General features: G+C 35.9%; 2 long non-coding RNA genes across 4 annotated transcripts; one reads left to right on the forward strand and one right to left on the reverse strand.

Annotated features, from left to right (window-relative positions):
• The first annotated feature begins 12,747 nt into the window (after positions 1–12,747).
• LOC131509111 (uncharacterized) lies at positions 12,748–94,948 on the forward strand. Of its 2 annotated transcripts, none has more exons than XR_009260292.1 (3): positions 12,748–13,058; positions 89,478–89,577; positions 94,835–94,948. It is a non-coding gene; the product is annotated as an uncharacterized LOC131509111 (long non-coding RNA). The 2 variants fall into 2 exon arrangements; XR_009260291.1 differs by lacking the exon at positions 94,835–94,948 and adding an exon at positions 90,557–91,516.
• On the reverse strand, positions 22,918–52,236 carry LOC131509112 (uncharacterized). 2 transcript variants are annotated; one of them, XR_009260293.1, is made up of 4 exons: positions 52,156–52,236; positions 50,392–50,467; positions 42,311–42,454; positions 22,918–23,643 (listed from the first exon to the last, which is right to left on the reverse strand). It is a non-coding gene; the product is annotated as an uncharacterized LOC131509112 (long non-coding RNA). The 2 variants fall into 2 exon arrangements; XR_009260294.1 differs by lacking the exon at positions 22,918–23,643 and adding an exon at positions 31,989–32,138.
• Positions 94,949–132,100: the final 37,152 nt, after the last annotated feature.

The raw sequence follows: 132,100 nt of genomic DNA on the forward strand, positions 1-132,100 counted from the left end.
GGCAAAGTACTTCCTTTGATACACTGAATGGCTAATTTTCCAGAAGGAGGCATGGGTATATAGTTTGATACTTTTGACTTGGCCAGAAATATGGAAGAGAGTCACACTGAGGGAATCCTTTTGGGTGATTTCTTTTTCATAGGAACTTCTTTCCTAGAGCATGTAACATTGGTCTTCAAAGAGAAAAGATAATCTGTTTATTTACCTGTAAAGGTAAATTCAATGAGTAAAACCTGATTATCTCATCCCACAGTTCTAAGAAACATGCATCTATGGGAAGAAAAAATGAGAATGAAGCATTTAAACTGACTTTAATGTGGTAGTAAATCATTTCCCTAATTTTCATTAGATACACAACTATTTCCAAATCCCTAATTGTGTGCTTGTCTCAAGTCCCATTGAAACTGAATGCTTGACCTTAACTTTTTAGTTGAACAAATACAAACATCCTGAAGTAGAACTTATGGCAAATATTTGATTGCTTGAGAAAGCACATTTTCAATAAATACAAGTGGAACACTGTAGGCTGTACCTAGAATATTATCTCTAAAACTGCTATCCTGATAATTTTGTTGACAGGTCTAAATTACAGTGGAAATAAGGTTAGTATTTCTTCAGATCTTAATGGCATGGTTTTTGCATTCTACCTTTAAGAGTTTCAGTCAATATGCCATATCTTATTAATGCAAAGAATACTACATTACTTTATGAACACAGGTGCCTGAACTGTAATTATTCCCTTATACATAAAAGAATGTAATTTCTTTTATCTCTTTTACTTGACTTTTGGTAACATTAACTTACTAAACCTTCTCATGCATATTTGTAATATGACAATAGAAGTTTGAAAGAATTTAAAATATTTAATTACGTATTTCTCTGCATGCAATGAAGAAATAATTGGTGATTTAACTGACTTTCCAAACATTTCTTATGAAGAATTTGAAATAAAACCATAAAAGCTTAGGAAAGTATTGCTAGGTGGAGAGGAAGATTTTTGCAACCCATTTTGATCACAGCATTATAAGCAACAGAAGTGGATCTCAGAAAAAACTGGTAGCCTCTGGTTAATAAAGATTCAACTGTGAATCACCATGGTAAGGTCATATTTATAAGCATAGCTGCCCTCACCATGTCCCCTGCCCCATCCCACCCGCGAGTATTGATTAAGGGCCAAAAGAGGGTGTGGCACGAAAATAAGCAAAGAGAACTGCACTACACATCTACTTCCTAAAGTGGCTAAGAAATGTGATAAATCCCCACCACCTTTTATTTTGCTGGGCTTCTATTAGAAAGAATATTCTAAAAATTAGTTAGCAAGTACAGGTAGTAGAATCAACGGTCTTAAAAAAATCGTATCTGTATAAGCCATCAATATCCCAATAGATTTTTCCATGTAAAAGGAAATGAGTCAATGATATGACTCACTCCTCAACATTCAAGAACATTGGGTTAATGCAGTCATGCTTCCCTGGGGAGTTCTAATATTTTGATAATGAAACAGTGACTGTCACCATTTTGTGAGAGAAACAGGATCATTTTTGCTTGTTATCTTAAACCAGTCTGCTGGGTAAATGGAAAACTTAAAGATATCCAGACCAAATTTGGGGAAATAAAGAAACTATTTTTCCCAAATAGTATTCGTGGGACTTTCTTAACAATTTTTTTGTCTTGAATATTATCTCATACCACCAGGCTTGCTGCCTTTTGTATTAGGCTGATTTTTGCATATAAAGAAACCAAAAAAGCAAACATAGCAAAACAACAAAAAACTAGCAGGAGAAATAAACAGCAGGCGGGAGGACTGTCACCCCCAGGGCCAATTCATCCACTGGTTTCTGTCATCAGGGTCTCTGATCTTTCAAATTTTTACAGAGTGAATACAGAAATTGAACAATGTAATGGGGGTTGTCTTTTGTTATCTGAATCCCGTTTCAGCCAGTTCTTGTGGAACTGAAAATGGGGTCACCTTTGATTCCACGACAAGGTATGAAAGAAATATTGGGAGGCCATGCTCCTCCACGGTCTTCATAGTGGTACCTGTGTGTGAAGAGACCAGCTAACAAAGTTACTTTTATTTACTTAAATGAATTTACTTATTTTTCTTCCATTTTGAGAAACAGTTCATAATAAAAATCATAGCAACATAATCTACTTTTTGTCTTTTAAAAATAGATTTGGTCATTAATCTGTTGCAATAACTTTACCCAAACCTCTTTAAATAGCAAATTAAATCTTCACTAGCCGAGCTTCGAAGGATCATATGTTTTTGAGAAATGTCATCATTGTATTATGCTAAAAACTTATTAAACAAATAACTCCTTAAAAAGTTCAGCATTTTTGTTTTGTGTTATTTCTGTATTTGCTAAATGCGTATATATTACCTTCATTTTTCAACATGAAACAATATATTATGTGACAATTTAAGGAAAGTTCCCTAAGTTTTCCCCTAATGTACCCAATTCTTTATATTCATGATACTAAAGGGTGGTATGGGTAAATCAACAGTGGGTTACAGTGAAATCATTTTTATTTGGCTGAGATGCCTCCAAACTCTGACTCTGTGGCACATTTCATCCAATGCCTAATCAAGTTATTGGTCTTGGTTGGAATTCACCCACCATCCTTATCACCCTACCTGAACCATGAAGCCTTATTCCCCACTACTCTCTGCCTTAAGTCCTCCGTCAGGAAAGCAAGGCACATTGTCCCCAGGACATGCCATGCACATCTGTTCCTTTGTGGCTGTTCATATACACCCCTCTGTCTAGGTCACTTGCAGATATCTTTATTCTTCCTATCTAACTCTGCACATTTTTCTATGTACACCTCAAGCCCCAATTATTTTGAAGTCTCCTGCCAGTTCAGTTTGTGCAGTCTCCTCGTTCTTAGATCTCTTATGACGCTAATTTTCTTGCATGCAGTGGGCATTTCACTAATTATCCTAACTGGACTGCCTGCTTGTTCAGGACAGGGACAATGGCTTCTTCTTCCCTCCCATCACCTCATAAGGTCTTGTTCGTGGGAATCCCTCAGTCAATACTTGTGGATAGAATTGAACTGCAGCAATGTCTCCTGTCTATCTTATCTCTAAAACGTAGACAAGCTACTCTGAGGTCTGACTTCACAATGAATAAATTTTATCAGAACAAAGCTGGGATGGCCTAGTAAACTACCAAAGACCAAATAGAAAGGGGCCAAGAGAATGCGAAGACAGAGCAATGCAGTGGATTTGGGATGTGGGGAAGAAAGAAACAATCCTTTCTTTCCACTTCTCTTGAGTTCAATCGATTTTCTGTATTTGTGAATTCTTCCTAGCACAAGAAACACCCCCTTCCTTCTGTTTCATGGAAAATAACATACTGATTATATAGTAAAAGAATAATAATGCATACTTCAATTCACTGGCTAATGTGAAAATTGATAGAACAAGACCTGGTTTCAGATAAAGTAGTGCAGCAGTTTAAAAACCAACAAACATCACAAGGTATAAAGTGTAAGAAACTCAATCTTCTGAACTGCTGCCATGCCCTTTGAAAACGGCTGATCTCTCAATTTCACACCTGTTCTGCATGTCAACTTTTCGGGTGAAGCAAATAGCACAACCAGCGAAAATAGTCACTGGATTTTTTTAAAAGAAAACATTTGCCCTATTAACATATAAAAGAGTAATATGTATTATATAATCTATATTATATATGAATATATTGCATATATTCAAAAATACACTCACATAAGAACGTACACACACACACGCATGTGTGCATGGTATTCGAACATCTGATAAGTGACAGTAATGGCTGTGAACATGATCTACTAACAGTGTGTAGTGACGCAGTTGGTATTATCCTTTCCTTGAAGACACTCATTTTATCATATTAGATACGAAATTAAAACGGTAACACAAAAATATGTCTATTTTTGAGGCAGAGTCTAAAGCAAAGCAGGATATAGCCTGGAAATGTAGTATGAGGTCACACAACAGCTTGAGACCATCTGCAATTAGTGTCTTAAGAATTAAGTAAGATACACATTTACTGTATTGTAGAATTCATCAGTGCCATGTATTGGTTGACTTTGTTCTGAGTGAAAACAGATCTAAAATTTCTTAAAGACACTATAAAACATAATATCAAGCAGCAAAGAGGTAGTGCTTAAAAATCAGTATAAAAGGTTAGACATTTTCTTTGTAAACACTGAAATAAACCATAATCTACTTTTAATAATTTTATGTAGGAGGCTTTTAATGTTCAATTTATAAAATATTTTAACATGGAGGATTTATGAAAATACCACACATTTAAATCATGTTTATACATACATTCTAAAACTGGTATTGATATCATGTTTTCTATACATTAAATGACACTTTCCAAGTATTCCCATGAATTTTGGGGAAATTCAATTGTCATTTTCATTATGCACTTAAGTCCCCCATGTTCATGTGAAAACATTCTGAAGGGAGTAAAGGTTAAAGAAAAGATAATTTATTTCCCACCTTTGCAGATATAAGTGAAAATATTTTAAATACATTTCTCTTCTTTGAAAGTTGGAAAGGAAAATAGGAAGTAAAGGTAAGAGATTATAAATATCCTTCATATTTATTTCATAGTCTTCAATATTTGGGGTAAATCTTATAGATTTCAATTTAATTAGTTACCTTCTCCCATGTGAATTATTTGGCTTACCTGGTCTTACTCCCATCCTTAAATTAATATTTAAGTGCAACATGTTGATTTTTCATTACAGGAATGAAAAATTCATTCTTGCTTGGTACCCAGTTAGCCGGGATATTTGAGTATAAATCTATACCTGTATCTCTATTGATCTGTGCATGTGAGGTTCATCATTTAATAATAACAGTATCAGTAATAATATTTATCACTGTTATAATTATTATAATAAGGGCGATTGTTATTATAACAACAGAGCAATAGCCAACACTTGAACATTTACAATAACTGGGCACTCTTTTAAGCTCTTTGTGTGCAACAACTCATTTATGTTTACCAGTCCATGAGAGAAGTATTTACTATTATTCTCCCATTTTACAGATAGAAACAGATACATAGTCTAGTTTTTCCAAGGTCACACAGCTAGTAAGTGGCAAAGTCTAGAGTCAGACTCCAGTAGACTTTCTTCAGAGTCGACCCTCTTAACCATTATACTGTTACTCCTTTAATCCAGATATACCAAATTATATTATGAATCACAGTTATATACTAGCATGCTACAGGGTGTGATTCTAGTATATAAGTCCATTACCTGTAACACACCATCTTTTCCACAGATAATTATATCTTTTTAAAAGTATATTTATTTATTTTGAGAGAGAGAGAGAGAGAGAGAGAGAGAGAGAGAGAGAGTGAGAGAGAGAAAGTGAGCAGAAGAGGGGCAGAGAGAGAGGGAAAGAGAAAATCCCAAGCAGGCTCCACAGTGTCAGTGCAGAGCTCAATGCAGGGCTCGATTCCAAGAACCATGAGATCATGACCTGAGTTGACACCAAGAGTTGGACACTTAACCGACTGAGCCACCCAGCTGCCCCCACAGATAATCGTATCTTTATTAATGCTCCTTAAAAAAATTTTTCCTAAAACTATTCTGTTCTTTTCAATGAATCAAATAACCTCACTTAACAAAATATATATCAATTCCCTTCCAGGCCACAAGAAATGCACCTGTCCCAGGTCTTACCTAGCTTGAGTATAGCAAAGGGGATGGAGATATAAACCAGCAGTTGCAGTATCTTGTGACCAATTCAGTAACAGAGGTAATATTTAGGAAAAGAAGTGGTACAAAGGAAGGAATGTTTGGTCCTATAAACACTTTGCTTCTTGGATTTCAGAGATGTGGAATCTTTATAACTCTATAATTTTATGCATCACGAAAACCACAGTAAAAATCCCAAATACTTCATTACAATTAAATTTTACAAACATAATAACTACAATGAAGATACATCTTGATGTGATTGATATAGTGCTTATTTTTTCCTGATGTCCCAGTGTAATTATTAATAGTACTCCTTTCACTTTCAAAAGTTACACAATTTGAATGAAAAATGGTAAGGTCAGCCTAAAAATCCAACAAGATATTCTAGCTAGTAGGTGTAAATCACCCTGTGTCACATGAATAAAAGTAGAAGCTTGCAATATGAACACCTCTATAGCTTGTAAAATTCTTGTCCTTAGCGTTGTAGAAGATAATATAATATACCACCTCTTGATCAGCCTCAGTAAAGAAGTCTAACATTTTTTTCAGATTCAGTATGCTGAGGCAAATGACTAAAAAACAAAAAGCAGGAACTTTTTAAAAGAATGCACTGGTCAAAAACCACTGGAAAGAAGTCATTTACATTTCTGACACAAGATAATTTTAACACTGTGGAACCAGATACTATAGCCTATACCCTATTCAGAGGGCTCAGGACATGATAACTCCATTATCCAGGATAGCCAAAGTGGAACTATAAAGATAGAAGAAACTTTTGCCAAAGGAGTGATGGCCACTGTATTCTACTCAAAATTGTAATAGCATATGTTGCTGTAAGCTATGTTATGAGTATACATTCTGCTCATTATCTGTAAGAGGAAGAAAAAATTTTTGGAAAGAAATTAGATCATATTATTGGCATTTAACAAACATGGCGTAGGCCAATAGCATTACAATAGAAAAAAATAGGTGGCTCAGTCAGTTGGGTGTCCAAATTCAGCTCAGGTTATGATCTCACAGTTGGTGGGTTTGGGCCCCACATTGGGCTCTCTGCTGTCAGACCAGAGTCCTCTTTGGATCCTCTGTCTCCCTGTCTCTCTCTGCCCCTTGCCCCCACCCTCAAAAATAAATAAACATTAAAAAAAAATTTTAGAATAGCAAAAATAAATTAAAATATAAATAAATAGCCCAAGATATTCAGTGAGAGACAAAGACATTTTAAGGCAGAACCAGTGTCTCTCCATCGAGTTCTGGCCTTTGCAATACCTTAACTTTTGGCCTGGCTTCACATAGGTGTTCTGTGCTAAGACTGTGAATGGCAGTAGATCAGCATTTCCTTCACTTCTGCTTAGGATATGTGTGTTGGCAATATTACCCAAGGAACTACTATCACAATTTAAGACCACAAAATATGTACATGCTGAATAAATGACAAAGGCTAGCATAGTTGCCTTAAAACCTTTGCTCTGCCTTTACTGACTTTAACCCAACCTTACCCACATAAGACATAGAGGAACAGTTTTTAAATACTGGTCTTTTTACGTATACTCTTTCCTCACGTAAAAAATACCACTGGGGTCAATTCTATGTATCTATAAAGCTGTTCTATCATTGAAGGTGTAGAGCTCCTATTATTTTATAAAGTTGGGCATCATCATTTTTAATTGTTAAGGCCCATGTAAATTTGGTAATAGTCAATCTCATTCACTCAAAGTGCTTTCTCTGGAAATAACCAAACCCCCTCAAAGTGGTTTAAGGGAAAAAAAGAACAACATATCATAAGGAAAAAAGACAAACTATTCCAGGGCTAGAAGTGAAAATAGGCATCAATAGGAATAGAAGCCAGGACATGAAAAGCCATCAGAAATGGAGGGGGTTTTTTTGTTTTGTTTTTTGTCTTTCATTTTTCTGTTTTGGTCAGTGGATTTTATCTTTTGGCATATATATATATATATATATATATATATATATATATATATATATGTGTGTGTGTGTGTTTGTGTGTGTGTGTGTGTATGTATATGATTCCTAAAACAGTATTCTCCAATAGCAGTCTTACATCTTGATTATAAATGTCCAAATGTTAACTAGTTAGAATTTTCTGGGTATCAGTTCTAATCTCCTAGAAGGGAGAAATTCATTTGCTCTGTCTGGATAAGACGTTCATTCCGGATAGAGTCCATTGTGTCCCAGTAACTGGAGGCAGAGACTGATGAGGAGTTCCTGTAAAGGAAATGTTTCCAGGTTCTCAAGATTAGGTAGGGATTTATAATGTGTAATGCACCAATTCTCATATTTTTTATGAATATGTTTCTGCCTCTCTTTTTCCTTTTGTGGATCTATAAGGCCCTAATTTCTTTCTTTTTTTTTAAGTTTTTACTAAAATTGCAGTTAGTTAACACACAGTGTAATATTAGTTTCAGGTGTAGAATTTAGTGATTCATCACTTACATAGAACACCCAGGGCTCATCCCAAGTGCCCTCCTGTAAGATCTTAATTACTATAGATTTATACTAGATCTTGATATCAGGTGGGATAAGGTTCCTACACTTTGTTCTTTATAATTCTACAACTCTTGGCCCGTTGCTTTTCCATCTGAATTATAGGATCTTGTGAAATTTCATGAAAAACTTGATTTTTCATGGAATTTTACTGAATATGCACACTGGAGAAGAATTGACATTGTGAAAATATTAAGCCCATCCATAAGAATAGTGCATTTTTGTTCCCAACTATGATTTATAATACTCCCTATGAATACATTGCACATTTACTATTAGATTTATTCCTACGTGATTTATGAATTTGGTGCTATTGTGAATTAATTATATTATTCCTATTATATTTCTTTTGGGAAATTATTGATATATAATTTATAATTATAAAGAGTTTATTTCTACATGCCATTTTTTCAACCACTTTTTTGAACTCTCTCACTAGTTCTACTAGTTGTTAGTTTGATATTTTGGTAATTATGCCAATAATATATAAGAACACTATTGATTTTTACATGTCCTTTTATGCATTTAGCAATAACTCTTATTAGTACAACTAGTTTGTATTATTTTTAATTATTTTCTGTGTTTTAAAAAACTTTTTAATGTTTATTTTTGAGAGAGAGAGAGAGAGACAGACAGAGAAAGAGTGTGAGTGGGGGAGAGAGAGAGGGAGACACAGAATTCAAAGCAGGTTCCAAGCTGTTAGCACAGAGCCCAACGCGGGGTTCAAACTCATGAACTTTGAGATCATGACCTGACCCGAAGTTGGCGCTTAACCGACTGAGCCACCCAGGCACCCCAATTTTCCTTGTTTTTTTGAGATGAATGTATACCTCATTTATTTTTAATCCTTTTTCTTAAAAAAAAGTTCATATAATACTATGAAATAAACCCTAGCATTTTTAACTGCATTGAACTGGTTTTGAAATAATTATCTATATCTCAAAACATGTATATGTAAAACTTTCCGTTCACTTCTAAATATTTCCTGTTCCCATAATTCCCACTGTTATTTAACATAAGAATGTGTCATTTAACAGGATAATTCTTTTGTGATCTTTGATTATTGGTGTCAAATTACATTAGACTATGTCATAGAATATGATTTATTGCCAATTACTTGAACTATGATAACACTTCCTTTGTGATTTACTACATTATCAATTTAATTATTATTCCATGTACACATGTATTTTTTGGGTATATAATTCTGTACATATTTATTAAGTTGAGTTTCCTAAGTTTGCTGTTCAAAACCATATTCTTACTAATATTTAGTCTGCTTCAACCAGCATTACTTGAAATCTACTAATATTACGGAAGTATCCATTTCTTCTTGCAATTGTACCTATTTTGCTTTAAGTATTTCAATACTTTAGTTCTTAGTTACAAATAAGTTCACTATTGCTAGCATTTCTTAAGTGAATTTTCTCCTTTATTGTTATCCATGATATATCTTGCCTTAAATTAATATTTTGCCTTAAATTCTATTCCATTTTATACTAATATTGTTGTAGTAGTTTTCCTAAGGTTAGCATTCACAAAATACAGCTTTCCCCATCATTTTATCATACCTCTTGCTAGCAACTTATAGCTATATTTAAAAAGAATCCATTCTGTAATCTGTCTTTTAATAGGTGAGTTTGAGCCATTCACAGTATTTTAATTAACTAATATATTTGAATTTACTTATTACCATGCTATTTTAAGTTTGTATTTTATATTTTCTACCTCTTTGTTCTCTATATTGCATTGGGGAGGGACAGAGAGAGAGAGGGAGACACAGAATTCCAAGCAGGCTCCAGGCTCTGAGCTATCAGCACACAGCCTGACACAGAGTTCGAGATCATGACCTGAGCTGAAGTCAGATGCTTACCAACTGAGCCACCCCGGTGCCCCTCTATACTGCATTCTTAATGAATTCCTTAAATTATTCCTCCAGTTCACTGTTTTTCTCTTCTACTCTAATGTAGAAATTATTTTTCAAATTTTAATAACCATGGTTTGTATTTAAATGTATAGAATTTCTTCCCTCTCATGCCCAGAATTTTTTAAATGTATTTTTAAATAATTCCTTGCCATTTAAAAAAAATATTCTTCCATTTACCAATTTGAGAATCATAAACATAAATATTCAAGGTCTTTATTGGAAAATTTCATAAAATAAATTTAGCTTGGAATGAATATGCCAATTCTTGATTAGGTTAGCTTTATTTGGTATTTGGTTTCTTTATGTGCTTTAGAATTTTTGTTTATAAGCTCACTGTCACTTTCTTTTTCTGAGTTTATTTCTCCCTGTCTTGATCTTAATTTGTGGTTGTTTTCACCTGGCTTCTTGATCCTCACATGCAGCTGATCTTATCATCAGATTTGGGGGCTTCTGTGCTGGGGGGTAATATAAACATTGCAGATTCTGTCAACTGCAAAGTCAGTTGGTTGTTTTGTGCTATTCTTAGCAGGAAGGCCATGTCTTTATTCTTCTTGGACCTGGAGCTTGTTCAACCTGCATTCTAGGTTTTAGTCTGTTTTCTCATGAGAAAGGGAGCTCCACTCCAATTGTTGGGTTCAAATTGTGAACATCCTTTGAGTCACATTATCAAATGTTGTTTGTATTTATCTGAGTATTGTATGTGTTATGTCCTAGGAAATGGCAGGAGTGGGGCTTGGTGGGAGAAAAATTCAGTCCTGCATATTAGCCAAAAAGAGTATTAAAGGGAGAGGAAAAATATGTGTACTGGCTGTCTCTGTTTTAATGATGTTTATCTCATAGCATAGTTTATCATAGCTGTTCAAAATCATCATAATGATGATTATCTCATAGCATAGTTTAGCCCTAAGAATGGCTTTGTTTAGAAGGCTTGATTTGTCAATAGCAACAGATCTTGGTTGAGTATGTTGTCTTTTATTCTCTTCGATGAGTGCTAAGAAATTAATCAAAAAGAATTTAGAATTTTATGTTTGTACTGGAATTAAAATTTAAAAAACTTAATGAAATTTCAAAATTAAAGAATTTAGAATTAGATCAGAGATACTGTGTGAAATTGAATTTTCAAAAATATTTATGATTTATCTGTAAATCATACTACCACATATCCTTTTATGGAATTCAAAATATGTTTGAAAATTATTATGTTAAAGAGAAGGAAGTGATTTGTTATTACAGGTTCCGAGACATTTGCTAAAATGTTTGTTTCATTGTAATCCAAGAATTCCCTGGGGCTTGAAAGGTCTATGTTCAAATGACTAATGGAATCGAACCTCCTTTGTTATGGAATGCTGGTACGTGCATTTGAAGTAGTTGATATTATTTTTCTCAAAGTCTCCACGCTTGTAGCAGAGACACTGAGAGTGGTCTGTAGAAGAGATCATAATCTCTTTGAGAGGCCTGAGAGAGACAACCTGGATTTCTAAGCTTTTTTCTTTTCCACCTGCATTTTAATGATAGTCTTTTCTACCTTAAGATGATCTCAGATACTTAAATATACTTAAATACTTAGTATGGGAGAGATACATCATCTCAAAAGATTTTAGGACTGGTTAGTGTTTGCTATGATCTCACTGAAGTATGATGCTACCAAAATATATAATAATCCTATTGTATTCTCATTAAATAACTAGACAAAGAAATAAAAACTTATTTTAGTGCTAAAAACCACATTAGCCAATGACTAATTTAGACTACTTGTCATGTTTCAATTTCAAAAGGCATGACCAAAACACAGCAATAACAAAGTACATTGCAACCACTCCTCTGGTTATTTGTGTCGCTCTCCTGAACCACATCATGGTGTATAGCTGACCTAACAAGCTATCAAGTCCTGACAAGTGTAAAATCCCTCTCATCTTATTCGGGGAAAATGCCTACTATATATTTACTTTTCATTATAGGAAAATACATCTTTATGTATTACCTCATCAAAAACATGCTTTGATATAACCTAGAAAATTGAGTATGGTTCCTCAGATACCAAAACAATTCTTGTATGGGAAAATATTGAATTAAATTGGGATTTTACTAGCATATTGAGTAAACACTTCATCTTTCATATGTTAACGCTACCTGGAGACCTTGAGAGGTTGTGCCTTCCAATTTATAAATTAGAATTCTGCTGTAGTTGTGACTAAGTATAGAGTTTTTGTTTTAAATATTCCTACTCAGGTCTTTGAAAGTATTCTGCCTACCACAAGAACAGTTTTTACATGTTTAGGTGGGTCAAAACACAAAAGGTTAGACAATCATTTCTCTGTTATCATGAGAAAAAGTTGGTAACTCCATAGCTATTTCTTACCTTATTGCTAACCATAGCTGATCCTAATTATTTCCTGAAACTAACAGGTGTTATAGTTAGATGTAGTAGAAGATTAGAAGAGTACCATACTGTGAAAGAATAATCTTGATGACATCGGAAAGGACTTCACAGAGGAGTTGGCTCATGGGCAGGTCCTTAAAGCTAGAATAGAATTTTGATAGGAGGTGAGAAAGTAAGAAGTGTTACCCAAGAGGGTTGAATTAATTTAACTCAATAAATACTTAGAAAAAACTATAATAAATAGAGTTGACTACTAATCAGCACTGCTATGTGCTAGGCACTACCCTAAATATTTAATGCAAATGATCTAACTCAATCTATTTTAAAACCCGAGGTAGACCCTATTAATATTTTCATTGTATAGATGAGGCTCCGAGGCACAGAGAGATCACTCAGTTAGTAAGTGGTAGAATCAGGATTCAGTCCAGAGCAGCTGACTCCAGAACCTACACGGCTAAACACAAGGATACTGGAGTCGACTGCCTGGCTTCAAATTCTGACTCCATATAGAGCACTTAGGTTACTGCCTGCCACCGGGTAAGTGCCTAATATAAGTTATATATTTTAATTATGTTTATTATTATTACTAATAAACTGCTATGTCATTGCTACTTCTCTGTGGCTATGTGTAAGTTATTCAATGTACTGCAGATGATACAAATATGAGAAATTGAAGGTCTCAGTCCTCAATGAACTTGCAATTTTTGTAGGAGCAATAGATATATACCCCAGAGGTATAATAGGCTTAGTATGGGAGAGATTAATTCCAACTGGAAAAGATTAAGGAAGGCCCCAGAGGTGGTTTTTTGAGCAGAACATAGGATGGATAAGCTTGCAGTTGAAGAGATAAGAGGGAAGGCGTTACAGGGTGAAAAGACAGTATGCACAAAGGCAGAATGTTTTAAAAACGTTCAGAATGTTTTTGGAGAATAGCTTGGTTTGTGTTTAGTTTGCATAGAGGGAGGGAAGGCAGTGAGGGGAAAAAAAAAAAAAAGGCAGGAAAGCAGCCTGAAGTTTAGATTTCATGGAGACTTGAAGAGGTCTTTAAACAAGTCAGTGATAGATCAAAGGCATTTCTGGAAGATTATTTTGGGAGCAAGGCATAAAGAGGAGGGCAGGAGGGCAGAGGTATTACTATAGGCATGAAAACCAATTCAGGCTTGTTGCCATAGTTCATTTTGCCTTCATAATTCTACCAGCACACTCTATCACTGATTTCTGTGTGTGTCGCCAGGCAAGTCCCTTACAATTGTGATCCTCTGTTTCCTCATCTATAAAATAAATATATGATCACCAGCTTCTAGAAGTCATGGACTTTCTGTGCTTGACTTTGTGCTTAAAACTCTCACAAATAATTTTTGTTCATGACGGTGGTTGGCAGATATGAATATCTTTCCTTAGCAAATTCTTATTTTTAATATTTCCATTCATTTGGCACATAGATACTATATTTTGATCATTACTTTTACCTTACTTGCATTTCTTCTCAACTAGTGGTAAATTGAAAGACCACATTTTATACTTTTATATCTAAACAAAAATTGGTATATCACATAGGCTCAAAAAATATTTACTTATTTAATTCATTAATGGCAGTATAAAGTTCTATACTTTGATTATGGTACTTTTCCAGTAAGTTGAAAAATTTGCCAGATTCAGCTTTTAGACAAATTTGATATATAAAATTAAAATGATGATTTGTTTTCCTAATCCCTGCTATGTAAACTAAAAAATTCATATTAATTTTTATTGTGCTATTTTTATGTCTTATCTCCAAAACCAGAATATATACCACAAGAGTGGAAGAGGATTTTTTTTCCTAAAAATAAATATACAAATCCATACAGTATGGGACAGTTACACAAAGATTATTTTTAAGATTGTGAAAAATATAAAGTTAAATGGCTTCTACTTGGCAGCTTTTGTTGTGACTTTCACATATATTTTCAATTGCTCCTTGGACTACAGTAAAATATATCTCCCTTGATATTTGAAGCCTAAATGTCCCCTAGATACCTTAAGATGCTACGGCAAACAAAGTCCTGTTGGTCTGAGAAGCCACTAGAAGTAATCCTCAAAACTAATTATGGCTCTCCTGCTGAGAGTTTCTTTTAAAGAGCCACTTTCCAATTTCTGTCAAACATTTGCAGTTCTAGTACAAATACATTTTTTTTCCAGAATTCACTTGCATTTCAACTTCAAGATAGTGTTTGCCTTTCATTGTGAAATAGAGAAAGGTTATGAAGAAATTTCCAAGGAATTAAAAAATTAACTCTTAAAATCCCATTTTAATTTTGCAAAAACCTGATGGATCCAGTTCTAACAATCAAGGAGTCACACAACTATCTAATGGGTTTGAGATGGTCTCATTGCCAATTTCAGCTTTGAGTTAAAAAAAAAAAATCAGTTTCTTAAAAATAAGCTCTCTGAATTGATTTTATTGCTACTCTAAACTTTAGTGGAAAATTACCAAACTTCCTTTATTTCTTTGGCCCCATTAATTAGTTTATTCCCCACAAAAAAACCAAACACACCAGCAATGAATTCCCTGTACTGTACTCTGACCAACACAGCGGAGGTAAGATTGCCTGTGGATGATCACTCTCCCCAGTCAGCAGTTGCATGGAGACTTTCTACATTGACGGTGTCTCCCTGGCTGACATAATTTTTGTTTTAGAAAAGGAAATGGAAATGGATTGGATTTAGTCCAATTTGTCTCTAAACTCCATATCTTAACATTTATTCAAAGAAAAGAATCAGATCAACAATAAGTCTAATTGGGTCATTTTCACCAATTAAAAATTATTATTGGAAGATTATTTATTTGATACTTAGGTAAATACCATATATGAAAGAAATAGTTATATGAATACAAAAATTGAATTTGTATTAGATTATCAGATGCTAAGGTTTATTGGCACTCTTATAACTAAATAATTGATGCAAAGCATTTCTTATAGTCTCTATTATATTAACAACCTGAATGAAAAGAAGGCTACTATTTAGAATTTACTAACATACCTAATAAAATGTATAAAGCTACTTTCATTAACTAAGTTTATATAATGCATTTTTCTTATGACAATCATACCTCTTATGATATTCAAGGATATATCTATTTAATAAATTTTAAATGAATGATTCACTTTTTTTTCTTGGTTCATTGTCATTTGACTGAACCCCATAATTATATCCAATAAGAAGTAAGTTAAAAATGAAGTTTCTGTCAACTATTTTCCACTAGCAAACATAGTGACTCACCTTCCAAATAAAAGCATATCAACATGAAAGTTTCCCAAGGGTATATTCTAGGTCATAATCTTTATGTTAATGAATTCCTTACTGAATAGTAAATCGTAAGAATATATTACCTTATTCCTATAATACATTACCTGTCAGCAGGTAATTACCCTTCAAAACCTCAACAGAGAGGAAGATTGCCCTGTGACACCAGTGACCCCTACAGGTAAAGTTAAAGAAAAGAAGTACAGTGTAAGTGGATGAAAGATACCCACTGCATATTAGAATATGGCTAGCTAATGCCAAAGCATAACATGTATCAGTAACTCCAATGAGACTTGTTATTATTGCCTCATTGACATTGGAAATTTTGTTACAGATAGAAAAAATCAAGCATATATTTTGGTATTTTGGGCTAATTTTGAACACATTTACCTTATGCATATTACCTAGAGTTTCTAGAAGACTGTGTCCAGATAGGCCTTTAAGAGGTGTTTGAAGTTATTTGATTAAGGAGCTAGAAGAGATCACAAATGGCCATCTGTTCTACAGTCTGCCTGATAATTAGCTTCAGTAACCAGCTAACTGGGTGCTTAAGATGTACGAAGTATTGCACATGCAGTCTCAGGAGCTCCCACTGAGATAAGTAACGTTATAGAAAGAGGTAGCTGAGTGGCAATAAGTGGCAAAGTTGAGGAGCATGCCCCCAACCCCCTAATTCTGGGCATTATACTACAGTGTGAAGGTAATGTTTAGGAAAGGTCACAAAACAGATACGAATAGTTCAGATCTCAATTTAATGGCATGTATTTAATGACTACTCGTTTGTTTAATATGTATGGAGTGCCTATTTGACATATCATTATGGGCTGGGTCCTGAAGAGATATGAAAAAGAGCCAACAATTATCATGGGGAATTTTTTAAAAGAATAATGTATCACATTAATGGTTTAAACAAATGCAGTTTTAATACTCTGATGGTAATAAAGAGAGTAGCCACCAATTCAACCATTTCATATATATAATTGAGTCATTATTTGTAGTACTTATATAAACATTAAAATTCCCCAGCAACCTATGAGAGGTATGAATAATTTTTATAGCTAAACATTTTTCATAATGTCTTATATTGTTTTTTGGGAGGGATAGTTATATATTTTTAAATTTGTGCTTTGGAAGTCAGTATTAAGTTTGTCTTTGTCTTTTATATTCCCAATTAACCCATGTCAAGTATGAGGCACACACAGGACAATGATGATTTTTGTTACCCTTTGAATATAGTGATGGAAGTATAATATGGTCGAATATTGTCTTTAGAAGAGCTTCCAATTAGCTATAAAACTCCTAAAATCAATGTTGTCACTCAAATACATAACAAAAAGCAAACATAAAAGCAAAACATCCCATACCTTGGTATTTCTTTGGTTCCCTCCATATAATAGTAAGCAGACTGCCAAAACCAAACTTATTAAAAATGTACCAAGATTTCATGGGGAAACCAAGTATTAAATGCCTATTCATTTTTTTCCATAAATATTTAATGGACACCTAATACGTGCCAGGCAATGAGGTAGAAACTGAGTGTACTGTGGTTAACAAAACAGATATATTCTCTGCATTCACAGAGCTTAACTGTCTAGAGGGGGACCTAGCAATAACAGGTAAACAAACAATGAAGGGTGTTCAGTGCTCATAAGAAAATAAACAGAGCAGAAGGTGACATGAAGGAGAATGACATGGGGCAATCTAATGGATAGAGTAAACAAGGCAAGCATCCATGAAGAAATGTTCCAAATATGAGCTGAGGCGTGAATAAGTAGGAGGAACAGCCATGGAAAAGCAGAGGGAACAGTGCGAGTGGAGGATCCGGGGAAGGAAAGAACCAGCTCTTGATGAGAAATTAACCCCAAGCGAGTTAGGGTGGAGAGTAACAAGCAGCAGCACAAAGGAAACGAGTTCAGACCAGGATGCATCTCATGAACCACGAGGAGGAGCTTGGGTCTCATTTAATGTGTAATGCGTTTCAGGTAGGGACTAACAGAATCTTCTCTTGCTGCCTTGTAGAGATAAATCACAGATGGAGATGATTGGAATGGGGAGTCTAGAAAGGAGGAGGGGTGCCTGGGTGGCTCAGTTGGTTGAACATCCCAGTCTTGATTTAGGCTCAGGTCATGATTTCATGGTTCGTGAGTTCGAGCCTGGCATTGGGCTCTGCACTGACAGTGTGCAGCTTGCTGGGATTCTCTCTCTCTTTCTCTCTCTCCCCCTCTCCTCCTCTCACATGCACACTCTCTCCATCTCAAAAATAAATAAACATTTACAAAAAAAAAAGAAAGGAAATTTCAGTGAATAAAAGCTAATCTTACCATTAGAACAAAGTCAATTATTGCCTCACATTCCTGTAAATTGACCAGTACTAGGGATATTGTCTTAAAAATATCAAGTTGCCATATTAATATGAAAATAAAAAATGCTTGTAGATTGCACTGAATTCAATATTGGTTATACCAGGTAAACACATGCATTGTATTGTGATATTAATAAAGGGTTCAAATGTTGAGTCTGTGCTCTACAATTAAATAAAATTATATCCCTTTTAATTTAAAAAAAGCAGAAAAACAATTACCGGTCTTCAAAAAGACTAGTGGAAAATATCTTTCATAAGGTAAATTCAGGGTGATTTTTTTTCCCTCTCTGTAATAAGCAGAGGCCAAGTTTAAATAGTAACAGGTCAGTCTGTACATAATGCCAAACAACCAGCCAAGTCAGTGAGGAAAAATTAGTCAAGCCATTCATATGGACATGGGAGAATTCAAAAGGGTGGGTTTTCTGCATTTAACACTTTGTAAGAAGTGACTGACCTCACATAACTATAATTACTTTGTTCATTTATATGTAAAATGGAAAGAATAATGCCAACATAATGGGATTTAGGGAGAGTTGTAGGAAAAGTGTCCCGCCCAGAGCCTGGCACATAGTTGGCATTTGGTTTATAACCAGAGTTGAGGTCTGTCTGAAGAGAACTGGAATCATAGATAGATTGAGAGGTTTATAGAAACTTTGCTGATTTGTTAGCAGTTTTGCAGAAGATTAATTTTAGCAGTTGGCAAAAGAGAATAATTAATTTAAACTTATTTTAAAAAATTCATCAGGCAAATCAGAAACTAGGAAACTCTGTTTTTCAAACATTCTAAAATCTTTAAAATCTGTTGAAGGGAGAAGAATGTAGTAATTAGACTGAAGGTAAGAGACTCCGTGAAATTCAACCTAACTTTAAGTACTCTTAACAATTTTGTTCCTCACTGGGATGTACTTCTCACTGTCTTACATGTAAATAAATCATCTAAAACATATTTGTTCTAGGGGAAAAAACAATTGAGAATTGTATAGGTTAAACTGTGTCTTTCGGGGCGCCTGGATAGCTCAGTCAGTTAAGTGACAGATTCTTGATTTTGGCTCAAGTCATTATCTCGTGGTTGGTGGCATTGAGCCTCAAGTTGAGCTCCGAGCTGACAGTGCAGAGCCTGCTGAGGATTCTCTCCCCGCCTCTCTCTGTCCCTCCTCCACTCAAGCGTGTGTGTGTGTGTGTGTGTGTGTGTGTGTGTTCTCTCAAAATAAACTTTAATAAATACATACATACACATGGAAATCAATCAATCATGTCCTTCAAAACCATATACTGAAGTTCTAACCTTCTAGTACATCAGAATGTGACCTTATTTAGAAGTGTCTTTGCAGAGGTAATCAGTTAAGATGAGGTCATACTGGGGTGGAATGGCCCTTAATACAATATGACTGGTGTCCTTAGGAGAAGAGGAGAATACAGAGGCAGTGACACTCAGGTAAAAGATGGCGATGGGACAGCAGAGGCAGAGAGTAGAGTGATGTGTCTACATGCCAAGGAGCACCAAAGACTGCAGGCAAACAGCCAGCTGCTAGAAGAGGCAAGGAAGACTCTCCCCTACAGATTTCAGAGGAAGGATGGCCCTGCCTGTACCTTCATTTCAGACTTTTAGCCTCCAGAACCAGGAGACAATAAATTTTGGCTAATTTAAACCATCTGGTTTGTAGTACTGTGTTTCAACTGCCCTAGGAAGCTAATACAAGAGTATAGCCACACAGAAGCCCAGCTGACTGGAGTTTTCACTCTAATTTTTATCCCATCAACAAGAGAAGCTAAAGACCACATAGAATGAGAGGGTTCCAACAGCACTGCATTCTTAACCTTAATTTTGGTCTGGCTAACAGCATGCCTTATCAAAAACAAAACAAAACCAAACAAGAAGGCAAACAAACAACCCCCCCCACCCCGCATGTTAATTATATCTTCTCTTCTGAGTCATTTATGCCTCATTTAAGTGACAGACAAATGTTTATCACTGACAGACCTCCAGAGCCTCTACAGCGGTAGAGAAATAGGGTCTATTCCATTGACTTCATGCATCTTTAACAAGGGTGCCATTGTGGTTGAACACCTGAAATCTCTTTTATTGGTGATGATGTACGTGACTAAAAGAATGCAGTCTGATTTTTTTTTTCAGACCCAGGTACACGAAATCGAGCTTACTGTGCTGCAAGTTAGGAAAACCTTGTTTTTAAGGCTGTAAACTGCATATAACTTTGTGAATGTATTCATACACATGATATTAAAATAGCTTATGTGTGCCTAAAATCCTAGACTATAAAAATAGCACCCAGCTAAAAACTGGATTTTTTTTTTTTTTTAGTCGCTCCTCTCCCTTTCTGTGACCATTATAGTTTTCTGTGTCCTGTCTTTCCTGCACGATCTTATTTGCCATCAGTCTTAATTCATTTTCACAAACAAATTAAGGCAGAGAGCCAGATGAGGTATGCAACTCTCCTCTCTATCATTCACTTCCTTATGCCTCTGTCAGAATCAATAAATAGTCATTCAAAGGAGGGGGCCTAAGCAACTCATTAATCCTCCAGCTCACTGCTTCCAAAATATGGGTGGCTTGTTAGGTGCCCTCTGCAATCCACAGAGCAAAGTGTAGCTCTTGAGCACTGTCAAAGACCCAGCAGTACAGGTGTAGAGCATGAGAAGAGGGACTTACTAGTAATAATTACACTGGTGTATGTGCGCTCAGTGATGCATCAACTCACACCCTTTTCCAACTAATGTTTTTCTCTTCATACAGGATATAGGTTGTCTTTGTTTTCAGAGACTCTTCCAAGCCTGATGCCTCCTCATTGTTTAAATCTGTCCTTGAACATAAACAACACCCTGGAAATTTCCAATTTTATACAACACTTTTCAACGCACATAAAAAGAATGTTCTTTAAACTTAAAGAGTGAATAGTGATTGTTGACTTGTTTAGAGTGAATACTGAAGGAGGTGGTATGTAGAAACTCCTTCAGCAATTCATGTGAGGAATGTGGACATTGCCACCATAGAAATTCACATGTAACACTGGGGGTTACAGGCAAAGGCAGACCCTGAATGGATCTCTATGCTTAGGTTTCTCACTCTCCATGACCTTAAAGTTAGAAGTGTGATATCTTGGGCTTACTCTTTGAAATCTTTTGTTGCCTCCAGTTTGGGAGACTTTATTGTTATTCCTCATGAATTTTCTAAGTCTAAGAGAAGTGATGTGAAAAATAACATCAGCCTGAACTCAGTAACCTACTTTATTTTATTTTATTTTTTTAGTTTGACTTGACTAAAAGCCATTATAGCTGCTGTTTATTATTTCAAAACACCATTAATACTTACTATGTGATTCATTTCCATGTAAATTTTTCTTGTAGAGAGCTTTGATTTAAAGCAATGTATGCATTAGGAAGAACACATCATATAATTATTTACTCAAAAAACAAGAGAGAGGAGGGTTGAAGAGAGCATATCCCATGAGATTTAAGACTGACAGATTAGCAGTAGAAAACCTTTTGTCTGGAAAGTAAGAAAATGATCCCAAGAACTAAGCACAATATACCTCTTATCTTGTCAAAACCAAAGAAGATGCTTTACATGTGCAAAATGTCCAATTGTCTATTCTCATACACAACTCACCCGGAAATACAACTGCCTAGGAAAATAACCAAACTGCAAGCAAAATCTGTAATCATAAACACTTTTATAGATAAAAAATAAAACTATGAGATATTTTAGAAGGAGGATTTTGCTGCTTCATACTTTCAAATATTTATTCCAGTGTATTAACTTCTTGATCAAGTACAATAGGGTGATAGTTTATCAGTTAGAGAATATGGAGCATCAAAACTTAGGGATAATAAAAATAAGAGCTACCACCTGCTAAGGACTCATAATATCCCCAGCATAATGCTAAACTCTTTATTTAAAATGTTCCCTCTAGGGGCGCCTGGGTGGCTCAGTCGGTTGAGCGTCCAGCTTCGGCTCAGGTCATGATCTCGCGGTCTGTGAGTTCGAGCCCCGCGTCGGGCTCTGTGCTGCCAGCTCAGAGCCTGGATCCTGCTTCGGATTCTGTGTCTCCCTTCTCTCTCTGCCCCTCCCCCATTCATGCTCTGTCTCTCTCTGTCTCAGAAATAAATAAAATAAACATTAAAAAAATAAAATAATAAAATAAAATGTTCCCTCTAATCACCACAACGAACCTATGAAGTTCACAGTATTATTTTCATTTAAAAGATGAAGTATCTGAGAATCATCAAAGTTAACTAATTTGCCCAACACGACATAACTGAAAAGTGGCAGAATTGGAGGTTACATGCAGGTCTGTCTACCCTAACGTAAGTATACTGTCCACTATGCCCAAGCAGCTGTGCTAACCAGATATTAGAGGTGATAAGTCTTACTAATTCACTGGATTTCCCAAACTCAAAATTATTCCCTTCCCTTCTAATCTCTCTCTCTTTCTTCTTTCCTCTCTCCCTCCCTCCCTGTTCTCTCTCTCTCTCCCTCTCTTTACTTCCATTCTATTCAAAAATAATAATCTGAAAAGATATATAATGTAACACATATATAACAGGACTACTACAACTCCCCCAAAGATCATATGTTCACAAGCTTATGTGATATATAAGATTAAGTGTTATAACAGAACTCCTTTTGAAACACAATATTAACAAACAGTTCCAACACCTTATCCATTAATTTAGTGTTCACTCATTCAATACAGTATATTGAGCTGCTTCTATGTTCTAGGGATTGTGAGAAGTCCTGGGAATGGGAAGATGAATATACTGCAGGCCTTTCCTTCATAACAGGTATTGTATTACAGACAATACCCACAGAGTAATGTGTAAAGTTGATGGGAATAGAGCGCCTTAGATAACTGTGTTCAAAAGAGTTGAAAAGGTTCCACAGAGAGAGCATTTCAGTGGGTCATAAAGAATAACGAAAAATTTTCTAGGAGAGAGAAGAGAAAGGTATCAGTATTCCTGTAAAAGGATGAGAAGGAGGCTTGACCAGCTCTGGAACTAAAGCATGTGGTTATTTCAGGGAAGTGGGAAGATATAAGGTAACACACAAAACTGGAAGGTTTGTGGATAAGATGCTAACTAATTTGAATGTGTACTAAGCTTTGTGTCATTTCTAAAAATATAATTTGGAACAATCTCCCATTTACAAAAAAGCACAAGTAAAGAACAATAGCAACAACAAAACTTTTTTTTTCCAAACTACCTGAGAGAACATTGCTGATGTGACACCCTTTGTCAGTTCTTTACTCTGCGTCTCCTACAAATAAAAACACTTTTCCGGGGCGCCTGGGTGGCCCCATTGGTTAAGCGACCGATTCTTGATTTTGGCTCAGGTCATGATCTCACGGTTCATGGGATGGAGCCTCATGTCAGGCTCTGTGCTGACAGTATGGATCCTGCTTGGGATTCTCTCTCTCCCCCTCTTTCTGCCTCTCCCCCACTCATGCTCGCTATGTCTTTCTGAAAAAAAAAAATTAAATGCATAGATATATATTTTCCAACCTAACCATAATACAATCTCAAAATTCAACAATCAACATTGATACAGGACTGTAATGTAGTTTTCAGACTCCATTCAACTTTTCTCATGGTCTTGGTAGTGCTGTTTACAGCAACACATGCAGTTCAGCACCACATGTTGCATCCAGTTTTCCTGGTCCTCTTCAGTCAGAAACGGTTCTTCAGTCTTTCCTTGACTTTGACACTGTAATAGGCTAGCTTTCTGTCATGATTTGATTCAAGTGATGCATCTTCAGCAGGAATATCACAGAAGAGGGGGCCACACTTTTCTCATTGCCTCCTATCAGGTGGTATGAAATTTTAATTTGTCCCTTTAATGATGATCACTTTAATCACTTAATTAAGACGGTGTGTGTCAGACTTCCTCACTGTGAAATTCCTTTTCTAGTTTTGTAAATCATATTTGCACGAAGAGGTAATTTGAAACTATGTACATATCCCATTCCTCACTACAGGTTTTATATTTAATCTAATGGGTTATATAATCAGTTACTTTCATTATATTTTTTGATGTCCAAATGGTTCCAGAGTTGGCCAACTGAGCTCCTTTAAGCTGATCCCTGTATCCTTTTGGCATCTTTCATCATTCTTTTGATTTCTGTCACAACAACTGGTTCTAAAATCATCTTGTTCTTTCCTTAGCTCTTGAATCAGCTATTTCCCCAAGGATCCCCAGTTCCCTATAATGAATGAAGAGTGATATTTGCAAGTCAAGATTTGGTTTCTAGATGTACTCAATGCTGTTGAGTAGGGCACAGTTATTCTCTTCGGGCCTCTCATTAGACAGAATTAGGGAATATGCATATACGCATATATGTATGTGCATATATGTATATGTGTGTATACATGTACATATAAGTTGGCAGATTTCATCTTCCAAGATGGCCATGACAAGGTCTCCTATACCATATGAACTACGTAATTATTTTACAATATAAAGTTAATGCTTCTCCCATGTGAAAATGAGACCTATGCCTGTCTCCTACCTTGAATTGGATTTCAGTGCACTGAATTGTGTCCCCTCAAATTCATATGTTCTGCTAGCCCCTCTGTGTTATGGTATTTGTAACGGGGCCTCTGGGAGTTAGTTAGGTTACAATGAGGTCTTGAAGGTAAGGCACTCATCATGCAGTTAGTTCCCTTATATGAAGATATTCCAGATAGCTTGCTCTCTATCTCTCTCTGCCATGTAAGAACATAGAGAGAAGGCAGCTATCTTAACAGAACCCAACTATGCTGGCATCCTGATCTGATCTTCCAGCTTCTAAAGCTGTCAGAAAATAAACTAAACTTTGGTTTTGTAAGCCATCTAGTCTTTGGTATTTTGCTATAGCATCCTAAGCTAATACTTGTGACTATGACAGAAATGAGACTAAGGGACTTTCAATATAGGTCTTAAAAGATTATACAGCTTCTTTCTGGTCCTTTTGGAACCCAGGAATCATCCTTTTAAAAAGCAGAGAGCCACAAAGAAAGGGCAGGTGTACACGTTCCAGCAATAGCCTCAGTAGAGACCCCAGCTAAGAGCCAGCATGGAACTCTAGACATTGGAGCGAGTCTTTGGATGATTTTAGCCCCCAGGTGCCAAGTAAGGCCCATATTTCAAGTCTTCCCATCTGAATCCCCAGGGATAAACTCTCCCAATGTGCTTTTCTCAAGGTCCTGAGACACAGAAACCATGAGAAATAACAAAATGATCATTGTGTTTCAAACCACTGCATTTTGGGATGTAAATGCATCAATACATAACCAGACTTCACACCTGCAATTATAATACAGTGCCACTGGATTCATTCTAGTTGCATCTCTTTGTGTATGTGGAACTCCCCTCTCAAACACTGGGAAAATCGACTCCTATTTTCCTTAATATCTTTTACTTGTTTGATCAATCCTCCTGTATATAACTAATCTATAATTTACGTTTCCCTTTCTGTGTGGATGCTCTCCTCACTCTACTTGGACCTTGTTACCTGAGAGAGATCTCACCCTTATCAGACTCAGGCACTCAATACCAGATTGTCCCCACGTCTGTGCAGATGTCTTACTCTGCTTGGGCTTTGACTCTTCACTCTGAGCAACCTCTATGCCTGTCATACTCTGCCTCACCAGATGGCTTTGTCACTGACTAGTTTAGGAAAGGAAGGGAAAGAAAGAGAAGGGAAGGGGAGGATAAGATACAGAGAAAGAACCACTTAGATTTTATCTTGAGGGCAAAGTGGAAATTTTGGACATTTTAAACAGACGGCTAATGTGATCCAAACTGCATTTTAGAAATATCAGCAAGACTGTTTTCTAACAATTTACTCTGTTAGTAAGTTCTTTCTTATGAACAGCATATGTGATGACTGAAGAGAGTAACTGACAGAAATAGATAAAGAAAGTAACTAAAACTGTGGTCCCTAGGCTACAAACTTTCTAATAATGCTTAATAAGAAAGAAGTAGGAAGTATAATATTTTTATTTGTTTATCTCTGCTTCTTTTGGTTTGCTTATTTTGTCAAATACATACATACACATAGGTCAGGTTCAAAAAAAAAAAGGCACCTTTGAACCTGTTCCCTAAATGCCACAAACTGTATTTCTGCTTGTTTTCTTCGATATGTACTACAATTAAGGTAGAATTAATTAAAGGAATACAATCTCTCAGTATTAAGTTTATTGCTTCATAGTTTTAGTACATACTGTAGTAACTAATATATATATAGCAGGCATTCAGTATATTTCTTGAATGAATGAGACAATATGGCAATAAGACTGTAGATCAGTGATTCTTTAAAGTTCTTCAAATGGGAAGGACATCAGAAATGCCATAAAGATACACTGCAGGACAGACTCAAGTCATATACTTCAGAAGACATTGCAGGAGACAGGAGTCTAGTGATAATAACCTTGAGAGTTAGAAGCACTTTTAACTCTTAACTGTTTCTAACAGTGGAGATAGCATACTTCATCTCTATTAACACACAGACCATTCTTGATTTATCTTTTTGAGACATCTATTCAATTCCTGAGAAGACTGATGAGAGTTTAACCGATGTGTGACCCTAATGCCTTCCCTCACTCATTCTTCTAAATAACCATGTAGATGTTTTAATTAAATCAATGAAGAATATTTACAGCATTTAGTCTGCAAATATTGTGCACTATAGAGCCAAGTCTTCTAGTTCCATTTCTTTTCATTTATTGTTTTACTTTTTGGTTTTCATGGTGTTACTTTTTGCATTTCCCTTTTCTTACACTACCTGTCTTTGTTGTATACATTTTTTTCAAATGCTCTGTCATATCAAAAATTCTATCAGATAAAGTTTTCCCCAAAAATTTCTTTCCAGTTTTCCTGCTACCATAGGACTAACTGCTTTCCAGGTTTGTTGCCTGGCAGTGCTCTCATTTCACTGTCTCATTCTCTGTTTCTCATTTCACTGTTCTCTGGGGCTGCATCCGCTTCTCTTGGGTCCTATGTCTTTCTCTTTCTTGATTTCCATGTCACTGAACCTGCTTGCTAAGGTTAGGTATAGGAGAAATTAAACTTCTGAGATCTCACATGTATGAAAATTTCTACAGGATCGTCTTTACATAAAAATATAAAGTAATTACTAGGCCACTACATTCAAATACATGTGTAATAAAGCAATCGCTTTCCCTTAACCAGTTTGATTGAATTATGGGCAATATACTAGAGAAATATTATAACTACTTTTCAAAACCACAGAAATCATTTGGAATCATTTTTATTAACAAACTTGGGAAGCAAACTTTAATTAATATCAATGCTTTTATTATATATTAGAATTAATTCTCTCTAGAAATGGTTTGTATATCTACTTAGCATAAGTATATACTTGTGTGCATATACCTATAGTACAAATCCTTAACTTAAAACTAATTTTCACGTAAAAATAGTTTCCTCTGGGGCAGCTGGGTGGCTCAGTCAGTGGAGCATCTGATTCTTGATTTCAGTTCAGGTCATGATCCCAGGTCATGGGATCCGGCCCCTCATTGGGATCCACACTGAGTGTGCAGCCTGATTAAGATTTTCTCTCTCTCTCTCTCTCCTGCCCCTCTCCCCAACTCACGCATGCTCTGTTTCTCTCTTTAAAAAAAAAAAAAAAGTTGCCTCTGAGTCATCCTCATACCCTTCTCCCATTGGTTTCTTCCTCCCCAATACCACTGCCAAGAGAGTAAGTGTAGGAAAAATGTTGGAGTTTTAAAGTACTGGTCAGAGGTAAGAAAGTCATAGAACTTTGAAAAGCAGAATTAATTTAGAAGAACTAATCCTGGCTACACCTTATATGTGGTGATTCCCAAGTCACTTTATTAAAATGACTTGACATTCTATGGATTAAAAGCTCATTTGGGTTCATATGAATTTCTTTTAAAAATGTGAACATTTCTTACAGAGCTTAGTAAAGTGATGTCAGATTGCCACACTTTAAAGAGAATTATCTCTACCTTCACCCCCTTGATGTTTCTCTGATATCTAGCTGGGACTATCAGCATTGGGTCAGAGAAAGTAAAGATAATTTTAGTGAATGGTAGAGCATGCTCAGGGCAGTTCCAAGGCATCCAAATTGTGCACTAAGTTAACGTGACTCTGGCATCAGTACCAAAAGGTGAAATTTGTCAGGTAAACTCACAGGAGACAGAAGAGATTCTAAGAGGGTGACTGATAGTTGAGGCAGCTGCTTCATCACAATAAGATAATGGAAGGTGGCTAGAGGTAAACAAGAGCTAAACTGGCAGTGATAAGGCTAGGACATTTCCACATACCTCAGTGGCCTCGTACAGCCCTTAAAATAAATTCAAACTCTTTACCAGGACCCGTAAGGCTCTACAGGATCGGGCGTTTGTTTGTTTCTTCAGCCCCATCTCATACTACCACTTTCTTCTCAGCTCACTAAGTTTCAGCCACATTGGCATTCTAGCTATTTCTTGAACATGCTAAACTTGCTCTTGCCTTAGGCCTTTGCACTTAGTGCTCTCTCCACTGGGAATACCCAGCCCCAGATCACCTGGTGTCTTTTCACATCATTCATGGCCCAGCTCAGATGTCACTTCCTCAGAAAGGTCTTCCAATTTAAAATAGACACTCTCCACTCGCACCAGCCCCCCTTCCTGGATTCTCTATCTCTTCACTCTATTTATCTTCCCAGCACTTATCACTTTCTGAAATTATCTTGTTTATTTATATCCTATTGCCTGCTTTTGCCCTGAGTCTCTAAGCACTTGAGAGCAGAGACTTTGTCTTGTTAACTTTGTGTCCTCAGTTCCTAAAACTATGCCTGGATTGTAGTAAGTATTCAATAAATATATGTTGAATAAATAACTAAATAAATGAGCTGCAGAGATGATGGAGTAGGAATTAAAACAGAACATCAGCTTTTTGGTCTGAAAGGATGGAAGGACTGGGGGTAGGGAAAAGCTATGATGTAGCAGACAATGTGTTACGATGGATTTGCCTTCTGACATGGAAAAGTTACTTACCCTTGCTGAACGTCACTTTCCTCAGCTGTGAAATGAAGATAATTATTGTAATATGTCCAATTTAAAGATTCAGTTAGGTGAAATAATGAATATATAAATGTATACATAAAGAGTAAGGTACAGAGAAGGTACCCAATAAATAGTAGACATTATTACCATCAACACTGAGCCAAATAAATTTCTGCATGCTTAGTATGCTGACATCGAGGATGGGAAAGCTTAGAAACTTCCTATTCAATTTTCTTATTTTTCTAAAATATGCCTTTTTAGGGGCACCTGGGTGGCTCAGTCAGTTAAGCATCTGACTTAACTTAGGTCATGATCTCACAGCTTGTGAGTTTGAGCCCTGCATCGGGCTCTGTGCTGACAGCTCAGAGCCTGGATCCTGCCTCGGATTTTGTGTCTCCCTCTCTCTCTGACCCTCCCCTGCTCACACTCTGTCTCTGTCACCTCCAAAAATAAATAAACATTAAAAAATAAATAAATAAAATATGCCTTTTTATACAATTTATAATATGTTTATAAAGGTAACAGTAACTTTAGTGTATTTTGCATATCAAATGAAATATTCATATAGACTCGGTTTTCAGATGCAGCCAAATAATAAATTGGACCATAAAGTATGAATACTGTACCTAGTGATGAAATAGTAGTATACATGAATAGAAGAGACATAATGGTTGGTCATAAAATATGATTAACCTAGTTGAAACAAAAGGCCTTAGTACCTCACAAGTGGTGAACTCATTAGTGGGTTATAGGAGTTCCACATGAGTGAAGAAATCATGTATAATGGTTGCTCATTACATACCCTATTTATTCTTAGGGTGCCTTTTTGAAGCTTGTTTTTTCAATTAAGTTTAAGCAAGAAGAGAGAAAAGTATGATATAAGAATATACCAACTATATTTAAAAGTATTATTATTGGAACGTGGTCTGTATCAATCAAAAAAACCTTAACCCTTAATGATAAAAGTGAGTTTGGTCTGTATTCCGTGTATGACCACACCATTTAACACTGCTTTCAAATAAAGACTTTTATGAAGCAGAACCATTTGATGGGCTATTTCTATTCCCTCTCCTTTTTATTACCATTACTGCTTCTGTAGCCTGTTTCCTCACCACTTCTGTGACTTTGGGTAGTATAATTAACCTTGCTGGGCCTCAGTTTCTACATTTGTAATCAGATAAGGACACCAATGTTGCCAACTGTACCTCATAACTCAAAACATGACAATACTTGTGAATGTTGGAAGCACTTTAAAATATCATATGCATGCAGTATGTGATTACAGAGCATTTAGTATAGTGCCTTTTATAGAATGGGTGGTCCATAAATATTAACTGAATGAACAGAACCATTGTGATAAATGGCCCAGCCTTGTTACACAGAGATTGGAGGGTTAGGAGCCTGACTTACGTCTCTTACATATGTTTTATATCTGTAAGTGCCGGGTAATAAACAGGAAACACACAAATGATTGTGTCATATTTCTCTCCATTAAAATAATTTGAGAATTAAAATTTGACTATATTTCACCAATGCTAAGGTTTTTTTGTACACAGTAGCAAATGTTTTAAACGTTTCTTCATTTGAAAACTTTGTACCCTTTAAACTTGTTTTCAAGTGTTTATTTAAATTCTGGTTAGTTAACACACAGTGGTAATATTAGTTTCAGGCGTAGAATTTGGTGATTCATCGCTTACGTACAACACCCAGTGCTCATCACAAGTAAACTGGTTTTCAATAGGAATTAGTAATTTAGTTAGATTTTTAAGTGTATTGAAATGATTTAATACACTGCAGTATTTGCTCAAAATGTTCATATTTGAATAAAATTTTGTGCTTGCACCTTTAGACAACACTATAGTGTCATGAGAATGCTATGTACTCAAATTTCAAAGGCCTTGTTAAAATAATCACAGGAATAATCTCTGATAGTTTATGACCAAAGGGCACAAATGATAGGCTAAGCTAATTAAATTAGTGATCAACTTTTTTTTTACCCAATGAAATAGATTAATACAGGCTATTCATTTGATTAATGCAGACCAAAATATGTTACTGTTTCTCAAGAGCAAAATTTCAATCTGAAGCACCCAGTTACCAAAACTTTCTTTTAATTTGCCAGTTAATTGCATCAGTCACTCTTATGTATCTTTTCAACAATGTTCAGGAGAGTAGAAATAGTTAAGAGTAATCTTCAGCTGGAAGAGGTCATAGCCTCAATGGCAGTACTAATGGGGGAAAAAATTATACCTAGTTGATGAAGGCAAAAAGACTTCAAAGATTAATTTTCAAAGTAGCTACTAAGCAAATTCGAAACATCTTTGGGTTGGGTTGCTAGCCTAACTCTATACCGACATTTTAAATGGCTTCATTTTATATAGGTGTTTAGTAAAAGGCAATATAGGGTAAGGTTGAGAGCATGGACCCTGGAGCCAGACATGTGGGTTTGAACCCTAGGTATAATACGTAGGAACAGTGTGATCTTGATCTTACTACTTAACTCACTGGGTCTCAATTTCTTCATCTGCAAAATGTGGAAATAAGTCCTCACCTAACAGGCTGCAGGCTTTAACAGTCAAGCACTTAGACACAGAATAAATTATAAATGTATCAACTATTACCAGAATAAAGAAAATATTTACTTAAATGAGCCATGATAATTGTAATCATAATGTGAGACATAATTGTATGTATTACATAGATGTATGTATAGATAGATACAGAGATGACAAATGAAGCAGTGTTGTAGTAGTAGTAAACTGAAAATTATGTCTTAGATGAGGAATATACTGCTCGTACTGAGATGGAAGCATAAACAAGACTTCCTCCTTTCCCTTCCTGCCAAAAATCAAAACTTTACCTTTTTATAATGGATATGGGTTGAAGCAAAGCTGCGTTGACTTGGATTGGCACATTTTCGGAATCACTATTGTACTCCTTAAATACTGAGGATACAGGAAAGAAAGATATAAGTCAAATAGAATAATTCCTAGCCATAGACGTTTATATTTTTAATAACTTGATTCTATAGGATTTATTATCTAGCACTACAACACTTAGATCTATTCATAGAGCTTAAAAAATAAGTTCTACAGCTCTGAATCCAATTTAGGGCATACGAAAATTCTTGATGTTTAAAAAAGCCCTCAGAAATAGACAAGCCTCCCTTATTGAAATAAAATACTAAGTCTTCCATGATTTGAGTCAGGTAATGTTTTAGTTTTAATAAAGTTGGCTTTTGTCTGAATGGGACAAAATAAACAGATTGGCTAGTTCCTAAACCCTGTTACAGACAAAAAATATTTCTTAATACATGCTTAGGCCTTAGAGTTCAAGAAAGCAGGCATTCCTGACAGTTAGTGGTGGTGATCACTGAGCACCTCTAAGTAGGAGAACATAAAGGTAAAAACAAAAGCTCAAAAGAAAGCATCTATCTTCTCAATGAACAATCTCCTGCTTGGTTCTTAATTGCTAAATTCTTATCAAATGTGATTTAACTTCTTATCAGGTGTTGTTGTAATAGGATAGACTTTCCTTAGAAACTTTTATTTTTAACTATATAAAATTCATAAAAGCATTATTATATTTGCATACCTTCTTACAATTTTTCAAGGTAATAATACATATTCTCTATTACTATATTTAGCTATGATTTTTTCCTGCTATATAATATTCCACTGGGAGAATTTATCATAATTTTATTATTTTGTGGATAGACATTTGTATTGTTTCTTGTTTTTTCTTGCTTTTATATATAAATTTTCTGTAATAATAATGAAGGCATAATATTTACTGAATAAAAACAAGGTACATTTGTCTACATGACATACTTGCATAAAGCTCAAGAACAAGAAAAACTTTGTGATACCTTGTTTGGAAGTATATGCATATATAAAGAAAACTATTTTTTAAGTAACAAAATGTTAAACATAAAATGCATGACAGTGTTGCTGAGGATAAGATGGGGAAAAGCACACTGATGAAAAAGCATTTGTAATATTCTTTTATTTTTTTATTAAAAAAAATTTTTTTTAACGTTTATTTTACTTTTTTTAAAAAAAAATTTTTTTTTTCAACGTTTTTAATTTATTTTTGGGACAGAGAGAGACAGAGCATGAACGGGGGAGGGGCAGAGAGAGAGGGAGACACAGAATCGGAAACAGGCTCCAGGCTCCGAGCTATCAGCCCAGAGCCTGACGCGGGGCTCGAACTCACGGACCGCGAGATCGTGACCTGGCTGAAGTCGGACGCTTAACCGACTGCGCCACCCAGGCGCCCCTATTTTACTTTTTTTGAGACAGAGAGAGACAGAGCACGAACGGGTGAGGGTCAGAGAGAGAGAGGGAGACACAGAATCTGAAACAAGCTCCAGGCTCTGAGGTGTCAGCACAGACCCCGACGCGGGGCTCGAACTCACAAACCGTGAGATCATGCCCTGAGCCGAAGTCGGACGCTTAACCGACTGAGCCACCCAGGCGCCCCTGTAATATTCTTTTAAAAATATATTTATGGTGAGTTCAAGAAGGCCCCTTCTTAAAAATATGCTTTCTAACTTATGTAATATTTTTATGTGTAAAATGTAAATTTTTTTTATATTAGAAAATATTATATTTGTTCTTCAAACCAACTCTATGAGGCAGGTGGAGTAGATACAATTGTCCTTTTTTTACAGATAAGGGAAATGATATTTAAGTAATTTACCCAAGGTAAAATTGATGGTAAATTTTGGAGGGGTACTAGAAACATCTTTTCATTAATCAATCAATTAATTAATTTAATAAGCATATCCTCTGTTACTCCTCCTCTCTGGGAGAGGCACTACCTTCCATCTATAATGACTCAGCTACAAACCTGAGAATCATTCACAACGCTTCCCTATTTCTACTTCTACAACTAATTAGTTACCAATTCCAACTAATATTATCTCCTTGATAGACTTAAGTCAGTTCCCTTCTCATTATTCCCAGGGTCATGACCTTATAGATCAATCTATCTTCATTTTACCCTCAGATTGAGACAACCATCTTCTTACCTTGTCTCCAGTCAATTACTAGTCTTATCTCAATCAAATCCACTGTCAGAGTGAAAACCAGAGTGCCTGTTTTAACATTTGACTCTGACTTCCATTCCTAATATGCTTTTAATGGCTCCATATTCCCTCCAGGATGAAGTTGATGCTTCTCATTATGGCACTACGAAGCCCTCCACAGCCTGGCTCCTGCTGATGCCTCTAGATTTGTTCCTTACTATGCTACCAGCTCATGCAATACTAACTACTTGCTGGTTTCCAGGACACAGACTCTTTTAAAGACACAGGCCTGGAAATAATTCCTTTTGGAAATCTACATCTTATCAGACATATTACAGCAAACCCACGTTCCACATGAAGAGGAGCTTACAAAAAACTAGGATTTGAGCAGAGTTGTGGTTGACTGGTTGACATAATACCTCATTTTATAAAATGGAATGAATTTCATTAATTCATTCAATACTTATTAGGTGGCTACTACAGACTAGTCTCTATTTTAGGTCCTGAAATACTTCGGTGAACAAAATAGGTAAGTTCCTACTTCTGTGGAGTCTACATTCTATTTTTAACTATATTTTGCTATAATTATTGATTCACTTAATTTAAAAATTTCCCCCTTTACTATTTCAGAACAACAAAAAAAAGATTTTTTTTTTTTTTGGTCTCAAACATTTTTGCCATCTTTTGAAAGCTCACTGGCCTTTAGCACAGTGCATCTAGTACTGTCTACTGGGTAAATCAGCCCAGTTAAGATATTATCATCACTCCTGTCCCCAAACCTTACACATGCTGCTGCCTCTGCCTGCTGCAATTTTCTACTCCATTCTCTACTCTCTAAACCCAGTTGAATTTATTTACTTAGCTCTAATGTATCTTTCCAGAGTAAACTCAGTCAGCCATCGCCAGACATCTTTGCCTATCTAATGCACCAGCCCTCCCCCCAAGTCCAGAGCAAATCCAGTAAAATTGTATCATATTGATTTCTTGCTCAAAATCTTCCATTGGCATCCTATCATGCTTAGAATAAAATCCAGAGTCCTTACCATGGTTTTTACAAGATTTTATATCATTTGGCCATTGGCCAACTTTCCTAGTTCATTTCCTTCTAGTCTTCTTACTGCTCCCTCTGTTCCAGTTATGCTGGCCTTCTTGATGTTGTGACACATGCCAAATATGCTCCTGTCCCAGGACCTTTGCATATGCTGTTGTTCTCAGCTTGAAGTGTTCTTCTTCACATACTAGCATGACTTGCTTCCTTACTTCGTTCTAAAATCTGCTCACAACTTGCCTTTATGAAAAGTTTTCCCTAAACCCCCTACCTAAAGTAGGGCTTTCCTGTTACTCTCTTTCTTCTTTCCAGACTTTTTAATTTCTTTGTTGTATTTACCATTATTCTGACATTGCCTTACATATTTGGTTGTTTATTGTAGGTCCCACTCATCATAATATAAACTCTATGAACTCTTGTCTGTTTTGTTCACTGCTAAATCCCAACACCTACAAGTGTGTCTGATACATAGTAGGTGATCAATAACTGTATTTTGAATGAGTGAATGAATGAATGAATGGCACCAACCACAATAAGCTAGGGTCCCTATAGGTATTAAATCAGAGGGACATGTATTCCTCTATGTCCTCTTATAGCAGGCTGCATTATTGAAAACCTGTTTATTTGCTTCTTTTCCCCACTTTACTGTCACCTGCTAATGCACATAAACTGTCTTATCTTAATGCTTAGTATACGGTGGGACTAGAGTAGGCGCAATTAACATTTGCCATGAGAAAATGCATTGAGTGTTCCTCACTGTGCAAGGTACTGAGCTAGGTGTTCGGAATTTAAATTTGTTATCAGTCTAGAATAAGCGCCAGTTAGCAAACACAGATAGCCTAATCACATTGACCAACTTCCCCCTTAATGCTCTCCAGTACTTTCCAGTGCTACAGAGCTTAATAATTCTTCCCTCTGTTGTTTCCCTTACACTGAGTTCAATTTCTCTACCTTATTGCAATAGTAATGACCTCTGTTACAACAGTCTTAAATAAAGCCTTCCTTGTTTAACTTTCTTGAGTGCAGTTTTCCTTTGAAAGTTCCCATCATGTGTCTTTGTTCTCTCTTCAGTTTCTGCTGCTCTGTTACATAGTAGGAACCAATTTGTTCATTTCCTTAACCAAAGCTAGTCTCAAACCTGAGTCATGGTATAGACCCCTTTTATAAAGAGGGGTAAAAGGGGCGCCTGGGTGGCGCAGTCGGTTAAGCGTCCGACTTCAGCCAGGTCACGATCTCGCGGCCCGTGAGTTCGAGCCCCGCGTCGGGCTCTGGGCCGATGGCTCGGAGCCTGGAGCCTGTTTCCGATTCTGTGTCTCCCTCTCTCTCTGCCCCTCCCCCGTTCATGCTCTGTCTCTCTCTGTCCCAAAAATAAATTAAAAAACGTTGAAAAAAAAAATTTAAAAAAAAAGAGGGGTAAAAATTAAACTTCTTGCAGACCTCTAAACCTATGGAAACATATTTTTCTTTAAAATGTATACCACAGTGGGGCACCTGGGTGGCTCAGTCGGTTAAGCATCTGACTTCGGCTCAGGTCATGATCTCATGGTTTGTGAGTTCAAGCCTGCGGGCAGCTCAGAGCCTGGAGCCTGCTTTGGATTCTGTGTCTCCCTCCTTCCCTCTCTGCCCCTCCCCTGCTTGCACGCTGTCTGTCTCTCTCTCTAAATAAATAAACATTAAAAACATTTAAAAAAATTAAAAAATAAAATGTATACCACAAAAGATAACTTTTATAACTGGTATCTTTAAAAAGATTATCATCAAAATGAAAAAACAAATTTCAAACACTATTGTGGAAATTTTGACCCTGAAGTTGCATGTCTTCTTACCTTCTAAGTTTTCCAGAGATCCTGGGAAAACAGTTTGAAAAACTAGTTAGAACCATGACCAATTTTCTTCCTGGTGAGATAACTATTTTCATGAAAAATATGTGGTAAGAGTTCACCTTGAATTTTAACATATATATATATGTTAACCTACAAATAGGTTGATTTTGCTTAAAATGATTTTGCTTTACAAGGTGCTTTTTCAAAGAAAAGTTCCAACTGCATCTTAATTGGTATTAACTTTTAAATACTACTAGGCAGTGTTTTCTTGCTTATCTGTGTATAACATGCAAATAATATGTCTGAAAATTTCCTAGGATGAACTATGTAACATATCGTAGGAACACATAAGACAGTCCAATTCCTTGTAGATCTTTTCTCCCTCAGATTCATGTTCATTCCTTTACAAAGCCAATTACTCAGACAGGTCCTGAACAACACAATAGAGATAACTAATATTTTCCAGCTAGTATTAATAATTTATAATTTCAAAGAACTCAGCATAATGCATACACTATTTACAGCAATCTGGATGGACATATGGAGGGGAAACTTGCAGAAGGGTATTCAGCACCTAGGACTTTTTGTCAGAAACAGCAGAAGCTGTGGTAGGCAGGCAGGTGGGGTTAGAGGAGAACAGGACCACAGGAAGGCAAGAGCAACTAAATATGTATATTCTGTTCAGGGTTGTGAAAGCCAAGAATGCAAGCTGAAGGAATTCCTGAGATACCAACTCCTGAAAGATTTGTGGATTTCAGGTTGTTGACATTAAATCTAAATATACCGGGATGAAATAGTTGGTAGAGTTGGGTTTTTTTGTTTTTTTTTTGTTTTTTGCCCTTTATGCAGGTTTTTTTTTTTTTGGCACGTTCCTGGTTGATGCATATAGTATGTGATCCATAAATGTGGATTAACTAAAATACAAGAATCTTCTGGCTCTAATTCTATTGCAAAGCACACATATGTTAGCTTTTCTACTCTGAAGAGAAAGGTAAAATCAGTGTCGTTTAAGGCAGCAGAGGCTTTAATGAGGGTGAGTCATAGCACTCAGGGAGGCAAACCTATTTATTTTTATTACACAACATGTTTAACTGGGACCATTTTAAAAAGGCCAAATGACAGACAGGGGCCAAGATTAGATGCATCCTCAGTAGACAGCTGGCATGCCCTGCCAGAACAGGATTTAGAGGAGTGTAGCTGGTAAGAAATAGCCAACAATTGGGGGAAGGGGGAAGTGGAGAAAAATAAACTCCCTGAAGAAAGTAAAAAAAAAAAAAAAAAAAAAGAGAAAAAGAAAAAGAAAAAAAGAAAAAAGAAACAGGTCACAGTAATTTCCCCCAGGACTAAAATGTGTGACATAGCTTTTGCATTAAATCAGAAATTTCAGAGTAAGAGGAACTAGGAAAGAACCTAAACCATGGGGAATAATGTCGCTATTGTCTTTGGGAGGGCTCAAATAAAAAGTTACTGAGTCTTTTCCAAACCAACTAGCTTAATGGTGTGCTATTTCTCAAAAAGAACTTGCTTCTAGGAAAAAGGAATTAGGTGTGTTTTCCTATTTCACATTTAATTACACTAGTGAATTTGATAACTAATCGGCTAAGGTGCATATGGTGAAAAGAAACTTCCTTGCACTGCAGCAAAAATGTATTCCAACACTTACCAGGTGACCTAATATTGTACATATGACATCATGGAAGCAAATTAATTGTTGGCCATTCCCAAAAGTTATGATGCTGTTTCTAGCTTCCTCTAAAAACGACTGTCCTATCTATAGTCAGTCTTTCCATGGACGTCACTTGAATTTAAACTAAGCAGGGCGCCTGGGTGGTTCAGTTGGTTAAGCCTCTGACTCTTGGTTTCAGCTAAGGTCAGGATCTCACACTTTCATGAGTTCGAGCCCCACATTGGGCTCTGCACTGGCAGCACAGAACCTGCTTGGGACTCTCTCTCTCTTCCTCTCTCTTTGCCCCTCCCCAGTTCATGCTGTCTCTGTCTCTCTCAAAATAAATAAACTTAAAAAAAAATAACTAACTAAGCAGTAGTTTAGTGCATGAGCTTGCATTTGGGCTTTGAGGATCTTCCCTTGAACACATTTTTTTAAACTTTTTTCCAGAAGCTATACAAAAAAATTGTCCAAGCTTAAAACAAGTGAATGAATGGTGAACTTCTGAGATGCATGAATCCAAGAGTCAGAGGTTTCATGTACTAAATAAACATAGAAAAGAGGCAAAGATGTCTTCTGGATTCCGAACTACGGAAGTTTCAGGGGAAGTTGGAGTTGCACTGTATACCAGAACACTGCGAGAGAGAGATGGGGCTCTGTGCCCAAGTCCTGAGGGATACAGGGGAAAGAGGCGGTGCCTCTGTATTGTCAGAAACTCAATAAATTTTTGTTGACATAATAAGGATGACTTTTGATATGGCAGTTATGAATAATTCTGCACAGTACAAAAGTTGCTACAGAAAGTTAAATTTAACTATAAAATCATACAGAAATTTTCCAATAAGTTGAAAGTTGTGTAGTTGTAATGTCTCAATGCATTACATTTGGGGGGAGGATGGAGGAAACAAAATGGAGAGAACAATATAAAGTGATTTTTAAAAATTAAAGCATAAAAGATGACAAGTTTGTTAGATGTTATATGATGACTTTCTCATTCAGAACTACTTAAAGATAATTGTTTCTTTGATGAAATACATATTTTCCACATATACATATATATTTGATGTATATCCTCATGTATATTTTTCCTAACGGTAAACGAGTCTTTATAAGTTAAAAAAAATCTAAATATAAACAATATAATGCATTCCTAGCAAACTGTTGCTGTGAAATATGAACGGTATAGGTCAATGACTATATCTAAAAAACTAAGATTTTGAGAATATGTATCTATTTAATACATAAATCCATATACTTATGGCACAGAGCATTGATTTAAATGTGGGGAAAGATCTCCTTAAAGCAAATAATTTCAGGTCACTTTGTGTGTAGAAAGATGATTCTTAGGGCAGTCCCTCAAATAACAAGGAGAGAAAAAGGGAGATAATTTAATTAAGGTGCTTTTAAAAATTTTTCAGTTTCCTAGCATGGCTGCTGAGAGAGGAGCCCAGAGTAAGTAAACAGAAAGTAAGGAGGAGAAGCGTGAAGAATGTAGGAAAAGAGGACCTAGGGAGCTTGTCTTAGCCATTGGGAAATTGCTAGGGAATGTGAAAGAACAAGGGATTTCATCTTGAACTAGAAGTTTTCTGTTATGCAATCCTAAAAACATAAACCTTGTCTTTGTCTTCAGATTTTCAGGGTTCGGTAGAGACTTTGTCAGTTTTTTATCACAAAAATATTTTGATATACACTATAGTAAATTGAGCTTCAGAGGGACAACTATATTTATTTTTAACATACACTGCTTTGACAGTCCAAAAAAGTTTTTATTATGGAAAATTTCAATAACGTAACAAGGTAGAGATTAATATAATTAACTTATCATCTAACTTAAAAAATGGTCAACTCATAGTTGATTTTGGTTTATAAAATCCACTACATCCTCCACTGCCTGCCTGCTTTGGACTATTGTGAAGCAAATGCCAAACATCGTATCATTTTATTCATAAATATTTCAGTGTATTTCTTTAAAATATAAGGACTTAAAAAAAAAACTCATGATACCATTATCCTGCATAAATTTTTTATCAATATTTACCAAATATTTCACCAATAATTTCTTTTCATAATCATCTAGCCACTGTTCAACTTTTCCTAATTGTCTCATAAATGTTTTTAACTCTTTCAAGTTCAGATCCATATAAGGTCCAAATTTTGCAACTGATCGATGTATGTCTTCTCCTTCTTTTACTCCAAACCTTTCCTTTCCATGTCTCTCTTTTAATTCCTATAAATTTACATTTTTATGAAAATGTGCTATATGTCCATTAGAGTCTAGATTGTGCATGACTAGTAAATTATAACAAAATTTTGAATTTTACCAATCTATTAGATGAGAAAATATATCTCAGTGGATTTTAACTTATTACATGTGATACTGAGCATCATTTCACATATTTGAGAGCCACATGCCTTGATTTCTTTTTTGTGATCTTACTACTCATATCTCTTGTCCATTATTCTATTGTGTTGTTGATTATTTTCTTCTCTACTTTTATAAGTCTTTTATGTATTAAGGATATTAATTCTTTGGGACATAAATTGCAAATATTTTTGTCCAAGTGTATCATTTGTCTTTTATTTTGGTGTGGTGGTTGTGTGTGTGTGTGTGTGTGTGTGTGTCTTGATATACAAATAAAAGTTTATTTTTATGTAGTCTACTGTGTTAGAGGCTACATAGCGTAAAGAGCCTGGCTCAAATCTCTCTTCTCCTAGAGCTAAGATATTATTATCTCTGAGTTTTTCTTCCTTTCCTTTTTAATCTCAGTTTCATTGAGGTATAATGAACAAATATAATAATAATAAATCGTGGTAATTTGATACATGTATACATTGTGAAAAGATTCCTCCCCACCATCTAGTTAACTAGTACAACCATCACCTCACATATTTATCTCTTTTTGGGTGTATATGAGAAGAGTTAGGTCTATTCTCATTGCAAGTTTCATTATACAATAGAGTGTTATCAACTATATATATTTATTTGTGGAATGAATTTGATAAGTTGATGCTATCTACTGTAGCACTTTTGTGAGCATGAAATAAGCCTACCTGTGTAAAACTCCATCACTTGCTGGCTATTATAAAATAGCTGTTCAATAAATACTAGTTCTCTCTTCCCAACACCCTTTTCTATACTATATGTACACAGCCTAATGATACAGAATGAATCATGTCTTTGCCTTGAGATTCTAGGGAAGAATAGCTTTTCCTCAGGTAAGGTCAGTGGATGTCAAATACTGTCCCAGGAAGCTGAGCTGCATCTCTTAACCTTTTCCAGATTATAAAAAATCTCCTTGGATTGCCAAAATGAACTGGGATATTTACTGGCTCTTATGAAGCATGACTTATCAGGTTAATTTAAGAGCTCAAGTGTTTCAGAGGACATTCGTCAGTTGGATTAGAAACATCTTATTAACCAGCAGAACTTATCATAGCATTACCTGGCTCTATAATTAGAGGTTACTAGGAGTAATGGGGAGAAATTAATAAGGTAACAATAAAAATAACAATGAAGATTACTCTTCTGATGAATGCAAAAATTGATGTACCTTTCAAGGCTGCAAGAAGCTCTAGATGATTGTGTAGGACGATGTCTGCTTCTAAGGAGACATAATATAAATGCCCACCATCCACTGTGTGGATGAGTTATGAAAATAGGATCCAGGCTGATCTGAAGAGTTCTGGGAAAATCTCTAGAAAGAAAGAAACGTTGAGATAAAACAAATTAATAAGTGAGACATATATATTTAACTTCAGAAAATAATTATTTAGGGACAGTTATTAACACATATTTAAGAATGATGGAGATGGGGTGCCTGGGTGGCTCAGTCAGTTAAGTGTCAGACTTCGGCTCAGGTCATGATCTCATGGTTCGTGAGTTTGAACCCCGCGACAGGCTCTGTGCTGACAGCTTGGAGCCTGGAGCCTACTTGGGATTCTGTGTCTCCCTCTCTCTCTGTCCCTCCCCTGCTCGCTCTCTGTCTCTCTGTCAAAATAAATAAACATTAAAGAATTTAAAAAAAAGAATGATGGAGATAATTACATATGAATCCCTTCTCATCAAATTAGGTTTTGAAGGACCTTTACTTGAAATCTTCTTGTTATCAGTTAGACAGTAGTCTTTATTTTAGCCATTTTATTGATCACCATAGAATTAACCCCTCAAATTATTCCGGGTAAGTATGGATTTACATTATAAACTACAAAAGTTGGTCTACAGACATGACAGACATGGCAAAAGAAATTAACACTTCAAAACACTACCAATTTAGTGACCTACTTTTAAGGAAGATTAACCTATAGTGAGGATGTGAAACTAAATTAAATTCCAGTTAAATACAAATATTTTTCTTCACATACTGAGTCATCTGATTCAGACCCCGCAGGGTGCAGTGTTACCTTGCTTGGTGAACTGCATAATTATTTATAGAGTTTCTCAGCATAAAGCTTACCCCTTATCTAACTTTACACAGGCAATCTAGTTAGTGACTCTCATAGAGATACCCTGCTGCATAATATGGTCCCACATGGTAGGTCAGGGCCCAGATGCCCCTTTTTCCATTCTTTGTTGATGGTTTGAAAATATCAGGACAATGACTGCATGCCACATTGGTTTCATAATTCCTAATCTAATGTCTCTACAGGGGGCTCTAATTCCATATAATGTGTATAAAACACAGAGATAATTGTTACTTATTATTGAGAATGGAGGTTCAAGGACCTATTGTGAAGCTTTGTACTTATTGATGGAATTCTAAAACTAGGTTATAAAAAAGTCATTTCTTGATGAAACATTAATGATAAATAACAAGCCTTCAGGAGGCTAAAATACTTAACACTCAAAGACATTTCCATTTGAAGCATTTTAAGAATATGAACTAATGGAATGCAAATTGTATTTCTCATAGGGTACAATATTAGTTCTACGATGAAACTGATTCAGTGTTAATTGAATGAAATCTTTTAAGTTCTTAAAAGTAACAATTTGTATGTGTTTTAAAGAGAATGATTTTTGACTTAGATAATGTATATGGTTGACATTAGGCCAATTAGACATGTTTCTCTTGCTTAAGAATAGGGGAAGAGAAAAACTTCATAGAAACAGTGGTGAGAACATTTTCTTACTGCCTAAAGTAAAAATGAATCAGAAAAGAGAAATACGGGATGCTGTTGTCATCTAAGGGAAAGCCTCCTGGAGCCAGAAAGAACCTGATAAAGTCAAGATTAAGTTGCCCATTTTCTTTGAAGTTTGTAACATTATCCTAAACATAGCTTTAAGGGGGCGCCTGGGTGGCGCAGTCGGTTAGGCGTCCGACTTCAGCCAGGTCACGATCTCGCGGTCCGTGAGTTCGAGCCCCGCGTCAGGCTCTGGGCTGATGGCTCGGAGCCTGGAGCCTGTTTCTGATTCTGTGTCTCCCTCTCTCTCTGCCCCTCCCCCGTTCATGCTCTGTCTCTCTCTGTCCCAAAAATAAATAAAAAATGTTGAAAAAAAAATTAAAAAAAAATAAATAAATAAACATAGCTTTAAGAAAATTCTGTAGAATAACTGGGATGCATAAAAGTTTGAGGGACTAATTCCAGGTTGTCAATGTATTAATTTGCAGTTAGAATGGGGACAATCATATGGGACTAGAATACTCAATTGTATTCTAGTATTGTATTCTCTCTCTATAATCAAGCTCTATAGTTAAAACTAAATCATAATCAAGAAGATGCTATTTCAGAGTAGAATCTGAACAAAAAGAGTTAAATGAATTAAATATGGAATTGCTTCATACTAAGGTGTCTTAACACTCCCCTCTCACGAAGTAAGGGGTTTGCCAATGACACTGAAATCAGTAAAGTTCATCAGCTATCACCACCTCTATCCATCTACACTGGAGGAATAGCCTTGCCATTTGGATTGAAGATACCTGATGGCTAAGGGCTCTTTCTCTACCATACAGAGTGCTTGAATGGGCACTTCTAGCAGCAGCCTATATGACTCTCTTTCTATTTCTGTGCTGATGAGTTTCCTTGTTGATGGACATATTACTTTTGTGTGTGTGTGTGTGTGTGTGTGTGTGTGTGTGTGTGTACGTGTATGTGCAATGCACATGTGTATAATCAGACTGGAGTAAGCCTGGTTGTATGGCCTATCAGTCATCTTGTCTCTTTCTAGTGACTGCTTATATCTTTACCAATTTATTACTTGTTGCTTTTAAAATCTACTTCTCTGTGGACAAGTTCACTTATTTCTTGTGATCTTTGAGGGACATCTCTGTATAGCCCCATACTTACTAATTAAATGTCATTCTATACTTTCTCTTAGCAAAATAAACAAAGAATAAATGGCTGTGGCATAACAAAATTCTGACAATTAATAAAACTGTTCTACCTCTTCAGCAAATGAACTTTTTTTTTAGTAGTGCTAAACAAATTTCCATTTGATGGTACAATGATTTAGTATAATGAATAATTTGAATTATCTGTGGTTGTAACTATCTGTTGAATGATTTAAAGCATATGAGCACCACTCATATAAATCCTATATAATCATCATATGAGCTGACATAACATCAGGGAAAAAATTCGAGATTTGTTCCCAAGCTTGGGCTCCATATTATCTCCACTTAGTCCTTTGTCCTAGTTTGTTCTGAATGTAAGCTTTATAACATTATTATGAACAAAAAAAAAAAAATGCTATCTTCTTATTGCATATAAAAGAAAAGTGGAGTCTTAACCTGCAAAAACAACCTATCCCATCTAATTTTTTCACAAACTGTGATCCTGGGATTTGTATGAAAGTATCACTGGACGATGCTGAACAATACTGCATGAGCGAGGGCTTGCGTGTAGTACTTTGAATTACCTCATGATATTTGCTTTAAGAAGATCAACTCTGCTTTCTAAATTCTATTAAAAAATCAATTTGGTTGCTAAAATCAGGACTCTCATTTAAAATTTTTTCAAGACATTAGTCAATCCCTCTGTGAATAACTAATTCTTTATGGGCAATATCAGCACTTTAGAAGTTACCTTATTGAAACCACAATGCTAGCTGGCAACAGAGTGCTTTCTTGCATCACCTCTAGTATAGTAGATAGAATCCTGAGCTAAGAGTTAAAAGATCTAGATTTTAATCCTGATCAACCCTATGATTGCAAACAAATTATTTAATCCTTGTCTATTGGTCTCTGTCATGGGTTGAATTGTATCCCCTCAAATTCATATGTTGAAATCCTAAGCCTTAGTACCTCAGAATACGACCTTATTGGAGATAGAATCTTTACAGAGGAATCAAGTCAGAAATGAGGTCATGGGATAGACTCTAATCTGATAGGATGGATGTTCATTTAAGAAGGGAAAATTTGAATAGAGACATACAGCGAGAACTATGCAAACATAAAACTAGGGCAGAGCCCTGGATCAGATCTTTCCCTCATGGCCCTCAAAAGGAACTGGCACTGACAACAACTTGATTTCAGACTTCAGAAATTTGAAACAATAAGTTTTTGTTGTTTAAGTCACTCAGTTTGTGGTACTTTGTTATGGTAGCCCTAGCAAACTAATACAGGCTTCTTTAATGCCAAGAGGTAACAATGAAATCCTTCTAGATCAGCCCTCCAGAACTTTTAGCTTCTCTTGTGCTTTAATGAAATTATTCTCCTATCTCTGTGCTGTTACAATCATATTTCTGAAATGCAGATCTGGTCTTGTCTGTGTCTTGCTTAAAGCTCTTCAATGAAACACCTACAGAGTTAAGTAAGATTCATTCCCCCACATATGGCAGACAGTGTTTTTCATGGTCTGATCCAAAGCCACCTTTTCAGGTAAGGTTTTGACCCCTAAATGTCATTGTTGTCCATTTTCTCCCTGAAGAGTCCTGCCCTTTCCTTCAGTTTGGAGATGGTGACCAAGTGCAAGGGAATTTTGGGAACAGGAGCCTCGATAGTGTTGGAGATTACAAGGGAGAGGAGATGTGGAATGGGAGGAAGAAAGAAAAAATGGTAATATCACATAGTCTTTGTGTAAAACTTCACTGATTAATGTTTTGGTCCAAACAAAATGAATTTGAAGGTATATACTCAGATTTTTTGTGTTGTCAAAAATTTTCCAAACTTCCGGTGGCATGAATTGCTACTCTGTGAAATATTTTTAAAATTAAAATGTAATGTTTTATATATGAAGGCAGATACCTTAATAAAGCTTTTCTATGTGCCCAGTCAAGACTAGTAAGCTTTGCTCAATGTTGACCAAGTACACTGTCTAAACCTCTTCTCTTCATCGTGCATTACAGGAGGCAAATACAGTCCTCCACCTCACAAAACTGTCAGCTATTTGAAGTCAAGGATCACATTGTAATTATTTCTTCCAATTTACTATATATAGCAAAATAAGTAACTTTAATATAATTTTTAAGATATTAAAGTATAAATAATTTTCTAAGAAATTACTATAGTATTGTCATATACCAGCTGTTCATATACAAGTCCAAAATTGCATGGAAGAATCAAAACCTATCTTTTAAATTTTTTAAAAAATTTATTTTAGAGAGAGATAGAGAGCAAGCAAGCGGGGGAGAGGGGAAAAGGGAGAGAGAGAATCTTCTTTTTTTTGACATTTGTTTATTTTTGAGAGACAGAGAGAGACAGAGCATGAGCAGGGGAGGGGGAGAGAGAGAGAAAGAGAGAGAGAGAGAGAGAGAGAGAGAGAGAGAGAGAGAGAGACAGAATTTGAAGCAGCCTCCTGGCTCTGAGATGTTTGTTAGCACAGAGCCTGATGCAGGACTCAAAGTCACAAACTGCGAGACCATGACCTGAGGCTAAAGTCGGACACGCAACCAACTGAGCCCCCCAGGTGCCCTTAGGAGAGAGAGAATCTTAAGCAGTCTCCACTCGCAGAGTGGATCCCGACACAGGGTAGAATCTCATGACTCTGGGATCGTGACCTGAGCCAAAATCAAGAGTTGGATGCTCTAGGCTCCATGCTGACAGCACGGAACCTTCTTGGGATTCTCTCTCTCCCTCTCTCTCTCTCTGCCCTTTCCCTGCTCACTTGCTCTCTCCCTCACTCTCTCTTTCCCTCTCTCAAAATAAATAAAAACTTTAAAAAAGGGGGTCAGATGCTCAACCAACTGAGCCACTCAGGTGCCCCCTCAAAATCTTTCTTTAAATATAAAAGTCCCTGCTACTGCTCACCTATGGGAATGAGCACAAGAGAAACAGCCCAATTGCAAGTCAACCCCTGGTTCTCAGGGTTCACTGTTGAAATCACTGTTGTTTTTTTTCTTTTTGCATAGCAGCCCTAAAGGCCCTACTTTCAGCTGCCATCTGTGGAAGACTGCCTACTCTTTGGGATGCCCTTTATCACCACCACTGGCCATGATACTCCATAATAATTTTGTTTGTACCATCCCAAACACACCTTCCAAATCCATCTAGCCCTTCTCCTGTGACCCAATAACCAATATAGACAGAAACTTTATTTTAGAGATAAAGATGATAACTGGAGTATACTTAGGGAGAGAAATGGCTTTGTTCACAGTCTATCAAGTCCTTTATATTTAGGATCATGTGACAATGCCTTTGGAATTTTAGGGGACCCAGTTAGTATGCAATTATATCAAAATGGAAAAGATTATCAGCAGCGGAAAGGAATTTAGGGATAGAGTTGGGGAAGTACAGGGTTGGGGAAGGATAGGGTTGGGGAAGATGAAAAGTGTGGAGGCTGTAAATGGAAAAAAAAAAAAAAAAAAAAAAAAAAAGAGCTCATAATTCACCCAGGTCCTGTGTATATATTTCTTGACTGCTCAGATGAAAATTAAATTATGGGTGGGGGGGGGAGGTTATATTGAAGCACAAACCCTCTGAATTTTAGCAGCTTAATTGGTAGCTTTTTAAAAACTGGAAAAAGTTTTAAAATTACAAATCCAAATTCTATGAAATAGAACCATTTTAGTGCTTCCAGACCCTATTAAGTTTTAACATTTTTTCCTGAACTAAGTGTGGAAGATTAAGGTAACATAATTTGGCTCCTGGGTCAGCCTTGGCATTCTTCACCTTGCCCAGATGTATATGATTACATTTTCTATTATGTGAGCCATGGGGACATATGGTATTTTCATCAAAAAGTGATGAAAGAAAACATCTTTAGGAAAGTTGAAAATATTGCTTAACTTAGGAAACAAGTTTCTGAGACTGTTTTCTTTCTTTCTCTCTCTTTCTTTCCCTTTCTTTCTTTCTTTCTTCCTTCCTTCCTTCCTTCCTTCCTTCCTTCCTTCCTTCCTTCCTTCCTTCCTTCCTTCCTTCCTTCCTTCCTTCCTTTCTTTCTTTCTTTCTTTCTTTCTTTCTTTCTTTCTTTCTTTCTTTCTTTCTTTCTTTCTTCTGCTTGGCTACCTGGCAGTCTTAGTGTAGCATGTGTGTGTGGAGTGTTGACGGATCGGGTACAGTTAGAGAATAAGCAAACAAATCAACCAAAAATACATAACTCACAAGACGTTGTTGAATTCTAGATTATGATTTACACAAAAGGAATAAGGAAAGAAAGAAATGAGTAATACATGTAGAAACTGACAAGTTTTATTTCTGAAAAACTTTGGCAAATGGTAAAGATACTTGTTAAAAAGTCAGATTACTTAGTCTTTTTCCAGTGTTTCTGGACTTAACCCTTGATTAACTGGAAAGTAGGCTGAAGACTACAGCTGTTCTTCCTGCTGCACTTTGGGCAAAAGTTAGGCTTACATTCTCCCCTCTACCTAATGAGTTAGGAGTATAAATTGATAGTGACTAGCTGTCGCTTCCCACAGGGAAGTTTGAGTTCAGTCTTGACTAATGCTTTCTAAGCTGAGCACACAGTCCGTAAATTTTGGTTGGATGAAGAATCACTATGTTCTCATAAAATGTTTGCTTTCCTTTTGGGGATTTTAGTGTATGCTGGATTCAATATCTGTACCCACATTCTAAGAAAACAAAGCATAGCATTTCAAAAATCAAAACACCGAAATAATTAGAGTGGAAGGACAGTATTAAGACTATTTTAACCACATTTTTTTTTTGGTCCCTCTACAGCTAGGAGTATTTTTCCCCCTGAAAGCAAAACGCAACTAAAAGTTGTATCAACAGTGTATCCATTTAACACAATTGTCTAGGACCAAAGAGATGATAATCTCATTTTCTAGGAAACAGTTTTCACTGAGAACACATTTTAAAGGATTGATACTAAAACTAATCCACATGGTAAAATTAATGTCAAGACATTAAATAGGAAATTTATCTTGATATTACAGGATTAAAAAATGTAAAATTTTTGCTTTGAAATCAAGCGTTTTCCTATGAAGGAGACAGTCATTAAGTACAATAAGAATATGGCTGAAGAAGTATTTATCTTAGCAATTATAATAATGCTTTTATGTTAGCTACAAACACCAAGCACATTAGCATTTGGATTTATTTATTTAAATAATCTAATGAAAAATCTATTTCTAGTACTTTAATAGGCAGGAGCCATTTCTAAATAGAGAATTGGGTCTTCAAAATGGAAAAACTTTTTTGTGTGTGTGCAGACCACTCTGTTACATTGCTCCTGAAATGATAAAGTAATTAGAAATTCAGCCCAATACAAATATTAGAATGTGCATGAAAGTACTTACTCCAGATGGATGTGTTCTCTGGAATATTTTCTATCTTTGCCTTCAAAATACATTTTTTTTCCTAAGAAGCAAAATGCTAGAAAATAAATAACATTGGTTAGGAAATACATAAATAATATGCCAAGAAATACAGAAAGGCTTGAAAATCTTTTAGAAAATAAGCAGATTTAAAGACAATAACCAAATAATAAAAAATAATAGAGGAAAATAATTTTCAAGAGTAAATATAAGAGGTGCAGGGAATATATTAGTAATAAAATTACACTGAAGAAAAAAACAATGGTCATTCTCTATGTCCATGATGTATTTATCTTTACTGTATTAAATTTTAGTGACAGTTCTTTCTTTAGTACTTTTGTGAAATGCTCGTGCTCCTGTGGTCTGAATTTATGTTTGAGTTTATTTCTTGTTGATAGTAAGTGATACTTATAAGCATAAATAGGTCCTTGGCACTAGTCTCATTAATTAATGCATACAAAGGGCTCATCCGTTTTAATCTAATCATATTTAAACCACCAGTTCATGGGTATGGCTCTTTTCTATTCAAATGCCCTTCTTTATTAGTGATAAAATTCTCAGCGACATTCTTTTTGAATAACTTCATTCAAGGCATAAAATATGAAATAGTACAAAATATGGAAGTTTATAGTAAGATCCACTCTTTATATGAGATTGGTTTGTTTTAAGAAGGACTAAGTAAGGATGTGATAGTAACATTGAAGGACTAAAATACAAACTACAACGATTTTCTCAGCATGAAGTGAAATGGAAGTCTGGTATTTTTCTGGTAAATGTGACAAGGCAGAAATATCTACACATCTTGCTCTTTAAAGTATGTACCCAGGGGCACCTGAGTGGCTCAGCCAGTTAAGCATCCAACTTCAGCTCAGGTCTTGATCTCATGGTTTGTGAGTTTGAGACCTGTGTCAGGCTCCGAGCTAACAGTTTGGAGCTGGAAGCCTGCCTTGAATTCTGTGTTTCCCTCTCTCTCTGTTCCTGCCCCACTCACACTCTGTCTCTCTCTCAAAAATAAATAAACATCAAAAAAAAAAAAAAAAGAATCCAACAGCTGGGATGCCTTTTCAACTCCTAATGGATTTAATTAGTGGTAAAAGTTGAATTTTACAACATCGACAAAAATAAGGGCAGAGGAGTGGATGAAGAAGAGAAGAAAGCAACATAATGAGGAGCAAAGAGAAGAAATAATTTCAAAAAATATGTCTTAATTTCTTCCTGACTTTTTAAGAGAGCTAGTTTTATAAATCAGCTAAAACTATCTTGCTTAAACTTCCAAGAATTACTGTTGTGGACTGAATATCTGTGGCCCCTCGCTCCAAAATTCATAGGTTGATATCTAACCCCCAGTGTGATAGGGTTTAGAAGTGGGGCCTTTGGGAGGTAATTCGGTCATGAGGCAGCGGCCATCATGAATGGAATCAGTGCCTTTATAAGAGGCCAGAGAGCCAGCTCTTTCTACCACTTGAGGATACAAGAAGTTAGCTGTCTGGAACCCAGAAGAGGGCCCTCACTGGAACCCCACCACTCCGGTATCCTGATCTTGGACTTCCATCCTCCAGAACTGCAAGAAATAAATTTTGTTTGCTTATAAGTAAAAAATAATAATAATAAAAAAAATAAAATGTGTACCGAATATGGTTTTAGAATGTATTTGAAATTGTTCTTTTTACCTCCCACTACTCACTGATTAAAGTATTATTCTAGAGACAATTTCACAAGAAATGTTTTCAAAATATAAATACTTACAGTTTAGACACTTGATTATTTTCTTGGAAACATTCTGCAATTCATATGAAAGGCAAAACTTCAGTGATACATTTTTTAAACATTTATAAAATTTAATTTATAAAATTAAATATATAAGTTACATTATATATCATTAATATATATTAATGCTTTATTCAAAAATATAAAAATATTAAAATAGTAATAATATTAAAATAAAGTATTTATTTATATATATTACATTTTCAAAGCAAATAGATCACTAATAAACCTAAAAGCCATTTTTGATGTTTATTATTTTCACATCTTTATAGTGTTTCCTTTAATTTACCAGCTCCTCCTATGCGAAATGCTGGCTTCTATCACACTAGAACCCTTGTGGTTTTTTGTCACTGTTCATTGCCTTATTTATTTATTTATTTATTTATTTATTTATTTATTTATGTTAACCTACAGTGCAATATTGGTTTCAGGAGTAGAATTCCGTGATTCACCACTTACATAAACAACCAGTGCTCATTATAACAAGTGCCCTCCTTAGCACCCATCACTCATCTGGCCCATCCTCCTCCCCACTTCCTCCAACAACCCCTTAGTTTGTTCTCTATTTTTATGAGTGTCTTATTTTTTTTCCCTCTTTTTTTTTCCCCTTCTTCCCATATGTTCATCTGTTTTGTTTGTTAAATTCCACATATGAGTGAAATCATATGGTATTTGTCTTTCTCAGACTGACTTACTTCATTTAGCATAATACACTCTAGCTCTATCCACGTCATTGCAAATGGCAAGATTTCATTTTTTGATGGCTAAGTAATATTCCATTGTATATCTATCTATCTATTTATCTATATACACTATCTATCTATCTATCTATCTCTAATATACACATACTACATCTTTTTTATCAATTCATCAGTCAGTGAACGTTTGGGCCCTTTCCATAGTTTTGCTACTGTTGCTAAAGCTGCTATAAATGGCAGGGTGCATGTACCCCTTCGAATCAGCATTTTTGTATCCTTTGGATAAATACCTAGCAGTACAATTGCTGGATTATAGGGTAGTTCTCTTTTTAACTTTTTCAGGGAGCTCCATACTGTTTTCCAGAGCAGCTGTACCAGTTTGCATTCCCACCAGCAGTGCAAGAGGGTTCTCTTTTCTCTGCATCCTCGCCAACACCTGTTATTTCCTGTGTTTTTAATTTAGCCATTCTGCCAGGTGTGAGGTGGTGTATCATCATGGTTTTGGTTTGTATTTCCCTGATGATGAGTGATGTTGAGCATTTTTTTTCATGTGTCTGTTAGCCACATGGATGTCTTCTTTGCTGCTTCCTCTTTTGTGAAACACAACATGCACAGTTCAGCTCCTCTTTCTCTCTGACAGCTGTGCTCATTCTTGTCCCCAATTACCTTGGAAGCTTCTTTTCCTCTTCCTTCTCTGACCTGTTTATGTCCTAAGGGGTGCTCTTCCCTCTTTCTTTTCACACAACTCACTCCCCCTTAGTAATCTTATCACTCCTATCACAAGCCCTAAACTGTGGCTACCAACCCATCTTTTATGTAGAGTAGAGGATGGCAAACTTTTTCTGAAAGGGCCAAATAGTAGACAATTTAAGTCTGGCAGTCCATACGGTCTCTGTCACAACTAGCCAACTCTGCTGTTGTAGCACAGACACAGCCATAGATAAGACATGAACAAATGAGCATGGCTGTGTTCCAATAAAACCCTGGAATTTGAATTTCATGCAAATTTCACATGTGATGACATACATTAGGGGCTGAATTGTGTTGCCCCCAAATTTTTATGTTGAAGTCCTAGCTCCTAGTACATCAGGATGTGGCTGAATGTGGAAATTGAGTCTTTAAAGAGGCAATTCAATGAAAATGAGGTCATTATGGTGAGCTCTGATCCATTATGACCGGTACCCTTATAAAAAGAGGAAATTGGGATAGAGAGATACAAAAGGAAGACCATGTGAAGATTCAGGGAGAAGACAGCCATCTGTGAGGCCTCAGAACAAACCAACCCTCCATCACCTTGTGGACACCTCAGACTTCTAGTCTCCAGAGTGGTGAGAAAATAAATTTCTGTTATTTAAACTACCTAGTCTGTGGTACTTTTTAATTGCAGCCCTGCAAGTTAATACAACATATTTTTCTTGTTTTGATTTTCTTCAACCATTTAAATATGGCAAAACTAGTGTTAGCTCACAGGATGTACAAAAACAGGTAATAGGCCACATAGGGCTTGCTGGGCCCAGTTTGCTAAGGCCTAATCTGGAGGTCTTTTTCAAGCTTCATTTTATTTTATTTTTTTTTATTTTATTTAAATTTTTTTTAACGTTTATTTATTTTTGAGACAGAGAGAGAGCATGAACGGGGGAGGGTCAGAGAGAGGGAGACACAGAATCTGAAACAGGCTCTAGGCTCTGAGCTGTCAGCACAGAGCCCGACGCAGGGCTCGAACTCACAGACCGCAAAATCATGACCTGAGCCGAAGTCGGCCGCTTAACCGACTGAGCCACCCAGGCGCCCCAAGCTTCATTTTATAAAAGTGACCACTGTGTTACCTCCTCAGATTTCTCACACTCAACCTGTCTCAAGTAATTTGATCATAATTTGGCTAATACCTTCCCTGCCTTTGTGTTCTCTGCTTTGTTGAGTACAACTATCCTCTATTCAGTCACCCACACTGTAAACCTAGTAGTTATCCTAGATTCCTCCCTTTCCTTCATTTCCCACATCTTATAAAGGACCAATTCTCACTGATTTCACTTTTTAACATTTTCTCATCTATGTGACATCTTCTATCGCTTAATCTGTTGTAATACTGTGCAAATTTGTCCTGATCTTCCGTTTTACTGTCCACACTGCTGCCAGAGAGATTGTCTAAAATCTAAATCTAATTATATTGCTCCTCTGCTTAAACTCTTTTAAAGGTTCCCTGGTATCTAAAACCTGAGCTTCTGAACATGATATACACTGTATTTCATGAGGTCTTACTTCATCAAATTCAGTCTTTGACGGGTTCTGCTTTCAACAACAGTTCAAATGAAATACTTGCCATTTCCAGGAAGAGGCATAAGGTGACCTGCCTCTCTGCCTTTATTTGTGCCTTTCTTGCTGCAATACTTCCCCTCTCTCTCTTCACATGATGAACATTTGCTCCTTGATCATGGGAGCTAGTTTTCTTTTTCAGTTCTCACACAAGACTTAGCAAAAGGTAAGTTCTTCAAAAATATGTCAATGAATGGTGATCAGAAAAGCTGTGTAAGAGATGAATATATATGTATATATATATTCACTCATATATACATATTCACTCATATATATATTCGCTCATATATATACATATACACGTATATATATATATATATGCACATATATATGTGCATATATATATATATGACACTAACATGTCTGCATGTTTCTGTATACAAACAGAATTTTTGTGTGTATTTATGCACACAAAAATCTCTACTTTTTGGCTCAGCCAGCAGTGGTATAACAGGTGTGGCAACTGTTAAAGCCAAGTTGAGGGACAACTGGACTCCAAAGAGTCTGGATCCAGGATTCCATAAGTTCAGGGTGCATCCAGAAACATCAAGGAAAGAATCACTGTCCATTTCCTGCTTACTCCTTGAACTGTAGCTTTGTTAAGGCCATCTCCCCAAACCAGACATGCACTGTCCTCTGTTTCTAATTACTTAAGCCCTACATGTCCTCCATGGCTCCTTAGAGCTGTATTTCTTCAGGGATCCAAAAGCCTGCTGCCTTTGTTCCAGGATTTACTGACGATTTCCTTCTCTCCTATAACATTTAATATCCCTCTATTTAGCAGTAACGTTTAAAATTTCCTTCTGGTTCTGAGGACCTTTTTCCTTTTCTCTGTAAAATCCTCTGCTAGTGGTCATCTCAGCACATAGCCCAGTTCCAAGCACCATGTGGGCAACTGAAGAACCAGGGTCCGAAAGAGTCCTTTGTTTGGATCTCTCTCACAGCTCTGAGAATCTACTCTGTACTGCACACATGACTTTTAATATTTTGGGGTGTCACTGAACTTTTTGAGAATCCAGAAGATAGTATCCTTCTTCTCAGAAAAAATACGAACGTGCACACACACACACACACACACACACCCCACTGACCCACACAATTTTACATTGAATTTTAAGGATTCATCAACCCCAACTTGCCAGTCTATACATTTCTTTGCCTACAGAAAACTTATTGTATTTTTCAATACTTTGCATGGTACCTAGGTGCTCAATAAATCTTGTCTGAGATAAACAGAACTGAACTCCAGCTTTTACCAGACTGCATTTCCTATATTTGTATTCCATGCAGTACTTAGCACGGTGTCTTGGCAATAATAGTAATTTAATAAATATTTGTTGAATCAAATTGAAATGTGCTTTCTTTGTATCTCAGAGAAACATCAATTACAGTGATATAGGTAGATGGGGCTAAATAAATATTTAGAATGACTCTTTCAACACTTAATCTTATTGTTTTAACATCCTACAGCCTGGAATCCACTAAAGTAAGTACATTAGTGTTAATAGATACACTTTTAATCTTTTTTTCATGAAGTGTTTAAATTTTGAAGTATTTAGGTGTAAAGCAACAAAGTAGAATTTATTCATCCTTTTATAAATGTCACTACATTCTATTTTGAGAATAATGTGAATAAGGACCAGGTCTGAGAATTCTAAAAAGAAGCATTTCTACTAGGGAAGGAAGAATATGAGGCACCTTTTTCTTCCACAATCAACCCAAATGTCTCACCACTTAAAACAGATTCTCTTCTGCTTGGGTAGCAATCCTGTTCTTAGCAGTTTTTGGAATAATGAACAACCCTCTTCATAATGACAGAAGTTTGAGCCTTAAAAATAAAATAAATAATTAAAAAGGAGAAGGGAGAGCTGACTGATTGGAACGACACCAAATTTTTATTTTCAATGGCATTTGTAGCTGCTAGAAGTGACACAATTTGTGTCAGTCTAGGAACTTGAGGTAACCAAACATAAATTGTAATTGACCAAATTAAAGTCAGAAGAATTGTAATTAGTTCATTAAATAAATGGTGTGGAGAATTTCCCAACTTAGTGGTGAGATACAAAACAACAGACCATCTATTCAATAGAAAATAAGATAAAAAGGGATAAAACAAGAACAAAAACCTAACTTTCTCTTCAAAGGAAGCAAAGAAAAGACAATAGAAAGAAACACTAAAAAAGGAAGATTCAATTAGCAAGGAAGGAAAAAAGGAGAGAAATCCAAGTGGGATTCTCTGGGAGGGAAAAGAACGTGATGAGAGTTTAGATCATCATCTATAAATAGCCTCTTATTTTATAAATCCTTCATGTGATGCATAGATTATACGGTGAGCCTCCCTTGTCCTTAATATGTACAGTCTCCCGGCACATACCTTTTAAGGCAATCTGCAATAGTAAGCACAAAGAACTAGCTCTGGAAAATGACTTGGGCTTCTCTCTTTAAAAAAACAAGAAGAAAATTGATGAGGAGAGAATCTGGGAACATTGCACAAATTGTCAGGAGGGCACAGAAGGGATAAGTCTTAGTAGACTATGAAATAATTCAGAGGAATTGTATGCCCCTCTTCTTCTAACTTACCGGTGTGAGGGATAATGTTAATTACCATCCTATAATGAACCTTCCTCCAAATAACACAGGCTACCCCTTTACCTGTCATTCTTCACAGACGTGTCAGGTCTTGTGTTCTGTTGGTCTCTTCTCACCCCTTTGTTCTGACTTTCAATTCTGCAAGATGCTAGTGGTGGTCGGGCTGAGGATGGAAAAGCAGAGAGTATGAAAGGGCAGATATTTTGTAATTAATTTTTTAATGCTTTGTTGTGTTTTCAAGAACTCCCTTCCATGTTTCTAATCACTTGAATTGAAGGAGCAGTCTTTGTAATCCTATACCAAATTTAATACTCTTTCTCAGGTTTTTAGCAGGGCAAAGAATTGGCAAAGGTACCCATCATGATAGTTGGCACTTCTCTTGAATATTCTTTATTACTGGCCATCATTATTTTTTAAAGAAGAAAAAAACCTTATTTTTAAAGAGGAAATAAAATATATCTTGAGACACCCCCTCCCACCCTGCTGACATAGGGATATGTTACACACATCTGTGTTCGTAGCCTACTCTTCCCACCTGTCCGAGAGAACCAGAGTGGCTGAATTAAAAGCATTCATCTGTGGTTTGATGGGCATGGTCAGTGAATTTCCCCTTCCACCAGACAAATTTCAAGACATTTAAAAATCTATGCCATTGTTTTCTAGGAAGATAAATACATCTTCCCTCAGTCAATTATCCCGAGAATAACTCTCTCCTACACATTTATTCTAGCCAAAAAGATAATGTAGAATTTTGTTTTGGTATTTTTGTTACAAAAGAAAAGTGTTGTATCTTGAGAATTAAGAAGACATATAATTTATACTTCCCATTGACAATTTTTCACCATAAATCTCTTTGTACTCTCATTGAGTTTTTCAAAATGTCCATGGAAACAATGACCTAAGATGATAATGAGTGCCAATAAGAGAGGCTTCATTTCTCTAAGGACTGTCATCCGTTCTAAGACTCACTTTTTAGATTCAATACCCCTCCTTTTGTTCTCTAAATCTCTCTCATTGGCTACAAAAAAAATGTTGTTTTGTACATTTCCATTTTGGGGATTTTTGTAATATTTCATATGATCTCACTGGGGAACCTCATTCTGTACCATAATTTGAAATATTTTCTATCAACAGCTCCCAAACCTACACCTCCACCACAGCCCTCCCTCTTCACCTTTAATACTAGAGGACATATCCACTTGCTTATTCAACACGTTCCTATGGAAGGCTGTTTGTCCCCAGTAACTGAAACTAGACCAGCTCATTCTCCCAGATTCCATCTCTCACGATAATCACAATTGCCCTGGATGTCATTTTTAACACCTTCCATTAATTCACAGCCTCCTTTCTTCTCTGCCTCACATAGTGTCATCCAATGATTCATCAAATCCTGTGAATTTCCCCTTTGATGTGTCTCATGAAGTCATCCCATCATTGCTATTATTACTGCCAGGTGGTATTACAGTGTCTTACCATCTCTTGCCTAGATTATTGTAAGGACATCCTAAATGATCTGATTTCAATGTCATCTGTATATACTTTCAGAGTTTTTACAAAAATATGATCGTCTAAGTCCCTTCAATGAAGTTTCCTGCTATATCCTTTTTAAATTCCTTCTAAATCTGGCCTCTGCCTACCTATTCAGCCTCATCTCTTACCATTTATAGCACCACTTAACTATTCTGTGCATAGTTACATATCAAATAAAATGCCTGAAAATTTTAATAGCTCGTATTAATAGCTACCAATTTTGCATTATATATATATGATAAAATTTCTAATCTTTACTATTACAAACTATTATAAACAATGTTCCAAAGACCATCCTTGTGCATAAAGCTCTTCATATTTTCATGTAATTATCTCCAAGTCCACAGGGTACCTACAAAGAGGACCATATGACACCTGAACATGCAAAGGGTTGCATGGGAGCAAAGAAACCCTGAGATTATTGAGTCTGGATCTTTTAACATGGCTGAGAAATGTGCCTGCTTTTGGCTTTGGAGGGAGACATTATACTGGAGAGCAAGGATGCTTGTCCTTTGTTCTGGAGAAAGATACTATTTTCCAAGACTGTAAGCAAGCTTGCTCTTTGCTCCAGATGGAGACATTATCTCTATCTTTCAAAGCTGTTCACTAGACAAACATTCTTGAAATGATAGTTTGGAGCAAAAGGCAGTCAATGACTCATTTTTCAAGACAAGCAAAAATGTGAGAGACCCATGGATAACTGTCTTCCTACAAAATTCATCCTTTGTTTCTAAGCCATTTTGGCTTCTGGCAAATATTCCCATGAGTATGTGACTGCATCAGCCACTCTGATCTGACCAAAAGAGGCTGGGGCCAAATTCTTTCAATTTGTCTCAGATAGAATTTAATTCAGGTCGATATCCATAGGACTTTAAGCAGCAGGATGACGCTAGCTTGCAGGATTGACATTAACCATAGCCCCCCAAATCCCACACCATACCAGCTGAATAAATCCCACGAAAGCATCATGATCTACCTTAGAAAGCCAGGTGGCTTTCTCAAGGCTGTATTTTGACTTTCTCACTAGATTGAAAGCATTAATTCAGGTATATGGCTACATCTAGATCAAAATCTGTCCTCTATAACAGCCCTGACCAGTGGTGTGATTAATCATTTCAGCTGATGCCAGTGACAAATTTCATGCTGCTTTTTTAATTAGATGATGACTATTAAAGGTGTCTCCAGGGCACACACAATAACGTAGCATTAATCCCTCCAGAAGTTTCCCCAGGTAATCAAGGATGGCTAATTTTGAGAGATCTTTAAGTCATCTAAGGGCAAAATAATCTATTGGTGGTGTTTCTTTAAACATTTGAAGGTCTTATGACCACCTCTTAGGCACAAGTCACCATATTTTGGGGAGGGAGGCAAGGTAATGTCTGGTTTCAACACAGAGAGTAGAGTCATAGAAGTGTGTGTGGTGCCTGTGGAAAAAAATATGTTGTCTCTAATTGTCAGTCTCCATCAGTAGTACTTACATCAGTTGTGAGCCCAGTTTGACAGTAATCAAATATGGCCTCCCACTGGCTGGTAACCCTTACAATTCCTGGTTCTGTTCGAATTTTTTCATCTAGTTCTCAAGCAGTTCTTCTGACCCACCCTATTTGTCCACAGCACCAACCAGGTGTCACTTATCTGTCCCATGGAATGACTGACAGTTACAGCAATGGAGAAAGGCAAGTACCCCGAGGTGTTGACGGATGTTTTGTGTGCTTGGTAGCTGAGGTGGGACCATAATCTGTTCTTTTCCATGGTTTTTTTTTTTTTTTTTTAATTTTTTTTTTTTTTCAACATTTTTTATTTATTTTTGGGACAGAGAGAGACAGAGCATGAACGGGGGAGGGGCAGAGAGAGAGGGAGACACAGAATCGGAAACAGGCTCCAGGCTCCGAGCCATCAGCCCAGAGCCCGACGTGGGGCTCGAACTCACGGACCGCGAGATCGTGACCTGGCTGAAGTCGTTCCATGGTTTTTTAAGCTGGGTTCCAGGAAAGAGCAATCATATCTTGGTCAGGCCCATCTGACAGGGCATGGCAGATCTAGCAGTCAGTTTTTCAAAGTGTTTGCAACAACTTAGGAGAGCCACACAAGATATTTTACCCCATGAATAAAGTGGCAGGGGTGATTATGAAAGAAAGAATTTATTAATGCCCTTTTTCCCTCATACCTTTTGGTGTCTGAACTGTTCTTTCCCCAGAGAACAGGTATGCTGTTTTCCCTCAACTACCACAAAATCTGTGTATAGCTATATCCTCACCTTTTTTCTAACCATCTCCTACTCATACAGAAGGATCAGGTGAAAGTGAGACATAGGAATTTTTATAAAACTTATCAAAACCCTTATGCTCCCCACTTTGACAAATTGGCCATTATAGGAGGAAACTTAAAGCACTGCACTTGACCAAGTAGTTATTATCCTTATGTTCTAAGCCCATGGTTATTCAATCAGATAAGTCAAGTGGCTGACCAAAATTAATTTAGAATTCATTAGGTCCCCTTTTGGCTGGGCTGCCACCAAGAGGGTTACCAATCAGGCCATCCTGAGGTGGCTTTTAGGGACAAAAAAAGTCATTATGCCTAGGAATATCTCCGAAATATGAATTTGCAAAATAGATCTATATAACCCCCCTTTTGTCCTGATCATTATGACAATTATCCAGGAAGTGGCCAAAGTACAATGAACATTTATGTAGATAGCCATATTCAGTGACCAAATTGTCCTTAAACTGTGTGGACCAGGATGAGGTGGGGAGTTAAAGTCAGAGAGATTTGAAGTCAATGTTTTATGAGGCCATTCTAAAAATCAATAATATCAGAGGATTGTGAATGGTCAAGTACATGGAAGATAACCAAAACCTTGCTATCACCCCTCATTCACTGGATTTTGTGATAAGAGCTGCATGACTGTCAAACTGCACATGAACTGAAAAGCTGAAAGCCTGACACCTATTAGTGGCCAGAGTTGACTGATTGGACTGGAAAGGCAACCTCATAACGTGAAAAGTGTCAATAGTCGTAAGGTGCCATGGATAACCCTATGAGGGGGGGTCAAGGACCAGTTGTAGCCAGTCTGTCAAAAAGATTCCTACAGTCTTCCAGACTATAGTTTTACAAGTAGCAGAACAAACATCTAGGCAACAGTCCAAGATTCCTTCAATCTATAAGTAGGTTCATCAAGGGTAGTAAAGGCTAAAGCTATGAAAGTGTCTTAAGCTCTGCCCACAGAGAGGAACAACCAGTCATTTTTGGTTCTGTATGGCCAGCACTAAGGTTGAGGAGCCAGAGCTGATCAGTAGACACTGCTGGGTTTCTGCTTAATCTGAATCATCAATGAACTAGGCCCAGAAATTTAGGGGAAACTCTGTGAATTCAGGGCACCACTCAGGGCACATAGTCAGTAGCTTTATTTTAGGCTGCAGAGATGTCAGAAAGAGATGATAGGAAGAATTTATGTTTCCCACTAGCATTTTTCCAGATGTGCTCTTACTGATCAAAAAACTCCCCCCAGGACTTTATGAACATTCATAGTACAAGCATGTGAAACATTAATATCAATTATATATTCAGCAAGGGAAGCCACAACAATATAGTACACTGAAATAACCCAAAGAGTCCAATCCACAAGTTCATTTTAACTTCCTTTCTCCACTGCAAACCTTTCCCAAACCCTGTCAGTTGAATTTGGGCATCCCTTTCCTCACCCTAGGATCATATAGGACAGTAACTTTCTGCCTGTACCTAACAGAGCTATAAAAATTTAGGTCCTTACCCTCTCCAAAGTTCTGCATGTTACTAGGATGAATAGGTATGGACTTCAGTCCCCCTTGGGAACAAGGAAACTTTAGCTTTTCTCCCTAATTATCTTTCTTTGTAAAGCAGCTAAGATCAGGCTAGTGAGGGAGGGAGGGAAAGGAAATGCAGAAGGTGAGAGTACTCTTGTGCTATTAAGTAAGGCACACTTACTGTAGGTCTCCAGTGACACAGTGGTTTTTCATGGCTCAACCAAACAAAATTCCCATGTTAGTGGTTCACCAAAGGCCTTTATCAACCAGGTTTATCATCACTTACACACATACTTTAGCTTTGGGGACCCTCTGATTCGGTAGCCCTAGGCACACTGCTTTGAGATTGTTGCTTTCAGGTTTGTACACTTTGATTCACTTGGGATTGATTTGAGCAATAGTCATCTTTTTTTTTTTTTTATGTTTTTATTTTATTTTATTTTGAGAGAGAGAGCAAGAGAGAGACAGTGCAAGTAGGGGAGGGGCACAGAGAGAGGGAGACACAGAATCTGAAGCAGGCCCCAGGCTCTGAGCTGTCAGCACAGAGCCCGACGCGGGGTTCGAACCCACAAACTGCAAGATCATGACCTGAGGTGAAGTCAGACGTTTTACCGACTGAGCCACTCAGGCACCCCTGAGCAATAGTCATCCTTTTAAATGGAATCTATCTTAATCTGTATCATTTGCTATCCCATGGCCAAAATAGTATACCTTAGGTTTATACCCAGTTTCAGGAGAAAGGCTAGGGAGTATTCTGTGGTGTCAGGGCTGACTACAAAAATTTATCTAAAATTCTTTGGGTCAATTTTTCATTCTCCAGCAAGTAAACTCCTTTGGTATTGTTAGCCCAATGAGGGAAGCAAGAGTCCAAAGTCTAGTCAATATCTCTTCCCTTGGCTTCTCAAGGGAATTTATGTGTCCAGGAAATCTCCCTGGGAGGGCCTAATTTCCCTTAGTGCAGCCATGACCCACTGCAAAATAAAACAAAAAAACAAAAAACAAAACAAAACAAAAAAACCCTTGTGACCTTTTACTGTCATCTCTGAATGGAACTAAGTTAGTCATGCTAAACTATGGAGAGACTGAGCCATGAAACTGCCCAGTTGTTGCCATTTTTTCTTAACAAGCAGGAAGTGCCTGGCTTCTCATCCCTTCATCTCTTTAGTAAACCAGCCAATGTTCTATAATTTGCCTAGATCCTGCCCATACTATTCATGGATTATCCTTCTTTCAGCCAAGTGGAGTGGACACTCTTTAGTTATTATCTGAAATGGGTTGGAAATTCTATTTACTTAGGATGACTCATAGTATTAGTTGCTAGTTGTTTCAATGGGGTTGACCTAAGACTGACTGCGGTATTGTCAAGGAATCCTCCTCCTTCAACATAGGAGAAAAGTTAGCAACAATCAGGCCACTATTCATGTGTCTGTCTGTGAGACTACTTCCTGGCATTTGGCCTACAAACAACTCCCTAATACTTCCTCATTAAGAGGTAAGAAAACAGAGGACCATTTACTGCCAGGCTGGCCATACAATTTGATTGCTATGTTTACTATAGGTAAAATTCCTAGGGGTTTCTCTCAAATACCACTAATTTCCCCATAAGGCCCTAACTTTTCCTCTTCCAGAAAGTGTATCTTTGTCAGTATCCCACCACCAAACTGTTGAGATCTGTGATGGGTCTGAGACTTTACTCTACTTGGGAGCTAGTGTGTTAGCCTGCCACAATTTTATGGGTGCTCGTCATAGATGTGAGACTCCTTTTTCCAACCCAAAGAACTTCATTACTCATAGCACAGCAACCAGCATGGAAGTCAACATATATTGTGTTGAGGAACTGAGACCAAGCTCTCCCAGAGCAAATAAAGAGGGTTAGATGATAACTGCATATGCAGTAGGTTGTGCTCTAGGAGATGAACTCTGAACCTGGGAACCCAAATCTTTTATAATGGGCAGTAGGCACACCTGAATATGCCTTGGAGGGAGACATTATCTTTATTATACTGGACAGTAAGCAAATCTGCCTCTTCCTCTGGAGAGAAATGACATTTCTATCTTACAAGGCTGTTTCTATACAAACATCCTTAAAAATTCAGTCTTAGAACAAAAGGCTTTGCTCCCAAGACAGAGAGAAACATGAAAGACCCATGGAGATTTTCTCTTATCACTTTTCATTTTATACATTCCACCATAGTTCAGGAACAGGGCACCTAATTCCAGGACTCAGAATGCTTCAATCTATCTCATCTCACCATAGTTAATATATCACCTGGATAATAAACATTTCCTTTCAGGACTCCTGTTCTCTTGGGTCATATGCCGGTTTAAAGATTAAGGCATTCAAAGCAAAGTTATTTTTCACAACATGAATCTTTATTCACTTTTCTAGTTTCCTACTTCTTTTCACTCTACCTCTTACCCTCTTCATGGAAAATGTTTCTTATTTGATGGATTATATTCATAAAATTAAAGTACTTTTTAAATAAACAAAATAGATTTTATTGTATTAAATATTATACTCAGTATGTTTAGAACATGACTAGCAAAAACACCTGCCTTATACTGGACAGCGACTTAAAAACCTAGAAAAATATGGGCTGTACTTAAACTAAATAAAGATGGAGACAATATTGTTAAGGTTATGAGAAATGAAGATTTACACTGTGCATAGGATTTAGTATTGTGATTTCCCCTCAAATATGAGAACTGCATTATAGGGTGAAGTTGAACAGTGAGCAATCTGCCTCACATTTCATTTAGCTGATTAAGTTTTATAGAGGAGATAAAATTTCAATTCAATAACTCTAAGATATGTTGTTTCAGCCCTTACCTTAATAGCTTTAGTCAGGTTCCATGTAAGATGCTTACACAAAAACATAATGGAAAACCAGGGTTTTGGTGTAAGATCAAAGTAAATGTCAGGATATCTATAGCAGAATGCACTAATGGTTCAAATTAATTCATTCCAATGGGGTGCACTTAAACTACATCTCGCTCAGTCATAGGAAAACATTAGAAGTATGGAATATATGCATATATCCAGCAATGCATGATGACAAAAAATATTCTTTATAAAATGAATTGAGGGCAAGTTTCTCTTCACCATTATAAAAGTATACTGTATTGTAATTTAGAGAATTAAAAAAAATTCTAACTAGTTAATATCAACCACGTGTCTTTTGTCAAATCATTCATGAGTAGGATGCCCATTTACAGAATAACAAAGCTCTAGAATAATCTTTTTGCAGTTGTCTTTTTAATGAAGTATTACCATTTTTGAGATGGATATATGACTTTAGGAATACTGACTATTTCTTTAACGATGAGAAATCTCAGCATTTACTGACAGTGAGAGGAAGGAATTACATTTTATACTATAAAAGTTGCTTTCTTTTCTAGAATGCATGTGATATGAAAGGTGAGGCCTATGACACGTCCTTTAAAGACACAGGAAAGAAAGTCATGTCATTTCCCTCCAATTTTAATTGTTCTAGTCAGCAACAATTTTCCAGCTCCCTGTCAAGGAAGGGAAAAATGGTAAATTAAGTCCTTATGTACAAACCTGTCCCAAGACCAGAATTCTCTTGCCTTCATATGGAAACCACTGGATCATCACAGGGTTCACCTGAGTCCCATGGAAAAAACTATTTAAACTCATGTCTGGATTGCACAGGTGATCCCATCTGTCAGTCTTGTGAGACCCTTTCTTCTCTCTCTGTCCTTAATTGTTCTTTATTTTCTCTTCTGGCAAGAAAGCAGTAGTCAAGGCAAGCTGGGAACCAGAGTGTTATCAACTTGTTTGTGATGCTTTATTACCTGGCTTTGTGCAAAGCTCTAATAACAAGGAAAGGTGGTATTGGCCTGTTAATAATTAATAGCACCCAGTGCAAATGAAGTACTTCTGTCATAGGGCTTCATCAGTAAGGTCATGGTACAATAGGGGTTGCGGGTTCTGTAAGCATGAGTGGTATTTGCATATGTCAGAACAGACCGTGCATGCTAGCAGTACAAACACTTCACATCTGCTTCTGTTTACTCCCATGCTAACACCCCAAAGTACAGGAGTCCCGTGTTAATTGCTCAGTTACATACTGACTGTTGATGTGTTCTCCACAGAGCTTTTCATAAGTGCACTGTTGCAAATAAACTGCTAATGACTTTGCTTATTCCAGCCAACCTTTTAAGGAAATCTACAACATACATGCAGATTAATGATTCCTCTATTTAGCAGTGTGTCTTGTGACTAGGTTTGCATAGAGGCAGTATCAATTAAGTAGCAATTATCTGCAAAGTGGAAAAAAAGAGGGAAGATATAAATAAGTAATGAGCGTGATGGTAAAATCTCTGAGAACAACTAGAATTGAACTCTGAGGCAAGGGCACCGACTAGTGAACATTTTTCCCCATATTTTCTTATACCTGAAACCCATGGAGCCCCCATGGAAACCAGAATAACAGACACTTAAGTTCTTAGGAATTTTTTATATTTGATTTTCAAGGTGATCACTATATTGAAACAGCAAAGAAACAAGGAAAAGCAAGGCTGAACTTAAACACTATTAACAAGACAGTTTATAAAGAAAAGAAAAGAAAAGAAAAGAAAAGAGAAAAGAAAATGAAAAAAGGGAGAGGAAAGGAAAGGAAAGGAAAGGAAAGGAAAGGAAAGGAAAGGAAAAGAAAGGAAAAATTGGCCCTATAAATGTCTATTCTCTAAAAGGACGTGGCAAAAACATAACAGATTTTCTATGTATTTTATCAACAGAGGTCAGCACAGAGTCCTAATTTATCCTTCTATTCTTGTCAAACAATGGCCTTTATCAGTATCTCATAAGACTTATCTGGAAAATTCCACATTATCTGGTTATAAATGAAAAGACCAAGCTGGGTTCTGAAGATATGCGAAACACCCAAATTGGTAGGGTTAGTAACAAATTTTACAGAATCTACTTTTGTTTACTAATGTTGGTTTATAGCAACCAAATAGGTTCTTCCAGGTCAGGCTTCTCTCAGGAGATAGTCAGAGAGGCAGAGGACAGGGCCATTTGGCTATGGTCCTTGTTAACCAAGACAGTTTTGACCTCAACAGCAATGGACTGAGCAGGATGTGAATTGGAGCAGAGAGTCAAATGTTTCAAGGTTTCTCCAGAAGATCTAGAGCCCAACAGTTCCTTTGATAGCTTTTCTCCTCAGGGCTGACTATCATAGGTCAAAAAAAAGAAGAAAATATTTAACCTATCGTAATCATATTTTCCAAATCTTAAACGAGGACAAATGGTTTGACAAATATATATGGGTAAAGACCATTAGAAATGTGAACTGCAATGGCTAGCATACAGTTAGAGTCTGAGACAAAAAGACTCAATAAAACAGAAGTTTACACAACAACAAAGTATATTTTGCTGCAATATTCCAATCCTAAGTGAAGCTCCTGGCTTCTGGGCTGCTCTGCTCCATCTGGTAAGCCAGGAATTGTGGAGGCCACTGAGGTACACCACCCAGATTTTATTAAAGAAAATCTGCTGTGAGACTAGCTGCTGTAGCTTCAGATCTGTACAGATATTCATGTTGAGGCCATGCTAATGCCCAGGCTACTCCTAGCCAATGAATAAGCATGGCAGGGGCACCAGAAAGCAAGAATCCTCTAGTGGGAGATTTTGGTCAGGGACTCCACATTGCCTTGACTGAGACTTCTCAGAGATGCTCTGCAATCTGGAGCACACCCCACTCCCGCCTCCTTCCTCCCTGCTCTCCATCCAGAGGTTTCAGAACTGACTGTAGCCCAAAGGCTCTCCCCATATCTCCTTCTCCCTCTCTCCTTTGCCTTTCACAAATTTTCCCTTTAGTATTTGCTGTAGGTTCAGGCTCATTTAGGTGCAGTGTTTTCTTGTAACTAAAAAGTCTTGGGGCACCTGGGTGGCTCACTCTGTTAAGTGGCCTACTCTTGATTTTAGGCACCATCTCATGGCTGGTGAGTTCGAGCCCTGCGTCTGGCTCTGTGCTGACAGCAAGGAGCCTGTTTGAGATTCTACCTCTCTCTCTGCCCCTCCCTGGTTTGTTCTCTCTCTGTCTCTCTCAAAATAAATAAACTAGGGGCACCTGGGTGGCTCAGTCGGTTAAGCATCCGACTTCGGCTCAGGTCATGATCTCATGGTCTGTGAGTTCGAGCCCCGCGTCGGGCTCTGTGCTGACAGCTCAGAGCCTGGAGCCTGTTTCAGATTCTGTGTCTCCCTCTCTCTGACCCTCCCCCATTCATGCTCTGTCTCTCTCTGTCTCAAAAATAAATAAACGTTAAAAAATTAAAATAAAATAAAATAAAATAAATAAACTAATTAAAAAAAAAAAAAAGGAAAGGAAAGAAAGTCTTTGAACAACTGGAGGTACCCATTCCCCTATCTGTAATTCTTTGGGTCAAATGTGATTCTGAATTCAGAATAGGGTGCATTCTACCTTATATCATATACCAACCCCATTTGGGGCACTCCACAGTGACCATACAGTAAAATCCAAACATGCATGCAAAGTAGGATAAATAGAGGCTATACATGATCTAACATAAACATATACACGATTGCACAAATTTTTGCCAAAAATACATAGAGATAATGCTAGGAATTATCTCTGAATATATTACAAAACAAACAACAAAATAATTAAGGAAATAAAGCAAAGGTTTTTGGTTTTCAGAGCTTTATAGATTTCAGAATTGTAAACTATTTAATTTTTGTACTATTACTACTAGTTTCCCCCTCATCACATTAATCATCCATTATATCCTAAGCTAATTATTCTCAAGCTTCAATATCAAAAAGGATCTCCTGGGGGCAGTTTTCAACTCTCAAATTTTTATTCAGTGTGTCTAGTGTAAGGCCTAGAATCTGCATTTGAACAAGCTGGTTAACCCCATCTTCACTTGTGATCCTGATACAGAAAGTTCTGAGATTCAAACTTTGAAAATATTGTTCTAGACTTTGAGTTCACTTTTCACTATGATAAACTACCAATATCACTAGTTCCAGGCTTAATCTCATGAATTTTGAAGTTTGTTGCTTTTTTGAACATAGAACCTGCAAGCTAGCTTATTGTTCTTCCTCTTTGACTCTATCTACATTTGCAGCTAAGTCATACAGCATTTACTTCCTCGTGTGGTATTAACTTCATCAATAATTCTTCAGGGCTATTTATCTTGGAATGACAGAAGTTAGTACTTTTTTTTTTTTTCTTTTTGTGGAACTGAAATAGAGCTGAATAATTTCTACTTATCTTTGAATATCTGTCTCACCAGAGTATCAGCTTGAGCATATAGAGTTGTTCAAGGAGTCCCCTGTTCCCATGATAGTTGGAGTTATAGGTAGAAAAACTATAGACACCTCTGGTAGGTAAGTGAATCCACAATAGGAATAGCAGGACAACTGACATGAAGTATGTTTGTAAGTGTAGTCTCACTCAGTACTACTTTTAGCTTGGTTCTCTTGCAGGAACAATTTTCTTTTGACCTAGTAAAGCAAGTAATATTTCTAAAGTTTCCTTTCCCTTTCCAAAGATATTCTTATTTCTGTTTTAAATTGAGTGCTTCTCAAAATTGAAGACTAATCAAAGACTGTAATGGGATATGTTAGAAGGAAAAAAACAAGGTCTGTAAAAGGGTCCAGGTATTTACTTGAGTAATATGTTTACTGCAAACAAATGTTTGCTCACTCCTGAGTAGGAATTTAAAGTCCTCTGCTGAAAACAGCTTGAATGGCCATTGATATTAATATTAATAAGGGGAACACAAGAAAACCTCAATCTGAAAGCATTCTTTAGAATTACATGAATACCATTACTTCCATAGGTTTCATGATTATCAAACTGGGGAATATGACATTTTGCTAGAATTCAACCGGAATTAGAGGTTAAATGTGGTGTATATCCCCAGTGAAACAATTTTAAGAAAATGTTCGAAAAAAATGAATACTTTTTATGCTAAAATAAGCAGAGACATTATGGTACAGAATACAAAGTTTGTGTGCTTTAATTAGTAAAACACACATCTCTTTAGAAATACCATAAATAAAAATGCCTCTTTAGACTAAGACCTCATAACATACAGAGGTCTGTCTTCTTTCTCAGTGATTCAGGGTAAGTTGGTGGGAAAGTTTAGGAAACACTACAGTTGATTGTGACATGTGGGGTTAGGTATTTCCTGCAAGGAGTGTAAACGTGCCTACTTTATTATTCTAGTGCCTGCTCTTGAATTCTCCATCTCAACTTGCAATGTATGGAGTTGAAAGCCGTATGAAAATCGTGTGTTTTAGTTGTGCTACCAAGGATATGCAACAGGATGTTAAAATTGAACTATTTCTGACTCTGTTTTGGCTAAAGCCCCAAGACAATATTTGCCATATTCTAAAGTTAGACCACCTATGAAGGACTTGCAAGGAAATAGAGGAAATAGAGAAGGAACCCACAAGGCCCTTTTCCCCCTTCAGGTAACAACCTATAGCAGGCCAACTTGGGGTGAGGAGAAGCTCTGACTCAGATGAAGTTTGATTTTACACGGACTAGACATTTTAATTGCTGAAACGAGACTTTCCTTTTGTGACAAGAGGTGATCGGAGGACCTTTTATTACCTAAGAATGACCAAAAAGTCATAGGATTTCCTCTCAATTTCATCTGAGCAGTAGAGCAAATAAACCTACAGAGTGGGTCTGAATGGGCAAGTGGAAGGAAAATAACGGTGTTTTTTGTTTTGTTTTGTTTTGTTTTTTTACTATATGCCTGTGTGCCTGTGACTGGGACATGAATCAGGAAGAAAGAAGCAGTATAAGGAAACATTTAGAAATTTCTACTGATTCTTTTCTTTTGTGTTTGTTTGCTTTAAGGGGCTATTATGCTTATTTTTATGAACTCTAATTTTTTTTTAACAAAATCAGGACTTTTCCTTTCCATTTTACAACACATTCTCTGCTTACCTCTGCTATATGCCCTGAGCTCATTCTCCATTCAATTCTGTTGTCAGTGTTCACTTTATCCACATTTTGCTTGCTTTAAAATATTATAGTGATATTGTGTATCATATTCTATAGGCTCTATATTTTCCCAATTTCCAGGTTTTATGGGAACTGTCTTCTGATTTCCAGAAATACCTGAAGCTGAAAACAGAAGAGGAAATTACATTGTAAAGAACAGAAAAATAAATAAATACTGGTTATAACTTCCCCCCCAAAGTGTTTATCACTTGGCCTACAAATTCCTGACCTGCTTACCAATTTATCTAATCAGGAGAAATGGACTGGCATCCAGGATATATAAATCAATCCAGTCCTATTATTATGAGAACACTGGCTTCAAAATCATAGGGCAAAATCATAGGACAAAGTGAGTAAAGAAAGAATTCATTTTACCATCAAGGGAAATATTTTTTTAAGGAAGTCTTAATTATATGAGAATTATCTTACTCTCTAAAACCAGACACAGAGATTCATACTGAGATACTTGTTAAAGGTTAAATCTCAAATACTGAGCGGTGTTAAAAAATGGATCTTGAAAAGGTGCTAATAATAGGTGCAGATATTTATTGAGCACCTTTTAACTGTTAGGCACTGTGCTGGGTTCTGGCCACATACTGATAATGAATGGATGCTTCCTGATCTCTAGATGCTCAAAGGGTAGAAAAGAAAACACATATAAGTAAATTAATACTTAGAATTATACATACAATAAGAGGATATATAAAAGATAAACTGAGAGATGACCACGGGAAAGAGGGTTATCTCTGTTAGAAAGTGAGGCGGGGAGGCGCTTCTGGTCAAAGGTCAAGTCAGCACTGGCTTTTGAAGAATAGCCCAGGAGACGACGGGCACCTCAAATAGAAAAAGCAGAAAGCACAGAAGCTCACATGCAAAGCAGTGTGGCGTGTTCAGGAATCCCACTAGCAGGATCAAGTAAGTGGAACATTAAATGCACATGGACAGGAGTAATTAGGGCCAGTAAAGGAGGCAAAGGTGGTAGAAAAGGGCAGGTTATAAAAGGACTTTGCTAAGGAACTTCATCTTGAGGGCAGTAGGAAGTCAGTAGAAGATTTTATATGAGTGAGAGATGAATTGGTCAGTGATTTAAAAGAATTCGTGTAGGGGTGCCTGGGTGGCTCAGTTGGTTAAGTGTCTGACTTCGGCTCAGATCATGATGTCATGGTTCGTGGGTTAAAGCCCCGTGTCAGGTTCTGTGCTGACAGCTCAGAGCCTGGAGCCTGCTTCAGATTCTGTGTCTCCCTCTCTCTCTGCCCCTCCCCTGCTCATGCTCTGTCTCTCAAAAATAAATAAATGTTGAAAAAAGTAAAAAAATAAATAAATAAAAGAATTCATGTAGCTAAAAGCAAGACATGAAATAGAGGGAAAGGGAACCTACAAATAAAAATAAACCATATTCCTAGTGGCTGAAGAAGTAGAAAGAGGAGAGGAAGAACAAGAGAGATTTTAGAGGAAGAACACTTAGGGAGAGGGGTGGGGGTGGGGGAGAAAAGGAAAGAGAGAAAAGAAGAGAGAGAGAGCTGCAAACAAGAGGAAGATGAGAAAATGTAATGCAATTAAAGAAATAGTTTGCTTGAAATTTTTGAATCTAGGTGTATTAGGCAAAATTATGCCTCCCTTACCTGCCTTCAGAAGTTCCATTCTAATCCCTGGAATTTATAAATATGTAACCTTACTTGGTGGAAGGGACTTTGATGTAATTAAGTTGAGGATTTTCAAATGGGGAGATTATTCTGGATTAGCCAGGTGGGCCCTCTGTAATCATAGCAGCACAGTCACTTGAAATTTTTCCTCTGATAGTTCTAACATCTAAGTCTGGTTCTGTTGACTTACTTAAAAATTTTTAAATTTATTTTTATTTTAAAGAGAGGTTCAAGCAAGGGAGAGGGGCAGAGGGAGACAGAGAAGAGAGAGAGAGAGAGAGAGAGAGAGAGAGAGAGAGAGAGAGAGATCTCAAGTGGGCTCTACTAGCACGGAGCCTGACACGGGGCTCGATCCCACGAGTGTGGGACCATGACCTGAGCCAAAATTGAGTTAGACGTTCAACCCACTGAGCCATCCAGGCGCTCCTGGTTCTGTTGACTTCTTTATGTCTTGGAAATGTTTTATATTTTCTTGCTTTTTGGGCCTCATTTCTTAAAAGTGAATTCCTATAAATGAACAGTAGGAACCAAGGTAAATAATCTTTATGTTCAGAAATTGTTCATCTCTCCTTTCATCAGGCCGTTGATGTGGGTCTGACTCAAGGTGGTCAGTAGTTTACTTAGAATTTGTTGAACAGGCTTCAAATTATTCCAGTAGTAGACACCTACGCCCCGTGTTTAGTGTAAGGACCGTGATTGCCAAAAAGTTTTTCTGTGTTCCTGCTCTTCCGACAGCTTTCAGGAGCCCCTGCACACCCGTGTCACATATTTCTCTCCTTGCTCGTGCCCTCCAAAGGCAGAGGTTGTTGTCGCTTGTCACTCAGGCACAAATGTACGGCTCTATGGAGGAAGAGGTGTTCTACCTGTCCTCCATCTTCAGTGTTCTAAGGGGTTTGCACCAAAGCCTGCTGGGTGGGGCTTTTGCAGTGTTCTAGTTCGTTTACTTTCAGTGGCAGACAGCTTCCTCCATCTTAGTCACTTCAGGTGGCTAAACAGAATACTATAGGGTGGGTGGCTAATAGATGACAAATATTTATTTCTTACAGTTCTGGAGGCTGGAAGCCCAAGATTCAGGTGCTGGCAGATTCAGTGTCTGGTCAGGAATTGCTTCCTGTTTCATAGATGGCTGTCTTTTCACTATGTCCTCACCTCAGGGTCTGGGTGAAGAAGCGCTCTGGGGTCTCTTTATATGGGTGCTCGTTCCATTCATGAGCACTATACCCTCATGATCTAATCACTCCCAAAGGCCCCACCTCCAAATTCTCTCACACAGGGGATTAGGACTTTAACATAGGAATTCAGTCTATAGCTCCCTCCACACAGCATAGATTCTAGAGAGCATGCAGATTTCCTTCTTTTGTTTTTTTAATGTCTATTTATTTTTGAGAGAGAGAGAGAGAGAGAGAGAGAGAGAGAGAGAGAGCAGGGGCGGGGCTGAGAGGGAGACACAGAATCTGAAGTAGGCTCCAGGCTCTGAGCTGTCAGCACAGAGCCGGACGCAGAGTTCGAACTCACAAGCCGTGAGATCCTGACCTGAGCCGAAGTCAGACACGTAACTAACTGAGCCACCCTGGTGCCCCTCCTTCTTATCTATGACAGCCTAACTGTCTCTCCTTCTTATCTATGACAGCCTAACTGTCTTCTATGAGTGGGGTAGTTAGCAAGCATAAATTTCCTGCCCCTCCCCAGCAGCCTTAGATACACTTTTGTATCAGTGCGGGATCCTGGGCATACATTTATTTCCTGAGTCCCTCCCAGCAAAAGATGGTTTTTCCTAGGATCAGTGGAGGATGGATGGAGAGGAGTCAGATTCTCTAACTTCTTCACACTCAGGGGCAGCTGAATTTTTCTTGCAACAGGGAGTTAAGAGATTTTCCTGCCCCTGGGTAGCAGTAACCCCTGGGTTTTTAAGTACATTCGACTCTTGAGCAATGTAGGGGTTAGGGGCACTGATCCCCATACAGCCAAAAACCCACATATAACTTTTGACTCCCCCCAAAATTAACTACTGATAGCCTACTGTTGACCAGAATCCTTATTGATAATATAAACAGTTCATTAACACACATTTGGTATGCTATATATATTATATACTATATTCTTACAACAAAGTAAGCTAGAGAAAAGGTTATTTAAAAATCATAAGAGAAAATATATTTACAATACTTTACATATACTTTTTGAAAAAAAATCCACATATAAGCGGACCCATAGATTTCAAACCCATGGTTGTTCAAGGGTCACCTGTATTGTATACCACTTTGGCCTACATTCCACTGGTCTGAACCCAGTCAGTCAGTCACATCTAGCTCTAAAAGGGAGAGCTGGGAAATGTAGTTTCCTGTGTACACAGGAGGAAAATGAAAAGGTGTATAAAACACATAGCACTGTCTCAGCCTTACCATGATAATGGGAAAGGGACTAAATTGAGGACTCCCTGCGGTTTTCAATCTCCTTAGCTTTGTAACCATGACTCTGGACAATCTGGCATCTGTCTACATCTCCAGCTTTATTTTCTCCCACATCCCACACATATCCTGTGGTGCAGGATAACTGTTTTCACTTATCTAAAAGACTGTGCTCTCTTGAGCTATGTCTTTGCATATGGTCCTCCCCCTTTCTTCACTGAGTTTCCCTCTCTACATCATAACTTCAGGGAATATTCTCCAGCCTTTCTTCTGTGACCCTATAAATCTCCACATTTTTCTATTCTAGCAGTTACCACGATGTAGTATAATTGATTATAAGTTCTTTGAAGATAGGACAGGAAAATGCAGAGACACGAGGATGGGTAGCAGATTTCATTTGCATTCAGGATGCTGTAGGTCTAATGGTCTGAAAACAATCTGTATACCCAACCCTGACTACAGTATTGACTCAACTCCTTTGCTTCTGCTATTCTCTCACTCTCCTGCTTTTGTATACACCACTACTCAGCAAGTGATGTTCACTATAACTCATATTCTTTTTTTCATAACTCATACTCTTTATAAAGAAATATTTTAATAATATATTAAAGGAGAGCAAAATATATCACCCCAAAACATGCCTCTTTGGCACAAGGATTATTTTGAGCTGGTTATTTTTTAAAACGGCAGACACTAGAGAAGCTTAGAAAACCAACCAGAGGTTACCCTTTTGTAAGAGACATTTACATTGATAAGGGAAACATCCATTTGTATGGATCTCTCTCTGTGTGTACCAGGAAGAAAAGCATGACCAAACCTCTAGAAACTTCTCAACTGAGAAGGCAAGAACTGAAATCTCCATAACTTTATCCTTGTTTACTGTGCCTTTCCTGATAACTTCTCATGATTGGCCTTCCTCTCTCTTGCCACCACCGCCCCCCCCACCCCCACATCTTTTGTCCTTAGCTGAAGATCGTATTTAAGGTGGTAGGTTGGACCATTTTGGAGAGTTACTTAGTTTTCCTGGGTATCTCCCATGTATACTGAAGGTATAAGGTTATTAAACTTCTATTTTTCTCCCATTAATCTGTCCCTTATTCCACGGTGGGATGGGTGTTCTAGCCAAGAACCTAGAAGGGTAGATATACAATATATAATATAGTAGCTAATACTTACTGATAATCATTATTCTAAGTGTTTTACATGTATCAATTCACTTAATTCTCACAACTTTATGAAGGTATCATAATTATCTTATTAAAATAAATGAAGAAAAGCACAGGGAGCTTAAGTAACTTACTCAACCTGACAAAGCTAGCAAGAGTTAGACTTGGGATATGGAGCAAGGTAGTCTGGCTTTGTGACCTGAGTTCTTGGGACCAGCACTCATCCTCTGTCAGTTAGCTGTGGCAATATTGGTATCATTATTTGGTACCAATAATGTGACTATATCAGTCAGGATCCAGATGGAAAAGAAAATTTCAACATAGTTCATTTAAGAGAGAAATATTAATATAGAATGTTGGCTAAACAGCAAGTTTAGAATGTTGGAGGACAAACAATACAGAAGAGAAATATTACAGAGGTTATGCAGAGGTTGAGTTATTAGAATCTTTTTAAAAAATTTTTAATGTTTATTTATGTTAGAGAGAGAGAGAGAGAGAGAGAGAGAGAGAGCATGAGCAGGGAAGGCACAGAGAGAGAGAGAGAGGGAACCAAGGATCCTAAGTGGGATCTGATGCTCTCTGACAGCAGAGAGCCTGATCCGGGGCTCAAACTCACAAACTACAAGATCATGACCTGAGGTGAAGTCAGACACTTAGTTGTTTGAGCCACCCAGGCATCCCAATTATTAGAATCTTAAAGCTTAGAGAAGGGACCCCAAATTGCTGGGACTCAAAACACTAAGGAGATATTGCCTGGCTGGGTCTGTACCTTGGGAGCTTGGAGAAAGTACATTGCAGAGCTAGGAGCAGGACTTTTGAGCAGAGTGGGTTACTTAGCTGGTGATAGTACCTCAACAAAATGGAGGAAAGATCCTACAGAGCTAAAATTCAGACCTCTGTGGAGGGAGAGTGATCTAGCTGGTGCTCTGTGCTGGTCGTCTATCTTAAGATCATAAAGGAGGCTGCCCCAGAAAGTGGAATTCAGAATTCTAAGAAAGGGTGCCTGCTAACTGGTGCTAGTATTCTGGAGGGATTACATGAGTCTATTTCAGGGAGTGTGGGAGAGACAAGAACCAACAGTCACTACCAGGGGAAGAACTCTTGTGGAGATGCAGAGAGGGACAAGCAAACAGGAGTAAGGAAACTTCTTCTCTTGTCATCTTAGCTGTTGAAATAACCTAACAGGGAGCCAGCTGACAAAGAAGAAACGTGGTTTGCAAACAAAATTAATTGAGGATAGGTTTACTGATCTGAGAACTTGGAAGAAGGATCTTGCAAAGCAGGAATCATAATATTCAGAAGGTATTACTTGAGTTAGTGCTGGTACCAACCCTGAAACAGAAAAAAAAAAAAAAAAAAAAAAAAAAAAAAAAAAAAAGGAAGAAGAAAATATCAGAAAATCATGGTGTATTTGAGTGTAATAAGGATGTTTCTGGAGATCAGAAAAAGTAGTTCGATAATGCAACACATTAACTTATATATGCAGAGCCTATTAGAAGGTGTCACTGCATTTGGGGATGATCTAATCAAGATTCTTAGAAGGAGCTGGTACTAGCAATAGAAGTTTGAATTATTTGTCTGAAACACTTATGAGCTTAACTTCTCTCTTAATTTCTCTTAATTTCTTAATTTATCTATCTTAATTTATCTTAATTTCTCTCTTAAAACAACTAATGAATTTTAATTTACCCATTTATTAAACATTTTCTGGATATCGTCTATACTGCACCTGCTTCTGTTTGTTAGGTCAGAGATGGGACAAACTCCACAAACGAAATATGGTGTAGGTGTAAAGCAGGTTCATTGATAAAATTTACAGGCAGAGGGACAAAAAAACACATGTAGTATCCCCAAGTCTCTCTGTCTAACAGAAAGTTGTCCATGGGTGTGGTGTAACTGGATGTGCATTGGGGGTGCTCCTGAACAGGCTATGCCTCCTGCCATCCCTACTCCTACCTTACATACACTCTACATTTTCTGGAGAAATTGGGAGGAGGCAAAAAGAATCATTGGATGGATAGTCTAATTATGGTGTATTGGAAGGAGTCCAGCCAGGGAACAGAAACTGCACCAGTTATCTAAACAAAGAAATTTAATATAAAGAATTGCTAACCCAGTAGGAACTTGTTAACTAGAAAATCTACAGGCCTAAAGGGAATCCTATGCTGTCACTGAGCAACTAAGGGATGAGTAACTAAAGGGTAAGAAGGGAAGTGGTTTCAATCAATGAAATTTAGAAGAGGGGTTCCATAGAGTTGAGACTCAAGAGTATAGAAGACGGTCCCCATAAGCCTAAAACCCAAACATCTGAAGAAGAGGTGTCATTCTGCTGGTTTTGCTGTTTCATGGTGGAGGAAGTGGTCCATGATGAATCTGGTTTTGCAAGTGTGTGAAAATCTACAAACCAGATCCAGCTGTTACTACAGGAAGGAATCATGACTATCAGGATGAAGAATCATTGCTAGGATGACGCTCAGAGGAATAGGAATCAAAACAGAAGAGACCAAGACTCTTCTTAAAGCAACCTAGCAGAATCTCTCTAGTAACCCCTATTGGCAGAGAACAGGAGCCTTCACCATGGAGGTAAAATGTAGAAATGTTCTTTGTGGAGTTCAAGCACTAGCATCACAGAGCCTAGCATAAAACAGTGGGTTTAGGCCAAAAGACAACAGTTTGATAAGCAGCACAAACAGAAGGTCTTGGGCTATGTGTTTGGAGGAAGGGGCTTGCTAAAGAGAGAAACCTTCTCATTTCAAATGTAAGTCGGAGGCCTGAGGAGTTTGCCCACCCGCCTAAATCTCAGTTGGTCACTGAGCAGTCCATCCTGGTGAGCCAGCTGTTGTGGAGGATAGCTCAAGAGCACCATTCAGCAGATGGAGGAGTCCATCACTTTAATGTTTTTGTAAGTTTCAGAAAAAAATAATAAGGTGAGGGTGGGATGTAATAAGTGTACTCTCTCACATACGAGTGGGTATTTAATCATATCAACTAGTTTAAAAAACTTTTGAGTCCAATTTCCTTTAAAGTCCCCTTTTCTTAAGCAACTGGTGAAAGATCTCTTGTGTCAAACAGTCCATTGGAAAGATTAATCTAACAGTGATGTGTTGGATGAAAAGGAGGAGGGAGACAGGAAGGCCAATTAGACAGTTAAGCCTATGATCTGACCTATCATTGTGACATGGGAACTGGAAAGACAGAAACATAAACATCATGTGAAAGGAAAAGAAAAGCAAGTAAGATTATAGCAAATGAAACTTATCACATTGTTTTATAGCCAGTTGTTAATATGTCCCTCTCTTTTGCTAGATTCTGAGCAATGTGCTTACAAAGACATTTTCTCATTTATCATTGTTATGGGAGGTGAAGGAAGGCAGACTCTAACAGAAGGACTGTAACAGTGTTTAAAAATTGAGAGAGCAAGACTTCTCTGAAAGCAGCTTGGTGAGAAGGGCACCACTAGTGGAGACGTGGAGCAGGCCTGCCAAAATAAGTGTGAGTGGTATTGGTGGCAACTGGACAGTAACCTGAGTGTCATTAGCAGGCTCCAGTTGTGGCAATTGGCAAAGTCATGAGGTCCAGTGTCATCAGCAACTGTCATGCAATAATAGCTAAATCCGTGAGGCTGTCAAGTGGATGGAAAGGAGCATGCATTTTTGCAGCATGCTTATGATGGCTGCCAAGAGGAAGGCATCTGAACGCTCCATAATCCTGTTATTGGAAGTAACCACCTTCCAATAAGGCAGTTAGAGTGATGATGATGGTGATAATGTAGCATCTAAACTTCATATAAAGGTCCTTCTGTGAGCCAGAAACCTTGTCAAATATTATATATACATTATTTTCTTGATACTTACAGACCAACTACAAAGTAGGTACTATTATCATTATGCCCACTCCACAAATTATGGAACCTGGGCTTAACAAATTAAAGTGTTGGCCAAGATCACACAGATTTAAATGGAAGACCCAGGTTTGCTGTTCCAAAAGACTATGATATGAACTATGAGGTTTTATAAAGAAGTTCAAGACCAAAAATGCCATTTATTACTATAATTACTCCTCCCATTGCTCATTGTTACCTGCCAGGCTCACATGGACTGGAAGTTGAAGATTCTATCTAATGGCTTATAAAAATTATGAACCAGGCTTAAGAAAACCCAAATTCCTAAATATATTTGGAACTATAGTGAAAAATGTTTATAATTTGTCAGAAATGGTATCACAGGTATTTTAGAACCCAAGAAATTATGACATAAATTGAATATGTTATCTTTGTTTGGTTTTACATGCAGATATGTGTTACATACAAGTTATAAAGTTCAAATAAATGAAAAGAATGGTACTTGTATCTTACAAAGGCAAAGAATTGGACATGTTGGGAAATAGCTTTGGCGTCTTTTTTTTGACCCTCATAATCACTTGTGACCCTAGGATGGCACTAAGCCATCAAATATAAACTGATTTTCTCTGGTGTCTTATTGCAAGCTGTAGGCCTTCATTATGAATATGGTGCTGAATATATCATTTCTTATCATCATCTGTCAAAAAGAAAAAGCAAAGTAAGAATTAAAGAGGTCCTTAATGGATAGGCTTAACACTGATGATGTTTTTATTGCCTCAGATTTTCCATGTATAACATTATACATCCTGCAAAGGTGTTGCCATCCTGAAGAACAGATGTGATAGAACTGGGAAAAATTCTGAGTAGTGATAGGGACCTTATCACTGAATGTAATATGAATGGCACTTAACCATGAGAACCAACAAATCGCTTTAATCAATACCTAACAAAGATCAGAATGTCTTTCTTAACTGGAAATCGTACAACCTCTCCCCCACATGAAACTCACCCTACTTAAGAATTATAGAAAGGATTCCCCTATAGTTTTGGAAACTTGGTTTGGGATAGCAGAGAGAAGAGTGAGATAAATTGGTGTTCTCTACTGCTTTCCTTTTCTTTCTCCCCCTTTTTTTCATCCCAACACTTGCTCTCCACAAGAGACTATGTGACCTTGGATAAATTATTCACTCTTGGTTTTAATTGTCTCCTTACTAAAGCTAAGAGAGCTGGATTTGTTCTTCTATTCTATTACTTCTTCTATATCCTCATGATTTCCCCTCTTCATTTCCTACTCTGCAAAGCTGAAAGTGGCTTTAAAAAAACCATAGAGGAGTAAAAGATAGAAGATAGAATAAGTATGGCAGCTTGTTAGTCCAGGAAAATAATTGTTATTTGTTAAGCAATATTTGTTTAAAACATAAAATATTTACATAAAATACAAAGACAAAAATATTTGCTTCTAATTTTTTAAATGTTTACGTATTTTTGAGGGAGAGAGAATGAGCATAAGCTGGGAGGTGCAGAGCGGGGTGGGAGGGACAGAGGATCTGAAGCAGGCTCTGCCCTGACAGCAGTGAGCCCGATGCGGGGCTCTAACTCATGAACCACGGTGAGATCATGACCTGAGGTGAAGTTGGAATCTCAACTAACTGAGCCACCCAGGCACAGTTTGTTTTTTTAAACAACTTGTTTTCTTAAACATTAAGTAGCTGATTTGTTTTCTTAAACATTAAGTAGCTTCTGTTTAACTAACTGCTCATTTTTTATAGTATAATACTCTCTTTGAGGATAGTAATTTTACTTATTTAAAAGTCCCATTCTGGGGCGCCTGGGTGGCGCAGTCGGTTAAGCGTCCGACTTCAGCCAGGTCACGATCTCGCGGTCCGTGAGTTCGAGCCCCGCGTCGGGCTCTGGGCTGATGGCTCAGAGCCTGGAGCCTGTTTCCGATTCTGTGTCTCCCTCTCTCTCTGCCCCTCCCCCGTTCATGCTCTGTCTCTCTCTGTCCCAAAAATAAAAAAATAAAAAAAAAAAAAAAATAAAAAAAAAAAATAAAAGTCCCATTCTAATTATTCTATTAATTCTGTTTCCACAGGTGTAAATTCAGGTTGTTGGCTTTATTGTTTCATCCTTTATGGCATAGGTGTTTCCAAATATTTGTGACTTCTGATTCCTGATTATGAACTTAAGTTTGTAACTAATATTTCCCACTAGATTTTCCACTGCTGATTTAAACTTACTGTAGATTTTTGGTAGATGGACATTATCTAGTTAAGAGGCCCTGTGTAGTCTTAGATTGCTAAAATTTTATCATTAGTTGGTTTAGTGGTTTTAACATGGTGGTTTTAACATCACTGACAATATTTTCACGTTTAGAAGTTCTATTTGGCTGTTTTTCATTTGTTCCCTGTTTTTTCCTTTATTTCTATCCTTTATTAGATTTCTATTACTTTACTATAATTTTGTTTTTCATCATTTTAAAATTCAGGACTCAGCAAGACACTTTGCAACTTTCTCTGGCTGTTGTGACTGTGTTTTCAAGGCCTCTTTACATGACTGCAACTGCCTTCAGGGCTGTAACGTGTTTGCAGCACACTTGTTTCTAACTATTTTCCTTGCACTGGTTTAAAGGTACTCTCCTAGTCTCATCTAAGGGCAAGTAACTCATTCCCCACTGCTCTGGAGCTGTGTCGTGTCTGATACGCCTGTGCTCTGTCATGACATCAGTTACATGGGTGTATGGCTTTGACTATATCCTTCAGGTTTGACACCAGGAAATTTCCCTCTCTTTTATTCTGTACCTTCCTTTTCTTTCTCTCTCTCTTTTTAAGCTTGGCTGTGATTTATTTTGTTTTTATTTTGTCTAGTACCTTACGTATTTCCATGTTTCTGGAAAGCATTATAAGATAGTAATGTTATAATAACCATTTTTCCATGTGTTCTCTACACGCTAGTTTAATTTCTTTTCCTTAGAAGAAACTAAAATATATGAATCTTTTGGTAGAAAAAAAGTCATTTGAGCTTCTTACATTTTTTCCAATTGTCATCCAGCAAGTACACTGATACTAGTAGTGTCTGATAATATCTGTTTCTCTAAATACATGCTGTTTCTTGAAGGTTGAATAAAAGTTAACCAAACGTAGAAGGGAAGAAATTCCTTCCAAACAGAAGGAACAGTAGGTGAGAATGCCAAGAAATATGAAAAATATGTGTTTGGGGGTTATAAGAGGTTCACCACGACATGGAAGATCATGGATTTACAAATTGTAAAGGATAAAAATCCTTGCCCTGTTGCTTTCACATCCTGGGAAAGTAAGTTCATTAACATCTTAGGCCTGATTTTTGTCTCCTATGACATAATAGTTTTCCACTTTTAGTTTTCCAGTGAATATTAAATAAAATACTGTTAGTAGTGCACCTAGTAGGTGTAGATCACCTAGTAGGTGATCGGTCAATAGTAAATTATATCCATACCTAGAACGATAGGTCCATAATAGCCAAGTGTTGAGGGATGGATGGAAAATGATTCTGATTCCACGGTATGAAAAGTTCATGAGGTCAGAAAAAGAAAAAGTTTAGATTTAAACTTTAAAAAGTTGAGTGGGCTATGTAGGGTAAAATAAAACATTTTCAATTGTTAAATCAGCCATGCATTTCAGGAATAAATCTTATTGGTAACATATTATCATTTTTATATATTGCTAGATTTTATTTGCTAATATTTTGTTGAGTATAAATCAATTTTCAAAAGGGATAATGGCTATAATTTTATTCTTCTCTTGAAGTTGATATATATTTTTTTTCAATTTTAGAATCTGAAAATGCCAAAACCATAGAATACTTTGATATTCTATGTTCTGGATGGGCTTATTTAGAATTGGCAACGTTTTTGTTCCTCAAATATTTGTTAGACTTCACCAGTAAAACCACCTGGACCTTGAGTTTTCTCTATGTAAAGGTTTTTAACTACAAATTAAGTTTCTTTAATAGACATGGGCTATTCTGGTCATGTTTTCCCTTTTGAATGAGTTTTGGTAGTTGTGTCTTTTAAGGAATTGGTTCATTTCAACCAAGCTGTCTAATATATTGGCCTAAAGATATTAGTAATAATTTATTTTTTCATTTAAATATCTAAAGATTCTTTAGTGATACTACCTCGCTCATTCCTGTTGATAGTAATTTGTGATTTCTCTGTTTTGTCCCTGATCAGCTTGGATAGAAGTTTAGCAATTTTATTGATCTTCTCTCACAGGGCAATCTTTTGTTTACAATGATTTTCTCTACTATTTTTTTTTTTGTTTGTTTGTTTTATATTCTATTGATTTCTGCTGTTAATTATTATGTATTTTCTTTTGTTTCCTTTGGTTTTAGTTTCATTTTATTTTGTAGTTTCTTAAGCTGGAAGATGAGGTTACTAACTTGAGAACAATCTTCTAACCTTTGTAGTTTAGTGCTATAAACCCTTTAGTGCTATAAATTACTGTGTTAGCAGCATCTCACAAATTTCGGCCTGTAGTGTTTTATGTTCATTTCAAAATACTCTCTAATTTTCTTTTTGCTTTCTTCTTTGTTCAATTAGCTATTTAGAAGTAACATACTAGTTTCTATGTTTTGGGGGATTTTAAAGAGATCTTTCTGCTAATGATTGTTCTCTGACCATTGTAATTAGAGAATATACTATGTATGACCAAAATTCTTTTAAATGTATTAAAATTTGCTTTTGACATGTTTGTTAAATATTCCATGTGTCTGCTGTTGTTGGATGTAATATTCTACAAATGTCAAATGGGTCAAATCAGTTGATGGGGTTGTTCAAGTCTTCTATATCCAGACTGATTTTCTGTCTAGTTTTTCTATCAATTATTGGGAGTGTGGGGTATTGAAATCTCTGTCCTTAATTGTGGATTTACCTATGTCTCCCAGTTTCCCCCTGCCCACAGGAATTTTGGGGCTCTGTATCAAATGCATAAATGGTTAGAGTGGTTTTGTGTTCTTGATGAACTGCCATTTTGTCATTATGGAGTAACTTTGCTCTGAAATCTACTTTGCTTGATATTAATATGGCAATTCTGTCTTTTTAAAACTAATGTTAACATGGTGTAACATTTCTCACATTTTCATTTTTAATCTATTTATGTCTTTATGTTTAAAGCGAATTTCTTGTAGGCAGCATATTAGTGGGTCTCCCTGTTTTATTCACTCTAATAGCTTTTATCACTGAATTGGAGTGAGTAGGTTATATCCATTTTACCTGGATATTGATACGATCGGGTGTAAGCCTATTATCTTGCTGTTTGCTTTCTTTGTCTCATCTGTTGTTTGTTTCTCTTTTCTTCTTTTTCTGCCTTCTTTTAGATTACAGGATATTTTTTATGATTGCATTTTATCTCCTTTGGTGGTCTTCATTTGGTTTGGTTATTGCATTAGAATTTACAGTAAATATCTGTAATCAGAGAGTAACTTCAAATGATATTATACCTCTTCATATATAGTAGAAGAGCCTCGTAATTACATACTTCCATTTTTCTCTTGGTCTTGTGCTTTTGCCATGTATTTTATTTGTACACATGTTACATACCTCACACAATATTGTTGTTATTTTTTAAGCACTCCATTATCTTTTAAGGAGACTTAAGGAATAAGAGAACAGCTCACTTTTAAACTTTTAGCCTTATTATTTCTCTTTGAGAATGTTCTAAAAACTATGGATTGTCCCCTTAGAAAGAGTATACATAGACACAAACTATACCCTAAATACTGCTGATAATTACAGGGGGTTTTCTGAAAACTGAAGCCCATGCACAGATCCCTGCTTTATAAAACAGAGCATTCATGTAAGCAGTGAGGCTTCAAAAATACTGAGACTGAAGGTATTAGTCTTAATACGATTTTATTTGCCATAATATTCGTGAAGCCTATGGAAATTCTCAGTATGATATATTCATACAATGTTACATTATATAGCCATTAAATAACAGCTTTGAGGAGACTATATCAATATAAGAAAATGATAATAAAATATTATGTGACAAAAATAAGATACAAAATAAGATACACACTGTGATCATAATTGTATATATAAACATATGTCATTTACAATGTTTTTTGGCTGGAGGTAACAGAACTGAATAAAAGTGGTGTAAACTAAGTGCCTCTTTTTTTCTCAATGCAGTAAGTATATAAGTATATACCTCATTAGAGACATATTGTTTCTAGAGACATGTTGGTTTGACAATGTCAGTGCTATGTCAGTTTCTCTTGGCCATCATCTCCTGATCGTAAGATGCTTGAACATTTCTCATTTCAAATTTTCACACATCTCTATTTTAACAGGAAGTAAAGTATTTCCCAGACAACACAACTGCCTTTCCTTAATCAGACTATCCCTCAGCCCTTATTGGCCAGGACTGGGTCACATACCCTTGCTGCAAAGAAGTCTGAGAAAACAGACATTTGATATTTTCAAACCTCTGTTGTGGAAAGTCATTTCCTGTAGCAAGAAAGTAAGTTTGGGAGACAACTGAGAGTCTCTGGCACAATCAGCAAGAGACAATATCCTGGAGATAATTTCAGCAAGGCAATAATGCATACATAGCAGGTTATGAGTGATTTAGAACATTTGTTGCACATATCCCAAATTTTCAGAACTATGATCATGATAGTTTCATGAGTAATTTATTTAACTGAAGAATAATTATCTTAGATTGAGCTAGACATAATACTCTAGAATAACTCAAATTCTTCTTTTTTCCTTCTCAATATAATGAGGTCACACTGGTTGTCTGCATTTCAATTATCTAACATTTCTGAATTGACTAAAACATTGATTTCTTACATTAGAAGATTCAAATGAGCTAGCCATTTGAATAATACATTTATTATTATAGAATAATAATAATATATAATTATATAATAGTATTATATATTATTAATATTTGGTGTTTAATAATTGATATTAATTATTTAATTATTATTTCCGCTCTACTGTTCACATATTATTATGAGCACCTGGTACAAAATAATTTATTAATTTTTAAATCCCTGCTTTAGTGTTAATAAATTAAAATAAATAAATATTACAGTATCATTATGTTTAACTGTAAAAGGTACATATACTACATACTACTGTGTAATTCAAAAAAATCCTTGTTAAAAATTTATCAGATGATAAAGTTGAATGGAAAGTTCTCATTCTTGAATCATTTATGTTTTTTTCCCCCTTCATATGTCTTAGAGTCATTTTGGTGAATCTTAATGAAGGGAGGAAAGAAATATAGGTGTTTACTTACTTTACTCACTTTGAATGAGAAGAACATTGATATCTTTGATAAGGTACTTAGACAAGACAAGAAAATTAGGGGTTTTGTGGACACAACGTCAATAAACAGATTATTCTTCTTCTCTTCCATGCAGTCCTGTTGTGTTTTGTTTTTCTTTATCATTTCTATGTTTAACTAAATACATAATTTTAATTTGGGGTTAATTTTAACATTTGGAAGATGTTGTTTTAGTTTAATATGTTCCTTAGAGCAGTTATAGGTAGGATCATTTTTAAGGCAACAAAACATATATTGTAATTCAAGTTTTAATTTTTCCTACTAACCAGTGAAGACTGGGTGGGAGAAGAAGAAAATGCATTACAAATGGAGCATCAGTGGAAAAGTAGCATTTCAAGTCCACATTGTGCAGTTAATGCTAATATTTTGCCCATATCCAGTTCTTAAGTCATTTTTTTCAGTTCAACATCATTATTTTTACTGTGTAATCTTTTAGTGCCACCAATATATTTAAAAATGAAAGTTCATCAGATAATTTTTAAGTACATAATTAAAATGACAAGAAAGTACTTTATTAAAAATAAAGATTTCCAGTTATTAATAAGTAGTCATGAAACTATACTAATATTTCTGGAAAAAAAAGGGAACCATCAAATTAGCCTCCACATTTATTCCTTTTGAAATGCTTACATATGGTTTAAAGCAATACCATTATCTACTATTCAGACTTCTGTAAAATGCAGTTCTTTACACCTTTATAAGATAGTGAAATATAGTGAAAACTTACATATCATGACCCATTTTATATTCCCTGCGAAAGTGGAATTTGATATAAGACTGGTTTAATTTATGCTACATTCAAGCAAAGTCATTACTGTCAGGACAGAAAAAAAAAAAAAGAATTTCAGAGTGGTGATTCTTCTTTAATATCAATCCCGAGATTGTACTATGATAGCAAGATCCTATTATACTCTCGTCTCCAAATGGATAGTGCACATAAGTAATAACAGTGGTTGTATATTAATTCTAATCTATACATTCCATTTCAGAGCAAAAGATAGTTTTTCCCCACTTCTGCCATCAATTGAGATTAGAGAATCCACTCTGTCCTGAGACTGATATCCTGACATGATGATGGAAATAATCAAGGTAAAGGACTTTGACATGCCACTTTCCTTAATTCATTTGGGATTCTAGTCTGTATTAGGGATTAAGCCAGGCATTTGATATTCAAAATTAAGTACAACGCAGTTCCTAATCTGACAGATCTTAGTATCTAGAATAAGGGTAGACATGCAAATTATATATATCAATTCATATATTTCTAGTACCTGCTTCAGAACCTGGGATACAGAAGGCACTTTAATAGTAATAGGAGCAGTAACACCACTACTACTAGTAATACTATTATTACTAATGCCTGACATTTAGTAAATACTTACTAACCAGGAACTTACTTACCAGGAACTTTCATAAGTGATTTATTCATTTCGTAGCTCTTAAAAATGTAATGATATAAGCGCATTATTTTCTCATGCTATTGATGACAAAACTAAAACTCAGATAGATATCCATTGAGTAAACATATTGATTTCTCATCATGGCCAGCTCTACCTAGTGATTACAGGGAAAACATCACAGATGTGCTAAACCCTGAAAAGAGAACACAAGTTGACCAGAATAAGAATCAAGCAAGTGGAGAAGCAAAGGGGACAGTCAGTGTAAAAAGGCTGGAGGAATACAAAGCAGAGGAACTATGAGTATTTCAGTCAATCTCAAGTTTAAGGTCAAGATAGAGAGCAAAGATGAGTATTGAAGGGCAGAGACATGGCCAACCAATGGAAGAAAATGTTACTTGCAATACTAAGTATGAAGGGGATGAAGGGAAGGGATTAGATGTAGGAGGTATTTCAAAGACAGTGGCCGCAGGACTTAGTGATATGACAGGCAAGGGCAAGGGAGAAATCTAAGGAACTCCAGGGTTCTGGCCTGGGTGTGTGGGTGGATCCTTCAGAAGGGCGAGGGGGTTCCATGAGAAGATGCAAATTTTTAGTTTTAGATATGGTGATTTTGAGTTGTCTATTAAATAGTCAGCTGATATGCTCAGTCAATTTATATTCTAATCTAGAGCCCAGTAGGGAAAGCTGCACAGGAAGAACAGAGAAATATTCCTAATATATTATCTCTGAGCCAAAGTCATGGAAATAGATAAGAGCACCTTGAGGGAATGTGGGATGAGAAGAGAAGAGAAGAGAAGAGAAGAGAAGAGAAGAGAAGAGAAGAGAAGAGGAGAGGAGAGAAGAGAATGTGGTGAGTGAGAAGAAGATGGCAAAGGAAATGAGCCAGCAAAATAGAATAAGAAAAGATAAAAACAATATAAAAGAAATAAAAATGAAGAAGCAAGAGAAAATGGTATTTCTGAAAGCAAGAGAGCATTTGTCTTCCCTTGGCCATATCACAACTAAATCGTCCCTCAGTATGAAAATAGAGTACCATTCTTCTAGTTTTGGAATGAATAAATCATGGGAACAAAGGCACAACATAGGGAATACAGTCAATGATATTGCAGTAACGATGTATTAGGACAGATGGTAGCTACCTACACTTGAGGTAAACAGCATAATGCATAGAGAGGTAGAGCCACAGTGTCGTATACCTGCAAATAATGTAACATTGTGTGTCAACTATAAAAAATTAGAAACTAAAAAAACTTCCTCCCAAAAACAACAACAAAAAGAAAATACACAACCAGGTGAAAAAAGATAAACATCTCGGCAGTAACAGTTAACACTTAAACAAACAAACCTATGTTCTTGTTTCACCCTAAAATTAACTTCTTTTAATTTAAATTGTATTATTCTGGATTCACTGACGAAATCTACAATTACTTGAAAGCTGCCATTCTTAGATAAGCTATTAGGCATTAGACATGCATTTAAATGGATAGTTTTAATTTTTTATTTCTTACTTCATAATGAAGTATTCTGGAAAGAAAAACAGTAGTACATTCAGATGCTGCTATACACAGCACATGCTTTTGTCATAGATATTGTTCAAAAATGGTTTTGGAAGAATTAATAAATGAATAAAACAGGGGTCTATGACTCTAAATCCTTTGAGGGTAGTATTGATCACAATTGCCTTTTAAGTTTACAAAACCAATTTTAAATAACTTAATTTGGCCTTGGAAAAATAAAATGAATGCTTAAAGAATGAAACATATTTAGGGTAATATGGTTCCAATCCTTACTTTAGAATGATGTAAATCAAATACCCTATTTAAGAAAATTTAAATCTCACAATTCCTTTAGAAGTCAGAACACCTGGGAACAATAACAAGGTATTATATATTTTTGTGTGTGACCAGAAAATCACATGCATTTTAAATTTAGATATCTGACAAGGAAGTGTTAGATGTCCGTGGCAGGATTAATTTTTGCTCTGTCAGAACTGACCTGGTGCTATAGTTATTTTAAGCTCTAGAAATAAGGAACTGTTATGGTTGCCAAATACGAGGTGCCATCTAGTGGCCATTGAGAGTTAAGACAAATGTTCAGAAGAACTCCAAAGTATTCTGATTATTTACATTTTTTCTTCATGGTGAGTTGTATTTATCACTTTCTGAATGATATGATCCATCTCAACCAGGTTTCAAATCCTTCAAGTTCATATTCCTACAAGTGAATCTTGTAGGAATCTGGTTAGAATCTTGACCGGTTTAATATTTCAACTTCGTGTCAAGAGGTTTTCTTACTTGATTTTAGTGTAAGAAATATTACCACCTACTACATTACAATTGAAATAAGTATTAGAGATTATATTGTTTTCCAAGGTTCTCAAATTTATTTTTTCCTTTTCTTTCCCAAATTAAAGTTGAATATAAATTGAAGATGCCCTACAAAGCTAGACTAAGGGTCAAACAGAAGTATTTGAGTGATATTAATAATTCTCATAGTCATTTTAAATGTAAAAAAGAACAATAGCTTTGGATTTATACAGAAGGTAAGTGCAAAGTATCATGAAATTCCATAAAATTTTAGAATTTCCATATTTAAAACAAAATAGAAATGTAGACAAAACATAGTTCTCATGAATGTTTAGAATTGTTTCCAAGAACTCATTGGAAATAAAAGATTAATAAATTATAGTATATCCAATGTTATGACCTTGATAAACATGATAATGTAGTGATGTACTACTTGATATTGATGCTTATTCTGATCATAACTAATATCTATAAAGATATAGTAAATGAGATTATAGCTCATATTACCAGGTAAAAGTGAAAATTGAGGAAAATTAACATTATCATCATCTTGACATCCAGCATTTATATACATTTACTATGGAGTTTTGATCTAACACATTCATTTTATTTTGGCAATAGTTATCACTCATTTTTATTGAGCAGTCATTTCCAACTTGGGAAATTCTACATTAAGCACTTGATAAAGCAAAGATTTATTAAGGTTCTCTGATCTGGCCTGGAAGGATATCATTTCTGTGTAGCAATCCTGGTGAGCTAATGGGAAATGAAATAGTTAGAATTTATGAAACGTCATTTGTTTAGTAGAAATTATATATAAAATGTATGGCAAAGGTTACATTCAATCAGCAAATATTTATTAAATATCTATTATAAGCAAGGAGCTGGGAATATATCTATGAACAACATAGACAATGTTATCACTTTTAAGGGGATAAAATTATGAGTAATATTTAGAAGAGATATCTGATAGACAAGTAAAAAAATAAATAACACAAGTTCAGTTAGTAAAAAAAATCAATGCAAAATGGGTTGGAGAACAGAAGACTAGGTGCAAACTAGAAAAATAATTAAGTGTGCCCTTAATTATTTATTTGATAATTTGAAAAGGTTGGAATCTACTTATGTAGGCACTTCTGTAAGCAGTTAGAGATTTATATTCAGGCAGTAGTAGGATATTGGTGTAATATCCTTTTGGATTATAACTTGTGCCATTATAATGAGTTACCAGCTTTCTCTGAGTTTTAAAAATCAAATACTAATGAAAACAATAACCCATCACTACAACTGTGCCTCACTATCTAAAGCTTTGAATGGATTTGTATAACCAGGATGCTGAAATGTTTAACTCAGTAGGACATAACATGAAATTATTTTGCTTTTTTCATCAGCCACTGCCCCAACCAGGACTAAGTTAAATCTCATTTCCTTGATGAGCAGCACATCTTCTAAGAATATCTGAGCAGACTTCCTTAGCTTCCCAGTCATCTACAGTTATTAAAACCTCAGTCACTCATCATCCAGTTTATCTCCTCCTAGCTAGAACCTGAGTCAGGGAAAGGGGAAGAAAATTGTTTTTGCTACTTTACTCTTTATCATGCCTCTGATTCTAGCTTCTTAAATTTGGAATCAGGAAGAATGGATTATAGAGAAAAGGCAAAATTATTTTTTCTTAACTGAGTGCTCTGCTGGGCAATGCTGCTTTTTGGGGTATTACTGATTAACCCTGTATGAGAAGTGACCCATGCTGGTCCTCTTCTAGGGAATGTGCCTTAGCAGTAGCTCCAACTTAGCCCTGTCCAACTGTCTTCTAATTCCAAAATAAACTTCTAGTTCCAAAAGCCCACTCTTAGCTTCTTGCTGCTGGGTCCCAAAAATACAATTGAAATTCAAGTATCATTGGCTGTATCCATTTAATCACTAGGAAACTGATGCATGCTTTCCATACCAGATAGTGGAAGCAGAAGTTTTGATGGTTTGGAGGCTGTTGGACACAACAAATGCTAAATTAGAGAGTGCAATGGGGGTCTCACTTGAATACTAATAATTCCAAAATTAAAGGGAGAATAGTGGTAGTTAGGTATTGTGGTGGAGATTAGTCGATGTGACACATGCCCACTTTATGATCAAAGGACCTTTGACTCCCCAATATTCTTAGGCCTTTTTAATACCCATCATAGCCCAGGAAACACAAAAGGGAGTAAATAGTGTCATTTTAATTTTTTAAGTTGAAGACACCAATTGTTTTCCAGGTTGAAGATACAATATAAAATATCTAGGAGGTAAGAGATGGGAAAATGTTGAGTGGAAAAGGGAGATCGTTGAACTGAGTTAAACAAGTTAAAGTATGTCACTAACACTAGTAGCTCATCATTTAAAGACACAACTTGTTATATAGATGCTGCTTTAGGAAACATTCCACACCCTTTAAAATCATTTCTATACTACTGAATATTTTTGTTACAAAATACAGTTACCTTATTAAAGAGGTGATGAATAAACAAAATCCCTCTTTGATATTGTACCTGTTTTCTCTTTTTTATGTCTTACTGTAGTTGTGAAACATGCATATTAAAACTATGTTTTGGGTTGGCTGGGTGGCCAAGTCAGTTAAGTGACCAACTCTTGATTTCTGCTCAGATCGTGATCTAACGATTCCTGAGATCAAGTCCCGCATCAGGATCTGCACTGACAGCACCATGCCTGCTTGGGATTCTCTCTCCCTCTCTCCCTCTCTATCCCTCCCCACTCATACTCTGTCTCTCAAAATAAATAAATAAACATTTTAAAAAATAATAAAAATAAAAATAGAACTATGTGTAGAAAATTTTTTGAGTTCCTTGAAGAAAATCAGTCTATAAATACAAGGGTCTATTATTACTATATAGTGTGTGTTAGACAATAAAAAGTCCACATGACTCAGTTGTATTTACATGGCACTTTTATTAATTTATTTTTAGCTCAATTGTCTTTATAATAGCATAAGGTGCCATTGTGTGAATAATGCTCTATTTATTCAGAGCCCACAAAAATCTGTGTGAATAATGTACTTAGCACTCTAGATCACACCTGATTAATGCCAGTATAAATTAAATACTGTTCTATTGCTGTGAGAAATATTGGCTCTACTTATTTATCATCATGTTTGTCTTTTTTTATTATGGGAGCAAAAGAAAAGAAGTTTGAATATGCATGATTATGGAGAGTTTGCTGGTCAAATATTTAAATTTCTATTCTCATTATTGGTATACTATCTGGCCAAGTGAGGAAACACATTGGTCTCTTTTTTCTGAGATGTCTGTCTCATTTGGGAACAAAGAAATGACAAGCTCACCCAAATGATATTTACAAATATGCTATGAAATACTACTCACTTTGTCTCTTTGGTGTATATCCTTCTAAAGTGGATTATACACATTCCAATATTCTTAAGACTAGATAAATACAGTTACATTTGCTTGAGACAAAAGCAATATAAAGTAAGATTACTAGAAGTAGTTATTGAAAGGAGAAAATACATTCCAGGAAGCAAAAAAGAAATACAATAAACTTAAAATTATTTAAAACAAAAGCAACTTAAACTTAGTGGAGATAGGTGCTAGGAAGGAAGAGGCATATACCAAGAAGTACAGGAGTAGTAGGGGAAGACAGGCAGGAGGTATTGAAAAAAAGACTTCCTCTTTTAAAAGTTTTCATACCCTCCTCTTTATTTGGGGACTAGAGAGAAAGTACTGTATTTTAAGGCTACCATTAGGAAGGTTTAGGTACATTGGTTTTTCCCTTTAAAAATGAAATTACAGCATCTGCTTAAGTATAATAGACTAGCTTCTTCTGTTTATCTCCTATAACTACTCAAACTCCATTAAAGTTAATGTAAAGAAATAATAAAGTATTAGACAAAAAAGAAAAAGTTGCAGAAAAGGTGAAAAATGAATGAAATTTTCCAACACAGTTTTGAAAGATGGATATCAGAAGGATGATTGGTAACTAACTTAAGGTAGAATTGAGGCAGTCTTAAGGTAAAACAAAAGAGAGAAAGCAAATCAGCACAATTGCTCCCAAGAACCCCTGAAAAACAGTGATTAAAAGCATGAGCTATGACAGGAGATGGAAAATGAGATGGTGGTCTTATTTAGAGAAACTAGGTCCATGGGGCTCCTGATTCTTCCTGTGAAGCTCGCTATGATAGCCTTTATCCCTAAAGGTCACACTCCTTCAAATATGGTGAATGAAAACAGACCCAGGACAGGGCACATAAGACATTTCAGGACACCATAAAGATTTTCTGAATAAAGGAGACCCAAAGCGTGGTGGACACAAGACAGGTCACCAACAATAACTGAAAAACAGAATATAGTTCAGATTTCCTCAAGAATAATGCTGGAAATTAGAAAACAATGAAGCAGTATTTTCCAATTTCTGAGGGCAAATAATTTAATATTTGGTAAAAATAACCAGCCAAACCATCCATACCCAGCAAAAACTATCAATCAGGTATGACAGTAAAATAGAGATACTTTCTAATGTCCATGGGCAAAAATATATATGCCCAGTATATCTTTTCTTAGGAAGCTAATAAAGGGTAAGTATCAGCAAAATATGGAAATAAACTGAGAATAGGGAAAATCTAGGATTTAGGTAATGGGTGATCCAACATAGAAAACTGTCAAAGTCCAAGGATGACAGTTTATTCTAGGCTGAGACAGAATCAGTCCAAACTTGACAGAGGATGAAGATATAAGAGGAAAATCTTTCCCAGGAAAGGCAATGGACCTCAGATGAGATTGAACATTTGAAAAAATATTTTAGGTATTTGGTAGATCTTTGAAAGACTGGGTAAAAAAATTAGTGATAACTGCATCACTCATCATTAAAATTAAGAAGTACCTAGATAACTAAGCAAGTGAAAAAAATTAAATATAGCTTGTGAAAAAGATATTCTAGTTCATTATTTTGGTCGGTTCAGCAAAGAAAAGAGTTGCACAGTCTTGACTGTATACACTGAGTATTGTTTAACCAAATATACTGAGAACAAAGAGGGAGCAGAGGTGAGGGAGGGAGGTGTACAGTAGTTTAAAAACATTAACTAATTAACTAGCCATATATTGAGAAATTAAGCTGGCTCTGTATAATATTGATAAATTAAGCATAGCTATATAAATATATTATTTAGGAATATTTAAGTTAATGCTTGAAGAAAGAGCTAAAAATGTTAAAAGATCTTGCCTTTAGGGAAGAAGTCTGGTGGTGGCAGTGAAAAAAAGTTGGGCAGAAAACTGACATTTTTGTAAATATAAGCAATTTAGTTATTGGTGACTTGTTAACTCTGTATTGGCACCTCTTTGATCAAAATACCTCATGCAATTACAATTCCTGATTTGAGCATCTCTATTTGGGAGCTATTTCAACCACAAACTCAATGGGATGTTATCTGTATATGTGAAAGCTTTCTAGTTTAGGCATTAAACATACCCACATAGAGCAAACGGCCAAACGCCCAGAATGGCAAAGTATTAGGCAATGTGTTTAATAATGTCATTGGGATTTTCTTCCTACACCTGGGAAAGTTCCATGAAGTAGACCTAGTCTATTTTTAGATTGATAACTTTGCCTGAAAATGCAATCACTTTAGAAGACTTCTTGATTGCCTTCTGGATTTTTTATCTATTCCTATTATTACTGGAGAAAACTAAGAAGTTAGTGTGAAAGAAAGGAGGTAATATTTAAAGATATGTTACACCTCAGGCTTCCCAAGAATTCCTCAAATTCTTGAAGATCTTATATGTCTCTGATCTATTAAGTGTTTTCTGAGCATATATCGTCAAAATCCTCTGCTAGGAGGTAGGCTTAGGATACGCTTTATAGTCTAGAAATACGTTCCAAACATCACACTAGCTTGAAGAAAACCTCATTAAAAATATTAAAGAAATATAAATAATGTTTGAAATGATAGAATAAAGATGATCCTTTTGTTCCAGAGAGCTTACAGACTGATTTTTGTTAAGTTAATTAAACAAGGAGACCACTAGACTAAGGTGGCTCTAATGCCATGGCAACCTACTAAGCAAACCAAACTCTAAGCCTGTAAATAAATACAAAATCAAAACCTTGGGGCACCTGGGTGGCTCAGTCGGTTAAGCGTCCGACTTGGGCTCAGGTCACGATCTCACTGTCTGTGAGTTCGAGCCCCACGTGGGGCTCTGTGCTGACTGCTCAGAACCTGGAGCCTGTTTCAGATTGTGTGTCTCCCACTCTCTCTGACCCTCCCCCGTTCATGCTCTGTCTCCCCCTGTCTCAAAAATGAATAAAACGTTAAAAAATTAAAAAAAAAAGCCTAAGAATAATCAATAATAAACCATCAACTAGGTTTTAAGATACAACCAATCAAATAGTTTCCTTGCTTTGCTTCCACCTTTTCTCTATGAAAGTCTCTCCCCAAGCCCTTGTGAATGGAATGCTCTTAGCCACTTCTTTGGCACTGCTATATTACAATCACTTGTTGCTCAAATAAACTCTTAAAATGTTTAATATGCCTCACTTTGTCTTTTAAAATTCAATGAATTTCAGCTTGGTCAATTTTAATTTAGAATTTACATAGTTTGGAAAATAGTTATTTGAAACTTTGAAAAAATAGTTACATTAGATACATCAATCTATGCAAAAAGGAAGACTAGTTTAAAAACTGTATGCGATAGCTAACATTACTGTTCTGTTACAATTCAGAAGAAAGCTTGGTGTCATATTTTTGCATCACTGTTCCACTAATAGATCTACTCGGTCCTAAAATATTAATTTGTTAGCTCATAAAACAATATATTTTTTTTCTTTTTGCAGATAAATAGCTAATCAGTGGGAAAACAATCCAGAATTTTGTGTAAGAGAAGGCACAGGTTGATTCAGAAAGATTCAAAAGGGTTATTTTCCAGAACAACCTTGGAAATAATTTATTTAACTGCCTTATTGAGTGGATGTAATGAAATTTTGGAGTGGTAGGGGGGTTTGGAGCTGACAGCCAAGAAAGAATTCTTGAAGACATCTTTGGTGCAAAAAGGTGACTTTATTAAAGCATGGGGACAAGACCCATGGGCAGAAAGAGCTGCACTGGGGTTGTGAAGAGTAATTGGTTACATACTATGGAGTTGGGGGAGGTAAAGTCAAGAGGAAGTTTCTTAAAAGGATTTTCATATACTAAAGAATATTCACAGGATACTGGAGGGCTAGCTATTGTCAAGCTAAGGTTGTTTTTCCCTCTAGCAAAGCATTACCATTAAAATAGTAGAGAGTTCCTGGAGAAATGTATACTCTGCATTTGCTTCAAGTATTTGTCAAGGGCTGTAGCTTATACAGAAATTTAATTTTACCTGCTATTTTCTTCTTCCCCATATCACTATAGAGGGGAAGGTGATGTTGGGGCTCCAGGAAATGGAGTCTACAGGTTTCTGGAGATTAGGCTATTGATAAGGTTGCCTTTTTCTTGAAATTTACTAAGATATTTGTAAACTGAAGGGGACTCATGTCCTGCAGGACTCTAATCTCTATCAATCAACCATTTGTTTTCTTTCCTTTCCTTTGTTTTTGGGCAGCCAGGAGTTCCTGAGGAATATTACACATATCTCACCTTGGGGAGGGTGAGGGCAGTGTGCTAGCTTGTAGTTTGCCCTCAGCCTGCCTTATGCTCTCTCATCACATGCATTACTTTGGATTAGCAAAACATAGGAGTAAATAACCCATGAATAGTCAAAAAAATGTGGTAAGGCTAAAAATTTTTGCCATTTTGACAGTTGACTCAAAACATTCTCCTTAGAAATGCGTTTTACCTGGTTATTGAGTAGCTTCTCTTAAGTATGCTAAAATGTTTGATTTTTAATTTAGTGCTATTTCTTTTTAAATAAGAGCCCACACAGAGTGAATGTAGGTTGTCACTTTCTGGGGCATTGTGTTAATTTCATAATTACATAGTCTTGTATGACCGTATTTCAAAAGATGTCAGGGTGATTTATTTTTTGTATTTCTGGTCATTGAGAATGTTCATTGCTTATATGAAAGACCTTAATGACTACAGCCAACTTCCAATAGAAAGGCAATAAATTCTACAGGTAGTTGTCCCTCCAACTCTGAATTATCTTTGTGTCAGTGATTACTTCTAATATACTTGCTTTATTTCAACCCACGTGTCCCTGATCTAAATCACTTGAAGAATCTCATTGGTGGAAGGGGCCTTGAAGGCCACCTCATGGAATTTCTATTAGAGACAGCAATCTCCTCTATCCAAGACTTATGTCTATGGAAGACAACTGGGACAGCTCACCTATGACGGAATGCCCCTCAGATGAAGGGGTTTTTGTTCATCCATTTCTCAATTCCTTTATTCACTCAATCATTTATTTAAGTGTTCAGTCTTACATTGTCCAAGTCTCTTTAGAATTTTAAATTTCGGGGCGCCTGGGTGGCGCAGTCGGTTAAGCGTCCGACTTCAGCCAGGTCACGATCTCGCGGTCCGTGAGTTCGAGCCCCGCGTCAGGCTCTGGGCTGATGGCTCAGAGCCTGGAGCCTGTTTCCGATTCTGTGTCTCCCTCTCTCTCTGACCCTCCCCCGTTCATGCTCTGTCTCTCTCTGTCCCCAAAATAAATAAAAAACGTTGAAAAAAAAAAATTAATAGAATTTTAAATTTAAAAGAGTAATTAAAAACAATCATGATCTCACAGACAGGTGATCCTGTTCACAAACCATCTTAGATGATGAGATTATGGTATGTATATTTTAGGAGCAAATACAAATTAAAAATAAAAAGCTAATTTTCCCTGTTAAAGTTAAGGGAAGATATGCAGCCTACCCATTTCTTAGGGCATTTTTATCAACTTGTAATTGTAAATTCTTTCTCTGCCCCTTTGAGAAGTATGTAACTCTTTTAAAAAGCCCCTTGCCAGTTTTACAACTCAGGAATGCCTTCCTCAAATGTCTGCTAGCCATCTCTTTGGAATGTAAACACCAAGGCCTACAGCACCCCACCTCCCAGTTTTTGTGGGAGGTGGAGTTTCTGTGGGAGGTGGGAGCCTAGCTCCAAGTTGCAAAACTAATTGCCCCTCATAAAGATGTGAGGAATTCTTTTTCCTTTGTATAAACCCAGTTACCAGGTGAATTTAGGATAAACTGTGTGTGACAAATAGTGCTGTCAAGTTCTCTTACTTGAGGACTAATTATTGTTTATATTGAAAACATGCATGAAATGAGTTGTATCAGTAGGGCCATATAAAATGGCGAGATTTCTTTCTGTCTTTGAATCTCTTAGTGGGTTTCCTGTGATGTGCATCACATTCCGGTCTAATGCTTATTCAATAATAAAATTGTTTTCTTTCTCTTCTATCTTTGTGGAGAGGCTTTATGAAATGGAAAGATTTTGTTTTTAATTATATTATTTCCCCTACAATATTCGAATGTTTCCCAAATACAGCTGTGAATATGAGTCATTTGAGGGACTTAAAAACTAATTCCTTCCACAGATCTGCTGAGTTAGAATTTCTCAGGGCCTAAGAATTTGCGTTTAAAAATAAATGCTTCTGGTGATTCTGACGGATGGGTATTGAGATCTTGGACTAATTTGATTATTTGTATTGACTTACATAAATAACTACTAAGTTTGGGCATAGGAGACATTTTGTGTAGAACAAAAAGATAAATTCTTTGAGAGTAGAGGCTCTACTTTATTTGGATCTTGACTCCTATACGCAATTAGGTGGTAATGGCACTTGGCATATAGCCGTGACTCAATAAATCTTGCTTTGTTTGTTGGCATTTTGAAAAGCCAAGAGGAAAAAATTCTATAATCTCTCTCATAAATTTATTCTAATTTCTCTCTTTTTTATCCATCCTTAGCTATTTATCTTAGATTCCCGATGTTCCCCTTAAAGTCCCATCATCCTTTGTTAGTATACTATTTAGCCTCCCACATTATAAACTTAGTAGTTTTAAAACTTAAACTCTACCTTGAATTATTATTATTTAGGTCAATCTAGTTCATTCATATTTAAGTACATAAGAAAGCCAAGAAAAACAAAATTAAACTTTTGAATCATTGTTAATTTTCTTATCACTTGTGAAAAGTGATAGTGCTATAAAATATTTTCAGTTGTATGGCATCTTTTATTAAAAAATTCACCCATTTATTAATGTAATATCATAGTTTGTGAGATTCATAGACACTATAATCATTTTAAGAGTAGGTAAATTTAGTTTGCAGAGTAACACAGCTGTGCATTTTTTTTCTTTAAATATTTAAACTAATTAAAACATTTGAACTGCCAAATAACTGTCAATATTCAAGTTTATTTCTAAGTTTTTCTCTGTCACCCTAACATAAGCTTTATTATGACAAACTTTTCCAAGTTAATATATGTGTTTATGCCGGGATTTATTATCAACAATATGCATTCATAATTCTGCCCCAACTCTTTATTAAACAATGGGCAACTGAATCTTATAAAAAGGATTGAAGTGTCACAACCATTTGTTAATTGTAAATAAACTACATTATGTAATTTTTTGTGGTTTCTCTAAAAGATTTCCTGGGTTGAGCTCATCAGAATTACTCATTGTTAAAGTAGCACCTCAGGATTTAGTTCTTAGACTCTATTTTATAAATATAAATATAAATATAAATATAAATATAAATATAAATATAAATATAAATATAAACATAAATACAAATACAAATATACATATAAATATAGTTATTTAAAACTTGGTTTCATTTGAAGTAAATGATAATTATCCAATTTTTGGCTGATATGTGTGTGTATGTATGTACGTGTTTTTATAAATTGTGTTTGTTTATGCAACTTCCAAAAAAATCTTCAAAAACAGTATTACCAAGTTGAATATTATCTAATTAACCAACAAGGTCTGTCTGACAGACTGGGAGGTTATCAGGAGATAAACACAGCCCTCAGGTGCTGTGAGGCATTGGGTGCAGCTAAGTGCCTCTAATTCCCCAAGGGCGTGATTAGCTCATGATAACAATGCTCCCTTGACTTATTTTATTGCTTTTATAAAAAGCCTTTGTTATGGAGAAAATGTTTATTTTTATTCAGGAGGAGGATGGAGTTGACAGTTTAGACTGTTGAAGGAATAGCAGTTACTTCTGACTTATGGTACATACCTTGACAAATCTGCTCATTTAAAATGTTTCCCAGCCAGTCTGGATATTTTGACTCCCTCAGTAATTCTGCAATAAAGCCCAACTTCCATTTTGGACAGTTGTAAATTTGTGGTTTCAAGTTAATAGTATGGGTTCTCTAAAATTAGAAAGTGACCCATTTTGTAGAATAACTGCATATGAAAAACTAGCCAATAATTTTTGCAGAAAATCAGAAAAATATTGGGGGTACTCAAATGAATGGTCTCAAACTCCATGATCAAAGAGATTGGCTGACACAAATGAATGCAGGTGAAATTGTGAGACTGACATCAGAAAGCTTTACTTCTCTTTGATGCCTCTCTTTTCTCCCCAGAAATGCAACCCTGGTGCCTTTCCAGTTCAAGTAGAACAAAATCCAAACTTTTCATTATGATCTGGACATGAGCTAGTCCCAAAGACTTCTCCTATTCAATCTCTTACCTCCTTCATGAGGTTGTAGCTCTGCCAGTCTTTCTCTCATTTGAAAAGGCCAAGCTTGTCTTGGGGAATTTGCACTTGCCTTTCTCTCTGAAATGGAACATTCTTTCCACAGGTCTTCACCTGGCTGTCTCTTGTGACCATTCCAGTCTTAACTAAAATATCGCCATCTCAGAGAGGCCACCTCCCTAAAATGAGCATCCCCCATTACCCTGTTTCAGTTTTTTTGTTGCACATATTGAATATTAAAGTTATTTTAATTTCAGTGTCTGTATTTGCCAATGAATGTAAGTTTGTGAAGGCAGAAACTTTCTTACACTAATAGACATGTGGATGTATGTTTAATATATGTCCAATTTTTACCATAATACACATTTTTAATTGCCTATTTTTCATTCATTCTCCTTTCTTCTTCCTAACAGAACTCATAGATTTTACCTTTTGTCCTCTGCCCTCCAGCTGACCTGTGTCATGATAAGTTGGACCAATGCCAGCTCCAGGCAATGCATTTCCTTGAACAGTGAGCAAGGAATGGGTAGGTGACCCAATTTGAGCCAATGAGACTTGATGACAGATTTGGTAGAGACTTCTGAGAGAGCCCTTTTTCACTTTGTGTAAGAACTTCAAGAATAGCTTTATTTGTGTTCCTCAGATCATTGTCAATGGGAATCACAGGATTCACACATGAATGAGTGAAAAGAAACTCCTTCATTTAATGAAGAGCTGTTTATATCATATACTGGATATAATTTCATCACAGCGAGGATAGTGAAACAGTTTTTGTGGGAGTATAAATTTGTTGTACGGTTATTTTATATACCCTCTAGGATGCTCCGATTTAGAAAAGCAAGGAGCGATCTTACCTAGAGGTCATCCTACATGCTCAAACAAAACCAGGCAAATCAGATCATAAAAGGATGATTATACGTCACTATTTATTTATGTGAACAGTACTTGTCATCCCAGTCTGTAAACTCTTAATGAGTTTATTTATATTTTGATTTCCCATTTTTATTAGCAGCATGGATTACTAAATAAACTAAGAGTACTAAATAAACAGCTTTAACTGCTATGGTATACCAGGAATAAATATAAAATTCTCCAGGTTTTTAAGCCAACTTTTGAATCTAAAAGTCAATATTAACAGGGAAAGTTTAGGTATCAAGAGGCCTGATATCTGAAAACTAAACATGATGTGAATGTTGGTAAAATAAATGAGAACTGAAAGAAGAATGTATTTGGAAAAATAAATATGAACTCAGTCTTAAAATAGGAAACTAAGCATTTAATTTTGGGATATAGGGAAATATATATATAATAAATGATATAAAAAAGGCTAAGCAAACTATGTAAGAGTACTTTTATTTGTATAATGCCCCTTTTCCCTTAAAAAGTTCTATGCCTTATTTGTCCACACTAAAATGTGACACATAAAATATTTACTAATAAAGTCTTGTAGCTTTGAACAATAATGATAGTAGTTAATAATTATTGAATACTTACTAGGTGTTGCTGTTTTAGGGTTCTATGTGCAATAGCTCAAAATATGTAGAAGGGACAGTGACTTGGCAACTAGAAGGGGAAGGGCAAGAATTTGAACCCAAGCAATCTGGCTCCGAAGTCTACCTGTGTGACCAAATTGTGTGAAACTCAAGGCTTATTTGTAAACAACAAGTAACAAAGCAGATTATCAGCCAATGAAGAATATAAATGTGTCTTTGGACATGATCCTTACCATCTATCAGTCCAACTTCAGCAATTATTGCATTTCTCATTACCTTTTTCCTGATGCAGAGGCCACTCTAGTGAGAAGACTCATTGAACCTCGGTAGCTTATAAATAATAGACAGAATACAGTGGTCATTGATGTTATTTATTCTCAACTGAGTTGCAAAGAGCCACAGATGTCAATCAGCATGGCAGAGATGTCCAATTAAAATACCATAAAATGACTCTAGCTTTTTTAACAACGATTCTCATAATTTCTTAGATCCTGTTAATATTCTGTTTGGTCCATAAAACTGTCTTGACTCCTTTTCCAACTTTTTCATTTATTCTTTTTAGGCAAGAAAGGCCAAGAACATGACTATAGCTTGCATACCCAGAGAATTATACCACACAAATAAGCTTCCCGTGGAAACCAATTTAAAGTAAATTTTAAAAGAAGGAGTTGGCCTCATACGGTTAAATGAGAAGGGCACATCCGTGCTATGCTTCCCTCAAACCCCAAAGCCTTAATCTAGTCATGAGAAAATATCAGACAAACTCAATTGAGAGGCATTCTATAAATAAAAAACAATGACTCTTCAAAGCATCAAGGCCATAGAAGATAAGGAAAGAAGAAGTCATCATAGATTAGAAGAGACTAAGGAGGTATTAAACTAAATACAATGTGGTAACCTGAACTAGATCCTGCAACAGAAAAAGATAATAGTGGAAAACTGGGAGAAATATGAATGAAGTCTGTAGTTCAGTAAATAGTGTTGTATCAATGTTAATTTCTTAGTTTTGATAAATAAAAGATTGTTATAAAAATGTCAAGAAAGTTAGAATGTAAATTTCACTATGTGATTCTGACATCCTATTTGTTCAGGACTTCAGTGCACATGCAATTGCGCATGACTGAATAAAGAGAAGTCACTCTAAGAAACAAAGTCAGAGAATGCTTTTTATTTGCTCTTTATGTATGCACTTGATTTACATGGCAATGATTTGATTATTTTTTCTTGTTGTTCTTAAGGATCTAATGATAATACTACTCCTGGATCCTCCATAAAGTGGCTATAAAATCAGATTTGTTCATTCATATGACTTAAACGTTGGTAATACTGAAAAACAGCCTTTTTTTCTTCCTCCAACAACATCTCACTATCTAAATTGCATACTTCTGCTAAATTTACCTTACATTCCTTCTCTCCCACTTCATATCTATGTTCTTTCTGTAAGAAATCATTTGGCAAAAGTAAACTAAGAATACAACTTTCACCTTTGACTTTGATTTTATTGTTCATTTCCTTACACTTATTTTCTTCTTGTAATACCTAAGAAGAAATCAAAATATCACCTAATCACTTAAGAACTAAAAACTATCAAATAAAAATAAAATGCTATACATTTATTTTCAGGTAATAAGGGTTCAATGTCCAAATCCCATCAAGTTCTCATTTCTGAAATGCTATTGCTGAGAAACTCTTTCCTGCACTATTGTTAAGTGACCCTGTTTGATTCATGATTAGTCACAATTTACATCTCTTCCCAAAATGGCATAAAATAATGTGCAAATTCTCTAATGCATTTGCAAGAAAAATATTATTTTCTAATGACTCCTAATGAGCCCCTGTTTTATGCAGGGTGTGAAAAGTTGCCAAGATGTGTAAAACAATTAGGATGACAAAAAGCATGACTTTTAAAAGCCATTTTGCTTGTGCAATGTGTGTGAAAATCCAGAATAAGTCCTACGGGAAAAATTAATTTTAATAACCTTTTCTTCTTGCTTGAGGACTGTGTAAATCTAAGGCACAAAGAACTGTGTATTAATGGGTCAGGCATAATAATGAGAGTTTGATCTCAGAATAAATCTATTTCATCATCAACCTGTTACTTTATACTTGAACTGTAAGGACATTTGGTTATTTACTAGAATAACTATATATTATGTCTCCTACAGGTGCAATACTAGGTAAAAAGTAAAAAGGATGAAACCTTAAATAGTTTTTCTTCATGTGAATTTATTTACTATTATGGAACATTCTTTATGCCATAAACTCATTGATAATTGAAACCTAATCTTTGAAACTAGTACCTTCATAGATTAAGAGATTGGCATGTGTTAAAAGTGCTTTGATTCCAAACCTTTAATATAAATGGAGTATCCCACGAAGACTTAATGATCTAATTTTAGATAGCATTTACTAATTACAAAGCTTGAAAATATTCCAGAAGGTACAATACATGACCTTCTCATTCAACAGTTATTCCTGTAACTAAATATCATATCTAAGAGGAAGTTTTTATATTATCTTAATAGTTAAAAATTAAGGATGTAGTCCATCATCTAAGGTGTAAGTCTTCATTAAAACTTCCAGAATATATGATTTTACTGGGCACATCATTTCCAGCAGCTTTCTTTTTTATCTTTGCTTCTACATTTAAGTTCCAAAAGTATCAAATGATGGAAGCAATTTTTACAACGAGCCACTGAATGTGAAACGATCGAAGCAAAATAAAGGAGAGAGTTTCAACAATATCAGATCTTATTGGTATCTGTGGGAGAGTGTGAGAATAAATTTGTGGTTAAGAATTTACACTTTAGAATCAGATTAATTTGCGCTCTACTCCCTATTCTGCCACTTGTTAACACTAAGACTTTGGCCAACTCATTTATCCTCAGTTTCCTCAGCAAATGTGGAGTGATTACAAATAGTCCTTATTTTATTGAGTCATTTTGTGATTCCATACCATATGTGGAACTTAGTTAAAACTGTCTTCACAGTGGCTATGAAATGGTTAAGTCTCAAGATTTTTAAGAGGCTAAAGGATAAGGAGTTTAATGCTGCTATATAATAAGAAAAATCATCATAGAATTCATAAATTGAGGAAATCATATCTTATCCTGGATTTCAAATAGAATGTTCTCTCCTACCAAAAGTCAGGGAGGGCATATAGCCCTTGCCAGTGTTGCACAGCTTCAGAATGAACATAGAATAGGGTTACCCTTGGGGCAGGTAGAAATGGTGCCTGGAAAGCAGCATGGAGCTCTCCTAATGTTCTGCTTCTTAATCTTGATGATGGTTATATAAATGTGTTCACTTTGTGAAATATACATTAAGCTGTGCACTTATAATTGGTGCACTTTTCTGCATTTATGCTATACTTTTGTAAAGTTTACAGTTTGTACTCTGCAACTAAATTTTCCCATTCTTATCCCAACTTGTTTACTATTTTTTCCTCCTGGCATGTAAATTCCAAATCTTGGATTTTCTTGTCTGTGTTGTCTGGTTTTTTGTTTTAAGTTTATTTGTTTTGAGAGAGAGAGAGAGACTGTGTGCATGTGTATGCATGAGCCGAGGAGGGGCAGAGAGAGAGAATGAATCTAAAGCAGGCACCATGCTGTCAGCACAGAGCCTGACTCAGGGTTCTGTCTCACGAACCCTGAGATCATGAACTGAGCTTAAATTAAGAGTTGGATGCTTAATTGAGCCACACAGAAGCCCCATTTGTTTTGTTTCTGATCAGATTCTGTGTCCAACCAATTAGGTAGCAGGGCAAGATCTAGACTGAAAAACCAAATACTGAGTCAACTGGTTTTGAGGCTCTTTAACACAGCTGACCCTCTTATTCAACCACTGATCACCAAACCCCATATTAAGATGTTATTTTTGTTTTCTAATATTGAAAATTCTTTTTTTAATGTTTATTTATTTTTGAGAGAGAGAGAAACAGAGCATGAGCGGGGAGGGGCAGAAAGAAAGGGAGACACAGAATCGAAAGCAAGCTCTGGGCTCTGAGCTGTCAGCACAGAGCCCAACTCGAGGCTCAAACTCACGAACCATGAGATCATGACCAGAGCCAAAGACAGATGCTTAACTGACTAAGCCACCCAGGCACCTCTCTAATATTGAAAATTCTTAATGGGTGTAGCCTGCTCAAGCAGAGACCTAGGGAAAAGGATCACAGGAGAAAGCATGAAGAGCTGGGTATTAAACATGGGGTGTGTTAAGGTTACCTGAACATAATGTGGTCCAATATAAACAGAAGAGGATGGACACATAAAATAACATCCTCTCACAAAGCTGAATGACATGAATTTCTTTACTTTGTTTTGCATTCTTTTTTTTTCAAGTTTATTTATTTATTTTGAGAGAGAGAAAATGTGAGCAGGAGAGGGTGAAAGAGACAGGAGAGAGTGAGAATCCCAAGCAGGCTCTGCACTGACAGCATGGAGCCCTGCGCGGGACTCGAACCCACGAACTGTAATATCATGACCTGAGCTAAAGTCAGATGCTCAACTGACTGAGCCACCCAGACATCTCTGACTTGTATTCTTTTTGAGAAAGTACTTTACTGGGAAACTTCCTTACTAACTAACATTAATTTTTAAATATTATATAGTATTCAAAACAAATTTATTGAGAGCATAAATTCAAATTAGAGTATTTCACTAATAAATTTGAAAAGATAAAGAATGTCACCATCAATGTAATTATTCATTATACTCTAAAATAGTGATGGGATGCAGGACATACTACCTTAAAATATGGCGTTGTGCAATATTGAATAATCTAAGCTGAAGGAGTTTGAGAACATGGCAGAAGCCGAAAAGTTCACCTATCCATATCATCCTTCCCTGAAACAGGCCATAAAATCCTCCTGTGAGAGGTGCCCTTGTATTTACAGAGGAAAGGAGCATCTTTTTCTCCAAAGACAAAGGGACCCCAAGAAGAATCTTAACAGGACTGTCTAAATTTCCCCCAATGTAATGTATAATTACCTCCTACTCCTTTACCCAACCAACTCTCCACTCCCCATCAAACCTAGCATAAAAAGACAAGTCTGTGTCTTTGGGACTTCATTTCCTTATGAAGGCTGCTGTATTATGTAAAACTTAAATGTATATGCTTTTCTCCTCTTAATCTGGCTTTGTCAGTTTAATTTTAAAACCTGACCCAGGATGCTAAGAGGGTTGAGGAAAATGTTTTCCTCCCTATATCAGCTAAAATCTAGCATGTATCAAGCACCTCCTAAAAGCCAGAAGGGGTGTTAATTGCCAGCATTTATTTAATTTTATTTCAGCTTCATTGCAAAACTGTAGGACAGATATATCATTCTATCTGAGAGGATGAAAATAAGTCCTATGTAGGATTAATGACCAGTCTATGGTCACATGGTAAGGAAATGGTATGATTACTATCCCATTCTCAAGCTGCCTAATTGTAAATGTACCTGTCCTTACAATACTGTTCTATAAGAGCAATAATATACATTAATTCAAAACAATATTCTAGACCTTCAGTGTGGCCTGAGGTAAAAGATTTTTCTTGAACTCAGGAAAATACAAGAGTACAAATTAAAAGCAAAGAATTTATAGACATGTAGAAGACTAAATTAGGATATTTCTTTGTAACTTCTTACGCTAGTAACTTCAAAAATGTCAATGAAAAAGATGATTTGGGGGAAGCTATACATTACATAAGTACATGTATTTTTACTTCGTATATCCCAGATTTGGAGCTGAGTTAGCAGATAACCTGGAAATGCCAAAGGATGCAGACAAAAATAGCCTCAAGGAAAGCCTGCTCTCTCTAGCCAATGGCCAGGGAAGGGGCAGCCTGGCAAGCAGAAAGCTTTTAGAAAGTAGTTGCTCTACTCCAGCTACACACACTAATAAACACCACTAATAAAATGGTAGCTCCGTTTCTACCTGCACTAGCAAAGGCCATGTGGGGATCCTAGAATTCTACCCATGCCAAGGCTTACTGAGGTGTCCCAACTCCTCCCCAACTAGGGTGGTGTCAGAGAAGGCCAGGAAGGGAGCCAGGAATTTGACTACTGTCAGGGATGAGGCCTCCCATTGTGGAGTCAGTGGAAACCAAATGGGGAGCTGGACTTCCACCCCCACCAGCATAACTAGGTGCCCCTTCTCATCCTCACTGGGGTGGTGTCAAAGGAAGCCTAGTGGAAGGTCAGGCCATTCACTATTCCCAAGCAGTAACCACTCCCCCACGGTGTCAGTAGAGGTCACAGGGAATAGTAACAGAGGCACTCCTATCCCTCCCAGGTGGGGAGATATACGGGAGGCTGTGGCAGTTCTGTTTCTCTTGGACTGGTGGATGGTGTCAACCTAGAGATATAAAAATAATATTTAAGACTTTGCCTGCTCGTCAGATGCTGGAGACTGAGACTACTGGGGATCCGAAGCTTCTGACCTCTCCTGTCCCAGCTGCTGTGTAAGGGAGCCATACCTTAGGAGACAGTGCCAGTACTTGAAAACATTTAAACAACAACAACAGCAACAAACCAACACTTAGGAATCAGGAGTATGTGGCAAATCTTCCCAACAGTGACTTTTATCCGGATCTTCTGCTTTTCCTATCCATTAAAAACAATCTAACGATATATCCTTTTGCTGCTAAAAAGAAACCGTCTAGAAGAATGTAGCTTTAGAGCAGTGGTTCTCCAGTGGTAATGATACTGTCTCTCAAGAGAAATCTGGTGACATCTGGTGACAATTTTTGGTCATTACGAACTGGTGAAGGGAGAATTAATAGTGACATCTATCACAGAGAGGTCAGAGATATTACTAAACATCTTACAATACACAGAGAAATCCCCCCCAAAATAATTATCTGTTGATGTTGAAAAAACCCTGCTGAGAGGGAGAAACTGCAATATTGTTGAAGTCTCCATGTGTCTATATGATTTTTACATTTACATGTATACAAACTCTGAATCGGTTTCCCTGGTTTTCATGCCTCAGCACAAACACACAGACAGACAGACAGACAGACACACACACACACACACACACACACACACCTTGGTTTCTTTTTAATATGTGGCCACTGGCACAGAGAAGTCCTTTAAGTGAGGTTTTTTTGTTTGTTTGTTTTTCTATTGTTTACATTTTAAAGCAATACTTGGTTTTAATAGAGATAGGAGAAATTCACAAATGTATAAACAATGATAGACTTGAGTAGTGGACATCCAGATATTTTTCTTTGTTTTTATATTTTTTCCTGAATTTTCCCAATTGGAAATTATACTGATTAATTAGTCACCTTTTGGCCATATTATTATTCTTTAAACCATGATTTTTATGGCTATATAATGCCCCATTACAGAGGTACTCATAATTTATTTAACAGATGTCATATTTTGGATATTTCTGTTGTTTTCAATCTACCCCCCTCCGCCCTAGAAATAGTGTTGTATTTATATCTTTTTGTGTCTCTCCTAATATTTCTTGAAAACAAAGTCTTAGATGTTGAACTTATGGGTCAGAGATTATGAAAAAATTGGAAATCTTCTTGTTGCTTATTACCAATTTACTTTGTATAAAGATTGTAGTAATTTAAACTGCTATTGAAATATGTGAAAATGGCAGTTTTCTATACAACTAGATAATAATATTACTGTAAAACACTCCTGAGCTGATGAGAGAGATCAAAGAGTAGACTATGATAAAAAAAGATTAGATATTAGGAGTTTGCTTTCATTTCAGGTTGCATTTATTGGAGGTCGGCACTATTTCAAAATAAAGCAGGCTCAGAAGTCACCAGCTCAAACTTGTCAGGGGTCAGGCCGGCAATTTATGGATTGAGGAGGCCTTGGGCAGAATGAGTGCACCTGGCGCCTCTAGCGGGAGGAAAGGTGAAAGTGAGAATGGAAATTGACTGAAGTCAAACTATTTTTTCTCAATTCTGTTTACAGTATTCTCAACCCCAGAACTTTTGAATAGCAGGAAATTTTAGATAACTTAATCCAACTACTTCATGTTACGAACAAAGAAAATGAAATCCAGGAAACTTCAGGAATTATCAAAATTCTCAGGTAAGGGTAGAATTACAATTGCACTGTGGGCTGGCTGACTCACAGCTCTGAACGTTTTTCACTGGATAATATTTTGATTTGGCATTTGCTCTGAATTGTGAAAATAGGCAGTCACCACAAACCCAGAATATAAAAGGGTTCAGAGAAGCCCTGAAGGTAATCAAGTAGTTTACTTCAATAAGTTATTGCTAGTAGTCATTTACTGGTTTCCTCAAAAATATACTTACATGATTTTTTTTTTCTCTTGACCTGGTTGAAGAGCCAAGACAGAGAGAAATGGGAACCATGGTGAGAGGTAACTCCATAAGTGGGTTAAAGAAATGGCCATGCTGTTTAAGATAAAGGCAATATATATTCCTAACTCATCGGACACATAGATTCATTACATAAGATCAAGTTAAAGGGCATCATTCCTTTGAGCAATATCAACTTTAGCCAAGAGACAATTTATGTGGAAAGAAACATATATAATATAGATATATGCTACCTGTAATTTAATACAGTTGACCCTTAAATAATGCAGGGATATGAGCATTGGCCCCCTAGCAGAGTTGATAATCCACATAAAGCATTTGACTCCTCAAAACTTAACTACCAATAGCCTACTATTGACCAGAAAGAAGCCTTACCAATAACATGAAAAATTAACACATATTTTGTATATGTATTATACACTGTATTGTTAGAACAAAGTAGAGAAAAAATGTTATTAAGAAAATCATAAGGAAGGGATTATACACCTATATTGTACTGTATTTATTTACAAACATCCACATATTAGTGGACCTTTGGAGTTCAAACCTATGTTGTGCAAGGGTTAACTGTATATACCATATATAATATCTACAAGCAATGTGCACGCACACACACACATTTTTTTCCTCTTCTTGCAGACAGAAATAATATAAGAAAGAAATGCCTGAACGAGATATAAGTAGAACCTAACAGCAAAACAGAGAATTTTTTGGCAAAGTCCTAGTAACCATTACTTTATCCTGTGGAAAAAGCTCAAGGGTGTTGCAGAGACCTCCAAACTTGTAGGTCAAAGAAACTAACAAGGGAAATGTTAAATTGCTTTGCTCTCATCTGCCCTAAATTACTATTCACCACACCCCACAAGAGAAAACAGTTATTAATAAGATTTTTCCATTATTTTCAAAATAGCTTAAATATGTATTAGACTGTGTTTGTCAAGTTAAATAAGGCTATTTTTGGAGGTGTATTAGACAGAAAATAGTTTAACTCTTTCAGTAAAAATTTAATGATCATGAAAGAGTCAAAATTGTTTCAGATTATAAAATGTTCTAAGGAGGACACCTAAATGGAAGCAAATTAATAATTCAAGAAATAGCTTAGTTTAATTTTTGACTATAGCACTTAGCCTTTTAGTGTTTAAATAATGGAACTATTATTGTCCATTAAACAAATCCTCATTAACATTAAAAATTTTTATCTGACTATGCTGTAGTTATATATCAAGTTTATTTAGGCAATCATATAGCTACAAATTCAGTTAAGCCAATTGATGGATACCTAGACTAAACATAATATGTTAATTAGGGTTTCTAAAATCTTGCTAAGTGAAAAATAATCTTTTAGGTAGTATAGATAATTTATGCGAACATAACTGAAGGATGAGTCTCAATTTGTTATTGTCATAAGCTAGGACAGGGCTGTTCTGCTGTTGATGATAATCAAGGACAGACAGTTTGGTGATGACAGTGCCTGGAGAGAATGGATGTGGGTTCAGACATATTTAGTATCAGGTAGCAGGAAGATAAACATCAACGGTGGGGATAAACTGTGGAAACTAACCTAGGGTGAATTAGGACTAGAGAAAACTTTGATAGTTGCCTAAATCATGAAGGCTTTTAAAAATAACTGTAGATAATTGTGAGAACAGTAGAACTAGGCATAATAGGTAAATGATGAAATCTGCAAATATGAAAGCAGATTTTTAGATTATCATGGGTATACATGGTTGCATATACTGTTCCTGGATTAATTTTGAGAAAAAAATCAAATAATTGATCAATACTATCAAACAATGACTTTCAGAGATTATATTTGGTAATGAAATTATTTGAGTATTTCTTTTTCTTCTGTGGGGGATGCAAATTAATAATGAAATGGCCATTATTCAGGAGAAGTAAAAGGCAAACTGAAAAGACCAAACTATCAACTGAATCTTTGAAAAATAAAAATATGACCAGGATGGCAAGAGTAGTCATTTATCATGTCAGCTCAATTCTAATAGTTATATCTGTGAGTTAGAATGTTAAGGTCACCATTTGATATAGAAGAAATTGGAAACCACCAGCGAGAGCAAATGTTCAAGAGGTCAGTGCACATTAGATTTAAAGGTCTTTAACAACCATGTGCAGATCGCACGTACAAGGTGATGTAATATCATCCCCCAAGAGGTTACATTAATAAAGAGAGTCAACCACAAGTTGAGAAGCAAAACTTCACAGTGATATTTCAGAAATTGTAATGCCAGTTCATCTGTAAGAGATTCACTGTGTTATTAGCTACATTTTTTTCTTTGCAATTAGTGCTGCTGATTATTTGTGTTGAAGGTTTTTAAGAGCATGTGGGCTTTTCCTTTTTCACTCAGCTAATCTTTTGCATGATATCGAGTCTGACCTCACAGGTTTCTGGCACTATTTCAGAAATAGGTATCTCTTCTAAATAGGTTGTCTGGATGGAAAGCCTCTATTAAACAAGTGGTTTAGATTGGAAACTCAAAAAAAAAAAAAAAAGAGTTACAGACTGATATTTTAGAGTCTCGATGGCTTTTATGAGTTTTTACCTTAAAAATGTCAGATTATTTCATATCCTATGCATTTTTAAAGTTGGTCATTCATAACAGGAGATTTAATATAATTTTTTCCCCACAAATGTTGAATGAGTACTTACAGGTCCAAGGCTCAGAGTAGGAACTTTAAAGATACACCAAAGGAATGAGAAAAAATCACTTCTCTCATGACGATCACCATCTGAAGAGGTAAGAAAATAAGACAATGCAGAAATACTTATACGCAGGGTAAAATTGGGATATTTGAGATTCTAACAAGGTTTATGTGTTTCACTATTGTATAGTGATTTTGGAGGCATCTTCATGAATGCTTTGATCAAAATTACAAAATAAGACACCTAACCAAATATTAAGTATCTAGGTCTCGGACTAGGAAATATATGCAAAATTCAAAATAGTGGAGAATTGGAAAACTGTTTATACTGGGTAACAAAATAATTTTGATTCATATGTATAAACAGTCCTCTTATACCCACTCTAAGAATGGATGAAACTCCAAACAAGATTTCACAGCCACGTCATAATACCCAACCTATAAGACACTGAGTAAGTTGTCCTGGTGTTTCAACTTCCCCAGCTGCTCCTCATTCCATGATAAAGAGAGCAACAACTTTGATATCCAAAGTATTGAAAGTGACAATATATGATCAACTTTGTGGTTTAAAAAGTTGTGAGAGGTTTGAGCCATAGTTTGCATGGGATAGTTAAAGAAATTAAATGCCAAGGAAAAGTGTCAATATACTCATAATTACATTTCAATAATATACAAAGGAAAAATAAGACTGTAGCAGACCTTGTGCTATGAACCATCTTCTCTTTGCAAATAACTTAAACATCCCTATCCCAGGAACAATATAATTTACCAAACTGCCAAGATTGGGCCAAACACATTTTTTTAATGCATGAGAATATTTTGCTTCATGTAGAATGACATGTAACTTTAATTTAGCATAAACAAAAATATTGCTCAAGTCTTGTTCATTATTTTATTTAAATGACAAAAAAATTTACCCAGGGTAGAATTTTAGAGCTGTTATAAAATAGGCAAACAAACAAATTTAGGAAAATCTTAATGTTTATCATCAGAGAAAATTATATATGCCTACTTTAACCAAGGAGGGAATCTAGTGAGCCCCCCACCCTGAATAACAGACTAAGAATATTGTTTTAGTTTCATTTATTGCTTAAGTAATCTTATAAGTATGGATGGATTGATTCTACAGTGACTGACTTGATGATTTTGAAACTAGAAAATGAATTGAGGGTTTCTTTGAGGGAACTATTCATAAATGATAGAGAACAGGATCCCAGTGAAATAAAAAAAATAAGAAAAATGAAGGAAAATTAAAATAGCATATTTTAATATTTTTATTAGATAGATTTCAATTAGAGAGGTGGTAAAAACTAAACAGAATGGTGGGGCACCTGGGTGGCTCAGTCAGTTAAATGTCCAGCTCTAGATCTGACTGTTTATGAGATCAAACCCCACATAGGACTCCGTGCTGACAGTGCTGAGCCTTATTGGGATTCTCTCTCTCTGTGCCTCCCCCCCAACTGCCCCAACTCATGCACTCTCTCTCTCTCTCTCTCAAAAATAAATAATTAAACATTAAACAAATAAACAGAATGAGATTCAATAGAGAAAGATATCACAAAGTCAAAATAAACAAAACGTTGTAGGAGTAAAGTTAAAAATTACAAGGTAATGCACAAAGATCCAGACAATACTTACCAATAATATTCAACCACTAGTCAACAATTTAGCCAGCTTAGATAAAAAGGTAAAATAAAAGAAAGAGCAAAGTTATTATTTTTTATTATTAATTTAGAAAGAGAGAGAGAGAGAGAAAGAGAGACTGTGTGATCAAGAGAGAGGTGCAGAGGGAGAGAGAGAGAGAGAGAGAGAGAGAGAGAGAGAGAGAGAGAGAGAGAATCCCACGCAGAATCCCTGCACAGCACAGAGCCCATGCAGGGCTTGATCCCATAATCCTGGAATATGCCTCGAAATTGAGAGTTAGATGCTCGGTTGATTAAATCACCTAGGCGCCCCAGGAGCAAAGGTATTTAAATAATAAAACTTTCTACTTATTACTTCCAAGTCGATTGGGGGTCCATTCCTTCATGCACTGTAACAAACAATGGGACTATAACAGTGGATGAGACCAACACGGCACCTCTATTCATGGAGCTGATAGTCTACAGAGGGAAACAGTCAATAAAATAGTAATCAAATGAATACTTACGTAATTAAAAATACTGATGGGTACTATAAAGGTAACAAAAAGTAGGTGTTAGGATGAAGAATAACAAATGGCTGCCTATTTTAGCAGAGAGACAAGGGAAGACCTCTCTGAGGAGGTGATAGTTAAACTAATATCTGAATCAGAAAAAGGAGCTAGAAATGTAAAGGTCCATAAAAAAGGAACATCTGGGGTAGAGGGAAGAGCAAGGGTTAAAGCCCTGAGACAGAAACTAGATCGGTTGCTACAAGTAGGAAGAATTGCTATAGCAGAGTATGTATTTAAGTTGAGTAAAAGGGAAAGCAGTTTTTTTTTGGTAAGACGTAATTTACAAGAAAAAAACATAAAAGCCTACCTATGGGTAGGAAGTTATTAATACAGATACAACTAATCCTAAAAGTTGTCTAGTCTTCCCCTTTCTACTTAGTCCAGATCTCATTTCTCCTATGTGAGTAGGAGATTATTCTTCTAATCTCCTGTGTCAAAGAACTGGATTAGATAAAAGAATTCTTGCAAGAGGGTATTTGTGTGTTTGGTTTTCTGTGTGTTATACAAAATCAATACCATTTAGTATTTCTGAAATTTATATTTTGTGTGAGGCACTGAAAGACCAGAAGCCTGTGTTACACAACTTCTTCAGATTGCATAAAATGTCAAAAATTGTTATTGGTTCTCAAATTTCCAGAGATGACTCACCAATTTGGGTGGCTATATCATATCAGACTTTCAAGGAAGTAGCCCAGGGTTCAGGGATCACATATTTTATTTTTATTAAAATTTTTACTTGACCATAGTTTAAGTGGTCTTATTTTTTATTTTTATTTTTTTTAGGTACTGAGGCCGGTGGGACTGTATTGATTTGCCAGTATGTCCTACTTAAAGCTGATTGCAGAAATAAAGTAATTTGTTACATTTTTAGAAACTAGGTGAATCTGCAGAACTGGGCCACTGCAGAGTAAAATAAATGACTAATCAAAGTAAAACCAAAATAAATAGAGAAAGTGTGTGTGTGTGTGTGTGTGTGTGTGTGAAAGAGAGAGAGGAAGAGAGGAGAGAGAGAGAGAGAGAGAGAGAGAGAGAGAGAGAGAGAGACCCCATTAACAAATTAGGATTAAAAAAATTAAGATCAGTGCTTGTCCCCCTTATTTCCCATGCCCCAACAGTCTCATCTGTGGTAATAATGTAGTAGGCTGCCTTTTTCTTCATATATATATACTCAAAAAGGAAATGCCTGAAGAGCAGGGACTTTAATTTCTATGTAGAGATTGAAATATTGGTATCCTGGAGTCTTGGAGTAGATGGCGTAGGACTGTCACATAGATGAACCCCCTCTTCCTTTAAAACAGTTGGTTTCAATACATCAGAGAAGAAATATTTTTAGAGATTACAGTCTTCATCGAACCTGTATTCTATTGATTTCTATTCTTTGGCAGAAGTTTCAGTATGTTACTAATAAGAGTAAATGCCACCAAAATTTCCGGCACTATGTTTCAAAGGAAAACCTTCAGAATCCCAGAGAAGGTTTATGAGATGGTTATGGGTAGTTAAGACTTGCAAGTGTCTCCCCACGCTATTAAGGAGGGTGTCTGTACTCTCCAGCAGTGGGACACAGAGCATGCAGCCATGGCTGCTGACTGCACAGGTTTCAAAGATAAAGTGGAGCATGTGGACATTTAGGCGCTGACTCCAGCTAAATTGGTTAATGACTAGTATCATCTAAATGAGGTAGCAAGCTGAAAGACTCATAATCTCTCCCCGTGCGCAGATTTTAATTAAATAATTATAATGTCCTTGTTGTAATTATTTATCAGTAACTGTGCTCTTGAGTATTGCCTGTTTCGCCTTCATCTGTTCTGTCAGCTCAGCTGAACAATGAAACATTCACTTGGCGAAGATGAGGGGAAAATGAATGATTCTTATTCACCACAAAATAGCACTTGAAGAATTGTCAGCGAGGCAAGATTCCAGGTTCTGCATTTATAATTTTGTTTTTTGGAGAGGAAGCCCAGTTCCTGATCTGGGATATGATATGATTAGGCATGATGCAGACTCAGTTTCTCTTCTAACATTCAGACATCGAGGCCCCTGAGGGGTTTTAAGAATATGAGGAGAAGGCATGTTTTCTCAGCATCTAGAACTTAACATTACACATTGAAACACAGCTCTCAAAGAACAGCATTTAAAAATATGCTATTTCCTATTTGGGGACTGTGGAATCTATAGTCTATAACACGGCATGTGTCTCAAATAGTGCAAAACCCAAAATTGACTAAGTAACAGCTTTATATTAATGATACCCATAATGATTCAGAAGAGAAGTGACTGAAAATATTCAGTAAGCAGTAAAGCTGATTCATGAGTCAAAAATGGGGTGACAGTGGAAAACAGAGGTGGATTTAGACCATGTGAAAGGAAGCAAGATCTTCATAGCAGACTTCCCTTAAGGAACTTGCTTTAATAAAGCATCACTTTTCTCCATTCTTCTGGGAGTTCAGAAAGAAGAAAAAGGTTTTAATTGCCATATGAGAGGTTTAATTTTAATAAAAGGAAGTACACTGTGAGTGTGAATAGGGTTTGTAAGGCACTATAATACAACATTTGTCTTTTTATGTCCCCCCTCCTGTAATCTGCCCATCCTGCCTCCTCCCATTCTGCTAGGACCTTCCTTAACAGGCATTAGTAAAATGTACCTTCAGATTCCATCCGCTGAAGAGATTTTGATTTAATGTGGAAATCTTAAAAATGAAAATGTTTCAGCAGCCAAAAGCAGATTTGGGGATAGTGATTTTTGAAAAAGCTGAGTAAGTTACATATTTGTTCAAGGAAGTGCTTTAAATTTGAAAGAACTTGTCACCAAATCTGACTACAGATATTTAAGACAAGTCTGACTTAGACGGTTATGGGCGATAAGGAAAACACAAGGCAAGTTATGAAATTTTATTTCCATGCATATTATGGATGTGTGTCTGTATGAGGCTTAGGACAGGAAAGACGTAGCTCCTTTAATCTCTCCTAACAATATCTTAAACTTTTTTTGTATAGAGTCTTATTTATCCTTTGCTAGAATTATTCCTAAATTTCTTTATTTTTAAAACTGTTACATATGGTATCTCAACATTTTCATTTTCTAATTGCTTGTTCCTGATAACTTTTTTTTGATGTTCCATAAAATCACCATGAACATTGAATTAGTGAATACTGAACCATGGCTCCCCTTGGGAAAAGAGTCAGATTTCTGTGAGCCTCCGTCTGGTCACATTTTCATCAAGCAATCAATGCATAACTTTGTTTTATTTATGTTTCTGCTTAAAGAAATCTTACTTAATATATATAATTGATTCATTAACACTGAATTCACAGTCAGCAGCATTATAACTCATGACTGAATGGAGTGTACCTAACACACATATTTTCTCTCTAAGGCAGATCACAGCCTTCTTGAGCATATGAGTACAGTACAACACTTCAGCTGCGAGCTCACTGGGGCTCATTTTAAACAGCAACATCACCAACAAAAAGTACAAAATGTGTAAAACTTGTGCCACAAAATGGACTGTCATTTATAGTGTAAGAGCTGAAATAAGAAGGCAGAATAGCACCTTGTTTGACCTCAGCTGGGAACATACACGTTGGGCAACTCAAATTTTTCACCCTCTTGTGCATGTTCACAAATGGTTATGAAAGTTTTCTGGGTATTGATTTTGGCATCACAAATCAATTTTAACAAATAGAAGAATTCAGGAATACTGAATTCATAAGTAATGACGATCAACTCTAGTGACTTTGCCATATTTTCTTGCTTATAATAATTAAATTTTTTTGAATATATAATAGTGAATACAATTGTGAATGATAATAGCATTTTCTTCCCTTTCCAATCTTTATCAGTTTTACTTCTTTATCTTGCCTTACTACACTAGATAGGAACTCTGATGCAATATTGAATATGGGAGGTGAGAGCAGGCATCCTTTTCTCAGGTCTAAACTCAGAAGGAAAACATAATATTCTATCATAAGTCTGGTGTTTGCAATAAGATTTATTGTAGGTCCCTTTATCAGATTAATAAAATTCCCTTCTTAGCTTACTTAGTTCCATTCTTAGCTAACTTAGAGTTTTATTATGAATGAGTATTAAAATTATCAAATATATGCAACTGTAGGCATGTATATATATGTATGTATGTATGTATATATATGTATATGTATGTATGTATATATACATGTATATATGTATATGTATATATATGACATATATATGTGTGTGAATGTATGTGTGTATATAAAATGTATATTTTATATATGTATATAAAATATATTTATACATATAATATATATAATGTATATAAATATAAATATATATACAATATATATTTTCTTTTGAGAAAGGATTTTATTTACACATTTGTTTTCTTAACTTGACCCAGAATTATTCAGATTTCTTGATTCTTCCTATTTCAGCTTTCATAAGTGGTATTATTTCAGAAGTTCTTCCTTTGCAACAAGCCTCAGATTTCTTGGATAACTGTATTCAAGTTATCATTTTAGTTGTATCCCACAAGTTTTGAGAGATGATTTTTACATTATCTTTCAGTCAAAATATTTTCTAACTTTCCCTGTGATTTCTTCTTTTACCCAATGGTTATCCAAAAGTAATTTTTTAATATCAAAACATTTGGATCTATTTCTATTTGCCTTTTTTGTCATTGATGTTCAATCGTATGTATGACTTCAATCTTTGCTTGAGAATTGTAATGTTTAAATTTTATTAAGTGATTCATATGCTCTCAAAAAATATTCTACAGTTGCATTCAGTGTTCTCTTAATGTTCATTATAGTCAAATTTATCGTTTTTAATGTTTAATCTACATGTTCTTTCAATTATTGAGGAAGGTCTTAGAATTTCTGATAACTTGACTGTAGATATCACTGCTTTTCATTTATTTTATTTTCTTATTTTATATATTTTTAAGCTATTATTACGTGCATAAAAATTTAGAATTGTTATCCTTTCCTGGTAGAAAATAACACTAGGACATGACCTTTTTTATTTTAGTAACTCTTCCTGCTTTAAAACCTACTTTTCCTGGGGTGCCTGGGTGGCTAAGTCAGTTAAGCATCCAACTACAGCTCAGGTCATGATCTTGAAGTTCGTGAACCCGAGCCCTGAATCGGGCTCTGTGCTGACAGCTCAGAGCCTGGAGCCTGCTTTGGATTCTGTCTCCCTCTCTCTCTGTCCCTCCCCCACTCATGATCAGCCTCTCTCTCTGTCTCAAAAATAAACAAACATTTAAAAAATTAAAGAAATCTACTTTTGCTGATATCAATAGAGCTACATCAACCTTCTTAGGTTTGGTGTTTACAGAGCACAGCTCTTTCACCCTGTTACTTTAAATCTTTCTGTACTCTTATATTTAGGGTGTGTCTCTCATAAGTAGCATGCTTTTGCATTTTTCATCCAAAATAGCAACCTTTGTTTTTTTAATTGGAGTACTTATTTCCATTTTTTTAGTGCATTAGGATGAATCATATGCAACTGCCATCTTCACAGACAAACACCTGAAATTTTATGTGACTAAATCTAATAATTACTAATGTACTTTCACTTAAATCTATCATCTTACTTTGTATTACTATTTTTATAAACTGTTTTATGTTCTTTAATTTCCAGAATCTTATCTTTTTTTTGGATTACTCTATTTTAATTATTTTGTTTTTAATTTTTCTCCTATATGAATGTGTTACTTACACAGTCTTCTCTTTTCCTGGCTAACCCAGAAATTACAAATGCTCCCTTGACTTTTAGATATCTAATATAATACTTTTACCACTTGTGAGATGAGACAACATCCTGGAAAACTCTGACTTTATTTATACACTTCCTCACCATCTTGTGTGCTGTTTCCCAGTAGTTTACATATCTTTTTGAGCATTTAAATAAACTTTTATTTTGGGATAGTTTTAAATTTATACAAATGTTGCAATAATATTAATAAAGGTTCCATATATTCAACTGCCCATTTCCTTTTTTGTTACCATCTTATATTATTATGCTATTTTGTTATAACTAATTAACTGATATTGATACACTATTATTCAGATTTTCTTAGTTTTTACCCAATGTTGTCTTTGTGTTCCAAGGTGCTACCAGGATTCACATCTTTATTTACTTGTCATATCTCTTTAGGCTCCTCTAAACTGGAACAGTTTCTCAGGCTTTCTTTTTTCTGATGACATTGAGGATTTTGAGGAGTACAGGTCAGGTACTTCAATTTGGATTTGTCTGATATTTTTCTTATGGGTAGAGGTGAGTTTTTGGAAGGGAGATCACAGAGGTAAAGTGCCATTCTCATTACGTACCAAGAGTGTGAATTATAACTGACAGGGACAACTTCAAGTTTGTCACATTTCTACAATGTAAAGTTACTTTTCCCACCCCGCCCCGTCGCCCCCGTACTTTTTAGAACTAAGTCACTATGCTCAGTCCACACTTAAGGAGTAGGGAGTCATGCATCACCTCCTTGACGGTGGAGCCCCTATGTAAACTATTTATAATTCTTCTGTATGGGAAATTTGTTTATTTTCCCCCATTTAGTTATTTATTCAACCATTTATTTATACACATACATAAGTATGGACTCACTGGTATTTATGTTATACTTCAGATCATAACTCAATATTTCATTATTTTTAGTGCTCAAATTGTTCCAGCTTTGACCATTGGGAACTCTTTCATTTGGTTCTTGTGTCCCTTTGACATAACCCCATTATTTAGTGTTTTGAATAATTCCTTACTTTCTGGCACTACAAGATTATCCAGACTCTTCTTGTATATTCCCTGTCCTAGTCTAGAAATAGTCATTCTTCAAGGATTCCTAGTTCCTTTTATTGGAAAGTGCTATTAGGAATCAAGATCTAGACCCTAAGTATAGTTGTTGCTCCTGAGGATTCTGTTCCTCTCAGCAGACAGTGCTAGAAAATATATGTGGTGTACTAACCTATGTATATAGGTGTGTCTTTAATTATTTCTATATGTAATCATCTGTACCTATATTAAGCTAAACATGAGCTTATACTGAACTCTTTGACTCTCATCCAGCACCATATTGTTCATTCTAGCTTTCTTTCTTATCTATAACCTCTCCCTCTAGTTGTAAGAAACCTTGCTCCCGCTACCCATCATCTATTTGCATATTTTATTTGCTCAATCCTAGTATACATGTATCAGAATTGTTAGCCTATATACCCATGGGTATACCTATACACCCATGGAAAACATCTATATTAACTACAGCACAGTGCTGTATTAGTTCTTTTAGTCCTTAGTCTTATGGTGCCTACTCATCTCCTAAGTTAGGTAAATATATTTCCCCCACTTGTTCCAATGTGATTGTCATACATCTGTACCACAGTATATTTTGTCACAATCTGTATTCCATCCTGAAGCCCACAATATGCTAATTAATTTTTTAAATTGAATTCATTTAAAGTCTTGGTCTTGTGTCTTAAGGTTAAGTTTCGACAAATGCATGGTCCCAGTCTTTTAATTATACATATATTTAAAATCCCACAAGATATTAGCATTATTTTGTATATTTGATGTTCATTTTCATTTAACCACCTACTTGTACTCTCCCTTGTTCTTTATTCTTTATTGAATTTCCTTGTTTCCAGTTGCGATTTTTAATTTTCTGCCCGCCCCCACTCAATTCTTTTAGTATTTCCTTTAGTGCTGTTTTGCAGATGCTAATTCCTTAGGTGTTCCTCTTGCCATGTCTTTATTTCACTTTCATTTTTGAAGGCTATTTTTGATAGTTCTACTACTAGGCTAACCCCTCAGGGTTCTCAACTAAAACCCTGGAGTAATTACCAGGGTGCCTCTTTGTTCCTAAGATCTGTATTTCAGTTTTTGTCTCTCTATCTATAACTGTGAGTCTTCTGTAAGCTTTGCTCAGCTTCTTAGCTATTTAGGAATTGGTGTACTGCCTTGAAGGAAAAAGGAAAGTCAAATGTCAGACTCACCTCTGTGCCCCTCAAAACCTTTGTTGCTGCTTTGTGAACTTTCCAATTATCTGGCTTTTCTAATTGTTCTCAGTAAGAGTTATAACAACTAGTCTGCCATATAAAAATTCTGGAATAGCAATTTAAATTTCCTCTTGTGTAGAAATTTCTGTCTCATACTAAGCAGGGTTTGAAGTGTTGGGAATGTCACAACATAATCTTACTATTTACCTATGTGATGTCATCCTCAATTAGTTTGATGATAAAGTACTACCTTACTTATTAATTCAATACATATTGTTTAATATTATTGCATCATCAGTATATTTTTATGAGAGGAGAATGTTTGTGGAGACTATATCTTTTTTCCAGGGTAAAGAGTTAAATTAAAATATTAATTTAATTGATATTTTATCTTCTGGCATATCTGGTTGTTTTTTCATTACACTTGGTTTGAGAATCTTTTCAAAGGTTGGACCCTGAGAGCCTCAGCCTTGGAAAAAAGGAATTCATTGGTTTTATCTCTTTTTATTTTCAAGGTCATATTGATCCTTCAAAGTGCTTTGAAGATTAAAAGATATTATAATGGTATCTGCAGTGAAATCAATTAGGCAATGTTGACATACACAGCCACCCGTTTCTCCCTACATATGTGGCCCCTACTTCTCTACGATTGAACTTAGTTTTTGTAGGACATTGCCTAGAATGTAGGCTAGATAGTACAAACACATGATTGTGGTTGATGGCCATAGTAGAGATAATACCTTGATGTTAAAAAGATTTTTGGCTTTAAAAAAAGAAACACTTCTTTTTCCGTTTCTTTTAATTTATTTAATTTATATTTACTTAAGGGAAAAAAGTAATATATAGTGGACAGTTTTACATTTCAGATTACTGGAGCGTCTAAAGTAATTTTGCTTTGCTCTGAATTAGCACACTTAAAATTAAATCATCTGATTTTGAACTATTTTCAGCTTCTACTAGGATATGACTGAAAAAATTAGCTATGTTCCAAGAAACATAGTATTACAGATTAGTCTTTGCTATCGTGCAGTGGCCTGTTGAGCCTGGTCTATATGTTAAAATATTCTATAAACATAAAAAGCTAATTTGTTAAATATAGCCCAAATTTAATAAAAATGGAGGTTGAAATATTGTTAGGGCTGAAAGTATAGCACAATTTTGTTTTTAAAAAAATAGTAATCATAATAAGAAGACTACAAATATTAATATCGATGTGAATATTCTAATTTCAAGAAAAGTTCCTATTCAAATGATACTTTTAGTAGAATATTACAAATATATGTTGCAGCACCATCTAGCAAATTCCTAGTGTATTTACCATATCACAAATATTTTGTTCTTTTTCCAGTAGTGAACATACTTTTCTGAATATATGTAGAGTCATGGAAAATCACAGCTTTTAAGAAGCAGGGGGAAAAAAAAGAAAAACCTCAAATATAAATCATGAGAAATACATTCTATATTTATATTTTTAAATGCTGTGTTTATATATATACCTTTCATTAGAATAAAATTTACGTGCTTTTCTTCTTAAACAAAACTCCTTGAATATAATTTTAACATATGCCATTATTTGATATTCTCAGTTGTTCATTCCATAGGTCTGTAAACAAAATAAAATTAAAGCCTTGTCTATTATATCTAGGCAATATGATAAAAAAGGGAACAATACCACTATTTCTGTAGACAGTGCAGCCAGATTAATAAATGGAATGGAAGCAAGTGTTGAGAGTTTTGGAAAACATGAAGTTAGAGATAAACCCACTCACTACTTTTATGACCCTAGGAAAATTACATAGCCTCCCTGGATCTTAGTTTCCTGAACTTCAACACACCAACGATGGCAACACCAACAATAATAGAGCTATAGGGAAGTGCTTTGCACAGAATATAATTCAATAGATTATTCTTCATAATTTATCTCATAGTAGATCTGTGTTTGACTATTTGACAGGTTAATCTGTTGAGGAAGCAAACTGAAAAATATCATTTATCAAATACACAATTTGTTTTGACTGGCCTGGCTCATTTTGCATGAGCTCAGACAAAAGTTTAACCCATACTGCATAGCAACATAACCATTGGCAAATAGTCATTTTTGTCAGTTGAGAAAATTAGTTGAAAGTTTTTATTTAGAAAAAGCACCTATTTGATTAATTGAATTTTTCTATCTTTTCAATTGGTCAGAGTCTAAAATTTTTTCTAGATGAACATTTTTGAAAGAAAAAAAAACTGATTCTAACAGAACATGTTGAAAATGATCAAAACTCAATGAACTTGTTTGATTTCACTGATTTTTAAAAGCATAACTAGCTTTACTAGTGAAAATAGTTTCCTATCAAGCAAATGTACAAACAGTTTTTTATGTATAGAAACTGTTCTTATTGTTTGGATTCATAGCTGATTCGAAGCTTGGGTCTCAGGCTGGGTCACAAGCATCATAATGTCAGGCCGTCAACTATCACATTTCTCAAACACAGCATCCCATTACTTTGAACAGGGACTGGCCTGCTGGAACCTGACAGTTTAGTCACTGCCAGAAGTCTTATAATAGCTGAAAGAAACTGCACACAGTAACCTTTTCATTTAGCACTGACAAAGATTCTGTCCAGAAACCCAAAGTATGGGAGACACCAAAAGAGATTTAGCTCAAGTCAGTTAAAGTTCTACTTTTATTTTATTTTATTTTTATTTTATTTTAGATCTTCTTTTCTCTTAAAAAATTAAAGGATATTTGCGACCAAGCAGACCATTTATAAACAAAGAACCCTGAAAGCAGAAGTCCTATGATTAAAGGTCCTGTGTCAACTGCTATGCCTCAAGCATTAACATCTAAATAACACCATTTTGATGACATAGGAATGAAAGGGTACCCTTTTATTACTGGACTATATAAAAGTGACAGAAAGAAATTAGCAGTAAAGGCTTTTCAGAGAAGGTTGGCCTCTTGGGTATAACTAAGCAACCTCTGAGAAACAGAGAGTGGTATTTCAACACTTGAGTACCATGCCTTGCTAGGGTTATTTCAGACATTACGAGTAATGTATTGTTTAGTTGTACCCATGTACACCATTAAAAGCATCACAGTGTGGCATGGATTCAGCAAGTTTTAGTCATAACATGCCAGCTGGAGAATATTAAGGGGGAAAAATCCGTTTTCAATTTCTGCTTAATGTTCTGGTGAAAATAATGTAAGTCACTTCTGTGAATGTATTTACCTTCCAAACACATAGCTACTCTTTGATATATACTTACTAAAATAGATTTTTCAGTAATGTGGCATTTGCTCACTCTCTCTTCCTTACTGAGTTTTTGCATTCCTTTCTTACTCTTCACTGATGCATATAAGTTTCAACATGTTTCTTTTACTTCTAGAGTTAATTAACCTTAACACAAGACTGACATTTGCAAGGTTTACGGAGCAACAAAAGTGTCTTTGTAGGCAAGAATTATACAAACATCATGACTGTATTTCCCAATTGTTTTCCTAAACATTTTATGACTATTAAAGCCTCATGGTCTTTCACAATAATTATGGAAGGCTATGAAAAAAATGCGTAATTTTCATTTTTGTCATAAAAGTAATTTTCATTTGCTTTACTGCTCCAATCATTAAAATCTACCCAGAGGATTCCTCCTTGTCTACTGAGCAGGTCTACTAAGTACTGCTCCATATTTAACTCCCTCTTAGATCACACCATGGCTTGAGAATTCTTTTAATCTCTTTTCCATTTATAACTGTACTGCTTGACCTTTTTTCAGCAAGGTGTCTTGTATATAAAATGTCAGTGAGAGGATTACAGACATGGGACAAAGATATAGTTTAATTAAAAAAGGTCCTGTGAGATTGAAAAAGGTTACTGGCCTAGATCACAAATATTTAATGCCAGATGACTATTTATAAGGCTGAAATAAAAAAAAAAAGACAATCATAAAAGAAAAGATTTACTGGCCATTTGTAATTGGCCAGCCATTAAATTTGCAATAATGAGATTATACTCTGATTAAAATTTTTGCTTTGTATTTACAGTAAATGAAAACATTTAAGGTATGTGCTTCTAAAATGAAAATTAATTTAAGTTCCCCATAAGTGATACACTATAACAGGTCTATAGACATGGTTAGTTTTGATGTAAAGGTGTGACTATTTGAGAAATTCAGTTCATTGTTCAGAAGTCATATATGGGTTGATTCAACCAGATGAATGCATGCAACAAGTGGCTTTCCCACTCATTTATCCTTCCATCCAACCTCATGTATATGTACAAACACGCAAGTCAAAATATTGAACAACCAAGTTATTTAACCACTGACTTGACAAGGATGCCAATTCTTCAGAAGGGATACCCAAACAATTAAAGAATACTACTATTAAAAGCTAGCTGGCTAAAATGTTTGGGACCATCAGAATACTGTCTCTCTCTCTCACACATAAACACACACACACACACGACCACACACACACACACACACACACACACACACACACCTAGCAAAATGAAGCTGAAGCCAGTATAAGATGTCACCAACTAGTAATGAAGCAAGGAGGATCGTTCTTTGACTTCAGAATTTGGTATAGAAATTTACATCCCTTAACGACTATGGTAGTACATAGGGATTTTGAAGAATGCCAGAAAGAGGTACCAGCAGTTTCATTTAAGCTCTAACATTAACAGTTTCATAATATTTTGTTATAAAAAGTAGAAACTTCTCATGCTATTTCTCTAAAATTAATTAATTAATTAATTTATTTTTTAAGACTTATTTTTGAGAGACAGAGAGAGACAGAGCCTAGGTGGGGGAGGGGTAGAAAGAGAGGGAGACACAGAATCTGAAGCAGGCTCCAGGCTCTGAGCTGTCAGCACAGAGCCCGAGGCAGGTCTTGAACTCACAAACCGCAAGATCATGACCTGAGATGAAGTTGGACACTTAACCGACTGAGCCACCTAGGTACCCCAATTTCTCTAAAATTCAAGAGCTTCCTGGCACCAAACATTTCACTTGAACATTAAGACAACTCTGGCCTGCAGTCTTCCAACTTGAGATAAAGATCAAGTTTCCTAAAACCATGAATTAGAATCTCATTCCAGTTTGCAACAACCTCATGTCATTCACTCTGATCTAACCTTTCTCCATGAAGAGGAGAGTTTGCAATTCCTTTACTGGAGAAACTCATATACTTTGTGGACTTATAAAAGGCAACTTTCGGTGTTTTTACATGACTCCAACTACAAATTTTCAAAAACTCAGAAACTCTATAATTAGTAATATATCTTTATTTGGATATGTCAGGTATTTGAGTGTTTTAGCCATAGTAGCACGAATAATAGCAGATGTAGGAGAGAATAAAAAAGTTTCAATAATTCTGATCTATTCAATATCTGAATGAAACACATCCAGGAGAAAATTTTTCATGATTAGCAGGACAGAAGGGTGTATTTATTTGCTCATTCATTTGGTCTACAAACATATTTAATTTAAGTGAATGACTTCTATATATCTGGCACTGTGCCAAGTGTTAGGGATTAAGTAGTGAACTAAAAACATATATTCCCTGTTCTCATGGAGCTAAGAGTCTATTGAGCGTAAGGGGGGTCACATATTTTTGTCAAGTAATCGTACTAATAAAAGTATAATTACAAACTCAGAGAAGTGATATCAAATAA

The sequence above is a fragment of the Neofelis nebulosa genome, chromosome 4 (assembly GCF_028018385.1).
Source record: "Neofelis nebulosa isolate mNeoNeb1 chromosome 4, mNeoNeb1.pri, whole genome shotgun sequence".
NCBI lineage: Eukaryota > Metazoa > Chordata > Mammalia > Carnivora > Felidae > Neofelis > Neofelis nebulosa.